This window comes from Leguminivora glycinivorella, chromosome Z (genome assembly GCF_023078275.1).
Source record: "Leguminivora glycinivorella isolate SPB_JAAS2020 chromosome Z, LegGlyc_1.1, whole genome shotgun sequence".
Classification (NCBI taxonomy): Eukaryota; Metazoa; Arthropoda; class Insecta; order Lepidoptera; family Tortricidae; genus Leguminivora; species Leguminivora glycinivorella.
In genome coordinates, this window is record NC_062998.1 from 28855211 (window position 1) to 28999389 (window position 144179).

The following is a 144179-nucleotide window of genomic DNA, read 5'->3' on the forward strand; positions in this document are numbered from 1 at the left end:
TGCTTTTCCCATCTCGACATTTTACACATACCCAATTTTTTTTACTTTCAGATGTCATAAGGCGAAAGAGTTTAAGGGATCTTCCTGCACATTGTATGTCATAAACTTGCTTGCATTTCAAACATTTTAGAACATCTTTGTTCTCTATTGATACATTACAATTTGTACATAAGGACGACATCTTGTGATCATTGACCGAAACGTGTTTGCTCCCAACTTAACCAGTTATACCACAGTATGTACGTCTTCCGATGCGGGTCGATTTTGTTTATCAACTTTTCAGTAGATGGCGTTGTGATTCAAGGCTCGATGCTCATGCGTCCCACTGGCGTGTGCACTCAAATTGGTTCAATGTTGTGACAACAGATGGCGCACAGTTGGGTAGCTAACAGCTGATGTGTCACTCTTTGTTTACAATTGAATTTCCAATGGTAGTTTGTGCGCTTCGGCATTAATATATAGCTATTTACTCACTGTTTTTTTCTTCGATCGATACAGTTCTGTTCTGTGTGTTCTGTGGCGTTTTCAAGTGGCACTCGACGCACGAACTTAATAGTTTATCACAGTAATTTACACGAAATCAGTGCACCATATTATATATGAGACTTTTCCACTTTCGCGTACATGTTTATATCTTATAACGCGCACATCACTTATTTGTATTATAATTATCCTCTTCCTCCATTATTTACTGTGTTTCACACGTTTTTGTATTTATTTAAAATAATAAATCGCGGAGCCAATGTTTACCGTGGCGAGCAGCGCCATCTGATCGTAAATTTCCTTGCTTTCGTTGTAATTAGCTGCATTATCACAATGAACGCACAAAATAAATATAATAAAAATGGCTCCTAACATACACCGAATATACATTTTATAGCACTATATGCACGCAGGAACGTGCATGAACTGTTAAAAGGCATCCATAATCCACATTTTCACTTAGATGACGAATAAATATGGAAATAATCCACTTAATAAGTCAAAAATCCTTAAATTAAAGTAAGCTGCCTTCGGTCGAGACCCCGCCGTCTGTCATTAGTCTTGTAAATAAACAATCAATACCAAATATACAGATAAAAATACTACTACTATGGTAACCTCATTAAAACTGGCCACACGTGCGAGAGGGACACCAGTCCAAACAATGCCCTCTCATGTGGACCGTTTTCGCTAGTCTGATACGATCACCTTTCTGTCTCAGTGATAAAGTTCAATTTAGTATGGCAAAAAATGTGATTCCACAATCTAGTTTTGGAGACCTTTATTCTCTTTGGGAGACCAGGAAACTTTGGTGTAAGTACTACTCCTTCTGTCAGCAACTGTATGAATGGATGTTCATTTGAGGATCTAGGCCGAGAGGGCTTATCTTGGGGCTTTGTTGGAGCTTCACTCTCTGAGGTAGGAGCCTGATCCGGGTGATAGTGTTTGATTGGAAACTGTGTAAAAATAAACAGACTTGTTTTTTCCTTTTTCTACCTTGATGTTGAACACTAAAATAATATAAGAAGTTATATAGTCATACAGTCATAATATACAGATAAAAATACTACTACTAGTAGAGGAGATATAGCCTTGGGGGTCATAATAATTACCACAGAACCGAAGTTTGGTTTTTTTAGTTCTTTGTGTGTGTCTTTTTGACATACTAAAAATATAGTAAAATATATTTATGCAAAATGCGTTTTTTCGACCGCCAAAAGTTGTATGAAAAATTACTATGGAAAAAAAATCCTAAAATTTAAAAATCGTCTCTGGTATCAACTTATGGGGAATTAGGCGGCAAATTTTTTTATAGCGTTGATGTTTAGCAAAAATATAAATATTTTTCACTATTTTGGTAAAATAAAAAATGATAAAAATCATAAATTTGATGAAAGGAAGTAATTAAAACATAAATTTCAGCAATGTAATTTTTTTCATATGTCCCACACCATGGTAAATACGGGTACGATCCACCTGGTGATTAGCAGTTACGGTAGCCTATGACGCCTGCCAATCTAGAGCCTCCACATGCGCGTTACTGGCCCTTTAGGGTACCTTTCCACTAGAGATGCGCAACGTGATAGTGTTTGATATCCACCAATCATTAGACTTATATTGACCGGGATATAGACCGTGATTACCTTTTCGAAATATCGGGAGCTCGACAAAAATCAAAAAGGTAATCACGGTCTATATCCCGGTCAATATAAGTCTAATGAAAATAACCGTGAATCATTCAAAACTCTCCACCAATCATGTTCACTGTTCACAAAGCGTAGCGCTAGTAGGAACGGGTTCGACTAAGCTGATTGTGGATATCAGAAGCATCCATAACACATCTCTGGTGGAAAGGCACCCTTAACAGTCCTCAGCTAGCTCGCAGGATAACGCGCGTCCGCGGGAGAAAAATCCTCCTATTGGGTAGCCGTATTTACCATGAACTTGTATTTTGGTGGGGTTCAATATAAGTATATAAATTGTCGCATCCTATAAAAAAACTGTCGATAAAGCATTATATCGAACACTAGAGAAAACCAAAACCTAATAATCATCGGTTTTTCTAGTCATAAATCTGCGCATCCACACACCCTGGACCCGTATATGGTCGCACACTGCGGCTTCTTCTTCTTCAACCTAGCGTTTTCCCGGCCTAGCGCCAGGGTCCGCTTTCCTACTCAGTCTTCTCCATTTTGCCCGGTCTTCAGCATACTTAGACGTGAGATTGTTCTCTTGTATGTCCGCTCCCACGACGTCCAGCCAGCGCTTCTTTGGGCTACCGGGGCCGCGTGACTTAGAGCCTTGGACAGCGAGATTAAGGCATCTGTTTTCGATGTAGGCTTATATAGGAGGATTTTTCTCCCGCGGACGCGTGTTATCCTGCGAGCTAGCTGAGGACTGTTAAGGGTGCCTTTCCACCAGAGATGTGTTATGGATGCTTCTGATATCCACAATCAGCTTAGTCGAACCCGTTCCTACTAGCGCTACGCTTTGTGAACAGTGAACATGATTGGTGGATATTGGATATCAAACACTATCACGTTGCGCATCTCTAGTGGAAAGGTACCCTAAAGGGCCAGCAACGCGCATGTGGAGGCTCTAGATTGGCAGGCGTCATAGGCTACCGTAACTGCTAATCACCAGGTGGATCGTACCCGTATTTACCATGGTGTGGGACATATGAAAAAAATTACATTGCTGAAATTTATGTTTTAATTACTTCCTTTCATCAAATTTATGATTTTTATCATTTTTTATTTTACCAAAATAGTGAAAAATATTTATATTTTTGCTAAACATCAACGCTATAAAAAAATTTGCCGCCTAATTCCCCATAAGTTGATACCAGGCCCCGTAGCCGAATGGCATTTCTCCGACGCCAAACGAAAGCGATACGCCGCTGGCTCTGTCGCGCCAATACGCAAGCGCGATAGAGATAGATATCTATTAGCGCTTCGTTTCGTGAGCGTTTCGTGAACGTTTGTGCCATTCGGCTAGCCACCCTGAGACGATTTTTAAATTTTAGGATTTTTTTTCCATAGTAATTTTTCATACAACTTTTGGCGGTCGAAAAAACGCATTTTGCATAAATATATTTTACTATATTTTTAGTATGTCAAAAAGACACACACAAAGAACTAAAAAAACCAAACTTCGGTTCTGTGGGAATTATTATGACCCCCCCCATACAAATTCTCATTCCACTCCTCTACTATACTATGGTAACCTCATTAACACTGGCCACACGTGCGAGAGGGACACCAGTCCAAACAATGCCCTCTCATGTGGACCGTTTTCGCTAGTCTGATACGATCACCTTTCTGTCTCAGTGATAAAGTTCAATTTAGTATGGCAAAAAATGTGATTCCACAATCTAGTTTAATAATTCTAAATCTATGGTCTAACATCTATTCTTCATGTTCTGGAGTTTTTGGGCGCAACTGTAGTGTCACTGTCACTGTGTCAGTTTAGTGTCAAATGTCAACTGTCACTGTTCAAGTGTTCATATCATATCACTGATCAGTGATCAGTGTTTGGATTGTATTAATCGCGGACTTAGCGGTTACGGTACTGGTATTTGGTATGCAAATAATTAGACCGTTATCTTAATAATTATTGAGAAAATTACTAAGAAATCATAAACTTAGCGTGATTAAAATGGAAAGTGAAGACTTGCACGATGCTGATGTTCTTATCAGACCAGCCAGAAAGAACGATATGTCGGCTGTCGCTAGCCTAATACAGGTATTTAAGACTATATCAATAATTCATTATTTATCAATTTTACGTCGGTATTATAAATATTATTTATTGCCTTTTTTAGGAACTGGCAGATTTCCAAAATATGCCAGATGGTCCGAAAATGAATGCTACAGGTGTGGTAACTTTCTATTAAGAAAATAATTAGTTGCGGTGATCTCAAAATTGAAATATAGATTTGGAATTGTAAAAATATATAAGGTGAAGGTGATACTGTATAATTCATAACTTATTGCATAATAATCATGTGGTACAAAACAGGTGTTGCAATATGATAGGGTCACACATGAACCCTGTTAAGGCACTGCAAATTTTCCTTAAAACTAGCTTACGACTAGGCTTACAGTAAAGTACAGGTACATCCATAATTCATAAATCAATTTATTCTCACATTTTAATAAAATAATAAATATTATAGGACATTCTAACACAGAAAAAATACTAAGTTATTTATGGAGTGCAAACTCTTAAGCTACCTCAAAATGGGAATGAAGTATCTTTTTAAATATCAAAGTTACCAACAACAATTTTGATGTTCATGTTTAAAATGTGTTCATTTATTACTAGATTTACAACGAGATGGGTTTGACACAACACCACCAGCATTTCTGCTTCTTGTAGCACAGAAGAAGACTAATAATGCAATTGTTGGCTATGCTCTGTACTTTGCAACATATTCCACTTGGGAGGGCCGTGCAATGATGTTGGAAGACTTGTATGTGAAACCTGCGCTGAGGAAGCAAGGTATAGGGAGAAGGCTTTTTAATGCAGTAGCCAAGGTAAAGATTACTTTGATGTATCTCATTTAAAAATATTTATAGTCAGTATGTCGACACAGACTTGTTATGTTAAGAATTCATGATTATGATAAGAAAATGAAAAATCCTGTTGCTGCAATTACATTCCTGTGGGTTTGATGATGATGATTGGTAAAAACTATCCTATGTCCGTCCATCCATGTGCCTCAAGCTTTATCCATGCCTGAGAGGGGTAATATAATAGATAGACTGACAAATCATTTTGTAACAATAGCTTACTAATTTTATTGTAATGAATATGCACAAAACTCTCATATGTCATTTTTTTAATTAGATATTCGTGCTGAAGGTGGCCCGGTGCATGGTGATGGAAATTTCCATCATATCATTGTCCTGTTAATTAAAGTTTTGCGGGTCATTGGCATTTATTTGAAGACTATTGTGTTTTAACAACAGTATACTTTGAAATGGAACATAGTTGTGATTTAAAAACTAAACAGAATTTGGACATTTAAACTTTTTATTTGCGGGCTCACCGTTTTGCGCCTTTTACGAAAATAGGGAACATGACTGTTCTTAAAATAAAATAATACCATGCACGAAGCAGCAGATAATTATATGAAGCAGCAGATAATTATAAGAAACACATGGACAGAAGTTATTTCTAAATCGAATTTCTATTTAATAAGTCCGGTAGAAATGTATAACGTAACTGAATTGACCATGACGTCACTCAATTCGATTTCATATAAATTCCATAAGTATTAGCTAGTCGTTCAAATTCGTTTTGACAGTTCTTAAAAAGAAGCTGATATGTCAAGGAGGCAAGTAGCCTATTGTTGACCTTGTGTTTCAATTTTGAGCGATAGTACTACGAAAATATTGTTATTTGCGGAATAATTCATGTGTATCAGGTAAGTAGGTAACTAGGTATGTCATTTAATATTAGGTCACTTCTTGTGGCCACATTTTCGAAATTGAAACATAAAGTAACTCGAAAGTATGTGATGGAAATTTAGTATGGCGATTCATTTATTAGTGATGGAAAATCAAGTATAAGTGATCGCAGCTTTTTCGTTTGGGCATGGCTAAAAAATCTTAGAAATGTCCGATTTGTTAGCCGTTCGTCCGGCTCGCATTTGGTCCAGGTCGCTGTTTGTCCAATTAGCGTTTGGTCCAATACGTAATTTGCCTTAAAATCCGGACCAACAGCGCAGCGAATTGACTTTGTAGCAGTTGGCCCTAATCGTAGTTCGCCATAAATGCATTTTGACATACTCGCTGCTTGCCTCAAAAGCGGTTCGTCCGGGTTATTCCCATTTGTGACCACCCATCTGTCACCAGTGGTAACTACTGGAAAAAATAAATAATTTACTGGTAACAAGTGGGAAAAATATTCTCACTAGTTACCCCCGACTACTCTAGTGGTAACAAGTGGAAAAAAAAACAGTTGTTACCACTGGTGTCATTTGGGTGGTAACAGATGGGAATAACCCGTTCGTCCTGTACGTAAATTTTTATTTGCGTTATACTCGTTTCGCATTGATATAACATTGGATGCTTGTAACAAACTCAGGTTAATTATCTATTCGTACTCAGTAAAAAAAAATCACGCTTTGAGATTAATGGTTAGATTCAGATAACATACAATCGTAAAACAGTATTGTTGTAAAGAAAATCTCGTTTTGGCAAAATAGTTTATATATTTAACGAAACAACTTAAAACTTATCTTAACATCAACAAAAATACCTACATTAAGTCCTTCTCTTAAGTTTCTAAAATATCATTTTTGACAATAATTTTTTTTAGGAATTGACGTGGTTGAATCTCATTTCCTTCTAACTTTCTTAAAGCTTTTTTTAGCATCTTGTTGAACTTTAAGTCTTGCAACCTTCTTTTTCGGCTAATTGAACTTTCTTATTACAGCATCAAAATGCCGCCCTTCCTTTTTTAAATGTTGAACTAACAGCAGTAAGTTTGGCTTTACTGGTATCTTTTTGTTAATCCTGTTGTGCCACCCTTCGACCAGATTCGTTGTCCTTTGTTTTTCATAAGCAACACTTAAAATGGGAAACAAGGGTACCCATTGCTTCAAAAAATATTGCTGAAAAGCAATAAATTCATCGCTGTTCTAAATGGAGCCAGCAGTCCCCATTATCTCCAGCCAAGCATCCGCTAAAAAGCATGTTGGTAACAAGCTTAAATACGAACAGTATCTTTTGATATTTCTGCCCTCAGACGTCTTGTTCAAATTCAACTCCTTGATTTTTTTTCTGATCGCCTGTTGGTAGTGGAAATAGCAGCCACTAATTTTAGCACCGGGGTAAACAGCTCTTATAGCATTTATTTGTGCAATTTCAAAATCTGACTTGAAATGACAAATGTCTAAGCCCAGCTTCTCTTTTAAAGAGGTAAACAACGTTTCGTTAGTCGCTTGTGTCTGATCTGGTAGAAGACAATAAACGATTGGCACAATATTTGGGCGAGTAGTGGTGGAACCTATTTCAGCGTGCAATGTGTATATTTGACGAAAAGGTTTAGACGCTCTTTTGCGGGTACCATCACCATAAATCGTACATGCATTCTCCCGGATCAATTGCCTGGATAAGTTGGTACAAAATACCAACATTTTATTATCATCTCCTTCTTCAATAACTAAAAAGTTTTCAGCAATGGCTTTTGGAATCGTGACTGACAAGCTCTTTAAATTTAACTCTTTCTTTTTATGTCGATATAGAGTATCTCTCTTGGAATAAAATTAAGGAATTTGTTCCGGTTCCACTAAACCGCTCTCTGTCAGTTGTATAAATGAGTCCTCAAATATTCCTTGGACGGATCCAAAATCGACAGCCACTTTCTTTTTACACTCTTCAAAATGTAATATCAACTATATTTTTGGCGTGGTCAGGCTCACAAGTATGTTCAGTTTGTCTTATCACACAATCACGGTCAACATTTAGGGTTATAGAGGCACTGCACTGACTTCTGTTATGACATCGCCAAAGAGTACTGCCAGTATCATTTTTCGTATTTAAGTGGTACCGGTATCCTTGTCTCAGTAACACAGGATGACCCCTTTTACTAGTTATAAATGTTATATCCATCTCAACAAGAACCTCAACACAAATGTTTGCAAGAACGCAACAGAATTTTTTGATATTAAAAAATCTGATAAGTAAATATCTCATTGAAAACTTGACAATACGTCACGTCATTTTATAAGCGGCAAAGATGATATTGAAATCAAATATAACCTATGTATTAATAACCTTCTAAAGAGTTCTAAGTGCCTCTTCGATAACTATCCGATAAAAAGAAAATAAATTAAAATGATATATGTATATATTACTAGCTGGACCTGTGGATTCGCACAACTATTGTTTGATAGATACTGATCAAAATAACACGTTATCTTCATTTTAGCTTCTCTCTGGATTATTTTGGACCGTTGTACAGGAGCAAAAAACTTCTCTTCGCACATAAAAGTCTGCTATATTTTAACTGTCAGGTTAAGAACAGGCAATCAATGTTTTAGCGTTCCGTAGTCAACTAGGAACCTCAACCTCTCGGAAAAGGGTTAATTGCGTATAGGGCGAACCGTTTATGAGGCAAGCAGCGAGTATGTCAAAATGCATCTATGGCGAACTACGATTGGGACCAACTGCTACTCAAGCTGCGTAAGTCAATTCGCTATTGGTCCGGATTTTAGGGCAAATTGCGTATTGGACCAAACGCTAAGTGGACAAACAGCGACCTAGACCAAATGCGAGCCAGACGAACGGCTAACAAACCGTAAATTTTACCTTATACATTTTTTGTATTTATATTACCATAATCTTAAGGTCGACTAACGTTCTAATGAACACAAGTTAAATTATAATCTATTGAAAATATTTCAACTTGTGCTGTCTTAAAGTAGTCACACTACTATGTATATAAATTAAAACCGAAATAAATTACACATATGAAAGAAAAAGTGACCAAGTCCTCTGGTGCCTGAGGCTGGAAGTTGGCTGGAGTTCCAGCCTCAGGCACCAGAGGACTTGGTCACTTTTTCTTTCATATGTGTAATTTATTTCGGTTTTAATTCGACTAACGTTATCGTGATTTATTTCAAAAATAAATAAAAAATCATGCAAAGAAGGATTGAGCTTTCCCACTACAACTAATAATGGGCCATTGTGTACAATATAATATGTACATATTCTGTTATTACTTATACCTAGTACTTCTACCTTTTCACCTCTTCTTTACTTTCCAGGAAGCAGCTCTGGCCAGATGTTCACGATTAGACTTTCATGTATTAGAATGGAATGAAGCAAGATCATTTTATGAGTCCATTGGAGCTGTGAATCTGACCAAAACTGAACAGTGGTGCTTGTATCGTCTGACTGGAGATGCTTTCCAAAAAGCAGCTAGCTAATAAACAGAGAGTAGTGTTGGATTGTTGGATATTAAATAAAAGACTCAATGTGATCAAACATTATGGGTATATTTTGTAATGTAATATTATATACTACATATTGTGTAGATTACTGTTGTAGTAAATTTAGCTTAACTTTGCTGTGATACTGCCAATGTCGATGTCGTGACAAAGTCTATATTTGTTATCAAAATAAAATTCGTAAAATCTAATACTAAAAACATAATTGTCATTAACAGAACTATTTACAAATATATAATTATAAATGCCATTTTACCTAGTCTATAAATAATACTACTCTGTTTACAGTAATTATCGTTTTCATTTGAATTACTATCAGATTACACCTTAAGGTTTTCATTCCAAGTTTATTCACACAGTATTTAACATGCAGAGTCGCTGTAGTCCTGCTTTGAACACTTTGTTATTTAAATTGACAACCGTTTTCAGAGGCATTGCAAAAAACGTCTCTCAGTAACACCATTTCGAGTAGTGCCTGATAAGTATTTTGCACTCATAGAAAGCAATTTAGAAACTTCTGGAGTTGTAGTTTATTCCATAAGCTAGCAGAAGTCTAGTTAGTCAAATATATTTTTTAGGTATGAAGTATTTTTCTACATCAATATTTATGCTTAAAATAACTACATGTGCTGGTTGAGTGACTTGTAAAATGTAACAAATCCGGATTTAATACAGTAGGTAAATATTTATAAATATTTGAAATATTTGTTATATACATAACTTACATCATACACTTAAATCTAAAACAGATTCCTTGGCATTTGTTCTTTATCTAATTTGTGGAATGCATTGGTGGGGTGGTATTGTATCAAATTCCTTGCCTGTGCGGTGCCACGGCTACGCCACTGTTATCTTGCACAGTCCCACTTGCTTAAGGTTCACCTTAACATATTAAAAATATTATTTTTATTCATCTCGTTAATTTTGTAATTCTCATTCGCTTGGGCATTTAATTATTTAAAATATTTACTTAAGTAACACATTTCTATTTGAAGATAGGATGAAGGATATAGGGTACTTTTATCTGACATGTAATTTCTTTTATACGTTATCTGCTTCTTTGACGCAACAAGTTAAAAATTCTTATAAAAAGTACCTAAAGGTAAACCTCTTCAACTATAGTCCAAAGCTTCCAACTATGGTCCATAATTAACTGTAAATATTTCGGGTGTGCTTTATTTTTTGCAGTGCTGAGGCTGACTAATTATATAAATGGATGAAAATTCTTGATGAACTTGTGGACCATAAGTATTTGTAGTACTGGGCCCCATTTCTCAAAAGTGAAAGTTACAAGCGGAAGTCTCTTTCCAACTTATCATATTAGACATTGACAACCACTTGTAACTTTTAGCTTCGAGAAATGGACCCCAGTGGCCCGTTTCTCGAAAGGTACAAGCCTTGTATTACAAGTGTGTTTCCATGACAACCCATACGATTTGACAATTCGCGCACTTTTAATACAAGGCTTGTACCTTTCGAGAAACGGGCCCCTGGACTATAATTGGGGAGTTACGGTTCTTTAATAAGAGTACCTACTTAGCCTTTAGTGGCAGCTGGTCTAAAGTATCAAAATGTCTAGGATATCATAATGTCTCCGTATACAAAATGTCCAAGTGTTAAATTGATCAATTGTACAAAATTACCATAGTATCGAAATTACCACAATATTGACTCGATTACAATATTTTATAGGTAAAGTTGGGTTCGTTAGGTATTCTCAAATGGCGAAGGCCAAACTACACAGAATAGGAGCCGATATCGCTTTAAAGTGAAGATAAAACGGAAAAAAGATTTGTGGGCGACCTAGTCAATTTGATATTAAGTATGTAATATTGATACTGTGACATTTTGAATTCATAATTTTATATAGTAGGTCTTTCTGGTTACATGGACATTTTGATACTTTAGACCAGCTGCCACTAAAGGCAACACAGTAATAAATCTTCGCATTGCAGTAATTATGGTATAACTACGTACATTAAGGAGCAATAAAACCGTTGTAATAAAGCCATTATAGGGATTTCAGACTAACGTACATGGCACAAGTGAGTAAGCTCATCTAGACCATTTAAATTTTTAGATTGTTTCGTAACAATGAAAGAGTCGTGTACATCTCACGTAAGGTAACATACGCTAATCTGAAACCGCCCCTACAATCAGCATTAAGAGACACGACTGTATCTAAGTAATGTAGTCTCCAGGTATTACAAACTCACTGTACTTTTCTATCTGATTTAGTTTAGGAATATTTGTTCAGTTAGGTTACCTCCCTTTGCAGTATTCGTATGAGCGCAAGGACCGTCTTATATATGTAATCATTATTTATAATATGCACAATTTGTCGGTTTTGAGTCAATATTTACGAAAATATTTCATACACCTGTGACCTTTTCACAAAACCAGCTCACATATCAATACAGTCCTACTTACACCACTAAAACAAGAACTATTATATATATATATATATATTATATACTAAGTGCTAAGTTAGTAATGTAATGATCGTCTGCGTGTAGGTACCTACTTGATCAATAGGTCTCTGCACGTTTATTCCTACCAATTTAATTATGATATTATTTCATTTGAACTGCGCATTTATTCAAATGATTGTAGATATCAGTGCTTGCTGAAATTACACGGTAAAAATATTATAATTACGAAGCTAACTAAATTACGTAGGTACTTACTTAATTCTCTAAATCCTAGGTGATGACGAAAAGATAATACAGGTACTTGCTAATAATTAGCAAGGTTTCAGGAGAGACTAGTTTAAACCTATTTACGATTTGAAGTTAGGTAGGTAAGTATCTAGAATATTTCCAGGTAGCCAAACAGGTAGATTTTTAAATAGGTTCAGATGACAGCTGATCCCGTATAGGTACTGCTATGACAACTGTCTTCTCTAAAAGGGAATGTTACGCCACATATATAATATTATTCTGCTACAAATATCTGAACATGCCTCTATTATCAAGGCGAGAAGGCGTGTTCAGTCAGATATTTTAGCGCACCCTGGCCGCTCAGATATATCTGATTGCGACCGTACGAAGGGAAGGATTTTATAATAGAATCCCAAGAGTAGTGAAGCATTCTAAAATATCTGATCAGGGAAACATATATCCCTTTTTCGAATTCGGTCGTGTTTTAAATAGACATGAGTTACGAATTCTCTCGTAGCATATGTATGGCCTTTTTAGTGTCGACATAGGCGCATATAAAGTATACCTACTACTATTTTGCGTAAGTAGGTAGGTACTAGTGCATAAAAGTAGTACCATCATTTATTAAAGTAGGTACCACCTACCCATTATCATTTTTGAAACAAGCCACTTAAGAAACAAACTACTCGTACCTACCTATAATTCAGTTAACGTAACGTCCCCATTCTTACTGACGTGCTATTCAGAGGGGTTATCATGATATAAAAAAAAACCGGCCAAGTGAGAGTTGTACTCGCGTTGCAAGGGTTCCGTACACTACAAGAAGGGCTTAAGCGCCTTCTTTTTAGTAGGAACTTAAGTCATTTTTGCGAACAATCGATATTTTGAACAAAAGGAAACAGAAATGAGTTTATATGTAATATTCAAACGCTCTCACACAATTTCAAGAGATTTGGTAACTCCTTGCAGCGGCAGTGAGTGAAATTCGTAATTTGAGTTTTTTTTTAATAGGTTTTCCTGTAATTTATAGATTGAAAACTATCTTGTGTATTTTTTTGAAAATTTTACGCTTAGTAGTTTCGGAGATAAGGGGTCATTTTTTGCCTATTTTCTTAAATTACTTAAAAATTACTTTACTAAAAATTATTAAAAAAATATTTTTGAAATACTTATGAAAAGCTCTTTCATTTCAATATGTAACACAATATAGTTCTAGAAACTTTGATTTTTAATTTTCACTTTTATCCCCCAAAAGTGGCCCCTATAATTGAATTTTCTTAATTAAAATTACATGTCCGTCTTTGGGTCACAGGTTTAATCGGTTCGGTAGTTTCGGAGAAAATTGGCTGTGACAACGGACAGACAGACACACGAGTGATCCTATAAGGGTTCCGTTTTTCTTTTGAGGTACGGAACCCTAAAAAAATATACTTTTCCCCTCACTAACTCGGAAACACGTGTTTTGTCCTTCAATACCAGCGGGTAAAAATGCATTTTATCCACTAGTGGATACAGTAATTTGACCTTGAATATAGTCATTTTTTCTGTTTCAAAGTTGATAAAAGTGAGTGAATCTAGTGATGACGATGATTTACCACCTGTGGGACTACTGGAAGCAGTGAAAAACGCGCTTTTTGCGTTGTACTTTCCTCGCTATAGTGAGGGGAAATATACTTTTCCCCTCACTAGCTCAGAAACACGTGTTTTGTCCTTTAATACCAGCGGGTAAAAACGCATTTTATCCACTAGTGGGTAAAGTAATTTGACCTTGAATAAAGTCAAATTAACTGCTTTAATATTGATAAAAGTAGGTGAATCTAGTAATAAAGATGATTTACCACCTGTGGAACTTCTGGAAGCAGTGATAAACGCATTTTTTGCGTTGTAGTTTCCTCGCTATAGTGAGGGGAAAAGTTTTGTGTTACACTCGGGTGCAAATGTATTTTACTTCTCGTGTGTTAAAAAACTCGCAAGTTCAGGATTCTATTCTCGAACCACTCGCTTCGCTCGTGGTTCAACTATAGAATCCTTTTACTTGCTCGTTTTTCAATTCCACACTCGGCGTTAAAATACAACTTTGCCCCCTTGTATAACAAATAACTATTTCACCATACTAACTGGTAAAGATCAATTTTGATATTCGAAAACGTATAGCAAAATTCCGTTTTATCCACAAGAGTGCAAAGCAATTTCATACAAAAAACTCGATGCCTTGAGATGGCTGGTAGAATTTACTTATAAATGAGTAATTATTTTGAATCATAAAAATTGAATAGATTGCTGGATTTGATTTAGTTTGATGTTTTATAGTTAGTATTTTGTTCGTGTTGGTGTGGTGAACATTTTGTGTTTCACTCGGTAGCAAAGTTTGTTTAACCTAAGTGCATTGAAACCCTCGCAACGCTCAAGATTCCATTTTTTGAACCTCAATCTACGCTCGCCGTTAAATATTGGAATCTTTCGCTTGCTCAGGTATCAATATTGGCACGTGCGGTTAAACAACAACTTTGCCCCCTTGTAAAACAAATAACTATTTCACTACACCAACTGGTAAAGGCTTTCTTTGTTATTCGAAAACGACATTTTATCCACAAGAGTGCAAAGTGCAAAGTAATTTCATTTGAATCATAAATATTGAATAAATTGATGGATTTAGTTTGATGTTTGATAGTTAGTACTTTGTTCTTGTTGGTGTGGTGAAAAAAAATATAGGTGGTTATATATGTGGTTTCACTCGGTGGGAAAGTTTGCTTAACCTTCCTTCCTTGAGACCCTCATAGCGCTCGCAGTTCAATATTGGAATATTTCGTTTGCTCGGGTATACTTAGATAGCGGGTCAGTGAGGGCAGCTATCAGATCCCGTGCCGCTACGCTTTGTAGATTTTCTAGCCGGAAAATTTTTTTTGGTTCCATACAAGCTTTTGATCCTTGATAGGAATAGGATCGATTGGCGTCGCACCCTGTACCATTTTTTTTTCAAAATCTGTAAACGCCAATCTTCACCATTTTGAAATAGATGGAAGGTCTCGTAAGATAGTTGGATAGTCTTTGACACTTCAACTATAATATTTCATTACACTTCACTTTAGTTAACTGCAATAAATTCAAAAATAGAACTTCATTCAAGTTCTATACTAATTTGCGATACCTGGCAAATTTTTCTGCATCTGAAACACATTTTTTTTTAATCTATCGCGTATCGACCAACGAGAGACGGGTATTATAAACAATTGGTTGTTAGGTAATTCGATGTTGATACCACGGTTGATACAACGGTGAACGACGCTATTAACAATAATTTTAACTTGAATAATGATATTTTTCGTCCATTGGTGATGAAAATGATGACTCATAGAAAAAGTGTTGTATACAATAACTTTCTTTATCTTAGATTGGTAGTCACAACTCCAATCTTCACTTAGCTCACCTGATGGAGTACTAAATTTGATATGACCACCTCTCGTCAAGTCATTAGACTTATTGAATCTGTACACGACACCTTGTCCTTGTATTTGTATACCAGTCACTACGTTGCAGACATGGGTAGCCGCGTCCCCTGGTGTTTAATATTTGTGACGCGACGTTTAATTGCCTAAACAGTTGGTAACCAATCAGTCTGTACAAGTTTCTTATGGGTGGTACAGGCATAATCTCACTGCTATATCCTTCAAGTAATAGGTAAAATTCAGTGCTGAACATGCTGCTTGTGCCAACTTTAACGACCATTACTTTATTGAAATGTTTCATTATCTCATATATTATTTCTAATCCTCCTTGAAAATAGCCGGTGAACTTCACTACAGCTTTGCCCCCCGGTCGTAAAAGTGTGAAATAACGATTATAAGCCTCCACTAAGGAGACGCCCTGTGGCAACTTAGACAACCAGTACTTTCGTTGGGCCAAACTGGAACTCTTAAACTCTCCAACATCAAATATGACCATGTCTATACCGTCAGTAATACCTTTAAGCTTAGTAAAGTGGTTCTTATACCTAACTGACATATAGGAGCCGCATTGCTTTCCGGCACGCCATTTATCCACCCTAAACTTTATAGCCAAGGAGTACCAGTTGGGGTGCTTTTGTATAAATTCTGTCAGGTTGTGACCATCATCGAAGATACCAGTTGCTCCTTGGTTGTTTATCATAGAAAGAACTTCTTCTTCAGAAGCCAGTCGCATGGTACCGAGCATTTCATTGCCTCTTTTAGTAAGCATTTGATCCATAATTTGTTTTAACTCCTTGATTACATGTGGTGGGGTAGTGCCTGGGCTTGTATCTAACCTTTTTTTTATAGCTGCGTTCTTAAATTCCTCAGTATACTGTGTCTGCCCATAGGTTGCATTTTCTGCACTTATCCCAAAGACTTGATAATCAAAGTCGCTGATTAGTCCATTATATTGATCTTTTTCGCTATGGGTATTCTGTTTTTTCTTTATTATTCCCAAATTGGTAAGATGTTCAAATTTCTCTTTGTGAATAGGGAGTAATTTGATTGGCACATCTCTAACAGCGTTTATCTCATCTATAACTTATTATGTAATCATTAATAGTGATATAATTAAGCTTTTCAATCTCGTACCGAACTATTAGGCCACTCAGCAAGCTTCGTGGCCTAAACATGGTACTCGACTGAAAAGCTTTGTATTATATCACGATTGTATAAAATACTAATGTGTAATATTGGCACGTGCGGTAAACAAAAACTTTCCCCCCTTGTAAAGCAAATAACTATACAACTATAGTACTAACTAACATCCGTCAGTGTTCGTATATCGTACCGTTTCGTTAACCTACATCATATTAATAGAGAGCTCTTATCTGATTCTCACATAAATCTACGTAGCTATGAACTATTGTTAACCTAAACGGTTCCTTATTATCTTTGTCAGTAAATATATCTAACACGAAAACTAATATGTGTACACTGTACATATTATGTAGGATAATACCTAGACGGAATTATTCGCAGCTGTGTATGGGCAGTGCAGAGATTTGTTAACTTTAAACGTACCTAAATGACACAGTATTCAAGTGTAGCTACGAATTAGTGAAGTCGTCCAGAGGACGTGGACGGGGCGCGCTACGTGGAAGCCATGAGCTTGGCGTGCGCGGTCACGTTGCGTTGGTGCAGGAACCCGCTGCCTTCTTCTTCTTCGCTGTTACCGAGGCCGTACTGTTGGCAACCGGATTATAATTACATAGAGAAAAAAATCCTTTGACATTGTAAACCCTTCGTCCGGAAATTTTCCGCAGAGGGAATGTACATTTTAATTTAATATAATATAATGTTAGAAATTGAAGTAGTATAAATTACTAGGTATGTTAAATAGTGTTTTATGCAACTGGTGGTTAAAAGAGGTCAAAAAAGGTGAGTGGCGTGGGTAACAATTTGAGGCGAAGCTGAAAATTTTTAATAAAGACGCCACGAGCATTTTTTGACTCAGTTAAACACCGTTGCATACAATACTTTTTCTACGACCAAGCACTTTGAAAGAAAATTATAAATTCAACAAATACCTACTTTCAATCATCTTAGTTATCTAGTGGACCGCCTACTATTTTGAATATGCAGTTTGAGTGCAAACATGAAAATAACACTGTCTATGGTATGGTTCTCTGAAGACTGGCCACTAAGACGAATCGAGCCGCGTTGAATCGAGTTCTCAAACATTTGAACGCGATTCGACGCGTCGCCAATGAACGCAGCAGAAAACGAACGAGACTCGACTCTGCGAATGCCAGGCTTTATCTGATCTGACATTTTAAGGTTGGCAATAATGTATTTCATACAATATTTAAATTTTCTACGATGCAATGATTGGTTTGTTAAGTTGGTAGCAATTTGTTATAGAACTTTAACAGCTATATCGTGCTACTGCTACTAAATGTTTTCAGGGTATAGACTAGATAGACTTGGCCTGACATCTTTTATGTAGGGTTTTAAAGTTATGTGCACGACCTTGTAACTCACGAATAACAGTACGGGAGTAGAAAAATGTTATATATGGCATAGAAACTACCAAGTTAATCAGCCAGTAAACTAACAGAGCCTGACCATAAATATATGACTATTGTCAAGAGGGCGCTGTTATTCTGATATTATCTTACGAATTACTTCCAATACAACTACATGTATTTTGCCGTTACCCACTAAAGGGTTAAGTAAAATTACGCCCTTAATACGTTATTCGGGAAATATGTAGATGATATTTACCTGTAATGCGTGTAAATAGTGCTGCTGTGAGTGGTAATGGCTGCCAGAATGAGTCGCATATCCGTCGTAGCCGTTGGGCGCGTTCGGCTCACTCTTGATATTGAAGATGGAAGGATTGGAGAGGAAGCCAGGTGCCGCGGGGAGGCTCAGGGGATACTGCGTGTGCCCGTGGCCTTGGCTGTGGGAATGCGCGTGAGGGGACGTCTCCGAGGAGTGTGCATCTGTGCGGGCCTTCGATAGGGATCCGTGACTAGACATGGATGCCGTTAGAGGTAATGGCACTTCTGAAACGCTTGGCTTGCTCTCTGGAAATGAGATAGTTCAAATTAAAATGGAAATCTATGCATATCAAATAAGTGACATTATTATAATTATTATTTGACGATTTGATTTTGTGACGAAATATTTCGCTTCATACCGAGAAGCTCTTTAAATAGAGCGCATCGGTTGCCTCCTTATGGAGCGTATAACCGCGAGCAATTTTAATATTGGCAAATGTGTGCTCCGACATATTTAACCCTAAAAAAATGCTTTTATATGTACAGTAGTTAATTTTAGTTATAATTACATTAATTACCATCAACACCAGGTGAACATTGGCCTTCTTTCTTGGATCCTTCTTGTGCTGATTTAGCTCCATTAGCAGACTTTTTCGGTTTTCTTTTTCTTGTCTGAATCCCATCCTTCCTCATTGCTAATGGCCTGTAATAGTTAGGTTTGGGGATAATCATATCAGATAAATACATGTATGTATATTGTGCAGATGCTACTCCACTGTAGATAATATACCTATGATGTTAGATGTACCTACTTATAATGCTAGTAAAGTAATCTTCATACTTATTATAAAATCTGGGAAAAAGGTACTAATAATTCTTTAACTATAAATTTAGCCGCCAAATGTAGCACACAATCGTTATTGCTAAACGAACCAACGCGAGGAAATACTATTACTTGCTAATACTTACTGTAAAATATCAAAATAAAAACGTAAGATTTAAATAATCGTTGTTTTACAAGTCAATTCAGCAAACAGTACAATACAGCAAGTAACAACTCATGCACTAAATTACTTTGCCCAACATGTGGATAAAAGCAACTTCTTCATCAATTTTAGAACAATCAAGAGAGGGTTTGTGTGTGTGATGAAAAAAATATAAATAATTATGCAAGATGATTTTGTGAGTTTTAGCCAAACTTTACATACTTAGTGATATGGGACCAATGCTGAAATGGCGAAATAAAATTTGGCTGTTTCATACCTACTTTTCGACTGACATGATGCCACTCATTTCTATGGAACAGTCAAAGTTGTTCATTATGAGCTCACTATGCAAAGTTTGGCTAGTATTACAAAATCCCCTGTAGTACAAACAAAAGCATGGGTAAATAAAGTATTGGTACATACCGATTGATTCCATGCAGCTTGTAGTAGAGGCCGCAGGCGTTGCAGACGGGCTCGCCCTCGTTGTTGCGCCGCCACAGCGTGGTGTTGCGCGAGCCGCAGTTCGTGCAGCACTGCCCGTGGCGCCGCGCCGCCGACTGCAACGCGCAACGCAACACGTTACACACTACGCTACACCTACCTAATCAAGTAATCATGTGCAACTTGCCGAAACTTTACAACTATATTGAAAACTTTTTTGAAAATTCATAACAAATATAGGAAAATTAATGAAGAATGTTTTAATCTTCAATAAATTGGAATAACATTTTGCACTACCTTCGTGTCATGTTACCTTCAGCCCGAAAATTCATAGTAATCAGTAGCTGTAAAACTATTTACCTCTATTTAGACGATTTAAAAAATAATCGGTTTCCATTTTTTTATTATTTGTAATTTTTTATGTATTATTGTGTTAATCAAGTACATACATATGCCATAAAGACAATAGGCTAGTTTCCTATACTTAAAATAAAATATTTTATGCAGTGCACGAAATAAAGCACCACATAATTAGAAGAAAAATATGGACAGTAGTTATTTTTAAACATAATTTCTATTTAATAAGTCAAAGAGAAAGATATAAAGTAAATGAATTGATCGTGACGTCACTCCTCAGTATTTCATAGTAATTCCATACTAGCAAATCGTTTTGACAGTTTATAAAAAGAAGCTGATTTTACTAGTAGGAAACTAGCCTATGCCGCGTTCGCGAGAGTCGAACGTTCTGCTGCTGCTACGGTCTACGGCGTAGCGCTTCGTAGCAGACCTTCAATGTAATGTCATCTGCTTGGCAGAGGTTCTCTTAATACTTTAATAAGCACTTTTACGTACAAAGCAGAAAACACGTGTTTGCTGGTAGTAGTGTGGTACCGTGGTGGTAACTGTTAATGGTGAATTCGGATGGCAAGTAAATTTTTTGTTAAGAACTACGGGTTTTCATATTGTTTTCGCCTATCAATAGAACTATTATTTGAGGGAAGTTTATAATTATACTTGTTGCAATAGGACAGTATTTTACAATGGCACGCTGTGCTGCATAACGCGTTTATACTCGTACTTTCATTATATGCTCTTGGCATTTGCACGGTGCTAATCGAGTGATGAACATATGTATCTTCATACAATTTGTATTCATAACAATATAAGTAAGGTATGTTCGTTCAAAATGTAATATTACCAATCGAAACGAAACGACCTTGTGATTGTTTTCAACTAATAAATCTCGTCATTCCATAGGGGAGAACGAGGTGAGTTAAAACAGAAGTAAAACAACGTTGATTTTGTGGCATTTAAATAACAAGAAAGCAAGAGAGTAGAAGACACTATAGCGGGCGGTAACATTATTTTTTCGGCTCGATAAACTCTGATATGTATCAAAATTGTTGTCTGTCAACCTAGTTATAATCTCTGTTTCATCTCTGCTAGATCTCATTACTATACACATAAAACTCAAGTCTGTATTCCCAAAAGAGCTAGTCAGAGCACATGATGATACTGCTCAAGTTTCAGTACCACTATTAGCAATGAAGGGGTTGAAAGACAATGCCCACTACAATTGAACACATATCCCACGGCCGACTTCTACGACACCACTGGAAGGAAAGCGGGTGGTGAAATTCTTAATCCGTTATCACACAAGCAACCTTTTTCCTCTTGAATATTCACGTAAGGGAAATATTTGTGCATGTGTGATACGTGTAGTGTATGTTTTTATTAAAATTAAATAATAACTATGAGAGTAGGTATGATTAGAAAAACATCAAAGATTTCTAATAATATTTAGGCAAGAAAATGAGGACTGATTTTTTATGGAAAACCAATTTCGAAGCGGTCGTTCCCTTTCGTTTTTAAACTTATATAAGTAAGCCGTTAATATAAGCTGTCAACGTAAAATTGTGAGTACTTACCTACTTAAATGACATATTTATATAGACATGTACTTTTGACCAAGATATTTTTACTAACCAATACCTTTCTTACATTCATAAGCTCTTACATAAATAACAGAACATGCTATTTATATAAAATCTCTTAAACCCTTTAAGCGCCATTAGCCCATCACCAATCCTTCACCAAATCTGACAGTTGGTATGTAGAAGTGTATAACTATGGAAGTTTCATAACATTTGCTCAGAAACGCCTACTCAAGCAAGTACTGTCGACCGCGCCGGCAAACTGCGGTCTATTAACGGTTCCGTCCGTACGTGCTACCGGCGGCGCGGCGCGGGCGCGGGATGCGGGCGGAGCTGCTCGCTATAGGCCGACGTACTGATTCTATCATTACTATACGTACATAGCTATCTCTATCAAGCCATTGTGAACGTCGCCCATTTCCATCGAGATAAGCCATTGATGGTTGCTAGTCAAGGTTCAATATTCAATGCCGATAATGTCCTGCAATCGGCAAAAGTGTCTCCCGGTAAGTGCTCCCTGTGTATGGCTTGGTTGCGTTATCAATGTACGTTCTGTTATCTACTTGTCGCAGTAATCGCATTGGTCCTAGTAGTGTTTTGGTTCGCTAAAATGTAATATTGCGGGGCTAGTGTGACTAGTCTAGGCTCGCATTTAGCATTGTGAGAGGACATACATTATTTAATGCTCTCTTTTCTGCAATTAGTTAGGTAGTAGGTACCGTGTATTAACTGATGTAATATAATTATGTCATATTACATGAATTAGATATAATTATATAAGTAAAGCAAACGAAGACGTGCAACCAATTACCCACCCAAGGACACTTGGAGCATTAGTCCTAGTTTCGTGAAAGACAAGCCGTTATACCTACTATCGCTTCAACGAATTTGTAAATGAAATTCTGATATGATTTCATTTTCCGATAGTCAATTTTATTTGGTTAGGGAACCCTAGGAGGTACATAAGATAGTTAGATTATGTTGGCACGTGTAGTTGAACTGTGATGTTTATGTTTATGGTCGCGAGAGTGCAAAACGAAGCACTTTGCTATCAGCCGCGCTCGTGGGCGACGCGGTGCGTGCCGAGATACGATACAACATTTCTGAGGTTTCATTAAGGATGCTATACTTTTTATGATAAAATGTTACGATAATCTAACTTCAAACATTAGGGTTTCCATTGAATTAGTGACGGTATTATAGAAATGAATCCCACAATAAACTAAATGCTGACTCGGCTATCGGGAAGGGAGCGGAGGCGTGTAGTTTCCTATCACTCGCTAAAGCAAAAAAAAATGTGAGAAGAAGAAGTAGATAGCGCGTGCGAGGAGTGTAGCTGGTGTCGAAGGGATACGGACAGGGAGCATGCACTAGTCTACACGCCACCGACTCACCTTCTTCATGCCCCTGGCCATGCCCTCCACACTCATCCATCTCTGCACGGAGCCGTCCTTATAGAAGCGCGTCAGTAGCTCTGCGTCCGCACCTGTTCCAAAACAGAGCGCGTTACTATGTGTTCGTTGCACTTACCAGCCGCTTGCTGGGCTTGACGAGCGGCCGGTTCACGCCGTTGATCTTGTGGTAGAGGCCGCAGGCGTTGCATAGGTAGTGCCCCGTGGAGTCCCTGCGCCACAGCGGGGTGTTATTGGCGCCGCAGTTAACACACTCACGACCCTCTTCGTAAGATTCCAGACCGCCATCTGTTCGCCAATGGACTATTAAAACCTATCTTTTCATAAACCTACAATGTTTTTGTTTTGGTTAATGTGTAACTAAGTAACTTTTAAATGTTTAGAACATAAGCAAAAATGTACCCACTAAATAACAGGATCTATGTAACAAATTAATTAATTAATATCCTATTTTGTTTAAAATAATATAATTAAATAATATTGCAGATATTTAAGCACTCTACAATCGATGTTTAAATTCGCCTTCCTATCCTATATTATTCAGATAACTCTGAGAATCTAACGACAACCAAACCAAGCATAGGTACCCGACACATACTTGAACGTTATCTTTCTATCCTTGAATAGGGAGCGACTAGTAAGCAAATTCATTGTAGATGAGCTAACGTTAGTTTCCTTATTATTGTACGTGGAATTGTGATTAATGGTAGACGGGGAACTGAAACTGTAGAGATTATTATTCTGTGGTCGGGGAAGCACAGATTCCAATAATTAAGGAAACAACAATTGATTTCAGTTTGTTGGTAATAAACTGTACCCTTATCCCGATCCCTTACTTAGTAAATTACCTATTAAATTTGTAATAATCGAACTAATGAGACATATATTCAATCAACCTCTTTTAGAACTAAGATCTATTAACTTATTTACCTAGAACCTAGACGAATCTAGCTTTCCTATAAAGAGCATCTCTTAAATGCTCATACTCATACTCATACTCATACATGTTTTCACTTGTTTAGGTAATCTAAAATATCTAAATCTAGAGTAGGTAAAACCTTACAAGTTTAGCTACAACACTACAACTGAAAATCTGTTATTTTTAGGAACTAACGTTTGAAACGCCAGAGGGCGATGGTATATGCAATTCTCCGGATGGCTGGTGGTTATTTAAGCGAAAATTGAACTTTCCCCACACCAACTGGTATAGGCTCTCTTGATTCTTTGAAAACAGTTAGCAATACATAAATAATATTGCATTTTACCCACAACAGTGAAAAGTAATTTCATATACTCGTACTTAAGTTTGAACTTGAGGTCTTAAGCTGGCTGGTAGAATTTACCTTGATGATTTTGAATCATAAATTCTGAATAGATTTATGGATTTCATTTAGTTTGACGTGTTACAGTTAAGTAGTATTTTGTTCGTGTTGGTGTGGTGAAAAATATTGTGTTTCACTCGGTGGCAAAGTTTATTTTACCTTCGTGACTTGAAACCCTCGCAACGCTCAAGATTCCACTTTTTAAACCACTTGCTACGCTCGCGGTTCAATATTGGAGTCTTTCATTTGCTCATATTAGCACGTGCCTCCTTGTAAAACAAATAACTATTATGGAGTCCCGCGTAGATCCCTATTCTATTAGCGAAACGATCTTGATTTCTAGTTACTGGCAGCGAAAAGGTTAAGAGAGAATGAAATAGTACATTACGATACAAGTGCGTAAAAGAGGAAGTTCGAAACGAGTGGCGATAAATACGAATTTCCGAACGAATTTCGCACGTGTATCGTACGACGTTTTTCAGTACAGATGGCCATCCGAAGTTTCGACCTGACATATAATGAACCACTTCTCGCACTTAGTGCGTAAAAAAAAAACATCTGTACTGAAATAGAACATTACGATACAAGTGCGTAAAAAAGGAAGTTCGAAACGAGTGGCGATAAATTAAAACACGACCTAAATGAGTTTTTTCTGAAATATCCCGGGTAGTAATTATAAGTTAGCCAGTAAGCTAATATAGTCAGTAGTTTTTTAAGAATATTGTACGCTCGAAATGGGCAACTGTTGATATTGTATTTCCTGTATATCATACCATGTACACAGTTAACAATGAATAAACTTTACTTTACCGAAGGGTGTTTTAAATCGACACGAGTTACGAACTTCCTTTTCGCACATGTATCGTACGCCGTTTTTCAGTACAGATGAGCCTCCGAAGTTTCGACCTGGCATATAATGAACCAGTTCTCGCACTAGTGCGTAGAAAAAACACCATCTGTACTGAAGAAAATATTATAAGGTCTTAGCATGTTAGTAATACTAATGACAGCAAATTTTGTGACACTCCGTTGTTATTTAAAGAACGCTAGTGGGAACAGTCATTTATCTATGCATAATAGAAAAAATATAAATTATAATTTAAAAAAAAAATATATATATATATATGAATTTGGTATTTTTATACTTTTCTAATCAATAGATTCCCTGAGCTTTGGTGAACGTCTTTCAAATTTTCAAATAACTCTAAGGAAAGACGGCTTTTGTGATTGGACATGATTCGTCATTTAAACAGCATGAATAATTATTATTGTGATATTTTATAAATTAAAATATAGAGTTGATGTCACTGAAAAATTGTAACTGATAACTGACTGACGTGTCACTAGTGGTTTTATAGTTACCTACAAACTCTAGAATTACAGTTTGACCGTAATTGAGATTGATTGTCCAAGAAATATTCAGTCTATATGGCCAAATAATGAATTTTTCAGTTTTATTCTATTGAAATATCTTTTCAGTAACTCATAAAAAAAACTATTGTAAATAATGGATCTCACACTGTACTATGTTTTAGGCCACTCAGCAAGCTTCGTAACTCGTATCGTAACCTAAACATGGTACTCTGCAGAAAAGCTTTCCATTGTATCACGAATATCACGATTGTATAATAGTACATTACGACACACGTGCGAACAATGGAAGTTCAAAACGAGTGGCGATAAATTAAAATAAACCCCAAGGGGGTGTTTCAAAGCGACACGAGTTACGAATTTCCTTTTCGCACGTATATCGTACGACGTTTTTCAGTACAGATGGCCCTCCGAAGTTACGACCTGACATATAATGAACCACTTCTCGCACTAGCGCGTAAAGAAACACCATCTGTACTGAAAAATACTATTTTTGGTTTTTCTAAGCAATATAATATAGGATTACGCGCGACCGTCGCCCACGCAAGCCACGGCGTTACCGATTTGTTAAACGCTGTATTATTGATTCGTTGATTCCTATAAAGTGATTAAAGAGATAACTTTATAGCAAAGGGTTTTACGAAATTAGTAGAGAAATAATAATTGTAATTCGGTCTGAGAAGTTAATGATTCAAGATAAGATGCGCCTAATACGTAATTAAGACAAGTTATTATAGTAATAATTATTGCTCATAAGTACACCGTGTCCAATAAGTCCGAATACTCAAATTTTACCTCAGTTCTAAAGATATAGGGATCACAGGCCATCAAATTCTTATTTAAACTAAAGAGTATATTCCTCTTAATAAAATACAAGCACAAAGTACATGAAATTTCCGAAGTGTCTAAGAAAAACAAAGAGGTAAAGTGCCAACAAAATACTTGCTCGGCACGCAGGTGACGAGTTATTTTTTATAAGGAGAATCTGTATGTGATAAAACAGACGCCACGTGTCCAAAATAAACTATTATGGGTACCGAGGATAGATAACGTTCCGGGCAACTAGAAAAATGTGCCTAGGTTCCAGAGCTCACCATCGGCCCAGTAGGCCTAGCACATGATGGCCGCGGGAGTATGTCGCCGCGAGATAGATGCCACGTCTTCTTCTAACTGTATTAATGACATAAGGACGGGTAGTCTATCTCGCGGCGACATACTCCCGCGGCCATCATGTGCTGGGCCTACAGGTGTGGGATGCAGTATGTAAGCGAGGTAAACTACCTTCAGTACTTACAGATAAAAGCATTAAAATCAACGTTTTTTTCTTTAAAACCAAGGTTTTGGAGAAAAAAATGCCTTAAAGTTAAAAAGGATGCTTGGGAATGAGTATCATGTGTCCCCACAAGACGCACCTCCAGCACATTCGGCAAATGGTATTCTAGCGTAGTTTCAGACTAATTTGGCAGTTTTTTATCCGAAACATGAGTGCCCACCCAGGCCTCCAGGTTTAGGCGTATTAGACTATTTTGTATGGTCATACATGCTTTGAAGACTAAATTTGTATAAAATCATAAACCTAGATCATTTCAAAAAGGTTATCGAGAGTATTTGGGATGAAATGTGAAGAAAACGGTGCGTGCCGCGTGTGATCCGTTTGAGAAGCGTTTGAGGCTGGTAAACAAGTTAATGCTGGAGTTATTCCAAAACATTTGTTGTGAATGTAGTAAATAAGAGTGCCATTCATAAAATATAATAATAATGTAGTAACTATTTGTTCATTTTGTTTTATTGGCTATTTGTGCTGTATTCAAACTTATTGGACACGGTGTAAAAATAGTTTACTAATATTATGCCCTTCATTGGAGCATTTTTATTGCCATTTTTTTTCGCAACTTACCACTTTTCCGATTGTTACATATTAGAATCATGCAAAGATCCGTGAACTAACTAAAATATATTGGAATGTATTAAGTATTAAAAGAACTTTTAAACCACATATGTAAATGATATCTATAATTTTATTTTAACTGAATTCTCTAGGTAGACTAGTACATTTGCATTGCTTTTCGGAAAGTAAATAAACAACAGAATAATAGAAATAATCGGGGTTAAGTACTCGTATAGATGTCTAATCGCTATTCATAGAAAGACAATCTTATTAATCACAAAAAAATACTAAGAGACGCGATCAAACTCTAGCGCGTTAACCATTTCGCTGCCGTAACGCTTAAATCAACTCTCGAACTAACTGTGATATATTATTGCAACTACCATTATCTATCTGTAACATCTCCCAAGAACATGTCATTCTGAGCATTCCGCACTTCATTCTAAGAAGGGTTTTTAAGTAGGTATGTATAACTAATAGGATTACCAGACGAGCACGTCCTCTGTGATAGGTATTAAATACATAGGTACATTGTTTATTCATATCTACGAATGTAACGTTAACTCCTGAGTCGCCATTATCAACATTACAAGTACATATTTAATAATAGTAACGTGAAAGTACTACATAAATACTAGTTCTTGTATTTAGACATTTTATTTAAATCGCTTAAGCGACTCTATAAAAAAACAAGAATAAGTAAAATCAAACTAAGTAATCAAAAATATATAGCGTGGATCAGTAAAAAAGTAAATATGTTACCGTATGCAGGAGGGCGCTGCAGGGCGTCGTAGGGGGCGCACCAGGAGCCCATCACCATGTTCTGCGGGTACAGCCCGCCGGCCATGGAGCTTACGCCACCGACGCTGCTACTGCCTGCCAACAATATTAACCATTGTGCACCTTGTTTTCCTGGTAGGTATATATTTATCCTTGATGTGTATTACAAAATAATTAATTTTATTGTCTAACATAAAGACTAATTAAAACGTAAATAGGTAACTGACCTGTCATTATAATATTTTGTAACCAGCTCGGAGGCAGTAAAGGGATCGTATCCATTTTAGGTTGGTAGTAGTGATGTAGGTATATGAATATATTAGCCGAAGGCTGTGTGACCGATAGCGCGACTCTGCGGTCAGAGGTCGGGGCGCGGACTGACATCTGCCGCGGTCTGATCGCGCTACCTACGGTTGCTTATCGCTTCTGATTCATGCCAACGACAAATCACCTACTTTGCCACCAATCATTTTTATGTACACTTTAAGAGGAAACATTTTACATTAAGTTTATAATAAATACAGCTTCATTTTTACCTAAACTCTAAAGTTTTGCGTAAATATGATATAAATATAGACAATTTATTTACGAATTATTCAGTATTTTAATACTAATTGTAACTTCGCAACATGTTATTGCACCTAAGTATTTCGTATTTCAATGGAATATGTTCAACATTGTTTTCTTATAGCTATATTTTACTATTGTAAGTGAAGGGTATTGGAGTAAGTATTTAGGTACTGGTTCCACCGCGAGCTAGTAAGCTATGAGCTATCGGCTATAAAAACTAACAAAAAATAGTCACTCCCGTGTAAATAAAAGAGACACGGCGATGTTTATAGTTACTCGCCCAGCGGTGAGCTATCAATATCGCTGTGTCTCATTTATTTGCACGGGAGTGCTTATCTTTTGTTCGTTTTTATAGCCGATAGCTCATAGCTTACTAGCTCGCGGTGGGACCAGTGCCCTACGCGTGTAAACAATGTTTTACTGTCTAAACACGTCACTCCTCCGTTCGGCATATTAATACGTCAAGAGAATGATTGAGACGATCACATAAGTTACTGTGCATTTTTCGATGACTGTTCTTGGTTTTCTATCATAATTTACCCGCTGGTCATGAGGGGCTCACCACAGGATGTTTGTCAAGATATCTTCCTCAATTAGCTATGGTCAACAGATAATATTTACGTGTCTATGTTTCATAAAATATTACAAAACTAATAAAGAAACAAATCGTCGCATTGCGTGGGACATTTTATACAATTCGCATCAGCAAGACACGTCTCCTGTGTATCTTGTGTGTAAAGCTTAGGTCCATATCCCATGCCAACTATTCCCACAGCTGAGACCGAGTGGATCCATATAGGTAAAATCTGTAGGTGGATTCGTTTAGGGAATGGTAAGATGCGGGCGTCGGCGGTCGGAATGGAGTGGCAGTAGTAAGTATCTACCGTAAGTGTCGTGGTGCGGCGTGTGGTGGTGGTGCCACACGTTCTGGTGCGGGAAGTGCGCGTACTGCTGCAGGCGGCCGCCGCCCGCCACGTAGCCCAGCCCGTAGCCCTCGGCGCAGTCGCCGCTGCCCGCATATCCGCCTCCGTTGCCACCGAACATTTTGCTTTTTCCAATCGGATCAAGCTATTACCATTATTTTCTGTGACCTGTAACAAACGTTTCCAGCCTTGTATTACGAATCCCTTTTTTTTTTCTTTTAAAATATGTTTAATACATACTAGGATAATCAGAGGTATTTAAAGTCTTTGTTCATTATTCCAGATAGATTACAACTTCAATATAGACCCTGGCCCCAATTTCATATCGGTGACAGGTGCGACAATTGTCACAAAATATTATATATTATGTCGAATTATTGGTTTCATTCACCACGCTGACAGGTGCGACAATTGTAGAATACAATTGTCACGACTAACCATAGGGACACATGTATCAAATCATTAATAGTTGTTAACTCAAATGGCAATAAGTAAATTTAATTAATGTATAATTTTATGTTTATTGGCTGACTATAAATGCCTTTGTTAACTTTGATAAAACTTATTTAAAACAATTCATTGTCTAAATCCTCTCCCACCATTATATAATTTTCTTCGGTAGCATTATTTATGTGTATCAAGTAGGTATTGTGGTACGTGTTAGTTAAGTATTTTGTTACAAAAACAATACTGCAATATGGATATAATAAGAAAGATGACTATTTTAAAATTGATTTCCGACAGCAAATTCGTGTTATTTGATAACAAATTAACATTCGAAATGAAAGTTAATACTTAAATAGAAAGGAATAGCTCAACGTTTGAATGAAACGGGTGTGTATGACAAAGATTAAAAATATCTAAGAAAAATACCTAACTTGGCACTATACTAAGTATTTAATAAGTTTCAATTATTAAGATATATAAAATTGATTTCTTATAAACGTGAAAAAAAGAATAAAAAGTAAAAACATTGACCATTACTACAATAAAAATATACAAATAACAAAAAAAATAAAATAATTAAAACTGTTCTAAACCAATAGTTAAAATGCTTCAATAATATTTCAATTTGGAATTCGGTGTAAATGCGAAGGTACGTCGTTCATTTAAAAACGCTCAAATAAATTTGAGGGTATATGTATAAAATGATATTAATTATAGCTATTTAGGTACAATAGGTATTTAGTATTTCTTATGACACATAAGTTTAAAAACACGTATAATAATACATATAACGCAGAGAAATCTCAAAAAATACCTAAGTACTAAATAATGTTACGAAGGGGCCAATAGCGTTTACTAACAGCAACACTCTTAACTAATCATCGGTAGGCTTTATGCCCTTGTAATAAGGATTACAATTGAGATATTCGTAGTTGCTACAAATTTAATTTAATATTTTCTTAGCATTATTTATACAAACATGTCGCCTAGAAAGAATAATTATTGTTTCACAACATAATTGTAATACATACAATTGTAGCAGAATGCATGTCATGTTTGTAAGCAATTCTATAGAAAATATTTTATAAAATTGTAATATGTCACCTGTCATCGACAATTGTCGCTCGACATATGTCACTGACAATTATAGTATTTTTGAAACAGGGGCCAGGAATAAGATTATGCTGCCATCAATTAGGGCATCGATATTGATAACACCGAGCATTCTGTCACGTGGACTCATTGTTCTGTGCAGACCTTATCGCTTGGTCAACTTTTGGGTTAAACAGATAACGTAATGCACTTACAACAGTAAAGTGGACAGCGGTAGCGCTTAGTAAATCAGAGCAAGTGATTATAGTTAGCAAGTGCACGTATCGTACCTACGGCATGCAATATGCGCCGATAGGCCGGCGTGTGGGCAACCGACGATACAGCACGCACTCCCGACTTACTTATTCGCGCATGCCGTCTAGACACGTTTCGGCCGAACTACTCGTAGAGCTTTGCGATAAAGGTTATATTCCACTGTATTTTCCTTGTTAACAGTAAAACGTTACTTGGTTAACAACTTGCCACAGTGACTCCATTACCTAATATCAACAAGTATTGGAAATTTATCTTTACATATGTACTGATTAGGTAGTCTATACTTATACAAAAATGTTTACTTGCATGTAAAAAATAAAAATACAAATAAGCCATAGTTTACAATATAACGTATGCTCAAAAGCTATGTATACAATAAATGTTTATCAGACTTATCAAAGCAATGAAACAAGTGTATATCAGTGGTAGCCCGTGGTAGGCCTATATACTTCCGTACCTATATCATATTTTTTTACAAAGCACCTAAGTACCTGTTAATCAATAATAAGGTATCTAGTATCTACATACTTATTACCTCTTATAGTTTTCCATTACGAGAAGGTAACATGACGCAATGTTGGTATTGTAGGTATTGCATCAGTTATGAAAAGTGCGACTTTCTATTCCAAAACAGCCCTGATAGTCATACTAGTTATGAAAAAAAAGCTGCACTTTTAGATGGAAGCAAGCCGCTTTGCATGGTGATAGTAGACATCATAGTCAACAATTTTTTCCGAGGATATCGAAATTTCGTCCCTTAGGAATCCGAGCGTAGCGAGGTGTTTTATGAAAATGAAAAAAATTCTATCTTTTTATTGTATCATCCGATTTTGACTAAACGTATCTCAAATGAAATGTATTGCTCTATGCAATTAAAAAAAAAATAGAAAAAAATATATTATAAAAAAAGTAAGAAAAAAAAAGTAAATTCAAGTCTCGCACTGAATAACTTCAAAGAATGACAGACAAAAATGTACAATGTCGATATATGAGTTTTTTTTAATCAAAGACAGATAAATTCATAGTTGAAAACTAAAGACCGCATCGAAATCGGATTAGCATTTTTTAAGATACAAGTTGACAAAGTTGGGAAAATTTGAGTGCGATACGTAAATTTACTTTTTTTATTTTTTTCTTGCTTTTTTTATAATTTTTTTTTAATTACATAAAGCAATACCTTTCATTTGAGATACGTTTTGTTAAAATCGGACTATATGATAAAAAAATATTTTTTTTTTCATTCTCATAAAACACCTCGCTACGCTCGGCTTCCTAAGGGATGAAATTTCGATATCCTCGGAAAAAACCGTTTACTATGATATCTACCTACTATCACCATGCAAAGCGGCTTGGTTCCATCTAAAAGTGCAGCTTCTGGCCAAAAATTCTCCATAACAAGTATGACTATGATGCTTCAAGTGCAATAAGGTATTTTCTTTTTGAATATCCAACAGATATTCTGATAAAATAGTTTTGAGGCACATGTAGCTTAAGGTCCCCACTATGTCGGACAGCTAACTACAATGATACGATACGATACAATTAAAAGGGGTAAATATTTTAGGTATTCAGTTATTAAAATAATTATTGTAATAATCAATTCGATTATTGAATATAATGTACCAAGTCTAATATTTTCTAATAGAACAGTGAGTAATTAACCAAATATCGTAATAATACGTGTGTAAGGTACTAAGGTACTCTTTTAGGATACTTAGTATAATAAAATCATGCTTACCTACTGTATCTTTTATATTCTGAAATTAGGCTTTACAATTTCTTTTAGTAGTAGCAGTAGTAGTAATTATTTATTGTACAAAAACACATTAAAATAACATTGAGATGTGAAGTACAAAGGCGAACTTATCCCTAATGGAACTTATATCCTTTGGCAAACTTATCTTTATCTTTAATGTCTATTAAGTATTATTATTATCCTAAAGAAATCATAATTTAGGTGTTATGAACTACATTAAAAGTTGCTGAACAAAAAAAACTATGTTTAAGAATTACCTGCTATCTGTGCTTTCATTATTTGCTCGTCTTACAGGTGACACATGGTTGTACTACCTAACAGGTAGTTCGTTTTCGTTTCCCATAACACTATTAATACATAAAAAAGCACGCATTTATGTACTTTAGCCAGTTCTTAAGTACCGGCATACTATAACTTGTACAAATACAAGTTAAAAATCAATAAAAGTATATTTCAAATTATAAATCGGAAAAGTTGCCCAAGGTAGAAAAACTGTGATTTACCTCTATACAAAAATTAGGATCACGTAAAATAACTTTTCTCAAACATGCAATGAAATATTGTCTTTACGTTCCTTAAAATGGGCTGGGAATAGCTTTTTGGGCGCAACAACTCGAGAGGACTGTAAAGGGATTTCATATTATTTTTTAGGCCTAAACCTGCAAATTATTTTTTTTAAATAAAATATTGTCCTTTAGAGCATTTTTTTTTATTTCATTGTATGTTTGAGAAAAGCACTATACATGCCTCGGCGTGAAAACGGATTCCCGGCCTCGTATCCCTATCCGTATATACCCACTTGGCCGGAAATCCTCATTTTCCCGGCCTCTGATGTAATGTACTATTTTACAATGTTACATCGAGATTCCAGATTTTTGGCTCGATTTCTAAACTTGCGTAGTAGGTACGTATGGTAATGAATAATTTAAAATTGTACCAAAATGTCAAAACTGAATCCTAATTTTCATTACTCGGTTTAAAAATATTAGCATTTCGCTGTTTTTGGCAGATTTACGGTTAATGAAATCTAGCGATTAAAATTCAGCCACCGTGCTAAAAATGCGTCTCCTATTTTCATTATACCACTCTAGAGCATAACATAAATAGCTCCGTTGAATCTGGTCTAGACAGCCAATATTAAGGCAAGTCGAAATTAAGAATGCTTGGGGGCTTTTGGGGTGACAATGCGATAATGTATACCTATTATGAAATCCAGAAACAAGCCACTTTATTATTTAATAAAATAAGACGTTATTACTTTAAGCAAAGTCTTTGTGTTAGTATAGGTTTGTCAACAACCTCATCTTGACTCGCCAAGTCTTGCGTTTAGTAGGTACAAGTGGCTTGTCAACAAGCTAATTATAAGCCAGTGGGAATCAGGTAAGGCTATTTATAAGAAGCTTACCTACATTCAAATTCCGCTCTGACTATATAGGTATGTTAAGTAGGTACGGTCACGGACTTTAATTGTTGATCCACTTGTAGCTCATTTTATACTGGACATATCATAGTTAAGCTATGAAGTTCCAATATAAAATGAGCTAGAAGTGGATCAACAATTAAAATCCGTGAATGTACATGCCCAAGTAATATTGTTGCGGTTTACGAATAAGTATCTTTCTTTATTTACCAATATATGTAACTAAGTACACGTATTTATATGCCAAAAATCTTAAGGACAATAGGATTTTGTTTGTTACATGATTTGCATATTTATCTATCGAATCGATACACGATACAGAAACCTAATTATGCTTATCGGTCTCGGTATTAAACCAAAGTAATGGAACATAAGATTTTATTGACTTAATAAGTACAATGTTGTTGAATGCAATTCTTATGTTTTGGATGATGTCTCCAATGATAATATGATGTTTATTATGATTGGATATTGCTAGTACCTACTAGGCTACTACCTACATACCTACTTTGGATCACGTTAAGATGGAACTCATAATGTATTGTCTGTTTATGTTTATGCAAAAAACCTGCCCCTAGTGGATCGTTATCAGATGTCGCCGATAACGAAATACGAGTATGTCGCTCTTGTAACTATAGGTGTTAGATATTTTTCCCCTCACTAGCTCGGAAACACGTGTTTTGTCCTTTAATACCAGCGGGTAAAAACGCATTTTATCCACTAGTGGGTAAAGTAATTTGACCTTGAATAAAGTCAAATTAACTGCTCTAAAATTGATAAAAGCAGGTAAATCTAGTAATAAAGATGATTTACCACCTGTGGAACTACTGGAAGCAGTGATAAAAGCATTTTTTGCGTTGTAGTTTCCTCGCTATAGTGAGGGGAAAAGTTTTGTGTTACACTCGGGTGCAAATGTATTTTACTTCTCGTGTGTTAAAAAACTCGCAAGTTCAGGATTCTATTCTCGAACTACTCGCTTCGCTCGTGGTTCAACTATAGAATCCTTTCACTTGCTCGTTTTTCAATTCCACACTCGGCGTTAAAATACAACTTTGCCCCCTTGTATAACAAATAACTATTATATACTTACTCACAACATCGTCGTTCAGAACACAACCTAATAGTGAAGTAGCAACTAACCTGATATCAAAGAAGAGTTTTACACATAACCTTAAGTAGGCAGTTACAATACAGGTCTAGTATAATTTAAATGCCTAGTAGTGGAGATATTATTAAAGAGCGGCCGAATTTTTAAAATTTTACTCCCTATGTCTTGGCTTTTGCTACAGAACCGAAATACGAAATCACAAACATGATGTTTTCTTTTCGGATACATAATCAGTTCCATATTTGAGATTTGTCATCCCCAGTCCCTGTCATTTAACTCATTAAATTATTTTGAATAGATTATAATCCTGATTTGTATGGGCTTGATAGTCATTTGTAATTTACTCTGTTCATATTTTATAATTATTAAATAAAACCCAGTGCTATTTTTAAAATGTGACTTTCTACCTACTGATTCGGATGTTAATCAGTTTGAGGAGTACAGCCAACAGTGTATTTTTGTTCGTGTTGCAGGCCCACAAACCACCTCGACTACTTACTAGACGGAGCATCCAAGACAACTCAAAGTCACCTCACATATTATGATTTCCCGTAGTATTTGTTTTTATTTTAGTATGGGGACACAATCACTTGACCCAGTTGTGTCAACGTTCACAACCAACACTCGTGTCATTTAGGAATGTTAAAAAAATTGATCATGTGTCTGGTGACCATATTGTGCTCCTTGTAAACGCTTCATAATTCGGTGTCTGGGTAGTCTGTGTGCAACCCACAGACGGTATAATAAATTAAAATAATAGTTAGTAGTGGCATATTTATTACATTAGTATTTCTTCATATATGCGGCTTCTTTCTGCTTAACACAACATAACTTTAATATCAGTTCAACCGTTTGTCAATTTATATTGTACTTAATTAACATATATGTCGCAGGGAAATGGCCAAAATAGAGATTTGATCAAATCTCTAAGGGATATGATCAAATCACGTAGGATGTGAAAATGGCGAATCCATTTCATCATCTCTAGAAAATTTCAGTCGTTTGACTAAATCCCTGACTCTGTTTAGTGAAATCACAAAATCGGCCAATAGACATGGCACGTTTTGTCATTTCACTAGTTTGTTTAGCGATTTGATAAAATCCCTGAACTACAACAGTAAGTTGACGAAACGAGCTTATAAAGTCAACTTGTTTTATCATTTCGCGACGAAACCTGTCCAGAGATTTGATCAAATCACCATATTTAGTTATTATATGTGTACCATATTTCAGTTAAGACTTTATCGTTTCCCTAAATTCGTTTATCGAAATGTTAAAAGAAATTGACTGTTTGATTTCGTTTCGTCAACTTACTGCCGTGGTTCAGGGATTTTATCAAATCCCTAATCTAGTGAAATGACGAAACGTGGCGTGTCTATTGGCTGATTTTGTCATTTCACTAAACAGAGTCAGGGATTTAGTCAAATGACTGAAATTTTCTAGATAAATGATGAAATGGATGCGCCATTTTGGCATCTTACGTGATTTGATCATATCCCTTAGAGATTTGATCAAATCTCTGTTTTGGCCATTTCCCTGCGACATATATATATTTATGCGTATGTAAGGTTATTTATGAGATTTTGTTATTTATGCCAACATAAATAACAAAATCTCACAGAATACAGCTTATATTAATATTATATTAATTCTGCCCGGGGCATCGTCCCTAGGATGCTTGCTGCGATTCCTCGCTGTACGGTTAGGCTCAGCCGTTGTGCAAGGAAATTGGCCGTGCGTAGGTCACCAGATATCCAGACAAGTTTGGTGGAAATCTTTTTCACAAACTGCTTAGTGACTGATGACCATGGTCCTAATGTTTCAAATGCAAGTGCCGCAAATATGTAGTTGTTTTTTAAAAATGCATATATTTTATGTTTTAAGTAAAACTTGTACAAAATATGTTCTATACGTTAAACAAAAATCTATCTACATATTCGGCATTACTCAGTAGGTTTACCTTGTCCGTCCTATTTAGAATAGAACTAGGTACCGAACACAATTTATAATTAATGACAAGATTTTTTTCTGGATAAAAATAGAGGCGAGAAACGTAGGCAGGCACTAAATCACCAAGTAATTTGATTCTAACGTATGCTGGCCCCGTAGCCGAATGGCATTTCTCCGACGCGAAACGAAAACGAAACGCCGCGAAAGCTAGTCTGGCTCTATCGCGCCAATACGCAAGCGCGATAGATAGATATCTACTAGCGTTTCGTTTCGTGAGCGTTTGTGCCATTCGGCTACGCACCCAGTTGTCAGGTTTCGGTGGAGTTCTTTTATTTTTCACAAAGGCAACATTATTCGTAATCGTTTGTTCCTGATATTGAAAAACCACTAACAAGCTGCGAAACGATAATCTGTGAAACGTTGGGTTGTTGAAACCACTTTAAGACAGTGTCCCACAATCCTGATATTTCTAGTTACTTTCTTTGGATGACCGCTTTTATTTATTTTTTGAATTTTCTCATTTGCTTTCATCGTTTTAGTATGACTCGATTAATAGTTACGGGAAGTAAAAACCCAGATTGTCCAGCAAGCGTTGCGTGCGTGGAGTCACTTCGTATGATAAGTTATGCTAGCATTTATTGCCGAGAACCCAAATGGATTAAGAACATCGTTCTGTCCTACCTAAGAATCAATACCCCGTAGACGTCACTCCTACGTCTTCTACTTTGCGCTATTAAATCGGGCAAATGCCGGTGTGGAGTATTTTCAATCTTAAGAGTTAGGGCACAAGGAGGGCTGGGCCGCGAGCCGCGGTTGTGCACGTCTTGATTTATGCGATACATTAGCGACCGGTGCATGCGCGCTCTGCTCTCTGCGATTTATGACTGCAAACCAAAAATTATGCATAGAATTTATTTTACAGTTCTCACTTGTGGCGGCATTACCTTCTTTTATAGGAATACTCAGCGGAAAAGAAATGTTATTTTTAAAGCAATTATAACGTTAAAAATTAAGGGAACGAAATAATTAATTTACAAGAAATGCCAAGTTACTTTGTTTTGGTTAGTTTTGTTAAGCACTTCTTATAGTCCCTTTTAATCGAAATCAAATTCATCATTTTTTTCAACATTTTCCAGCCATCAAGTTAAAATTTGTATGAAATTACTTTGCACTCTTGTGGGTAAAATGCAACTTTCTTATCCATTTTGAAGAGAGTCTTTACCAGATGCTGTGAAAAATTACATGTTCAGAGCTCCGACCGACCTAGGCCAACGTGCGGTTGTCGGTGGCGCTTTTAGACCACTTGAGATCACTGCGCAGCGTCTGCTGCGACCGCCAGGCGCCGCCACTTAAACCACACTATGCAGCTCCTAATAATACTATCACCCGAGGGTTGTCACTACGTACTTCCTTGCTAAACTGACCTAGTGTTTAAAGTAAGTAGGTTTCATATAAACATACCATTATTGTGTGACTGTTTTTGTAGTCTAGACATTTTTTTCAGGACTAATGTATCTAAGTTCAGGAATATGTACGTATCTGTTAATTTGTAAGTTGTGTTTGTATACCAAAGATGTTCAAGGTCTTTTTTGCATGTATTATGTATACCTATACCATTTTCAAGCTTAGCATGCCAATGGATAGATATAATCTATGGTATATGTATAAGTACATACTAGCTGTACTCTACATGTAGATGTTTGTATATGTATGTGCATGGTAAAAATAAATTGAAGTGTCATCCCTGACCTGACCGAAAATAGATGACGTGACCCTGTATCTGGTGTATCTTGTATAGATAATCAATCAATGTTTATTACACAGTGATACATCCTAATAAAAATATCTATTATGCTGCTTGTGTACATGAAAATGAATACTAAGTACGTAATTGCAATACTGGTACTCGGATTTATATGTACCTAGACGTAAAACTTTCGAGAAAAAAAAAGTTAAAATATTTAAATCAAGGACGTATAATACCGGGACAGACAAAGCCCATACAAAAAAGCGTACCCCTGAAACGTATGGGCTTTTTAGGCTTAAATTAAAACTAGATGGCGCTGTTTCGCGGCCTGGAAGTGACCAAAATCATATTTTCCCCTCATCATTTTGTTTGCGTGTTTTTATAAGAACAAGATACATGCTTCGTTATTTTAATATCATGAATCAGGTCAATACACATTCTGAAAAAAATAAATTTGTAGGCATCAACAGTCTAGTTATGATAGTATTCAATAGGTGGCGCTAAAAAATTGAGGTACGATTCTTAGTATGAAGGTTGTAAATCCTACATAAATCATCCTTTATTTAAATATATGGATGTACTCACGTTATTATATCGCGATTGGCGCCACGTTTCGAGTCCTATGGAGACCCATCATCAGGCTTGAGCGCACAATCTACTCGTGTACACGGATTTGTTTAAATGATTCTCGGCTAACCCCCATATTCATAAACGCACTCTAAGGTTATCAAGCCGATAAAGTTCGTTTGTCCTTTTCTATCACATCAGTACGTCGGAAAGGGACAAACGAACTTTATCGGCTTGATAACTTTAGAGCACGTTTATTAATATGGGGGTATGTGTTAAAGAAATATATTTTTTATAAAAGACTCTATTTACAACACTTATTGTTTAATTTTATTGCATTACGTATAGGTAGGTACCTGCTTTTATCTCTGTGTTTCGACACCATTAGACCTAATTTTTTTAATTTTGTTTGATACGAACACACAAAAAATGTTTCTTAACTAACACTACTGGTAGGCTACTTTTGTTGTTTTAAAGAGTTCGATGGAGTTTTTATGAAAGAAATGGCTAATTTCTCTTTCCATCATTTTCATTTACATGATTAAATCATGACCGAAGCGAATGATTCTTTAAAACTAGTATTAAATCCTCAGTACACTTACTACAATTATCGGGATGGACAGGTACCTTTCTTACGTGGCTAAAATAATACATCGTTTATTGCTACACTACAACTACATATGTAAACAAATAAGAGTGATCGTTTCAAATGTCAGCTTCCTATTTCAAATGCTCTCCAAGAAAAAAACGCCCGAGTTAGATGACATCGAAGCGATTCCATATGTTACAATTTGTCACGTTTAGTTGACAAGCATGGTGGTAAGAGTTGTAAATCAGAGCTGAGGAGTTGAATGTCATGCTATCATCTGATTACTCTCACCTATAATAACTCTTAACCAGCATTTTTATAGACAACAGTTTATAATATAATATATAATAACAAGCTCACATCTTGAATATGAGTTACAGTTAAATAAATCTATTGTAAATATAAATTCCTACACTGAACTTGGTTCATTTGCCGGTGAAGTCGACAACAACGCATATTTTATGGTTTTGACAGAAGAGAAGTATCACGAATTAATATACATGTGGGTACTAATATTTAATATGTTGCTGGCATAGGTACTTTATAGATATACATTTCGACACTACTTTGAAAAATGTATCTCACACTGCTCCTCAAAGTTAAAACGCAGTAAGTCTATATGCATTGCATACATACTTATTACATTTTTCTTTTCATTGACAGAAGAAATACAAGTTTTTTTCAAAGTAGTGGCGATTTGTAAAAATCTGTGAGAAACCAAAAAGTAGGGATTGTTTAAAGTCGCGAAGTCGGAAAAATATCATCAGCAAAGGGGACGATACGAAAGGAGCGACATGACACTGGTTAATAGTCGATGATGAGAAACGTAGGTCATAAAAACGCATAAGACACAGTTCCCACATTATAGCGGGACTGCGTGCATGTGGCGCCAAGTGCGGCGGCGTGCGGCGTGCAGGTGCAGCCACTCCAACGCCGCCATGTGACTCCACCACTTCATATCACCACTTTTTGTTTCATTTTTTAATTGCCAATTCAATTAAAACACTGGCTGGTTGAAGTGAAACGACCGCCGCTTTATTATTTGTTTCTCTAAACTTATTTACACGGCAACTACAATAAGGTAAATTTTAATTTACCTAAGGCCCATTTACCTATACGGTGCTAGAACTAGTATAATACTCAGCTCAGTACACCTCAACAGTACGCAATGTAACTAAAATCCTATGCGACTGCGCGCCCTGTAAATAGGCCCTTAAAGACTTTTATGAATTATTATGTAGGTTTATATTTATATTTATTTAAAATACTAGGTACTTGTGGCTGTCGTTAATTGTACGCTGCTATGAATTTATATCTTATGGGTTACTTTACTTAAAGTGCTAATTTTAGAAAACTAGTTATTTTTTATATTAGATGGGTTTATTATAGAATTTGTCGTGTACGAACATTCAGCCGAGTGCCCGATTAACATCTTGATGAATAAAACCGATTACCAAATACTCGGCTCATCTCTTAGTATCACCGCGTATCTAATACTTGGTTTAGTTCAGCAGCCTTGTGTTTTTACAAATATTTATTACTTGATAGCTTAACGCCTCAACCTAATCTCTTTGTCTACTATAAATAAATAAATAAATAATAAATAAATATTGGGGACACCTTACACCGATCAACTTAGCCCCAAACTAAGCAAAGCTTGTACTATGGGTGCTAAGCGACGATATACATACTTAAATAGATAAATACATACTTAACTACATAGAAAACATCCATGACTCAGGAACAAATATCTGTGCTCATCACACAAATAAATGCCCTTACCGGGATTCGAACCCAGGACCGCGGCTTAGCAGGCAGGGTCACTACTGACTGAGCCAGACCAGTCGTCAACTATATAGCCTGTATCCTCTCTTCACTTTCTTGAACTTAGGAGCTCTTTATTCGAATACATTGGCCTAGTTGGTAATGACTCTGCATGCTACGCCGCGGTCCTGGGTTCGAATCCCGGTAAGGGCACTTGTTTGTGTGATGAGCACAGACATTTGTTCCTGAGTCATGGATGTTTTCTATGTATATAAGTATTTGTAGGTATATTATGTATATCGTTGTCTGAGTACCCACAGCACAAGCCTTCTTGAGCTTACCATGGGGCTCTGTCAATCTGTGTAAGGATGTCCGTTATAATATTTATTTTATTTATTTATTTATATTGGTTTCACTGTCATTTCAAAATTAGGTAGCGGTAAAGGTATTTAAAGGTTTTGCTTTTGATGAGGGGTTGGAAATTAAAGTTAACAGAGTCATAAACGGTGGATAACGGTATTTGGGATGTTTTTTGCGAAGCGCTGTTGGCGCGTGCTGTGGAGCCGCCACCGCACCATGTGCCGCGCGATTAGATAGCTGCTGAAATATTGCCGCCGACACCAATTAAATTACCGCGCGCCCTGCGCCGGAGCATGCGGGCGCCCAACTCCGTTTTTTCCGTTAACACGAACTCCATTAGCTGAAACCTTGACTCGCTAGCTTATCTTCCGGCTAATTATCTACGACCTTATGTTTGAAGAAATTAAAAAGAAAGAATAAGACAAATCATATGAACCCGAGTCATAAACTATTTTAATGTCTTGGATAGTTTTGTGAGTAAAAACAATGATTTGGGACATAAAATAGCATATAAAAATAATAACTGCGTAGATTTTACTTTTTATGCATTTAAAATAATGAAGCCTAATTGGGCAATTAAGGAGCCGCCTTTTTTAAATTTTGTAGGATTGGCGGAGGGTTAAAAACCGGTCAATAAAATTGTGGACTTCATTCAGTCATTTTGCTGTAAATTAATCTTCTATAGCTTAACCCGACAATTTTTTGTATGTAGGTACCCTCACCCTGATGTACACAAGTTCGACGGACGGACGGAACGGACGGAATTCTTAAGAAATAAAACAGTATAAATAGGTAACTGACAGATTAAGTAATAACAAGCACAATTCATCTGTAACATCCAGTTCTTAAACAAAGTGCTACTTGTATTTTTTTTACGTCTATAATTGAGGATAATTTCTTACTTCATTTTCATTAGAGTCTAAGTCTCATATTGGCTATATCACCATCTAAAAGTCGTTTAGAACTAAGTAACAATGACAAAATTACTCTGAAAGATGGAGCAGAAATGTTTGTAGACATTTTAGTGTTTCAAGGAGCGTTCCCGAAAAGATTGTAAGGACTGTTCAATTTACTAAGCGGACACAAAAAAGCATTTTTTTTCTGCATAGTAGGTATAACATCTTATTTAGCTGAATGTTATTAAAATGACAACAAACGTAATAGATAATATTTAATATGAAAAAAGAACTTAATTAAGTACATTGGTAAAAATTTCGGACTTTTATACGGATACGACGCATACTGCCTGCACATCACTTCTTGCTACTTTTCGGCAATTTGCAGACCACATTTGTTTGAATTCATCAAGAAATATATCTTCTTAGACATTCTTTCGTAAGTATGTCTCAACAATGGTCCAGTACCGCTCGATAGGTCAGAGATCTGGACAATTTGGTGATAGGCTACTTTTTGAACAAATTCCTCGTTTTTTGGTTTTAGTAGCTCAACTGTCTTACCAGCATAGTGAGCACTTGCTAAATCAGGCCCAAACAAAGGAGAGATAATAATGTATCGGATGGATGACAAAAAATCGTATTTGAATGCATTCTTTTCTGTAAATTTCGCCACCAATAGTACCAGTAGCAAAATAAGATACACTCTTAAAGCAACAGGAACATATTGCCTGCTAAACAAGTACTTTTTTCCGAATTTATCCATTTTTATGGTTTTCTCCTCATCTAGCACATACTCTCCTACGACGTCATTGTGGGACTGGGGTCCCGGTAATGTACTATAGTCAAATTTGACGTACGTTTTGTCGTTCATTAAAATGCAACGAGATTTATTCTTTAGCAACATTTTATACAATTTTCCGTACCATTTTTTGGATCGCAATTTGTTATCTGCACTTCTCTTCTGCATTTTCTGCTTCTTATAAGTCTTTATATTATTTATTTTTTTATATTTTGAACAGTACCTACGCGAATGCCTACTTTTTTTACAATTTGGTGAACTGATAGATAATTTTATGATTTTAACAACTGCCTAACTTTATCCTCGACTTGAGGATTTGCCGGACCGCTTCTACGCCTAGATTTCGGTAAATCCTCAAGCTTATGATGCTCTTCAAATTTTGTAACGATTTGGAACACCGCTGATTTTGAAAAATTGTACATATTTGCGATGTTTTGCAGATAACACTTTCTAGTACACCATTTGTGCAAGATTGCTTTGCGATCGTTCAAACTAATACGCTGCATCGTGAAATATAATTAACTATGGAAGAATAACTATGTAGCGATCGACGTTGATAGCTTTTATTACAAATTTTAAAGATGTTTTAGTGTGTCCGCTTAGTAAATTGAAGTCCTTAAGTCATTTTGGTCTTTAACGAAATATGATCTGGAATAAAGTAGATATTTTTGGGATACTCGTGGAACACCGTTTATTAGTGTGGTATTTAAATTCCGTTTTTATTTTGTGTATGACGCGTTCAGATATTGATTTATTGTCTTTACATCTTTATGATAATGATGGATGCCTTTTTAAGATATATTTAGTATTTGCATTAACAAAAAATATTTAGATTCCGTCGTTTTGAAGAAGGTAAGTAATATATCTCCATGATTTGTATTTCGAAATCGTGAGCGTCGTCAGTGAAGCATTGGTTTGGTAATTGGTTTAGTGTTATAAAGTTGTATGGTTAAGGTGTAGTTTCGGGTGGGAGCGAGCGCGGCGCGCGGGCCGCGAGTCGGGAAAGCCTCCGGCTGGGTGGCGGCCACGCCCGCCGCCCGCCGCCGCCGCGCCCGTGCCGCCGCCCCGCCAGCCGGGATAGCCTCGCCCTCATGCTCCCTTCTGGTCACCCTCACCACCCAATACACTCGTTGAAACTTACTTCAAGTATCTTTTGAGTTCATTAGGTACAGGTCTTTTTTATTTTGTAGAATTCTGTACGCAATGAGGACGAAATAATTTGTTGTTTATATAAAAGTTTACTTTAATGGAAATAGTACCTATACAGTTTTCGGTTTATATTGCATTGTACTCGAAATAAAAAACGACAAGGCCCACTAGCCCAGTCGCAAAGAGGAATTTTATAGAATTTAATAAAGCCTGACCAGAAATACATACGTATAATGACTATTGTATAAATATCAGTAACAGCAGTTTTGCACTACGTCCGATGCGAAACAGTGAAAATAAGATCCGTCATAGCCGTAGAACTATTTGTATGGTAGTTTACGCACTAGATCCGGAGAATGACGAAAAGAAACCGGACGACGGAGTACCATACAAATAGTTTTACAGCAATGACGGATTTTATTATCACGGATTTAGATCGGACTTAGTGCGAAACCGCTGTAAGTGTGTACTATAACCAGCAGAAGGTTTTTAAAATCTTTTTTAATTCAACATTGAACGTTTTGGATTCCGTTGATAATTATTTCTTATTCAATTTATAATAGTTAGTAGAATTTATGAAACAGGACTTAATCGCGTAAACACTTACATTTATATTTGGCCCGACGTTTCGAACATCACATTATGTTCGTGGTCACGGGTAGACTGGCGAGGAATTGCATCAACATCTTCTAGCCGCGCGAGTTTCTCGAACTACCCGCACTTGTTCTTGATTATTCACTTTTGCGCTAGGGTTGTCACTTTGCCTACACACAACACTCACGACATCAGCCGGTGTGTCCCTCGGTGTTTTTTCACGCTTACATTTGCTAATCACTGGATTCCACGAAGAAGAAATTCCCTGTCCCTCATTTTGGTTGAAATTTCGATGCTTCCTAATTTCAATCGCTTCACGTACTTTTCTGCTGTAGAACAGACGTTCCGTTGATAGAATTTTGGGACTATGGAGCTCGATCCAGTGGTTTGGTCCCGACTGTAGCAGATGTTCAGCTACCGCAGACTTATTAATTTGGCGGTTTAAGTCCCGTTTTGTTCTAAAATTATGAGTGCAAATCGTGTTAGTCTAAATCAATATAGAATTTATGAAGTTGATTTTGTTATTTAAGACGCAACAGGAGGGGTACATTTTCCATAAAAACGCTCTCGACTATTTCCTCCCTGGTTTTTTAAGCTAGAGCAATGATTTTTTCAACACAGATTATTCTCTTTATTCATTTTAGGCTAGGCTATTTTATAATATGATTATAAAAGTAAAATACAAAACCACTTACAAAACAATACAAACTATATAAACACATTATAAAAAACCTAGGGTACCGCCAGCAGCGGGGCAGGGCCCAAGCTGCCGGTGGTTAGGGCTGCAGAGAGAGGTACCGTCGGACTATCCGCGCCGTGTCCAAGATCACCGCCTTCTGCATCTGGCCCTTGATCCAGCCACCTAGCGAGAGTCTCTTAAGATGTTGGTCGACACTCTTGGCTATGAGACCGTTCGCTGAAACGACTATCGGAACAATGATCGTTGAATCAACATCCCACATGGCGGTTATCTCGTGAGCCAAGTCTAGGTACTTACACAAAGATTATTATTTGTATGTCTTTCCCATCACGGAACAATGGTGTTCCGGACCTTTGGGAGGCGTGCGCGGGGCCGAAGCCAACGCGTAGAGGCCCTTTTGACACTTTAATGAAATGTAAGGGGTACACCGAGCGGATGTTGCCCTTGCCCGTATCATGGGACACACGCAGAGGCAGCGGGTGCCAAGGTGTAAGGACTATTTGAGAGTTAATGGAATCTAAAATGAACTGGGCTATTTTGATGAAAGTGATGGACTAAATACTGGGCTATAGATAATAATAAATAAAAAACTGGACGCCTGCCTAATAAAACGATATTCAATTTTATTTCCGGCAGACGGTGACTCGTCCCCACAAGATGGGCCCCCACAAAAAACGACATCAACGATGGCTCAAGGGCAACACCGGTGTGAGAACTCAAGGGTGTCGAGAGGTGTCCACCGCTTTCTGCCCAGTGGCTGTCAAGCCACTGTACCAACTCGCGTCTTATGCAAATTTTCACTTCCACCTCTGGAGCATATAGCCCTAACGACTCCACTCTGGACGGCCAGCCCAGGTAAGCCAGAGGTAGAGAGTACTGTCTAGGGTTTGCAATCCGGATATTCGAATATCCGAATTATTCGAATATCCGCCAATATTTTTATCCGAAAATATTCGAATAATCCAAGTGAAATTATCCGGATAAACGGATAATTTCTATAAACATTATTTTTTATTTATAAGTAATATATTTCATAGACGTCACTGAAACCAATTTCGATCAATTCTTAATACGGATAATGTTATTGCTAACAAGTTAACACCTATTTAATACTATTTATCTTCAAAATCAAACTAATATTATTTCATTCTAGCCTTTCTAGGCAAATGTTTATTTTATTTAAAAAACAAAGAAAGCATTCGTGGACAAGAAGTAAGCAGAAAGCCTCACCCCACGCACTCAGTTCTTATCGAATATTCGATTAATTGGATGATTTAGAAGAGCAGAAAAACGTTCAATTATCATTTTTTAATATGAAAACGTTACCCCAATCTACTTTCATTACTGCTAATAGCTAACGTGAAGTTATCTGTAAAACCGTACTTAATAAGGGAGATTTATACCTAGATTTCCTGGTCCCTTGTTTTTTTGAAATTTATATGCATGCATGTTAATTATAAGATGTAATGTTTTGAAAAGACGTGGCCCGCCGAGTTTCTTGCCGGTCCCATAGTGGATACCCCCCTCCAACTGAGGGGGACTGAAATCTTCTCGAGGCTGAGGCGTAGGGTTAGAGCCGGCGTAGCTTTATTTGACGTTCATAAGCGCATTGTAATATGCCTACTTGGAAAATAAATATTTCATTTCATTTCATTTCATTTCATGCAAATGACTACAGTGGTAGTATCAGCATGGCCATTATGGCCAATTTGCCACTGTCTTCCAAGCCGAGACATATGCAACAATTGCCTGTGTACATGAGAATATAGTTAGACAAACCCAAGGCAAGAATATCTATATACTCAGCGACAGTCAGGCGGCACTCAAAGCCTTCACATCGCCCAGAGTTGACTCTAGACTGGTATTAAATGGCATCTAAGCTCTTAACAAGCTCGGAAGGTAAAACAAGTTGCAAGTGGTATGGATACCGGGGCACGAAGGCTTCATTGGCAATGAAAATGCTGATGAACTTGCCAAGGCCGGATCTGAAGACAACTTCATAGGTCCGGAACCTTTTGTGGGCCTTTCACAAGGAACCATTAAAAGGGCTATGAAAGACCAAACAAAGGCTAATCACCAAAAAGAGTGGGATTCCCTGGTAGGTCTGAAGCATTCAAAGCTCTTTATGCGCGGAGGGTAGACTCTGGATGGAGCAAAAAGCTAGGAAAGCTAGGCATAAGACAACTCCAAATTATAACGGGGATGTTTACATGCCATTACGGGATCAAAGGAATTTTGGCCAAGATGGGACACGCTGACAACACTGATTGCCGCATGTGTGGCGAAGAGGAAGAGACCGAAAGATCTAATGTGTGAATTTCACGCCCTCGCCAGACAAAGAATGAAGAACTTTGGAGCAGGTAGCCTGTAGTACCAAAGGACTTCAGAGAGCTACCCATGAGCCTCATCATCCGATACGTGGAGATGGTCGAGAAGCTCCTGAATAGCTGCCTTCAGATCTTAGGATCGAAGGGGGTAATTACACAAAAGATCCCGATGGGTCGAAGTGTATCCGGAAGGGCCCCCGCAGATTTAAGATAAGATAAGTATCCGATCCGATATCGAGCGAAGAACTGACTCCTATACATTCTCGAAATCATTCAAGGCGCCATCTTTGATTTATGCCTTTGATATCCTTCCTACATCCGATATCGGATCGGATAATATGACAACGCTGCATAGCCCTATAACCATCATCATATCCAATGATATTGTTTCACGTTCCACTCTACACAAGCCATCCTCTCTACCATCCATTTCCAAGGTAAAGGTGTTGTCAGAAAAACTTCTCCTTATACCTAACACCTAACTAATCACTACTACTAACTGTCGTATATCAACAGCTCACTATCTGATTGCAAGATTCTAGTCATAAAGATAGAAAGCTAGGTGTGTTTTAATTTCTACAGTTTGCTGATTTACGCAAAAAATAAATAAAATATGTAGGTAAATTTCGCATTATGGCACTCATCTATCTCAGCCGTTATCAATTCCACGCTTATACGCACCTGGAACATTCATTTTGTTCCATTTAATAAATTATCCGAAATTATCCGATTATTCGAATAATAAAAATTGTATTATCCGAATTATTCGAATATTTAAAACCCGTCGGATAATGCAAACTCTAGTACTGTCCCACCCACCCGCCTTACGGGTAACAGAACTCCCCAGGAGCACTCGGGTACGTGGGGTCGCTGTTCCCCAACAGCTCGCCACAAGCTGCCCTGCGTTGACTGATTGCACTGGTAAAACCAGTGGGCGATGGGATCGTCACATCCCTACGCCTAGATTATTATTATTATTATCTGTGTCGGACCTATTTTGATTTTTAATGACGCTAGAGCCCATCAATATTTCCAAAAACGGGCGTGCGCAAAAAAGGTGTGATATTCAAAATTAGTAACAATTAGGCAAAAAACTAAAAGATTTTTTCGCAATATCTTTTAACTGAGTTGTTCTTAATGGACTATTTTTATTCGATAAATATAGTTAATTACACGAGTATATTTAAATAAGTTACCAAATTGAAAAGGGGGCTCCTTTCCATTTTAGCATTTTCGCTCCTGTTGCGTCTTAACAGTCCTATTTAATTGGGGGCAGAATCACAATGAATAAATCAAAGATGAAATGAAATAGTTAATGCAATTTTTGTAAATTGGAAAACGATCCCAAATGTGCCATAACTGCCATATTAAAAAGAATTGTTAAAGAAGTGTAAAATCATCATCAATATGGTACTTAGTCGTACACTATTGCATCGGAGAAGAAAGTTAACTTACAAAGTGAAACGTAATAATAGGAACATGCAATGCAACTAATTACCTACTTTACTCAATAGTGACTAATTAACACATTAAAAAAATAATCAAAGGTACTTACATAAAAATATACGGGCAATAAAAGTATGAGTACCTAGTAGATAGATAATCGAGTTAGTCTCTTAGTAAATAAATACATTTCATGAAGTTTTTTTTTCAATTTATTTTTAAAGGACCTTTATAAAAATTACATATCGGCCCTGTCATTTTCATGAAGTTGTTTTTATTTACTTCAGTCCGTGTTTAAAATCGAACCTTTGTATATGGAGACGCTGTTTAATTGCGAAATTTAGTGCGAGTGTCAAAGTGCATCTTATCACTGTTTTTATCAGGAACAATCCGCACCAAACTTATAATAATTTAAATAGCGGTTTTTAATTACCTGCATCCTATTATTTGTTTGAAAGTGTTCAGTACCATATTCTTCTCCGTCTCTGATGACAACGAAAGGCGGTCTATGAGTCCTGCAGTACTTTGATCGGAATCCATTTTTAGGGTTCCGTAGTCAACTAGGAACCCTTATAGTTTCGCCATGTCTGTCTGTCCGTCCGTCCGTCCATGTATTAATTCCAAGGATGATTTATATAGGACTTACAATCTTCATACTAAGAATCGTACCTCATTTTTTAGCGCCACCTATTTTCAAAATGTGTATTGACGTGATATTATGATATTAAAATAAAGAAGCATGTCATTTGTTCTTAATTTCTTATAAAAAATTAAATCACGCAACAATATTTGGGGAAAATATGATTTAGGCCACTTCCAGGCTGCGTTTCAGGGGTAGCTTTTTTGTATGGGCTTTGTCTGTCCTGGCCCCGTAGCCGAATGGCATTTCTCCGACGCCAAACGAAAGCGATACGCCGCTGGCTCTGTCGCGCCAATACGCAAGCGCGATAGAGATAGATATCTACTAGCGCTTCGTTTCGTGAGCGTTTCGTGAGCGATTGTGCCGTTCGGCTAGCCACCCTGGTATTATATCGTCCTTGATTTATTCTATAGATTTTATGACCTCATAGGATAAAAAACTGGGTTCTTCTAATTGTCTAAGAACTAAATATAAATAGAGAGAAGAGGCAAGTTAAATTAGTACACGACTCATGGTGGGCGAATCTGAATCGTACTCGGTTGGTTTTTCATGCCAATCGCTTATGCTCCGTAGCGAACGAAATTTCAGCTTCGAGTTAGAGAGAGAGAGAGAGAGAGAGAGAGATGCTGTCGTTTCTCGTCACTCAGACCGGGAGCCATTGAGAACCAAGAACTAATTCGCCAAGTTAGAATCCGCTGCGCTTCTGTTGAAAACGTATTCTTCAAATACCAAAAGTAACATTACTCAATACAAAGCTGATACCATGATGGCAAGTTGAGTAAGTAGGTATCTAGGCTAGATTTGGCTCACGAGATAACCGCCACGTGACCTTTGGGTTCTAAGAACCTTTTTTATACTTATACACAAGAGTACTAGACTATTTAGACTATTAAATTGCGGTGGCGGTGATATATAAGTAAGTTAACATTTACTTGCATTCAATAAAGTAAGGGCCGGCCTGACAATAACTAGGTATATTTTATTATTCATCCATCGATATATAAGCTATAAGATATCGTCCCAAACAGAAATACGCCTGTACGTACTTATCCCACTCGGTCGAATTATTATGGTAATGATGAGCCCGATTCAGATATTGGAGGTTCGAGGGGACACTTTCCCATACGTCAGCTGGGAGTTGCTTATCGCGTGGCGCCTGCATTAGTGGCCCGCGGCCCCCGACCCCGCTCCAGCGCTCTCCTCTGCTGTCCGGCGCCGGCGCCGCCGCTCTTAAGCCGCGACAACATTTTTTAGTTTTTTTTGTCAGCTCTCGATGTGGAAGGTAATTAATGAGGCCGCGGGCCCTCTGTGAGAAAGAAGACACTTGACTTCAAAACGCAGAATGATTCGCGATCACATAGTCAGACCTCTTGCGCATGACAACAAAAATTCACATTCATGTTTCATCACATTGCAATTCGCAAAACAGTGAAGAAATTAGTATTTCATACCAACAGTCAACAACATCTAATCGTTTTTGCTAAAGGATATAGTATTTGTTTCAAAGGGGTGCGTATCGATCGATATAACTTTTTTTGATATATTTTTAGTCGTTATAACGATCATTTGATATAATTATTGAATCATATAACAACAAATAATATACTAACAAATTGTATAATTCTTATTTAATATAATGATCATTTTTTCGAATAACATTTATTATAACATACTTTGAGTATAATGCTTATTTCTGATAATAAATAAATTGTATAACACAAATTCTTTCTAAAGCACAGTTAGAATAAAAAACAATTGTACAGTAAATTAGATCCATCATTTACCAGAAAAGTACCTAGATTAGGTTAGAATGTGTCCCCTACACACAACGCGCTGCTACCAGAAAAATAGGTTAGGTTAGGTTAGAACTGTGACCCTTAAACATATTTACTGCTATCAGAAAAGTAGGTTAGGTTAGGTTAGAACTGTGATCCCTTCAAAAATGAATAAATATAATTCATGAAATGTTTTATACTGTTTGCTAGTTATATTATACTAATCGTATATCAATCGATAGTTATACCATATAACGGTTATTATAAATAAGTATTATACGAAATAATGATTATACAAAATAAAAGTAGATATTTTGTGGTTATACCAAATGTTAATTATGTCAAATGAGTAATTATATCCTTTAAATATATACGAAATGTTGTTATATCAAATGTTATTATACCAAAAAAAGTTATACCAATCATTACACACCCGTTTCAAAGGTAGGTTGCATGGGTGATGGGTCCATCAAGCGGCAAATATCTAAGTGTAAATTTTATAATATCTGGTTAAAGAGAGTTTTAAGTATACTGAACATTTTCAGTTTGTTGCTGGATTCGGGCACATTTACAAGCGTAGGTAAGCTAGGCCTAGCCTCCAATTAGGTCAGGGTAATAAATTAGGTACGTGTTAGGTAGATAGATTTTGGTCGGATAAATAGTAAGGACGCTAAATAAATCGACATAATCAATTTATTAATTTGGCTCATCGAATTAAAGATAAAGCGGTAAATAGCAAACACTGCACTACTACAGTATAATAAAAGGTACAAATATTTATCGTACTATAGTGTCTCTAGTTATTTGAACAGGAAACTAATGCTTACAAGGAAGATGTCTAAGTACTATAAATGCAAACTAAGTAATTAAAACCTACATACTTAATTAATGATAAAAATGTTACTCTAAATTCCTAAAGAGTATTTACCTAAAATACTCCTTATTATAGCCCAAATTGGAACTGACCGCAGGCGGCTGCTTTATACGCCGGCGCGAACATAAGCACAACATAGAACCTTTTATTTGATAGCTATTAATAACTGAACCGAATCGGAGTGGATTAACACGTTAACAGGTTCGCTGTCACCAGAATACTTAAAAGCATTTCCGATTTGTGCGGGAACTCTATAACGAAAAAAATTGGTGACAGGGTCAGACGGCGGGGTAGAAGGTATCAATAAAATGAGTAGGGCTTGTAAGTTGCAGCAACGGGCGCCACTGGCCCCGCCGCGCCGGCGTTCGTTGACGATAGGTATGCCTTTTTTGATTTAGGTAATATTTATTTTACTACACTTTTTTGTACGACATCCTCTAATTATTCTTCTGCAAAAGCATAAGGTAAGTAGTGTATGTTTTAGTTTAGAAACATCAATTTCATGATATAGTAATTTACTAATAAGTAGACATAAAATATTTTTTAATACAGTTGCTCAAAAAGTGCCCGTTTTTTGGCTGTTTAGCGTGCGAGAAGTTGTATTTTACGAACTAGTGCGTGCCCGTTTTTTGGCTGTTTAAAAGTATTTACGTTCCATTTTACGACTACTTACCGAGCTGTTTTCATATTAGTCTAGTTTACTAAGACAGAATAAAACTATAAACATACTATTAAGTGATTAATATTTAAAGCGTTAATATTTCATATGTAATTGTTTACTTTTAGTCATACTAAACATAATTTATAAAATGGTTTATACTTTGAAAAATCGGTCATAATGAGTCGTGTAAACAGAACATGATTGGAACGAAACGCGTCTTCTACTGTCAAAGTAGAGGCGTCTACCATGTTTTAACTTAATGCACGTTCAAAAAACCTCAATATGTTACGCGATTTGTCATAATTATTTTACGTTATTTGCAATACGTCGGGGCATAAATGGATCGATTAAATTAAAATGTAGTTGTACATTAAACAATCGTCCCAAATCGTAAATGTTTATGTTTTTATGGCACCCAATGAAATAAATTATGTTAGATGAATAGCAAACTCGAAAATATGCACGCAAGTTTAAAAGCTTCAAAAATACGCATTTGAATTGTCAAATAATCCGTCAATGTCCATGGGAAAATTGATAGTTCGGATTGTTTTATTTCGTTGTAAGTGTTTTTTCGCAACTGTATTAAAAAACGTCGTTCGTCACACGTGCAAGAATGTCATTCTTCACTCGTCCCGAGATTTGCCACTCGCGTGCCGCTCGTGGCAAAATGTCTCGGGACTCGTGAAGTAATGACATACTTCTCGCACTTATAACGAAATGTACTATTATGTCTACTTATTAGTAAATTACTGTATGGGTAATTGGTTATACCTCTCCTGTGGACATTACAAAAGTTATGAAAATCTAGTGCTAATTTTTAGACGACATTCTAATGGCGGGAAACTTTTTTTTATTTCTTGACACTCAAATAGGAAAAACGGGATGTGAATGTACCAGAGCCGTTAACTTTATAATATTCTCCACAGAAGTGACGTTTTTACTAAATCTTTTTGACCCTTAAATGTTATTACATCATCATACTTATAAAAATATATACTATGAATGTTACTCGATGGATGGCAAACGAAGCCGTATTAGGTACTAAGAAGGGTCCGTTAGTTCGTATGCTTGTCAGTACTCAGTAGGTTCTATCACAAGTAAGGTACAGCGGTGCAAATCTCGACTGGAGGGCAAATGTATTGACTAGTCTATTTATTCCATGTTTTACAATGTTTGCATTGTTAAATAGAGTGTTCACCGGTTACATATGGTAGGCGTGTTCAGTGGATATATGTAGAACTTAACATCATAGTGTAATAATGGAGAAAATGGATTAGTTACAATTGCCTCCCAGTCGAGATTTGCCCCGCTGTACCTTACCGTCATAGTTATAGGTAAATGACAGATTAGTTAGTACGTAATCAAATTTTGGTCGTCGAACCATCAGCGACCTGTCTGCTCGTTGGCCTCGACGGGAATATGGTCAACGACGTTTAAGGATGATGACTGATGAACTTTTAGGGATCCGTAGTCAACTAGGAACCCTTATAGTTTCGCCATGTCTGTCTGTCCGTCCGTCCGCGGATAATTTCAGTGACCGTTAGCACTAGGAAGCTGAAATTGGGTACCAATATGTATATCAATCAAAAAATGGAAAAAAATGTTTTATTAGGGCACCCCCCAGGTACAGGTAAAGTGGGGAGTGATTTTTTTTCCTACCAATCCTAACGTGTAATATATTGTTGGATAGGTATTTAAAAATGAATAGGGGTTTCCTAAAATGATTTTTTGATATTGTTAATATTTTCGGAAATAATAGCTCGAAAAGTTAAAAAAAAATGTGTTATGGTTCAGAAGTTAGAGACGGGGCTCTCTAACAATAATAATAATAACCACCATCTTAAGAGACTCTCGCTAGGTGGATGGATCAAGGGCCAGATGCAGAAGGCGGTGATCTTGGACACGGCGCGGATAGTCCGACGGTTCCTCTCTCTGCAGCCCTAACCACCGGCAGCTTGGGCCCTGCCCCGCTGCTGGCGGCACCCTAGGTTAGGTTTTTTATAATGTGTTTATATGTTTTATATTGTTTCGTAAGCGTTATTTTTATTTTACTTTTATACTCATATTGTACAAAACCTAACTTAAGAAGGAAGATAAATAAAAGTCATAATAATAATAATATTCTTTATTGTGCACATTAAGTAATTACATACAACAAATAAGATCAAACAAGAAATTAAGCAACAACAGGCGGTCTTATCGCTAAAAAGCGAACTAACTAACTTTTGAACCATAAGTTTAAAAAACATGAAAAAAATCACAAAAGTAGAACTTTATAAAGACTTTCTAGGAAAATTGTTTTGAACTTGATAGGTTGAATAGTTTTTGAGAAAAATACCGGAAACTACGGAACCCTACACTGAGCGTGGCCCGACACGCTCTTGGCCGGTTTTTTTTTTCTTTAGACTCAGGTCAAGTGCTTTGTCTTGATAATCAAGACCAAGTGCGGGTAGTTTGAAAAAATTCGCGCGGCTGTCAGAAGGTGTTCATGTCATTTCAAACCAGTCTTCTCCAAGACCACGGCATGCCTACGTCACTCGCTCGCGGTCGCGCATTAAGTACCTACCTGCTAGTAGTTGCCTCGAGGTAACAAGTGGCCGAGAGGCGCCAAGCGCTCGCCTGTGTAGTCGCGTGGCACGTACCTACTATTCTTCTGAGTTTTACCAGGGGCGGCTCACTCCGTGATTCTATCGCCGCGCTACAAGTACATCCTGGCGGCCGCGAGTTCGCGGCCTACTAAGGGGTGGCGCGCGTTATCACGGAATGCACGTTCGCACTTTCTATTGTTACTTTACGTCGTCAGGTTTTTTAAGCATATTAAATAAAATAGACCATACCAAACCATAAGACATTCTTACACAGATCTACTTCCCACGGAAAAGTTCAATAAGGCTTGTGATGTTGGAACTTGTACAAAAATATATAAATACAGTATAATTATATAACTAGAAAATACCCAAGACTTGAATATAATAGTACATTTTATGTGAGTATTAATTCGTTTGGATCCATTGGTAACCCTATAACCGGACGCCGCGCACGTGCGGCTCGTTTCTTTGTAAGAATTTTGTAGGTATTTAAAAAGGCGGCATTTCATGAACATCAAAGCAGTGAGCCTTCTGTACTTGTACTATTATATATTCTGTGGTTTTACGTAGTAACTAAAGTAACTTATGAGTATTATATTAGTTAATAAAGCGTAGGTATTTGTCGTTTTGCGGGCAAGTGAAGGATCTGTTACGTTAGTAATTTAGATGTCCAACTAGTACGCCTCTTCTGTTTTCTATTGTCTTTAATATATTTCTTTTTTCTTTAATCGTATTTTTTTTGATATTTGTTTTTTTAGAATATCAAACATTTTTTTAGAATATATAAAAAAATATAATGCAGCCAGGTGGGGTCATGTACAGTCAGCCAAGAAATTAGTTTACCACTAGTCGACTCTATTTTTTAAACACGAAGTAAGGTCGAAAAGTGATAAACCACTATTTTGGCTGACTGTACATATATTGCCTGTATGGTGACGGGTTAAGAATTTCACCACCCCCTTTCTTCCTGTGGGTGTCGTAGAAGGCGACTATGGGATATGGGTTAAATTGTGGCGTAGGCGAGAGGCTGGCAACCTGTCACTGCAATGCCACAGTTTCGTTTTCTTTTAACCCCTTATTTGCCAAGAGTGGCCCTGAAGCTTTAGTAGTTTCATGTGCTCTGCCTACCCCTTTATGGGATACAGGCGTGATTGTATGTATGTACATATATTATTTTTAATATACCGGGTGGGCCCTGTCACAAAAGCACAAAATTAAACTGTAGGCTATACTCCTTAAACTGAACTGTGTGTGTTGCCGGCCTAAAGGATGACAGAAAACGTCCATGACGACATAATGGTGTACACCATTGAAGCTAATATTTATTTAGTACGAAAAATTTTAAGTGAATTACGAAATTTTAAAGTTGTTGTATAACCGTTGGACAGTTTAAAGAGTAGGTATTAAGTTTTTGATTTTGTTACAGAGCCACGCGGTATGTAATCACGTTGTTCTAATTAATGATTTACTGAATCATGCTTCTGTACCAATTTACCTCGAATTTTGCTAAATAGGTGGAAGACAAATGTTATGTTTAAGGAAAAAATAACCTCTGTTTGTCATTGATATGACTGAAGTGGGTTATTGTTTTGTAAATGTATTCACTGTAATGTGACGTCCTAGACCCAAAGACTGAGTTGCAGCGATATTTAGGGTTCCGTAACAAAACTGGCAAGACCTTTTTTTCATGTCAGGCTGTTTCTCTTTCACATGTAAGGTAACGGACCCAATCATGGACAGTTTAAGAAAAAAATTCGCGTCTTTTTGATATTTCACTCATAAATGTAAAAATTCTACCACTAAGCGTGTTAAATCTTGAATGTCCAAACCTTCTTTTACATTTCAAGCGTATTGCAGTATGGATACTTCTATTGGTTTCTTCATAGTTAACAAATTAAAAATAGGTGTTTTTTCTCCAATTATGGACGGCAGTTCTCCAGTAATGGATCCCCCATTATGGACAGTGAAATAAGTTTAAAATTTTACTTTTAAAGCCAACTGATACTCAATGAGTCAATATTATATACCATAAATGCAATTAGTTTGAGTTATTTTAACACGTTTACTGCGGAGCCGGATTTTGTGAACTCGCTCTCAGTGCGTTACAACCCATGAGAGTCCTATATTGAGCTTTCTCTCTGTGCGGTACAAGTCAATTACAGCTTGTAAGGAGTGTTTCATATTTTACCTAAAATACCTTTACCAGATACACATATATTAAATTTTATTGAAACAATGTTTAGTCTAATAACTAATCTACACAATACTGTCTTCGCCGAAGTTGATGACTGTTCGTTTAGATTTTATAGACGAATTAATTAACAGGTCAAAATTGACTTGTACCGCACAGCCAGACCGGGCACAGGTAAAAATGTCGATGATTTAGTAGTGATGAGGAAAATAAACGAACTAATATATCGATCCAATTCTTACTTTCTTTACCTTTAATGTAACCAGATTTTTATATACAACCAAAACTTTTAACTTTGCTCTTAACATTATTTAAACAACGATTTTTAGAAATTTTAGTAAATATTTTGCATCAAGCAATTTAAACTTTTTACAATATATTTTTACGTAATAATATTTAGCAAAATTGTAAGCGTTTTGCGTATAAAAGCGTTATATTGTATTTAACGAATTTCATTTAAAACAATCGAAACACATTTTTTCACCACAATATAACGTAATAACGTAATATGGTAACAACACTAATGCATTTTGCACTTTGCTCCAGTGCTATACAAGGTCGTGCGTAACAGGTCATTAAAGGCCCTGTTCCGCACTGAATAACAAAAGTCTAAGACTGGTGCGAACAGGACATATGTGACCTGTTTATTAATTTATATGCTGTCAAATAGAGTGTAAAATGACAAATATAAACGTATACTTGACTATATAAAAATAATAAAATATAACAATGATATGGGCTTCGCACCAGGGTAAAGTTGCGCATTTCTGTCGCCGCACCAGGGGGAAGTCCAGAACAGGGTCAGAATGACCTGTTTCGCAGTGAACGTGTTAACATAGAATTGTTTCTTGTAAATTTTGGTTTTGTAAATTGTTCCTTGTCCATCATAGGAGGTAGGCAGTTTTTCGGTTCCAGTAATGGACAGTCGCAAAATAACACCATTTCTTTATATCTCTGGAGCAACAAACTAGTATGTTTTATACCTTATCTCATGCCTAATGCAGTAAGTAAAACGCATTCAAGTTTACACCGAGTATTATTTTTTTATTATTTTTTACATGAACTCAACTCTCTTAGCAACATTACTAAGAATTCGTCTTGATATTTTTTTCAGTAAACTTATGAATTTTATCTTGTCGCCAAATCCTTCAGAAATAACCGAATTAATTGAAACTTCAAAATGAAACAGTTCTACAACTCTAGTTTATGGTACATAGCCTTCAGTTTTTAGAAACTAATTTTAGATACTTATTTTTAAGGATTTGTGTTTTTTTGTCCATAATGGCATCACCGTCCATTATGGGGTATTTCACCTTATTCGAAAAAGTTACATACATACATACATATAATCACGCCTGTATCCCATAAAGGGGTAGGCAGAGCACATGAACTACTAAGTTTCTGTGCCACTCTTGGCAAAAAGGGGTTGAAAGAAATCCAAATTGCGACATTGCAGTGACAGGTTGCCAGCCTCTCGCCCACGCCACAATTTAACCCATATCCCACAGTCGACTTCTACGACACCCACGGGAAGAAAGGGGGTGGTGAAATTCTTAACCCGTCACCACACGGGATCGAAAAAGTTATGATACAAATATTATAACTTTTGCAAAGTTGGTGTATTATGTGACAGTCGAACTAAGTAGAAAGAGCTCAAATTGTACGTATCAAAACTATTTTTTATAATTTTTCTGTAGTGGAGAAAAAAAAATATGAAGGAAAATGTACTATCAGCTGCAAAAGTGCATGGAGAAATTATGAATGAACTAATTGATAAATTCGCCATGCACTTTTGCAGCTAATAGTACAAAAAATACCGCCCCCCCCATCTCAGAAGTTTACCAACGAAAAATTATGAAAATTTTACGAAACATTGGTTTTATGAAAAACATTACAGGAAAAATATAATTGTATCTGTAATTTGACGGCCGGTCTGGCCTAGCGCGTAGTGACCCTGCCTGCTACGCCGCCGTCCCGGGTTTGAATCCCGGTAAGGGCATTTATTTGTGTGATGAGCATACATTTTTGTTCCTGAGTCATGGATGTTTTCTATGTACCTATATAAGTATTTGTATATTATATATATCGTTGTCTGGGTACCCAAAACACAAGCCTTCATGTGCTTACAGTGGGGCTCAGTCAATATGTGTAAGAATGTGTAAATTTATTATTCATTTTTTATAATAAAAAAAACTTTTTTAATAGAAAAAAATCAAATTTTAACTTTCAATTTAATCACCTTTGCGGGTATATCGTACTTCAAATTAATACGAGATTTTTCGCAAAATTCTCTTTCAAATGAAGCAAAATGGTTTTTTTCAGGTGAATAAATAATACGAACGTACGATTTTTTCGGGATTTGTAACGTATCATTTTAATTAATATTTTTCTGATTCATATTCATTCATATTATTTTCATTCGATAAACATTCAGTATACAAACTTTTATCGGGAATCCCCGATGCGGCGTGGAGCGCAGAGAGGCGGTGGTGTTGCCAACAGTAAATAGCGATAACTACCAGCTACAGATTTCGTAAATTTTAGTTATTATAAAACCAGAAATTTAAGTTATTAAATTAAATTAGTTTAATAGTTAACATAAAGTCTTAAAAACCGTTTAATAGTAGGTATTAACTGCATTGCAAATTTTGAGATTTCGTACTTAAAAAAAACATAGTCTAGAGAAATTTTTTTCAAGCCAGATAAAAAATCGTAGTTTTGCAACCCTAGACAATGGTAAAACATATTTTTATTTTTTTTTATGATTAAGTGGATACTAATAAAAGGAAATATTCTCACCGTGCGTCTAATTTGAAAAAAAAACCCACGTAAATTCTTTACACGACAATCATTGTTAATATGTTCGGTTATGTCATTTAAAAGTAACCTATTCAAAAACTTAATTTTAATCGTAAATGGCGGGAACATAATTATAGGCAGGTGTTCTTTTTTCTGAATTAAGGCACGGAACCCCATATTATGCTTGGACCATCACTCACTTGGCCGCTTTCCCAGATATTAACATTAAATTTGCAATCCTGAGGTGGGGCCTTTTAGAAGAGGAAAAGTCACAAAAGAAACTTGAAAAATGGTTTTGGAAATTGAAAGTTTTTATTATTGTTATCCCATTGCTGGGCAAAGACCTCCCTTATATTCTTCCACGTGTAGTTTAGCGTTCTAGCCTCAAAAGTCTCCTACCACTTCACGTATAAAAGATACCTGATGTAAAATTAATTCGTTTTAGAGTAATATGAAAGGAATAAAAGATAAGTCGATAGAAGAAGTCGTCAGTAAATCCACTTCCACATTCATTGGATCCTTCTAATTGTGTCGGCGGCGGAGGCTTAATGCCGGCGAGACGGGGCCTGCGGGCGCGGCGCGGCGCGGCGCGGGGGCAACACGGAAAGGCTTTCGCGGCGGCGCTTTACAGGCTCGGCTGGCTGCTAGGGCCTCGGACACACCGCTTCTCAACCTACTGATATAACTTTAACATCGTTAAGGCAAATTATTACATTTGACGTGAAATGTTGATAGATTTAGATTTATTTTCAGTTAATGCTAAATACTAAAAAAAAATACTTCGCAAGACCTAGACCTGAAAAGTAGCATGAAACCCCTTTTCAGGTAATAACGTTATTTGATGAACAAAATCTTATTAAGTATGTAGTTTGCAAGGCAATTGGTGTTCTTACTGTACATGTCGTCATTCAAAAATGCGTTAATTTTATATATAAACCGAGCCTACTTTTCTTTTAACTTTGAGTACCTACCTATGTGATTCGAGATTTGTTTCTGTGCATAGGCGATGTACAATAAAATAACGATTTTTTTTTAATTAGCAAAACTGCCTTTATATGCGGCTGTTTCTACTTTTCTGTGTGACCGAGACCTAACAGCGGCTCTATAGCGCCGGCGCCCCAAATTCATTCGATGCACAATACTTTAAAAAAATGTAATACAGCTTATTAATGTAAGGTACGGCGTCTGTATTAAACATACACTAAACATATTACTGCTTTTAGATTACCTACATACCATAAACACGTATCATCTAATATCATGTCAAACGCAAGGACACATCGCTAAAATAAGTAAAAAAAAGCCTCTTCTCAGGATCCGACCTCATTTTTAGGGTTCTGTAGTCAACTTGGAATCCTTATAGTTTCACCATGTCCGCGTAATACCTATAGTCCATTTCTGTTGTACGCCCGTGACGAGATCGGTACTGCTAGAAACTTGACATTTGGCGTAGTATAAAATCAGTCAACTACGCCGGACGCCTATATTATTAAAAGTTTTTACTTCAACCCTACATATAATAATACTCCCTATAGTACGGTATGTCGTTGGATAGAATGGATAGGTCTTTCAGAACGAATATAGGTTTTCTAAAACATTTTTGTGATGGAAATAATGAAAGTCTAATAACAATAATGTGTTTCTATAACAATTGAACTGGGTCAAATATGTAAAAATCGGAAATAGTGAAATTTTGTAAAAAATATCAAGGGTGTTCCCAGTCTCATTGATTGTCTATTTTATAGTCACTGAGAATGATTTAACATGCTCTTGGCTCAATTTGTGGTTTATAATTATTTGAATTTTCACAATTTATTTAGTTTTTAGCAAGGACCATATGATACGGGACAGACAAAGCCCATACAAAAAGGCGTACCCCTGAAATGTATGGGCCTTTTAGGCTTAAAATTAGATGGCGCTGTTTCGCAGCCTGGAAGTGGGAAAAATCATATTTAGCCGAAATATTTTTGCGTAGTTTTATTTTTTATAAGAACAAATGACATTCTTCTTTATTTTAATATCATGATATCACGTCAATACACATTTTGAAATAAATAATTTGTAGGCATCATCAGTGTAGTTATGACAGTATTCAATATGAGGCGCTAAAAACAGGAGGTACGATTCTTAGTATGGAGATTGGAGACTGTAAATCCTATATGAAATAATTTTTGTTTATTAATATACATACGAGGTGCTGTCCAAAAGTCTTCAGCCCGACAAAAAATATGGCGGAAGATTTAAAAAAAGAATGGATATCATGCATTGTGTTCGTCATTTATTCCACTTTTTTTGGTGTATGGTTTCTTTAGGTGTTTGTTGGCTGTAGGTTTTTTTACGGTGTTTAGTACCAGGTTAGTGCCCAAACTTTTATCGTGCTTACAGTGAGATGAGTGAAAAACCGTGAGTTCATGAAACTTTAGACCAGCGTATAGTGCATAGCGAGTTTTATAAGTACCTATTGATTGTAATTGTTTTATCTTTATATTACTAAAAATAATATTTTTATTGGCACAATTACTTTTGGCGAACTCCTGAATTTTAAATCAATCTACCTTGCAATATGTATGTCACATTTTACGGAGTAAATATTTGTATGGACTTTTATATTTTCTTGTACAGTGACATTGATTGTGGTGACGGTGACACGCTCAAACAGTCAGTCTTTTAGCTCAAAGAAACTACCGGTGACCAGAGAGCTGGCAGCTTTCTCTCGCAACGCATTAGCATTGCTATTCAGCGAGGGAATGCTGCCAGCATCTTTGGCACCATGCCGCGGGGGCCATATTTAGACGTATTTTAGTTTATTTTTAGTTTAGTTTAGTTTTTAATTTAATTTTAAGTTGCTTTTTATTGTTATTTTTAGAGTTAGATATGTCTTTTAGTTAGATCACAGAATATATTTATCATAAGTAGTAGGTACATATAGCTGGCATGTAATTTGTTATATATATATATGTATTTGTATGTTTATGTATTGTATTTTATTTTTATGTGTGTAGTATATTGTTTTGCGTAGTATAGTTTGTGCTAGATTTCCTCTAAGTACATTTAGTACACCTACTTACAAGGTTAAATTTATTATTCTCCACTACCTAGGTTGTCTGGAAGAGATCGCTCTTTAGCGATAAGACCGCCTCTTGTTTTACCTCTTAAGTTGTTGTTTATACTTGCTATGTTGTTTCGTGTATTGAGGTGTGCAATAAAGAGTATTTGTATTGTATTGTATTGTACATGTACAAGTGGTTAAACATTGCGGAAAAAGTTGAAATTATCATAAAAAATATGCCTATATTTAGTTGTTTTGTTTTGCTTTCACAATATTTTACGATTGCTATGGTGAAAAGATTTCTAGGTACCTACACGAATTTTTGAAACTGTATTTTTTGAAGAATTAATAATATGCCAATAGGAAATCTCGCACCCGTTGTAGTTTTTATGTTCGCAGACAGTTTGTATTCTAATTTGACAGCCGTGTTAAAAATAGAAGGGCGCGCCGAAACCGATGCGACGCGCGATTTACACGATCCTGATTAGATAGCACTGATCTCCACGGATAAGCGGCCTCGAGACCCGGTGCGCCCGGCTCAACCATATTACTTAACCTTTTGTAGATGACGTAAGCTCGTATCAAATCAACACCAAAACTGCCCTACAAGTATGCAAATGTAATTATTATTGCAGAGTTCACGAAAATCGTAAAATCTAGCCGTATCGCAAAAAGTAAAGTTGTCCTACAAATCTAAATATATAAAAGAAGAAACTGACTGACTGAGATATCAACGCACAGCCGAAACCGCTGCTTCTAGAGATCCCAAACACGTAGGTTCCTTATAAGGTGTATTGGAGGAGCACTAAGAAAGGATTTTTCAAAATTAAGCTCCTAATGGGGTGAAATGGGGGTCCAAAGTTTATATGGGAAAACAAGATTACGTACGCGGGCGAAGCCGCGGGAAAACGCTAGTAAATAATATGGAATTTTGCACTCAGTATTATGTATTTAAACGTCCCGAGCCGATAAACAAATTAACGCAAATTCGTGATTTGTTTCTAGTTAGGTACATGTACCTTATTTGAAGTCCAATATAATTAAAATTACAGAATATAATAATTAAAATGATTCCTAATAAATATAAAAAATGGGCAGTAATAAAATATGAAAAAATATGGGGAGTTTAAACATCTTCAAAAATGCAAAACTTTTTTGTCACCAGCCACACCTTTGTTTACAATAATCCCGTCTATATAAAAATGTAAGTAGGGAATGCAATCTCGACGAGATTGGAGCCCAGGCGAGATCTCGGGAATTCATGAAACCAATCTCGCGAGATCTCGCCAATTTCGAGATCTCGCGAGATTGGCCGGTTTGTGGGTTTATTCTTGTAAATAATCAATCATTGTAAATATTCTTGTAAATCATCATAATCATCAATCAATATAGCAATGAATGAGGATAACAATAATAAGAATGATTGCTATTATGAAACAAATATTTATCTTGACTATTTTTTCATATTTTTTTGATGTATATTACATTGTTTAACATAAATTATGTACCTCACAACTCACAATATATTTTTAAAACTTTGAAGTATAGATTATTATGTAAGAAAATAAAATAAAATTATTCACGAATGAGTAGAAGCGTGCCAAATTCGAAATCGTTGTCATGCCAACCGCGAATAAGTACACAGTAGAGACTACTTAAAAAATCCGCAACGTATGCCTTTATTGATGAAAGGATAAAAATTTAACATTATAAAAATCAAGGTTATCCCTACCATCATTAAATAGACCCACATAAAAACATTAACTCTACTCAATTAATTATGACTAGTTGACTACTAATAAATTATTTAATTATATTAGACTACCAATACAATACGCTTCTTAAACCCGACAGTTAAATAAGAAACTAAAATAGAAAGGAAAACGGAAATATATACATAATTTATCATTAAATAAATATTATTTTTTCACAGATTGACTTAGTCCCACGGTAAGCTCAAGAAAGTTTGTGTTGTGGGTACTCAGACAAAGGCATACATAATATACAAGTACTTAGATACATAGAGAACATTCATGACTCAGGAACAAATATCTGTGTTCATCACACAAATAAATGCCTTTACCGGGATTGAAATCCAACACCGCGGCGTAGCAGTCAGGGTCACTACCCGCTGGGCTAGGCCAGAGCGGTCGTTAAATATATAATAATAACATATTACAATATATAGTAGTGTAACTATTTAAAAAAGAAATAAAAAAATATATAATACAATAATTTGATTTTTTTAATGTAAAATAGAAATTGTTATTGGTTGCCTAACAAACGACAGCCGTAGTGAGGTTGTTGTAGGCTTCTGCTCTCTCGACATCCAACAAAACTCTGTGCATGAAAATTCGTAAAATAGATGGTTATATACACACAGCCGTAAGTGTAATACCATAATGGCGAATCACGCAAATAGGCCTGGCTGACACCCTTCGAAATATTTCGAAACGGTCTGAATCTGTCATTCGTCATTCCGAACTGAGATAGGTAAATTATTGAGCGAAATAAGCGAGTTGAATCTCTAGATCTCTACTGAGTTAACGAGTTGGCGAGTTCAGTTAAATGATATAGTTCATATAAATCATTTACAGCTTGGGAAAGAAACATGTCTAGTCATTTCGCGAGCTTTTTATGCTTGAGTTCAATCTCGTTGATCTCGCGAGATCTCGTCAATTTTTCGGCCGAGATCAATCTCGCTAAAAATGACCGAGATCTCGTACAAAAGAGATCTCGCGAGAACGAGATTGCATTCCCTAAATGTAAGTGAATATCCGCTTTTTTATTGTTGCGGAGAAATGTATATGTTATCAATTACTTGCATGATAGTTATTTGCACTCTTTTAGGAAACCAATCATAATCGGAGCGTAGGTACGTACAGTTACACATACACACGAACGTTACACATTTACAATTGCTCGAGAGAACCTTTCCTTGCTGATTATTTACCGCCTCACAAAACTCGTTGTGGGTTGAATATACTTGTTCGTGTGTTGTTTGAAAATATGTTAGTACATACTGAGTTTCGTGTCGGTTATCGCAGTTTTATTTATTAATTCCTTTTTAAGGTTCCGTAACTCGGTAAAAAGGTAAAAATGGAACCCTTATATAATTATGTTCCTTATCAGCCAATTGCTTTAGAGCTCCGGGACTGATCGAGTGGAATAAAAATATACGTATAATGTGTAGGTATAACACAATAGGTAGGTATGTAATACATGTACTCTAGAAGTCTGTAGAGGCGGCAATACATTTTTCATGGAAGAGCATTTTTGGGGTCAATAAAAAAAGACCAACAAAGTGTGTCTATCTACTGCGTTTGACACATATGTAAATACCCAATAAAAAGGGACACCTTGTTAAAATACCTCACTCTACAATTTAAACATAACACGCCTACAATTTGGTACAATGCCTCAAGGGGCTATTTTAGACATTAGCTAGCTTTTAAGTTTAGTCTTAGTTTCTTATATAATTATGTAAATATGTTCATGTAAATAAAGAGGTTTTTTACACGCAGATATTTAGGCAAGACATTAATTTTGTATTATTTACTAATTTAATTTCGTATAACTGTAATTGTAATATCTGTAATTCTTAAGCTGTAATTGTTTATATTTTGTATGACATGTCGAAAGTGCTTAGGTATTTAATAATTAAATAAGCAATTTCAAATATTTATTCAAGTAGGCTTTATTATTAAGCCTAGTGAATAAATATTTGAAATTGAATTAATATTATTTATTTTATTTTTCAAACATATTTAAATTTAAAATTTTACAAATGCCATTTAAAAGTGTATAACGCAACCCTTGGGGCACCAACCCGCCTCGTTTTTGGCATGTTTTGTATTAATAACCAAATCTCGTGCGCGTTTCTCGTTGACCTGTTTGCTAACAGAAATTAAGTGTTAAGAAATATAATAAATATAAGTATAATACGTATTTCAGTTAAAGTTAGTAGTAAAATAAGTGGTACCTACACAATATTTTGTTGAACAAGTTTAAATGACAAAAAATGCACAATGTAATTTTGATCATCTGTTCGATTACCTTTTTCGGTAAAAACGACGTTAAATAATATGATTATCCTTTAATTGTAGGTTCCTAATTCCTATCTCGTTTTGGTATGTACTTCTGGTAGTGTAGTTGGCCTATCATCATCGTGAAAATAAGGTCCGTAGTAGCCGTAGAATGATTTCTATTTGTATGGTAGTTTACGCACTAGATCCGAAGAATGGTCCAAAGCCACTAGCCGAGCTACTTCTCTGTATTGCCAGTGATATACGCTGGGAGAGGTAAGCGCCAGCTCCCGGTACGTCGACCAGCCGCGTCGAAAGGGCCACCAAAAATGGTTTCCTGCCCGCCAACAAAAGGTCCTATTGCTCCATCGCAAGCTTCGCAAGCGCAGCAAACTTGTAGTAAAGACGAGTATTTGCGGCGCTTGAGTAGCTGTTGGGCATGGTCGGCAGCAGCGCCGACCTGCGGGCCTGTCTGTTCACGGGTAGCCTGGGTGTAGGTCTGCGTAAATGTGGCGTCCCACACCAGAACCTACAATACTTTCCACTAAAGATGCTCCGTCGGCTTTCTTATGAATATTGACATATTTTAGAACCTCTTAAGTGTTTTTTGTGTAGTACCTACCTACTACAGATCACCTTAGTGCTCTGGCCAATATGGGACGTTTTGTTACATCGCTGAATTTTTCTATGTAATATACCGGATCTGATTCCGTGCGTTTTGGCGATTTCAGTCTCAAGGTCTCTGTTTTTTAATTTAGAAATTGATTGAGAAATTTCCTCGTTTTGTTGAGCTATTATGTTGATAGTTTCTTTGTGTCTTTGGTCTCTTAGACAGTTGGAAGTCATTTTTGTATCCACATGTAAAAATATCAGCATGTTGCACTCGCTTTCTTTCAACATGGATAACTATGACGAATTCAAACGACTGCATTTTTTTTTTCATATAAAACCACAAATAATGGTTAAATGCGCCTACATTTTGCAAACACTTATTGAAATTGCAATACTTACTCATAATTATAGTCGGGCAATTAAACAGTATTTAAGTGTAAGATCTGAAAACCTTAGTTAAGGAGTAGGAAGGTAACTATTAGTCGATAATCATTAAACGATAACTGAAACTAGGAGGTTGAGTTTTAATAGCCCCTTTTTAGGAAACCTTTACTTGATTATACTCAAGCAATGTATTAGTTATTGCATACAGGATATAAACAGGACAGAAACAGGTGTCATAAATTGTTTCCATTCCTTAATCTATTTTACCATATTATTGTATCTAATGAGCTAATCAAATATTTGCAATGAACTTAAGCAATTTATAAAGATATTATTAATACAGACACGCAGTATTATATGAATCTCACAAGTACGAGTAACTATAGCACTTCCTAAAACAGAAAATTAAATATATTATATCTATCACACGTGGGGTGAAAAAGAAACAGCGGGGGTTGTAGTGTAGACAGTTAGACACACACTTTCGTCGGTTCGGTAGCACTAGCCACTCGCGCACATTCGTGGTTGAGTCCGGTCGCCGGCGCGAGCGGCTTCCTCACGATGGGCTCTTTGATGTTTTATTACGTTTTATAATGGACATTAATCCCAAGTATCACTTATAGGATTCTGTTGAATGTCAAAAAAAAGTTTTTGTACACACTATTGCTCCAAAACAATGAGAATGATTTATTTTAATGCGTTAAGTAGGTGGGTACTTAGTGTACTTACTGCATTATTAAAAATCTCTAGGCAGAGTATGTCGCTCTTGCATAGGTTTGTTTAGTCACCAAAAGCGATGTTTAAGGCTAAGGTAAGTAGAAGTAGGTTCAATTGAGCTTTGCCGTAATTTGTTTTACATAGTCGATTTCTTACCAATTTAACAGTTAATTAAATACAACGTACTTATTCGATATTACTAGGAGCATTTCTATACTTTTTTGCCCTAACAAGTCTTAGGAGCATTTCTATACTTTTTTGCCCTAACAACTTTTACAGTCATCTTTTAGAAATAATAATAAATTTAATGTAAATCCCTTTATTAGGTATAACCGTCGTTTACATCATAGCTGTTATACTCGCTATGACTAACCAAAGCCGCCGAAAAGTGACGTCAACTCGAAGAGAAAATACGTCGATATTTGATTCAAAAAATTTGTGGAATGCCATAAATTACACGCCGGGCACGAGCCAGCGCATCGCGTTGCACGAGGGACGCCTCACGGAGCAAAAACTAACACATTGTCTTCACACAAATATTGAGCTATCCATGACAGCACGGGCGGGGCCGGCGTCAGCTAATTGTCTGAGGGAGCGGGACCACCGCCTGCCTTTGCGAGACAAAGACGCAACGCAACCCAATAATCCCACTATAAATAACCAGGCTCCTAATGTGCAGGCGCCACGCGTTTTTACCTTTGTTCACAACGGCCGCCGCCCGATCTTGATACTTGCCAATAATAGGTGGCCAGATAACTGGTACGTTTGAATAGAAGTGATATCTAAGATATACATAGTTGATGATTTGAAAATTGAAAAAAAAAAACAGTCGATTTGAGTTGAAAGCCAGACGATTAGAATATTCCAAGCGTATGGATCTCCGGGCTACCTACTCATCAACATTGTGAATTCGCCGCCGTAAAAACAATTTTACAAAGGAATAGAATAAAAATTTTTTCGTGAACACGGGCAAGCAAGACAAAATACACATAATAACAACAAGACAGAAAGGAATGAAGTGCCACGAATACTTATTAAGTGAATAATTATTAGTATGTATACTGTATATACGTATATATGCAAGAATATATGTATTTTTATGTATTTATAGGTATTTTCTAGTTTTTACATTTCCTAATAAAACTACATAACATACACAATAAGATAAATAATTACACCTGTCAAGAAGTGTGGGTCGCACTGTCCACACGAACCCAGCGTTAAGTGCGAAATATTTCCAAAACCTTCACCGTTTTATTTTTTGTGGCGATTTTAAGAGTACTTAGCTATGCTGCTTAGTCGAATGATCACGAACAAAAAGTTAATGGGCCTCCACGATGTGATGTATCGATTACAGAAAATTGGCTGGGCGGAGAACATTTTGATATACAAAGTATACAAACATGCAGTTAACACCACTGTGACTTTTTATATTTGAAGGCTAAGTAAGTTGAATTATGTTAATAATATCTTCATCTAATACTCAGACAGGATACATTTTAAAAAGGGACAGTGCTTTTACTATAAAAGGCCCATTGCATATTTCTGACGCTTAACGTAGCATGACCCCACCTGCAACGTTTTATTATCATCATTAGATTTTTTTATTCAGGGTATTTAATCAATATCAGTCACCTGAGGTGTCTCCCTGAGTAACCTGTTACATAATGTTTATATACACACTACGCTACCACCAGTCCAGTACAGGCAGGCAATTATGGTCGCGCGATAAGTGATAAAATAGCAGGCCGTCCCTATCGCACTATTTCTAAGTGCGATAGGGACGGCCTGATATTTTATCGTCTATCGCGCGACCATGCTTCCCGTACAGGACCACCAGTATTAGAAAATAACCCTTTACTGAAATTAAAGTTTAAATTTCAGCAAACATTATTTATGTGGTAAAGGGATATTGGTAACAATAAATCAAGAATATTAATGACTATATAGTATATCTATCTGAACGAAGAGCAAACATTAAACCCGTTCAATGTTAGGTCACACTGAGTAAATGTTGCTATGGGACCAAAACTAAAATCGTTAAAAAAATTTAAGCTTTCCTAGATAAATTAAGAACCAGACCAAAATGTAAGAAACAGCCAATTACTTTTTTTGGATTTCAGGGTTGGTCCCTTAGTAAAAGTAGCTCAGTATGAGCTAGCCGTTAACGGGTTTTAGCTTTTCGTTCCCAGACACATACTGTGTGTATATTATATTATATTACTATTATTGTCTATACCTAATTGATCTCCTAAATGAAAGGGATTATTAACTATTTTCACCAGAACACTAAAACTACGTAGTACCGGGGAGCTTCGCACAGTTCTATTTGCATGGAATATTTTTTGTGACACCCCTCTTTTTCTCAACGGGGGTTAAAACGAAATCGAAAAAAAAAGCAAACTTTATTTCTAGCCGGGACCAGGGTCGGCTCACTCCGCGACTCTATCGCCACGCTACAAGTACTACATGCTGGCGACCGCGAGTTGGCGGCCTAATCAGGGGTGGCGCGCGTTTTTACGGAACGCACGAACGTGCGCTTTTTATTGTTACTTTACCTCACGAGTAGTTTTTAAGTTTCATATGCGATGTCTTGTGTACTTCACTCCAGTCTATCGCTTATTAGTAATAATTTGAGTCGTAAGAACCCCAGTAAGATCCTAGGGATGATTCATTTTACAACACGCCGAGTCCCTGCCGAAACTAAGCTGCTGCTCTTCATGTACAAGTAAACAGAAGTCAGTGTAAGATACAGTCATTATTTAAATAAACTGTCACATACTTATTATACAACTAGGGAACAAATCAAATTATTTAATTGAATATTTTTTTGATTTGTTCTTTTTCCAAGTAGTCACACTACTATATATAAATTATAAATTGAAATAGATATCATACACGAAAGAAAAAACGGCAAGGCCCACTGGTGGCCGAGCCGGGAATCGAACCCGGGTCTTCAGCTTACGCGGCTAACGTCTTTACCACTAGACCACACGCCCGCCCGCGGCGGGCGGCCGTGGCCGTTTTTTCTTTCGTGTATGATATCTATTTCAATTTATAATACTTATTATAGTTAAGTTGCAGAAATACTATTACTTTGTTATTATCTTTTATAAAGGTATATAGGTAGATACTTATTATGCTATAACGTTGGCCTCCTCGCATGATCAATTAGTCACCAAAAACGAACAAACCTATTAATAACAACGGAATGCTTCTAACGTGAAACATTTGCGATCAGATAATCACGTTCCGGAACTTAGCTGAGCTCGTAAATTTGTTAGTGCGTTTTTTAGCGAACCTTTAAGTGTCCGGGGTGCGGTGGCCGGGCGGCTGGCGCCGCCAGCTTCCTGAGATGGTATCTCAACGTTATATTTATTGTTTTCTAATGAGACATATCAACATTAATGCTATCTGATTGCTATCATAGATCACGACCTCCGGCGCGCCTGGTTAGCTTTTGTTCTTGAATGTGCATTTACTACTTTTGCATTAAAAAATACTAGGTTGCGGACCTTTAATTTTACATCTTATTATTCTGCGCTCCTAGCTCTCAAACCCCGAGTTTGGACTTCTGAGCTTTTGTCAAAGATGCAAGCAGGGATGCAAGTCTGAGCACCGTAGGTAAGAACTGGAAGTACGCACAGGTCCATGAACCTATGTTTGAGTGACAGAGATACATAAATAGGTCTCCCTTCATGAAGTGCTTCATCGAGCTCTTCCAGGCGTTTGAACAAATATCAGTTAAACAAATTAACAGAAAAGTGCCTGGTGCATGTGGTTTAGACGTGTACGTATCTAATGTTTTCACATGTCCTAAAATGGTTATACATTCCATCTTGTTTTAGGATACGAAGCATCAGCAAATTTCCAAAACTAAAATAACTAGGTAAGTACATTAAGTAAATCGTATCGAGCGGGATATTTTTATTTGCGTAAACTTGAGTATGAGTACCTAAGTATTACATTATACTTACCATAATATGCAGAACTTCTGTCAGTTTTGATACTGATTGACTTGAATAATAGGTAAAGCATTCTTGACCAAATTCCTTACTTTTTCAAATAGGATACAGGCTATGGTTGATAAAACTAATTTAATGGAACTTCAATGGAAGCTCGCGCTCAGAACAGTTTTCAGTTACGATGTTTTATTAACGTGATCGATTGTTTCAATTTCAAAGATAAAAATTTAACGTTAGAATTTAGATTGCACCAGTATTACTGAAGCGGTTGAGATGCATCCGTTTTGCAACGCAACTTAAGTCCTAAGTGTCATCGTCAATATTAAAATCGTTGACGCTGCCCGGAATTTTGACATTTGCGGCAACTTGCAGTAGGCAGTAGTAGTGCTGCATTGCTGTAGTAATGCTTTTACCGTGTCAATCAGAAACCGGTAGGTATCTTAAAAGAGTGACATAAATTCTACATGATATTAGAAGAAATAGTCTTTTATAAACGTAAAAACATTTTTAAAAATTACGTACCTAGCGTAACTTTGCTGCTGCCTACCTACTATTTTATTTCAAATAAACGCGCGTTGAATGTCCAAGAGCACGAATTGTTTACCTAGTACAAAATTTACATACAAGTTACACTCAACAGCAAACTGAGATTTCACTGTACATAATTATTACTGTGAAAAGTTTTGGACGTTGTGGTATTTGTGTGCAGTACCTGGGCCCGAGGCGGAAGCTTCGGCCGCCCGGCGCCGGCGCAGCGCAGCGACACGTCATCGGTGACAAACGCGGTGTTGTGTGTAGCGGCCCTTGCCATTGTTTCGTGTACTTATTGCTTTACAAGTGCATGTCATAAATGCCACAAGTTTGAGGAATAAAACACCGTTGTGAAATTCTAAAATGGGACTGCTTACGAGTGATGTTACCTAAATAAATAAAACGTCATACTACCCCTTAAGCCTTTGGTACAGAGTTTATACATAAAAAATACATGTTCAATTGACAATAAATGCTTTCCACTTCGTGACATCAAATAAAATAATAGCATCATTGACATCAGAAAGATTTTTATAAATTTATACTATAACTAGGAAATGTTAAGAATGTTTTATATGTAGGTATGTATGTTTACTATGTTCATGTCAAGGTTTAACAAAATAATATATTTTTAAAACCTTTAGGGTTCGTCATGTTCCACCGTGTATATACTCAGTTACCGTGTGAACGTTCAATAATACAAAGCTGATAACTGGCTCTACGGCTCTAATTGAGTGCATTACTTTTTCAGTACGAGGAGCTGGGAATCGTTTAATTATTGAAGAATCATACTCACTACGCCGTTCCGCATGACATATTCGGCCATTAGGTATTTTACTAGGCCTTGTTTATATAAAATATCTTCAAAAACCGGCCAAGAGCGTGTCTGGCCACGCTCAGTGTAGGGTTCCGTAGTTTTCCGTATTTTTCTCAAAAACTACTGAACTTATCAAGTTCAAAACAATTTAACAATTTTCCTAGAAAGTGTTTATAAAGTTCTACTTTTGTGATTTTTTAAACATATGGCTTCATATGGTTCAAAAGTTAGAGGGGGGGGACGCACTTTTTTTTCCTTTAGGAGCGATTATTTCCGAAAATATTAATATTATCAAAAAACGATCTTAGTAAATCCGTACCTATTCATTTTTAAATACCTATCCAACAATATATCACGCGTTGGTTTTGGAATGAAAAAAAAATATCGGCCCTCACTTTACACGTAGTACTCACTTTACATGTACCCTAATAAAACATTTTTTTCCATTTTTTATTTTTGCACTTTGTTGGCGTGATTGATCTACACATTGGTACCAAATTTCAGTTTTCTAGTGCTTACGGTAACTGAGATTATCCGCGGACGGACGGGACGGACGGACGGACAGACAGACATGGCGAAACTATAAGGGTTCCTAGTTGACTACGGAACCCTAAAAATGAGAATAAGCCTAATTTGTTAGTCTGCTTAAAAATTGTGTTGGCATCTCCGACATAATCTGTTTCAGTGATTTACTGTTTTCCTACTTATTGCTTTAATTTGTTGCTACTATAATAAATCTAACTCAAAAAAATATCACGATTACGTGCTTGCCCTACGTGCTTAATCTAAAACAAAATATATAATACCTACGTGTTTGCGTATCAAGGCGACAGTTTCTATTGTACGAATATACGTCTACAGAACTAGTTCTAAATATCACCTCCGTCCTTCAGTCCGAAAAATCGCCAAGATAATAGGAACCTACCATCTAAGTTCATCTAACTTATTGAACTGATTGAATGCAGCACATCTACTTATAATTGTTTTATCAAACTTTACCGAATGTGTAGGTACCAGGTAATAATGCGATTCTGGTTGAAAGAAACGCAAGCATTTTCGTTACTGCTTGGTATAATTTTTTAACCCGTGAAACGCTTATGTCGTTCCACACACCTACGATAGCATTCGAGTCGAGTGTCAAGAAATGTTGGGACTTTACTGCAGCAGCGTTGAAGCCGCCGAGGTATCATGTATTATTGAATTTTGCTGCGTTTAGGATGTTCCATGCATCAAACATTTACAGATACGCTAGTACCCAACAATAGTTATTTGTTATACAAGGGGGCAAAGTTGTATTTTAACGCCGAGTGTGCAATTGAAAAACGAGCAAGTGAAAGGATTCTATAGTTGAATCACGGGCGAAGCGAGTGGTTCGAGAATAGAATCCTGAACTTGCGAGTTTTTTAACACACGAGAAGTAAAATACTTTTGCAACCCGAGTGTAACACAAAACTTTTCCCCTCACTATAGCGAGGAAACTACAACGCAAAAAAATGCGTTTATCACTGCTTCCAGTAGTTCCACAGGTGGTAAATCATCTTTATTACTAGATCACCTACTTTTATCAATTTTAAAGCAGTTAATTTGACTTTATTCAAGGTCAAATTACTTTACCCACTAGTGGATAAAATGCATTTTTACCCGCTGGTATTGAAGGACAAAATACGTGTTTCAGAGCTAGTGAGGAGAAAAAATAAATGGAGTCTCTAAACATACGGCACAGGTGAAAATATGTTGCCTTTATAGGTAGTATTTATATATTATGTAATATATTAAAGCTTTCTAAGGTCGTACGTTTGTGGTCAGGTCACCTACGATGGTTGTCGCATGTCAAGTCGGGTAAAATGAGACGTGGTAACGATAAGCCTCGATAAGAATGTAATGTATTTCTACATTCAAAAAATGTACATAAATATTAGAATATAGGCTCACATCATGTACTAAATAATTTGCCACTTGAGAACTTGACCTAAACCTGTTAGTAATTTTAATCAGGAGCAATGCAATGCAAACTGCTGTTATTATTTATAAGTAGGTATAACAATTAAAGTTGTAACAAAGTTTTCACGAACATAATAGGTACGTGTATAATGTGGTTCCTTAATCTTTACTGAGTCGCTATTTACTATTTGAATAGCTTTTAGAATAGCCAGTCTTACCTGTCTTTTTTGTCTACTATGTAGTTTTGAATTTTATGATAAAAAAAATTTATTTAAACAAAACAAACATCGCAGAAAAAGTAAAATTTCCTACTTAGCTTACCAGCGTATTTCTTGGGAAAGTTGATTTCTCTATCACTCACCTATTGAAATATGAATGGGTCCGCTCGACAGAAATGGTTCAGTCGTCAGCTATGACAATAAATAGAAATCACCAAGCACACACGACTCGATCACTAACGTACTTTTAATCAAATTGGGGTAGATGAAAAGATGAGATAGCGGCACTGATGATGAGATAACGAACGCGTGCGTCAGCGCCGGAGCGTTCGGGAGCACTGGCAGAGGCGTGGGCTTGCCGCCGCGGCGCGCGCCCATTCGAGCCGCCCAGGGGCGGGGCCGGCATCGCCGCCTTGCCCTCTTTCTTGTAACGGTATATCGAAGAAAATAGGAAAAGTTGTTTTCATAGATTGCAGGTTCCAATTTGGTGACGCAATGCAGCCGTGGTCAGAAGACGGCGATGTGCGCGGGGTGGCGGGCCGGCGTCGCTCGCGGGCGGCGCGGCCGATGGGCGGCGCGTTATCGGCCGCGAGTAATGGGCGCCGCACACAGATTTATTACGGCGGGGTTAGTTTTAGGCCTTAATGGAATTATTGCTGGCTTTTTGTTTATGGGCACGCGGCCCGGCGCTGTAATTAATCCTCGCTCCCCACCTCTCCCGAGCGGAGGCGGATGTATTGGTTCTTTAATTAATTAGTAGCGCAATTGCTCTAAATCAATCTGGAGGGTAATAGACGGACAGCATTAATCCAACGGTTTCGCGGCAGCACTAGTTGTCCACGAGGCCGGCGATGCTCGTCTCTGATAGTATAAATTATCTATTATTTCCAGGAGGGCCCATAATTATTTGTTTGGCTTTAAGCACCAGTAAATTATATATGAAGAAAAACAGAAATTTAAAGATTTTCCAATTTTATTTTATTTTCATACATATCTAGGTCAAATTAATAATATAAATTTTTACGAAAATTACTTAAGTATTTTTAATATGGTGTCGAGTTAGTAAAGTTAAGACATGTAGAGTTAGAAGCTTGGCTCTACGTGAGATCTAATATCTGTTTAACAGGTAGATAGATAGATAGATAAATAACTTTATTCGTATCCACAACACAAATGGGGTATCCAGGTGGCCTTACGGTTTCGTCTTGGCAACATTTTACATGAAAATGTTTTGGTGGGATTATATTATTAGAAAGAAAAGTTAGGGCAAAGTTAGGGCTTCCGTAGCTCAATTGGTAAGAGCATTGCACGGATTGCAAAAATGGTGTGGGTTCAAGTCCCGCCGGAAGCGTAAATTTTTCCATTTTTTCCATTTTTTCCTTTAATATAAAAATGTTTAGAATCGTTAGCAGACGTTTCTGCTTAATAAAAATTAATTTAGTATGGGTTAGCACATTGTTACTGGTGAATTCTCAATATAACTTGAGACTCCAGTGCCGTTACAAGATGTAATAGTCTGTCGGTAGATGGCGCTAGACGTCACCCCAAGACGTGTGTACAAAAGGAAAGGCATGGAAAGATTTGCGAAGTCCGGCGTGGCTTCCGTAGCTCAATTGGTAAGAGCATTGCACGGATTGCAAAAATGGTGCGGGTTCAAGTCCCGCCGGAAGCGTAAATTTTTCCATTTTTTCCTTTAATATAAAAATGTTTAGAATCGTTAGCAGACGTTTCTGCTTAATAAAAATTAATTAAGTTAGGGCAAATTGAAATAATATTTCATGTTGCCTCGTTTCTCTTGTGTCTTATTTATGTGTAATTTTTCGAAACGGGCAAGATGGAATATTTATTTCCTTTATTAAGGGGCTCCACGCGGCTTTCATCGTTTTTTCAAGTTTTGAGTTGAAACTCCTAAATTTTCACTACAGACAGAAATTATTAGACGAACGGTCATCCGAACTTCAATTTTTATATCTATTCGTAAGAGTAATTGAAAAAAATTAATACTTATTTTTTTATGATTTTTTTTAAACATGGTCTAAAAAAACACTTTTATCGAAATTTCATTTTAGTCTAAGGGTTTACATACGTGAAATCGACATGTTTGAATTTAGGTACCTTTGACTTTCCTAAAACTTCAAGAGAGATTTTAATTTTAAACTAATTAAAACAAAAGTTATGATCAAAAAACCAGTTTATGGCCCTAACATTGTTCAACTTTGATGCCAAATATCACAGAAACAATGAGCTGTGAAGTAATTATGAGATACTATTTTGCTTTAAGACGTTACTGCCTGTTAATACTCGTATGATAGGCTTTAGGAACTATCATAATATCAATGGGTTCAAATCGAAGGTCATTCGCGCAAGGATGCCCCTTAACATCCCTAATTACCGAAAACCAAATTATTTATGCAGAAATTGAAGACTTACAGAAAACTAATTTGGTGGTTTTTACTGTAGTAGTGTAGATATTTTATTAAGCCATTTAATTTTTCCATAAACCTATGTACGTTTTATTTAATTGTTTTAGCATTGCTACCCTGATTCGGTAACCCCCAAATATAAATATCCTTTTCATCACACTCGCACACTAAATGTGCTATTGCACGCAGGCGGATCGTGACTTATAGAAAAATCGTTCTCCTTAGGGAGTTCAGAAATTTCTAGTACTGTATTGAACTCTTTTTTACCTTTTTGCATATTTTTAATAATGCAAGTGTGATGAAAAACATTGTGTGTAACTCGGGAAGTATGAATATTACTAACGAGAGTAAGTTAAATCGCGACGGCTTGCCGGAGCGATTTAAAGACTCGAGTCAACTTCCTCCCCTTGTTGCACAATGTACTATTATAGTGCACTATAAAAATAAAATAATGTACAAAAAATAAATAGTTAACTAGTTTAACACTAGGTAACATCAGATACAGGATATCATAATGGGGCTATCATAAAGAGTTAAAGACTTCGCTTCGGCCGTTGATTCCCTGTGATATGAAACATAAATTTCTCACTTCATTGCCCTTGTGTGCCTACTATGAGTATTATGTAATTTATGTAGCAATAGATGTACCTGAATAAAACATTACGCTTGGGCGTAAATTTTCAAGTGTCAATCATGTTTATGGCACATTAACAGGAAATAAAAAAGCGTTAGCGTAGAGTCAAGAAAAGAGAGTACTTATAGGCCGGCAACCCCTACATCGCGTCTGATGTTTCGGGTGTCCACGCACTGCGTGTTTGCTTGCCATCTGGCGATGCCTCCTCTCATTAAAAAAATATCTATTGTAATGTAATATTATGATATGTAAACACATATTTCTCTAAATGTAACATGTACCTTAGTTACCAAGTTTAATATACACCGTGGGCCTGAATAACCCGATAGATTTTAACAGTGTATTCCTGACCACATTTAGAGACTATACTGTCATATAAATTTCTGGATATCGCCTAGTTTCAGAGTTATTACCAATTGAAAAAAAAAATGTTACTTAGTACAAAAGGTCTTTTCTAACGGCGATGATGCCATTATGGAGAATAGTCTCACTTTCCTCATTGATAGATTTCAAAAAGTGAAAATCATTTGTTGAAAAAATGATGTTTTTAGAAAAACCGGCCAAGAGCGTGTCGGGCCACGCTCAGTGTAGGGTTCCGTAGTTTTCCGTATTTTTCTCAAAAACTACTGAACCTATCAAGTTCAAAATAATTTTCCTAGAAAGTCTTTATAAAGTTCTACTTTTGTGATTTTTTTCATATTTTTTAAACATATGGTTCAAAAGTTAGAGGGGGGGGACGCACTTTTTTTTCCTTTAGGAGCGATTATTTCCGAAAATATTAATATTATCAAAAAACGATCTTAGCAAACCCTTATTCATTTTTAAATACCTATCCAAAAATATATCACACGTTGGGGTTGGAATGAAAAAAAATATCAGCCCCCACTTTACATGTAGGGGGGGTACCCTAATAAAACATTTTTTTCCATTTTTTATTTTTGCACTTTGTTGGCGTGATGGATATACATATTGGTACCAAATTTCAGCTTTCTAGTGCTAACGGTTACTGAGATTATCCGCGGACGGACGGACGGACAGACAGACATGGCGAAACTATAAGGGTTCCTAGTTGACTACGGAACCCTAAAAACGTTAAAACTCATTTTAAGTGCCAGTTTTGTAAATAATATTTACTTTTTATGTGAAAATACATTCAAATATATTTAAAAAAAATACAATTAAGAATTTAATTACAAAATATCATATAATATTTTTTGTTTGTTTTACATCAGAAATGCGTGGTTAAAATCTTTCGGGTCATGCAGGCCCACGGTGTAGGTATATCATATTTATATCTGGCCGGCAAGTAACGTCGCGCGATAAATGATAAAACATCAGGTCGTCCCTGTCGAACTTACAAATAGTGCGATAGGGACGGCCTGATATTTTATAATATATCGCGCGGCCATGTTTGCCTGCCTGGTCGGTCCTACCTAACACGACACACTTTCTTTGAGTTATGGCATCTTTACTCATTAGCTGGGACACGACACTATGAGAAAAGTCTAGTATTATTTGGCTTTCTATGTACTTACTTCACCAGTTGAGTTTAGCTCTAAAGTTTAAATACTTAATGTCCCCTGTGTGCGAAGCCGAATGCACAAACGCTTCCCGAAATGCTCGCTAGTTGTATTAAAATGTTCTAGTTGAACTGAATATTTTAATACAACTAGCAAGGTTTAACCGTAGTATGACTACCTATAAAAAAATGCAAATTAAAATATTCTCTATGAACTTGTTCTTAGAGTATTTCTAGTTGTACGAATTTTGAACTACCCACACTTTTTTATTTATTACATATTTACGTTTACGTTAGGGTTGCCACTTTTACTACACACAACAATCACGACATCTAATGATATGTGACTAGAAGTTATCCTCAAAGACAAATATACCTCTAATTTAATACGTTTATGTTATTTTTAAATAGTGGAGATTATAAAGTAACAATGAAAACAAAAAATCTGATAGTGTGTGATTTTTACTTAATTTTCTTAAATATTATGTGTGTATTTTGAACCTACACTAAATAAGACATATTAATAAAATGAGCGCTAAAAAATCTCGTTCCTTTATTACCCTTCGGGTACGGAATTCTAAAACTACAAAAAGTCATGGATGTACAAGTATGTAAGTACCTAATTAGTGGTTGCACCCGGCAGGCCCGCTTGGAGCATTCTCGGCTTATCGTTATCAGCGTAACACGACTTCGGCAATTACTCTCCATTCAAGTTCCTTTGTTGCCAATGCCGCAAAAGACCACAAAATAATTACATGTAACAAAATAAAAAGTCCTAACAAAGGCGTAAAGGGATTAGCAGAAAACCCTTCACTGACACCCAAATATTTAAGTCATTTACAAGGAAAGTGGTGTGGGCCCGAGGCTGACCCGCCAAGTTAAGCCGATGGCATTACGTAGAACGGTGAGTCGCACTACAATCTCAACAACTTTTGTTTCACGTGTATTTATTAGCTAAGTCTTAAATAAAGGTCTCAACCCACCAGGTGATGGAAAAAAGAACAGGTAACAATAAAGTACTTTTGAACGGTTCTAATTTTTAGGAACTTGTCTAATCAGTATAAATACACGGTGTAACATGAGGAAACCGAATAATTTTAACAGTGTATTCCTCATCATATTAGAAGACTAAAATGTCATATAAACTTTTCTGGATTTCACCTACTTTCAGAGTTATAAGCATTCAAAAAAATAACAATTACTTATTATTTCTCAGAACAAAACGCTATTTATATGGTCATGATGCCGTTATCGGACATAATCTAACAGAACTATCCTCGTTGATAAATGTCAAAAATTAACTAGTAACTCATTGAAAATTTGTAAAATGTAAATTTTTATTTTAAGAGACAGTTTTACGAATAACATTTACTTTTTATATGAAAATGCATTCCAAAAAAATACACAACAATTTTTTTGGCTTGACGTCATATAACATTTTATCTCTATTTTGCCCTCAGAAATGCGTAGGTATTTAAAATCTTTTAGTTCCCACATGTTACACCGTGTATATAAAAGAAGAAACTGACTAACTGACGCACAGCCGAAACCGCAGATTCTAGAGATTCCAAATTAAGCACGTTGGTTCCTTATAAGGTGTAGAGGAGCACTAAGAAAGGATATTCCAAATTTCACCTCCTAAGCTGAAATGGTGGTCCAAAGTTTGAATAATATTACTTTTAGTACGCGGGCGACGCCGCGGGAAAAAGCTAGTTAGATATATATTTATTATATTATATTATATTTATTATAGGTATAGCCTACTTCATTTTACAACGTTCCGCGGAGACATTATATATTTACTTATTTCATAGTTTGCTTAGAATTTCCACTAGGTATATCCATATATGTACGATAATCCAAGACGAGCCAACCGATGAGCAAGTATACCTTCACAACTTTTTTAAAACCTTCACAACTTGGCTTTATATTGCTTACCAGTAAAAGAAAATTCGTGGCATACACACAAAGTTTCAGATGCATGGCTCTTACGAGTATTATTATTTTGTAGATATTTAAATAAAAATCCGATTTCGTAGCTATTGACATGAATGCTTTGGGTTTCTTAGAGGTTCCGTGGCTAACGATGTATCGATTGCAAAACATTCTGTTATAATTATTGATGCAGTATTTACGGAGCAAGAGTATGTGACATGTAATAAGATAAAGAGATGCACGAGTGATCATATATATAAGGGCGGACAATTTTTCCACTTCAGGTATAGAACCCTAAACAATAAACGCAATATACATCAAAATTTGAAATACAGGTATAAAAATACTGACCAATTGATCTCTCTAATCAGAAATCTCAAGCACCATGTATCGATCACATAAATTGACGAAACCGAAATGGATACGGTAAGCATCGAGTAGGTAATATTAATTTGTCTGATGTCTTTCCTATTATCACGGAACAATGGTGTTCCAGACTTTTAAGAGGCGCAAGAAATGCTAGGGGTAAGCGTAGCTGAGTGGATGCTGCCCTCGCCTTAATTATCTTTTCATCGCACTTGCACAGGAAATGTGCAATTGCACGCAGGCAGAGTGAAAATTTAAGAAAAACACTTAACAGTTCTCCTAGCGGAGTTATGAAATTTGAAGTACTTATCTTTGGTAGTTATTTATTTTATCATAACTGTTTTTTTGGTGCAGTTGTAGTTTAGTTGGAGTAATTCGGGGCGTAATAATATTGCAAACTCGAGTCTTTCTATCGATCCGGCAAGTAGGTACTCTCGTTTGCAATGTTTTACTTCCGCCCCACGTTCTACTATATTTTTAACACAATTTTGCGAGAAGAGCCTCTTAACTGTTCGCTAATCGCTTTAATATAGGTACCTAGTAGATTTGTTGTGCGCTGTCTAACTAAATTTACAGTTGAAACCGAAAAATTGAACTTGCTGGACACTTACAGGCTCCTTTTCAGGCATGTTGCAAGGTAGGCAAGTTATGTACTGCCGACTAGATCTTTGATTTGCCTGCTAGACGTTGTTCGATCTCCTATCTACACTAAAAACATTGTAATATTTACATACATACAAGTGGGACCCAAAGCCGATGACCTCCGTCATCATAACTTCGTAAGAAACAGGCCGCTAGGGCCTGATTTGATATTAAATTTACATGAATTGTCGCCTGCGGTATTTCCGGACCGATACGACCTTCAAATCTTCAAGAAAAGAGCGTACACCCATCTTAAAGGCCGGCAACGCACCTCCAACACCTCTGGTGTTTCGGGTGTCCATGGGCGGCGGTGATCGCTTACCATCAGGCGACCTGTCTGCTCGTTTGCCTCCTATCCCATATTATTTATTTATTTGTTATTTGTTAGCCTGTTGTGTCCCACTGCTGGGCAAAGGCCTCCCTCTCTTTCTTCCACGCTTCTCGGTTTAAGGCAATGTTCGGCCAATCTTTTCGAAAGACGTCAAGATCGTGCCGCCATCTTATCCCATAAAAAAAAAAAAAAAAAAAAAAACATACATTTTACCCGGTACAGCTCGCGGAGGTCTTTTTGATTAGTTTATATATTTTAACTAGCTTTTACCCGCGGCTTCGCCCGCGTAATAAAAGTATTTTTATTGAAACGTTTACAAAAAATAAGATTTTCATTTGGATCCGTAGGTTTCTTTGTAGGTACATCTGTCCGCGATTATTTCGATTAAGGTAAAGCGGGGCAATTCTCGACTCGGCCATTGTAACTGATCTATTTGCTGTACGGTCAGCCAAGAACCTTACACTGCTTTTTGGCTGACTGTACCTTACACATATTACTATTGTTTTAAAAGAAATTCTTGCAATGATTGTAGAATGTATGTATTTTACCTATATAAATATTTATACTGGGGAAACTTCATACAACCCACATAGCCAGTATCTCGACGCTATGGTCGGTAGGGTAAAAGTACTTCCTTGCATTATCGCTTACAATTTTTTCCATTTTGCTTATACTTATTGCAAACGTAAACATATAAAAGGCAAGCAAACAACGATCTTCTTACAGCACATTGAATATAATAGTTATCACGGATGCAGGATACTCGCCGATGCCTACTTACTAATCCCTTCCCACTGAGCCACCTACATTTTACACTGCCTAGATATCGATTGCCGACCGATTATTCCGACCCCAATCCCTATTCTTATCCCCGTCCCTATCTCTATCCTTGTCCTCGTCCCCGTCCCCGTCCCTTCCCTGTCCCCGTCCCTCCCCTATCCCTATCCCCGTCCCCTATTCCTATCCCTATCCCTATCCCTATCCCTATCCCTATCCCTATCCCTATCCCTATCCCTATCCCTATCCCTATCCCCGTCCCTCCCCTATCCCTATCCCCGTCCCTCCCCTATCCCTATCCCCGTCCCCTATTCCTATCCCTATTTCTATCCCTATCCCTATCTATCCCTATCCCTGTCCCTGTCCCTGTCCCTGTCCCTGTCCCTGTCCCTGTCCCTGTCCCTGTCCCTGTCCCTGTCCCTGTCCCTGTCCCTGTCCCTCTCCCTGTCCCTGTCCCTGTCCCTGTCCCTGTCCCTGTCCCTGTCCCTGTCCCTGTCCCTGTCCCTGTCCCTGTCCCTGTCCCTGTCCCTGTCCCTGTCCCTGTCCCTGTCCCTGTCCCTGTCCCTGTCCCTGTCCCTGTCCCTGTCCCTGTCCCTGTCCCTATACCTATCCCTAACCCTAACCCTAACCCTATCCCGTTCCTGTCCCTATCCCTGTCCCTGTCCTTGCCCCTGTCAAATTATCGGGCTAGGAGGTGAACTTTGAAAAATCCTTTCTTAGTGCTCCTCTTATGGCTATTTTGGATATTTTAACCCTATTGCACTACAACAGGGGAGAAAATTTATTTTCCACCTCATTAGATTTTAAAATCGTTGTATTTATCGTAATCAGCGACCCGATAAACCATAAAAACGATACCCATATTGTGTTTTTGACTTTACCCCCTTTGCACCCCTTTAGGGGTCAAATTTTCAAAAAACCTGAAACATGTATTTAGTCATATGTCTTTAGGAATCCTCCTGTGAAGTTTCGTATAAAATAGTCAAACTAATCTTGTTTCCCCATACAAACTTTGAACCCCCCATTTGAGTCCCTTAGGAGGCGAATTTTGAAAAATCCTTTCTTAGTGCTCCTCTACACTATATAAGGAACCTACGTGCCAAATTTGACATCTCTAGGACCAGCGGTTTCGGCTGTGCGTTGATATGTCAGTCAGTCAGTCAATATCTTCTTTTATATATATTTTTGATATTTAAACCCCATTGCACCACAACAGGGGAGAAGGTATTTCACTTCCGCCTCGTTATATTTTAAAAACGTTGTATTTATCGTGATCAGCTTCCCAATAAACCATAAAAACGATACCCATATTGATTTTTTGACTTTATCACCCCCTTTTCACCCTTTTAGGGGTTAAATTTTCAAAAAACCTGAAACACGTATTCAGTCATATGTCTTAAGGAATCTTCCTGTGAAGTTTCGAATAAAATAGTCAAACTAATCTTGTTTCCCCATACAAACTTTGAACCCCCATTTGACCCCCTTAGGAGGTGAATTTTGGAAAATCCTTTCTTAGTGCTCCTCTACACTACATAAGGAACCTACGTGCCAAATTTGAAATCTCTAGGACCAGCGGTTTCGGCTGTGCGTTGATATGTCAGTCAGTCAGTCAGTCAGTCAGTCAGTCAGCTTCTTCTTTTATATATTTAGATTTAGTTTTATTAAAAAAAAATTAACGTAGTTTAATTTTAATTTTTATATTATGTTTGTTTAAGATTGTACATATACTCTGTCAAACAAGTCTGTCAGTAAATAAGAACAAAGAAAGCTATAGGTATCCTCTTTTCTAGCATCATAAAGAAAAGGATGCATATAGTTTTCTTTGTTCTTATTTACTGACAGACTTGTTTGACAGAGTATATTAGTAACTTATTATTTCTCTTTACTAGCAAAAAAAAAATAGGTGTAACATGTCAAAAAAAAATTGAAATAGGTACTTTAGCTACGGTATGGAACGGTTTTTTCGAAGTCAAAAGTGATTTGTTTGAATTTAAGTTGACACTGACATTTTTGAGTTGTTACCTATTGGCAACTATTGGCAACCATGAAGAATAGAGATAAAGGAGCAACCTCTTTATGTATCAGAAGTGCACATATTAAAGAAAAGATAGGTGGCGCTGCAATCGCTGGTGCATAACGGTATGACAATCTCTTAGCCTTCTCGTTAGTGACCCCGCCTACGGAGCAAGAGGTCCCGGGTTCAAATCCTGATGAGAGCTTTTTTATTTTTTTCTACAGATATTTTTTCCTGAATTATTTTATTTTTTTAATATCCAATAATATTTTGTTTAGTATTGAGAAAATTAAAATACTAAAAAAAATCAAAAAACAAAAAGATCGCTGTCTGGATCGAACCCGAGAACTTCCGCATACGAAGCCAGCGCACTACCACGGGACTACATCTTGACTTTCTCAATCCGACGAAATCAGTCTAGAGTAAAGAACGTCTAATGTCATGTCACGTGTCTGAGTATTGAGCGAGACATGCGCTCCTAGCGGAGAGATTTGTAACTGCAATTAATAGGCCTCAGCCGATCATTTTTGCGACTGTTCTACTTCGACAGATTTTCCTCCTTACCTCTATTCTCCATGATTGGCAACGTGCGTGAAGCGTGACGCCGCTTGTCAAACAGACACGTTTTCTTGGATATGTCAAACATTGGTCGTGGGAATTAATACGATTCCTAAATAAGATTTAATAACAAGAAAAGCCCATAACAAACAGAAGACTACCAGTCGAGGACCTAGCGAAAATAGCTGTTTGTCTCCTATTAAAAAATGTGTTATATACTTAATTGCTAAAACATCAATACCCTGTCAAAGGAAACTGAAATGTTTCAAGATGAATTCGCTTGAAGATCTATATTTCTCACAGATGCAACATTTTCGCATAGAATAGTGAATCACATAATAGATTGTCCAAAACTACTAACATTGTTGAACTGTTAACATTTGTGCTTCATCTCGTTTTCTCCGTAATTTGTTTGAGTTGCTTGTGGGACTTAGTCGATTTGTGTAAAAAGTCTTCGTTCTTATTTATTTGTCTTTCCCATCACGGAACAATGGTGTCCCGGGCCTTTGGGAGTCGTGCGCGGAGCTGCAGCTAACGCATAGAGGCCCTTTTGACACTTTAATGAAATGTAACACCGAGCGCCAGGGTGTAAGGACTATTTGAGAGTTAATTTAATCTAAAATGACCTGGGCTATTGGACAAAAGTAATGGACTAAATACTGGGCTATGGGATAAAAAACCGGACGCCTGCCTAATAAAACGGTACCTATTCAATTTTATTTCCGGCAGACTGTGACTCGTCCCCACAAAAAGCGACATCCAAGATAGCTCAAGGGCGACACCGGTGTGAGAGCTCAAGGGTGTCGAGAGGTGTACACCGCTTTCTGCTCAGTGGCCGTTAAGCCACTGTACCAACTCGCGTCTTATGCAAATTTTTACTTCCACCCCTGGAGCATGTAGCCCTAACGACTTTACTCTGGACGGCCAGCCAAGGCAAGTCCTGTCCCATCCACCCGCCTTGCGGGTTACAGAACTCCCCAGGAGCACTCGGGTACGTGGGGTCGCTGTTCCCCAACAGCTCACCACAAGCTACCAGTAAAACCAGTGGACGATGGGGGCGTCATATCCCTACGCCATAATCCCAAAGGAATGTTATTACATATTAATATCTTAATACTTAATATTATTTGCGTTGCTTTATAATTTACGTCATTTAAACGTAAATGTTGTGACATTGTCGTCAAATTATCGAGTAGAGAAATAATGATATGTAGCTGCGTCTCATCTTCCGCTAATCACTCAATATACCTACGTTTTAGCCTCAAAACGTATAATCGTTTAACCCTTAATTTGGCAGAGACTCAGATGACATTAATTTTCAAATTTTACTAAATATATTGAATAACAGGTGTTTTTAAAGCTTCCGAAAAATATTTAAAAAAATCTAGATGTATTAGTTTTGGAAAAAAAGTATGTCCGCCGTAGCGGACTCTGCCAAATATTGGGATACATTAATATGTCCGCCGAGGCGGACATTGCCAAACATACGGTCATTTAAAATAAACAAGTATTTCATAACATATAATTATTTTAAAAATTAAGGAATATTATAATTTTGTATGAAAATCAAATTGACACATATTTAAAGTCACTAATAAGTCAAATATCATTATTTTGCCTTTTTTCCGACTTTTCAGCCAGGTTGCACTGGCTGTGGTGATGTGGTCACGAAAACTGATGTGACAGTGATGTCTCAGCAAAATGTCGTCGAAGATGTAAACAACACAAAACTATCCGATATTACTTTATATTAATATTAGGGGTAGACAAAAAAATTATAAATTTTTATCTACCCGTTTTTGTTTAATGTTTATTGCCCACCACACGACACGTAACATTCACAATATTCGCGCACTACTTATACCTATAAGTGACTAAATTTAACTGTTTGGTCCAGCAAAACACGCTGTTGGATTAAATAAAAAATCTAAGCATACAAGACCACCAAAAACCAAAATTAATGAACAAAATAAAATAATAATTGGTTAGAACACGTGTCACCACAACATTGGCAAAGTCCGCCACGGCGGACAAATCGTATTTAGTATATATTTGGCACTGTCCGGTGCGGCGGACAACTTGTTTAGATGATGATGATGAGTATTAGAAATAGAGAAATACATTGAAAACATAACTACATGCCACTATTATGTAATGTATTTTAATATTTTTATAACAGAAATACCTCGTTCCTACAAAAAACAAAAGAAAAAAGCATAAATACTTTGCTAAAAACAGTTTACTTCTAATGCGGTGTCATCTTGACGAGCAACTGTCAAACGAATGTTGACAGTGCTCAAATAGTATTTTTCTATCAAGCATGTATAATCAGAGACTCGATTTCCATATGTTAAATTAAATTAAATTCTACCTAAAATGCAAAATAATTTTTTTTATCAGTTGTCCGTCCCAGCGGACAAAATCAAATTAAGGGTTAATATCGTAAAATTGTCGTTTTTAGGGTTCCGTACCTCAAAAAGGAAAAACGGAACCCTTATAGGATCACTCGTGTGTCTGTCTGTCCGTCGTCACAGCCAATTTTCTCCGAAACTACTAAACCGATTAACTTGAAATTTGGCACGCATATGTAAACCTGTGATCCAAAGACGGACATGTAATTTAAATTAAGAAAATTTAATTATAGGGGCCACTTTTAGGGGGTAAAAGTGAAAATTAAAAAAATCAAAATTTCTAGAACTATATTGTGTTACATGTCAAATGAAAGAGGTTTTTATAAGTATTTCAAAAATATTTTTTTTTAATAATTTTTAGTAAGGTAATTTTCAAGTTATTTAAGAAAATAGGCAAAAAATGACCATCCCCCCCTCCCCCTTATCTCCGAAACTACTATGCGTAAAATTTTCAAAAAAATACACGAGATAGTTTTCAATCTATAGATTACAGGAAAACCTATTAGAAATCTTTGCAAAAATTACTTAAGTTCCTACTAAAAAGGAGGCGCTTAAGCCTTTCTTGTAGTGTACGGAACCCTTACAACGCGAGTAGAACTCGTACTTGGCCGGTTTTTTCCAAAAACCTCAGTTAAACGCAATTCAAGATTGCTCATTAAACCTAAAATAAATAAATTAAATTCAAGGTGTATAGTTCACCACGATGTATCAGAAGTATGTTTACAACTGGGCTTGTTGGCTATTGGAAATATAAGTAAATGTATCTAATTACGACTTGATTAAATTTCATTAAATTTTTTTAGGAAAGATAATATCAAACCTGTGTCTGGCACATAGATGCGTGTCCTGATGTCCCGTCAGCACGGCGGCTGCTTTGTACCTATTCTATTATTCCGTGATCCGATAAAAAAGGAATAAAGAGTCGCAGCCTAAACGCAGGAATGTTGTAGATTCCGTTTTAGACGGCGCCGGCGCCGGGCGCATTAGTGCCCGCTCGCCGCGACAACACTTACACATTAGCCCCTCGCAAGTGAGGCACTTGGATCTCATCTAAACTATCCCCATCTATACGTGGGCGAATTTAAACTTAACGCCCCAAACTAATAAGCTTACATTCAAAACGCCCTTCACTTGCCATCTTACCTTTAAACATCATTCGTGAGTAAACAGCTTTACTTCGGAACGTAGTAATGAAAACGTAAGATTAATGAAATTGAATACGAATTCGAGGCGAATTAAAGCCATTAGGGTTGAAAATAGATTGGAGCATGTGGTCACTAGCGGGGCAGGCGGACGCCCACTTATCGAATGAACAATTCTTCCAATACGTGTGTACGTGTAATATATCAGTTGTTGCGGCTGCCGTCCGTCCGTCCGTCTGTCGCGTCGGCTAATGAATATCGTGCCATTAATTGCAGCTCGTGGCGGCCGAGTGCGCCACTCTCCTTTACATTCCCCTATATGTCGAGTGGAGCTCGATTCACTACTTTACCAAAACAAAAAGGCTAGCGACAAATATCATATAAAAATAAACATTTTACAGAATTCAGTCTGTAGATACTCTATATTTAAGATTATAAGTCTCCAATTCATGCGAAAAATGGGGGTGTAAAGCGCGTTGATGTCTTTTGCATCTGACGAGTCGAACGAATGGATTATACTTCCAAGAATTGTTTTTAAACATTTTTGTGACTGCTACTCCATATTAAAATTAGTTATCACAGACCGCTACTGATTCTCTACCAGAAGTTGTATGTAAACCTAATCAATACTCATTACAGTTTAGTTACTATTATAAATATAATCAAGACAAGGTATGTATGTAATTGGATTACCACTTGCATATTTAAATGTCACGTGATAATAACTATGCATCAATATTTACTTTTGGTTTGTAGTCATTACTAACAAATTGGTGGCGCCTGCATTTATTGAGCATAGTAATCATTTCAGTTCATTCGAAGAAAACGCAGATTCGCAAATTACTCTGATAATTCATTCAAAAAAAAACTTGCGTAAATGAGTAGTATTGGTGAGGTTTATGACTTAATTTTGAATACTTATTTACGCTTAGCTACCTACAAATAAATTTTGTAAAAGTTAAATAGATATTTAGACTATTTAGGATTAATCCTTCCACTGATCCAGCCACACATTTTTCTACCTATCAGCATACATACATACCTACATCTCGGACACTGGCGATCAAATATATGAAAGAGGCGCGTTCCTATAGCACACAATCTAAGCTCGTGTAGGTGAACGCGTACCATGCTAGTATGAGTGAGTTGACAGGTTGACTGTTCGTGTTTTTGACAGGCGGTAACTGTAAGGTAACCGAGAGGGGGCGGGCGGAACTTTCAGCGGGGAGCGGGAGTAGCCATACTGTACGATTATAGTACTCTTTATTATACTGTGCTATGAATTTGTTTTAAAATGTTACATGTCATGCATGTACTTTTTTGTACAAAATAGTATTTTATACAATCGTGATATAATACACAGCTTTTCAGTCGAGTACCATGTTTAGGCCACGAAGCTTGCTGAGTGGCCTAATAGTACGGTACGAGAGTGAAAAGCTTAATTATATCACTATTGTATACAATACTTTTTCTACGAGTCATCATCTTCATCATCAATGGACAGAAATATCATCACTCAAGTTAAAATTAATTTTAATAGCGTCGTTCACCGTTGTATCAACATCGAATTACCTAGCAACCAATTGTTTGTAATAGTCGTCTGTGATTGGCCGATAACGCGACAGATAAAAAAAAATGTGTTTCAGATGCAGAAAAATTGGTCAGGTATCGCAAATTACGAGGGGCGTCCGATATATTCTAAGCCTAAGATAGAAAGATACAACTGAGAAAGATTTAACTGTTTTTATTTTTCAATATAGTCTCCCTGTAGTTCAATGCATTTTTTACTTTTTTTATATAATGATTTTAAGCCGTTAAAAAAATAGTTATTATTTTGGCTGTCAAAATGTTCTTGTACAGCTGCCTTAATTTCTTCATCGCTACCAAATCGCTTTCCCCTCAAGTCTTTCTTTAAATTGCTGAATAGGAAATAGTCGCTAGGTGCCAGGTCTGGACTGTAGGGTGGATGGTCAATTACTTCAAAGCCGATTTCCTTTAAAGCAAGCTTGGCAATTCGAGCTTTGTGGACGGGAGCATTATCTTGCAAAAATAAAATGCCTTTGCTTAGTTTGCCCCTTCGTTTCTCGGCTATGCCTTGTCGTACCTTTTTTAATAGCTCGGCATAATAAACTGCATTTATTGTAGATCCTTTCGCTAAATAATCGATTAAAATAATGCCATCGCAGTCCCAAAATACCGTGGCCATTAGCTTAGAGGCAGATCTTTGTACCTTAAATTTCTTCGGCGGCCTTTCACCCTTTTCAATCCACTGCATAGATTCCGATTTAGACTCCGGATCATACTGTCTGATCCACGTTTCATCAACAGTAACTATGCGAGAACAAACTTCATCTAAACCATCTTCGCACAATTCTAAAAATGCGTGACAAGTTTGAACATGACGTTCTTTATCGAAAGCTGTTAGCATTTTTGGCACCCAACGAGCACTAACCTTCGTCATGTGCAAATGTTCATGCAAAATTTCTCCAACCCTTTCTTTACTAATATTTAAGACTTCAGCTATTTGCCAGACCTTAATTCTCCGATCCTCTAATACAAGTTTTTTGACTTTCTCAACGTTTTCTTCAATCATCACCGATATTGGTCGCCCTGAGCGAGGGTCATCTTCTATTGACTCCCGCCCAAATTTGAAAAGTTGACTCCATCTTTTAACGGTGGCATAAGAAGGCCCAGATGTACCGTAAACAATAGCGATTTCCTCAAATGTTCAATTTTTGTAATATGCATTGATAATTCACTCATTATGAACTTTAGAGTTGAATATCTCGAGACATAATAAAAGAAACATGACATTTTTTTTTTAATTTTTTACTTTTTAAATTGTCTTTTTAGTGGCCAGCGCTATTAACACATATACAACCTAGAAATATAATACCTTAAGCTTGGAATTTATCGGACGCCCCTCGTACTATAGAAATTGTATGAAGTTCTATTTTTGAAATTATTACAGTTAACTAAAGTCAACTATAATGAGATATTATAGTTGAGTCGGAACTGCCATAGAGTATCCAACACTGAAAAGTTAGCACTTATAGTTTAGTCTGTGGTGTAATTGATAGATTACAGACGACGAGTAGAAAAATATATATTTTACATATTATTCAATCAATTATTATATAATTTCTTTTAATATCATTAATTGTAAGCCAAAGACCGAACCTTGGATCTGACACTAAACATACCATACGCCTCAGCACAGACGTTCCCGACGACTTTGGAAGCTTTCAATCAGTTTTTTTAAAAAGCCTCAATGAAATCCGCAGCCTTGGTGTTTTTGTGAAGATATGCCTTGGTTAGTGTCCAAAAAGTCTCAATAGGCCTGGCTTCTGGGCAGTTCGGAGGATTCATATTCTTAGGACGTATTCGACTTTGTTAGCTTTATACCAAGTGTGGTCTTCGAGTAGTGAACAAATGCCAAATCCGGCCAAAACAAGTCCATCGTTGTTCACGAATCATAGGCAGACTCGGTGACGTAGGTAACAGACTTCATTGTCTGTGTTGTGACAAATGGCTTGGACAATTTGCCGCACTCGCAAATTGCTTGCCACATCATTGCTTTTCTACTGAATTTTTCGATAAATATGGATTTGTTGGCGTCTTCGTGTACGGTATAAAATTGGTCACCTGGTAGCATTTTAATATCACACCCGATATTTACACAAGAAAATATCCGATATTTATAATATATTATATCAAAATATCAGATATTTATTATATACTTGAATTCTGTATGAAAGCCATATTATTATTTTATTGCATTATTCATGAATCCATACTAATATTATAAATGGGAAAGTGTGAGTGTCTGTTTGTTTGTCCGTCTTTCACGGCAAAACGGAGCGACGAATTGACGTGATATTTTAAGAGGAGATAGTTGAAGGGATGGAGAGTGACATAGGCCACTTTTTGTCTCTTTCTAACGCGAGAGAAGCCGCGGGCAAAAACTAGTACTTTGCGAATTTTTTTATGTTGTATTTACACACTAAGCATCGTGCATCTTTCACCAGAACTCCAAAAGCGGCGGTTTTTTCTTAAAAAATATTTTGATTTCCGTTAAATTATACACGTCATTAGGCTCATTATTTCATTTCAGTACAGGTGGTGCTTTTTTAGCGCACTAGTGCAAGAAGTAGGTAATTTTTTATCAAGTCGATATTTCACAGGGCCATCTGAACTGAAAAACGTCGGACGATACACGTGCAAAATGAAAGTTTGAAACGAGTGGCAACTTAAAACACGACCGAAGGACCGAAAATTTGGATGTACTGTTGAAAGTATCTTTCCCGTATTAAACGATATCAACGCTCCGGCACATCGACCTTGATATGATCGTCTTAGACTGTAATTAACTTGTTTGCCCTCAATAAATTTAGCTATCACACTGTTAAAGCATTCAATTATGTTGGAATGTACATTTCTGATAAGGCTTCTTGCATGGGATGAAATGTTACCAACAATAGATTGTAGTTTACGCCATAAGAAGCAAAAAATTGTTGTCTGTTATTTTATTTCTAGTATTTTTATTTATTTAACCTTTATTTAACACAAAATCATATAAACTAGTAAAAACTAAAACAATAACATGAAAACTAAAATTAAACCTATAAATAAAATTAAACCTATAAATAAAATTAAACCTATAAATAAAACTAAATAACAAACTAAAAGTTACCTACAAAAATACCCCAGTTATAACGAGAAAACCCCTTCCAATAGGTCGGCCTGCGGCATGGACCCCATGACGCTGGCGGCGTTTCCTCTTTATATCGCCAGTGAGATGCGTTGACAGAGGTACGCGCCAGCCCTGGGGTCTCCTGTGGTGTCGACCAGCCGTGCCGACAGTGCCCCCATGAATGTTTTCATATCGTCTGACCAGGGACCCAAAGTCTCAACTGCGAGCGCCGCAAACTCGTAGTCGTTGAGCAACGACGAGTATTTACGGCGCTTGAGAATTTGGGCCTGGTCAGCCGCAGCTCCGGCCTGCATGCGGGTCCCCTGAATGTGGGATCACGTTGCGTCCCACACCAGGGTCCTGCCGAGTTTCCACGGCACCAACGTTGCTCGGTCGGGCCGCCTGCCGTCGTCCCTCGTCATGCCCACAGGTTCCAACACCGCAGGCACAGAGACGGTGGCAAGCGCGCGATGGACCGTTATTTTATTTACTTACGTGACTGCAGATTGCTTTATTGCAGTCGTTACGTTAATTCTCTGTGAAGTAAATCTACCCTATCTAAATGAGCACTGAGGTTGTGTAGGTTAATACTATTAATTATGTATTTTCTAGCACTCATTATTACATTTTTTGTTAATAATTTTCGTTCACTAATTCTGTATTTGGTGTCAGTTTTATTATAAATATCTAAGTATCAGATATTTATAATATGTGTAAATTTTTATGAAAGCCATATTATTATTTAATTTCATTATTCATGAATACCTACTACATGTCTGTGTTATATAAACATGCTAAAATTTTATATCAGGCAAACTCAACAAACAACAAAATAACAAAATCTTTTTTTATTAATTCTAATCAGTCATACCACAGTGATATTCACACTGTTAAAGTAAAATCTATACTCGTATAAAATTCGCACGGAACGTAGGTGTCGTAATTTTTAAGTTATTAACTAAATAAAGTAAGTTTGGTAAAAATTAAAATTAAAAAGAAGATGTATATTTTTGGTACATTTTAACTAACATTAATCATTATTCTTTACTATGTAAAAAAATGTTACTTTTCCCGTGATCGATTTCCTGAACAGTCGTTTCGTCCACTCTCTTGGCCTGTTGGTTCCACGTGGATGGGAATAAATCGATATTTTGGACAACTTTGCGGGTCTTGTTCAATTTATATTTTCATAATTGCCCAATAATTTTTGAATGGCCGAAACTTGGGCAGTTTGGAGGATTCAGCACCTGGGGTATGTAAATCTACTTGTTTGTTTACACACCACTCCAAAAATATTGTTGAGTAGGTAGTGACAACTGGCTAAATCTGGCCAAATTTTCGCAGGATCGTCGTGTTGTGGTTTCTAACGAAACACTTTAATGGGGACACTCCTTGATGTATATATTCTAATTCGTAGTGGACGATATAATGAAGGTTTTTGTTTGAGACCGCAACTGCAGATTTCTTAGCATATCATACTTTTTTTGAAAACTTTTCATGTTTTCTTATCTTTGGTACAAATCTGCGATTTGTTTGAGTCTTCCTCTCGAAAGATACGGTCTCATTAACTCGTTTTATTACCCTGGAAACAGTAGTTTTCGGAAATTTAAGGGACAGAAATATTGGTTCTGGCCCAATAAGGATATTGTAAGTACCTGTTCACGATTAATTTCCTATTATCGATTTATATTGTCGAAAAATAAAAAAATGGGCGAAGCTAGCCTTAAAATATTTTCAACATTTAAACTTCAAAGAACTAATCTTCAAATTGCTATTGCTATCGTCATTTTGTTTTTACACGGTAAGGTCATTTTTAATTGATCCGTAATTATGTACCAATTCTATTCTCTAATTCTATACATTTTTACTTGGTAGTTCATGTGCTCTGCCTAAAAAGGCGTGATTGTAATATGTTGTGTCTATTCTAACTATACTTGGGAAAAAAACAATAAACTTAATAAATTCCTAATAACTCTAGATTATAGTCAAATAAATAAGTCATTAATCAAATAAATAAAAGAATGCCGTATTAATATTCTGTTTAGACTGCAAATGTAATATGTCAGCTTACGATTCTGAAGCTGTATTGGAGGACATCGACATTTTGAATCATATCATCCGCCATCAAGAGTAGGGGATCTTATGTATATCTAATCTAAGTTCCTTTTCTTTGCTGAAGAGTTATTGAGACGTTTAAAAAACAAGTACACAAATTTCCAAACGGTTTCTCAGTTTCGACTGCACCAGACCAAAACTTGAGAAAATTCTTTCTAGATCCTCTGTTGAAGCAAAAGCAGTCAAAAGCTGTTCACACACATTTAGGAAACTTTTTTATGTTTCCATTGCTCCCATTGAAAATCTGTGGTGTACAAGTTTAAAAGTTTCCAAGAATATATGTAGCAGTGGTTCCAATGTTCATGTAAACATGTAAACCAATGAAACGAGAAGTGGATACTGGATCTAGGGCTACTAGTTCACCTGTTATTTTGTTGGCCATCTCATTCGAGTTGACTTCCAAATATTCTCTCAAATCGTCCCACAACCACTCCGGCAGGCTTATAGTAAGAAACAAATTAGCTGGACCATTAGTGTTAGGTCATGCAATTCAAGTCGTTCCTTGGTTTTTTCCAATACTGCTGAGTGTTACACTTATTTTCATTTTTCATATTTTTGTTGCAATTTTTTCTAAGGTTTTTACTTTAATATGTTTTCATAAATAATCTCTGTAGTAAAAAATGGCAATATACTAATTATTTACCCAAACTCTATATTTTGCAAGTAGTTAAAAATTCTAGCGTGAATGAGATATAATACAATTGGGTAACTATTTACAAGCTAGTCACAATACAATAAAGAAAGAAGGAAGGAAGGAAATTTTTAAAATCATACCTGTTCAACAATAGAAGCTAGACAGCCTATAGCCAGACCATTGGCACCTTTTCTAGTGATCACAGCGCTGCCAAGCTTGATAACCAAGCGCCTGGCATATTTCAGCTGAGACCGGTCGCTGAATGTGTGCTGCTTTCGTAGCTCAGCGCTGGCTAGTGTTCGCTTGTCCACATTAGCACCCTGGAAAAAAAAAGAGAATTTTATCACAGTCCATCCCCCTTTTTTCGGTTTTTCCTTACCCGCTTCTTCCTTCCACATGCATCCGTAATAGTTTAACAATAAGTCCAACCAAAACATTCGAATAAATATCGACGACTCAGTCGCTTAGGTCGTGTTTTAATTTATCGCACCTTTCTACTTTTGCGCACTGATGAATCTACTATTTCACATCACCTATTCAAAACGGGGACATTTTTGCACAACATGGAGGGACCACAGTAACACTTTTCTTGAAGAAAAAAAAGAGTATAATATGACACAAACACTGTTTCATTGACTGTAAATGTCGTCCTCAAATTGTTTGAATTTAAGTTGCATCCTAAATACGTTGCCATTGCTGAATTTGCGGCTGCTCCGACAAATGGTAGGCACTTCAGTGCCGAAGTGAATGTGGCCGTAATATAACGTTTACTTGTAAGGACTGTTCATTTTACTAAGCGGACATAGAAAAATAGGTTTAATTTATACATTTTATATTAAAAAGTGGTTTTATTATGGTAGATATAGAAAAGGGATAATAAAATAAAGTTACGTATAACAGAAATAGTATTTATTTTAATTGCAACGGTAAAAATTTCGGACTTTAGCCCGGATTCGTCTCATGAGTGTTTGCACACAGCTTTTTGACACTTTTCTACAGGCAGCAGTCCACAACTCCACATGGGTTTAAATTCTTCCAATGTTCTAGCTTCTCGGCCATCCTTCCTCAAGTATCTCTTAACAATTGCCCAATATCGCTCGATGGGGCGAAGCTGCGGACAGTTAGGTGGATTGTCATCTTTTTTAACAAAATCGATGTTTTTTGAATTTAGCAGCAGCAGAGTCTCGCCAGCATAGTGAGCACTCGCTAAATCAGGCCAAAACAAAGGGGGGATGCTGTGTTTTCTATATATAGTAAGTAGCCGTTTTGTGATGCATTCTTTTCTATAAATTTCTCCACATAGTCCCGGTCGTAAAATATGACGTACTTTTAAGGCCGCAGGAACAAATTGCCTGCCATACAAGGACTTTCTTCCCAAATTTGTCAATTTTTATGGCTTTTTCAGAATCAGGCACATTTTCTCCAACAAACGCGTTGTAATTAGGGTGTGCAAACCGGTTAACCGAAAAACCGGTTAACCGAGACTTTTTGGCCTCTGTTAAAAACCGGTTTTTATAGTCTCTAACCGGTTAATAACCGAAACTGTATTTATTTCTCAAAATTTGGAAAATTAGCCATAAAAAGGTTAAAAAATACGTAATTATTTAATGTTTTGTAATAATAAAGATTTATTCATTACTTTTCATTGACAACATTATTATCTGTAATGATTTTATTTTAAAAATTAGTCCCGAGTCTATTCATTTATACATTTTATACAATACAGTAGAGTCCGGTTAGTTTATTACGACTCCGCATAGACCTAACGTCCAACCTCTTACAACGACATAAGCACAGGCATTTATTTGGTTTTCGTATGTGATAGTATGAAAGTACATCCGTTTATTACGACTCCGATTTTAACGACCAGCCGCTTTTTACGACACATTTTACACAGAATCCGTCCGTCAAGTCCGTTGCAACGACGAGCGACAACGTTTTTAGTTTTACTAGTAAATTGAGGAAACAAAGCTACTTCCACCCGAGCACGGCCCCCTGTCTTGCCTACAACAAGTAGCAAGATGACATTGTGGCCATGTAACTTTTTGGAGTACTTTTAAAATTTTAACAATTTGTTCACCTCGGGTCTAATCCTAATAAGCTAAATAGAACCCAATTTGTATTTTTCGATTGCGTATAAACTAGCTTTACTTACAAATGATGAGCAAGCACGCATACTAAAAACGACTTTTTCTAACTAAACTAGTCACAATAAAATAAGGTATTAATACTATGATAATAATACCCTGTAAATAACTTGAGAGTCTTCAAGAGAAAGTTGAAGCCATGGGCCTGCGAATCAACCGACGAAAGACTGTCAATATGCGAGTACAATCAGCTTGTAAGGAACCTTTGTTGCTCAAAAACGACCGCCTTGAATCAGTCTCCAAGTTTGTGTACCTCGGCAGTACACTGTCGTGTCAGGGAGGTGCAGACGATGACGTCGAGAGCAGAATTAAGAAGGCAAAAGCTGCATTTGCTCAACTCAAGCCTGTTTGGGATTCAAACGTGCTTACTCGTCGCGTGAAAATCTCCCTCTTCGAATCTATTGTCAAGACCGTGCTTCTCTTCGTCTGTGAGACATGGAGAGTGACAAAGGGGCTGACGCACAAGCTACAAGTGTTTGTCAATAAGTCCCTCCGGTCGATCCTCCGTATCTTCTGGCCGAAACTATAAGAAATGAGGATCTGTGGAGTATGTGCCGACAACCTCCGATCGCCCAGGAAGTGGCTCGCGGAAATGGAGATGGATCGGTCATACCCTTCGGAAAGGAGCTACCAACAGCACCAGTATCGCGTTTGAGTGGCGGCCTCAAGGAGGAAAGCGGGCCCGCAAACGCCCCGTACACACCTGGAGGCGGAGCGTTGAGAACGAGCTGAGGGAATATGGACTGAGCTGGAACGAGGCCAAGGCGGTGGCTCAAGATAAAAAGGCGTGGAAGGATCTTGTGGAGGCCCTATGCACCTATGGGGTGCCTTAGGACATACAACAACAACAAATAAACCTATTGATTGAAATGTTCTAGTAATAGAGATGTAGATATTATTTTTAATTAAAAGAAATGAAATTCGTTTTGTACGACATCCGGTTAGTGCGACGTAATATCAGCTGTCCCTTGAGCGTCGTTGTAACCGGAGTCTATTTCCGTATATTTCAAACTATATTTTTTAAAAGAAAGGTAAAATGGAGATCTTGGTTTTCTTACATCAATTGCTTGTATTACTAGGGGCTCTGGGAGCTGTAGACCTTCGCCACATGCCTAGAAAACGCAAAACTGACGTCACATTCAAACCACACAAGCCTTTTTTTGCAATTTCCGCATTTTACAAAATTTCCAAAAACTGGAGAAAAATGATCTTCATCGTGCAAGTAATACCTGCTACGATATCATCAACATCAGAATTCTTAAAGGTAATGGTAATTATTGCGTAGTACGGCCATTTACTAAAAATCCTCAAAACCTGTTAATAACCGGTTAACCGGTTTTGAAGGAATTGTCTCGGTTATTAACCGGTTTTTTTAAGTTAACCGGTTTTTGCAAACCCTAGTTGTAATACTGGGGCCCAGGTAACGTATTGCTATCAAACTTTACGTACGTTTCATCGTCCATGAGTATGCAACGAGATTTGTTCTGCGGCAAAATATCGTACAAATTGCGGCACCTTTTTTTTGACCGCTTTTGTTGCTCGGCACTTCTCTTCGGCATTTTTTGCTTTTTATATGTCCGTATGTTATTTCTTTTCTTGATATTTTGTACAGAGCCTACGCTAATACCTGCTTTTTTAGCAATTTCACGAACGGACATATATTTTTTAGATTTCAATAGACGCACCACTTTTTCTTTGATTTTTGGGTTTGCCGGGCCACTTCTCCGACGCGATTTTGGCAAATCGTCGAGGGTATGATGCTCTCCAAACTTTTTGATAATTTGGAACACTGCTGACTTGGAACATTTAAACTCACTCGCAATTTTTCGCTGTGAAAATTGGCCTGTACACCATTTTTGCAAGATTAATTTGCGATCTTCAACACTAATACGCTCCATCACGAAAAATATTTAGATATTGAAAAAAACAAATGCAACATTAAACAGACATTTCTATGTTGTTTTTATAACCAGCCACAGTATGTCCGCTTAGTAAAATGAACAGTCCTTACATTCCCATACCAATATATTTGTACTCATTTAATACTTATTCCTATACCACACTTGTCTTGTAGATCTAATAGAAGTACGAGGAACTTAGAATATGTAGTTATAATTATAATGAAGTATGAGTAACAAAAACAAAACTAAGGAAGTTCGACTTACTCTATCCTTATGTTCAGAAAATCGGGTTAAGAATTTATATTATTCTCAAAAGAAATATATTAGGTGCATTTCACTTATTAGGATATCCATTTTTCGGTCTAGGTACCCTTGACTCAATCAGATAATTGAAGTAAAATGCTTTCAATTTTGGTTCCATACTGTGCCAGGGGTGGCTCACTCCGCGATTATATCGCCGCGCTGCAAGTACATGCCGGCGGCCGCGAGTTCGCGGCCCGTTCGCTTGTGACGACCTTCGCGCGGCGCAATAGAATTCAATGTCGGCAGCTCGCGTGCGGTCCGTTTGTTAATGTAGGTAAGAATTTAGAATGGCGTCATTTTGTGAACATCAAAGGAGTGAGCCTTCTGTACTTGTACTATTATATATTCTGTGACTGTGCTTCGAAATTGTATCATGTTTTCTATTTGTTCTATTTTCATATCTCGTTTTATTCATACAACTGATACAACAAACAAACATATTTCTTTTCTAGTAATGTGAAGCTGACCCTGCACCTGGTAGAACTAATCATGTCGTTTATTTATTACCAAGTTCCCGCTATTTTCTTGTTCCCAGAAAATACTGTTTGTTATATACCTTCTGAGACTGTACTTCTTATCACTCCGTCTCCACTCTATTCCGCCTGGACTAGCTGCCAAAAAAGCAGTTTAAAACATAACCCACATTTTTGTATGACATTGAAATTTGCTATTTTAGTTCTTCAGCCTGTTTCCTTCCATAACGAATAGATTTTACGTGGCTTAAATACATTACACCACGTCCACTTATGAGCTTTATACTAGCTTCTGCCCGCGGCTTCGCTCGCGTTAAATTTGAAAATTGCGGAATGATTCATACATACATACAAACTTCCATAATCATAATCGTTTATTTATTGCACGATGGTAAATAAATACAAGTTGTTACAAAATAATAGATGTTCCTCATGGACCCTGGTAGGGTATGGCAAACATTTCCTTAAATTAAGTACATATTAAATAATAACAAAACTACTAATTACTAACTTTAATATTAAACTATTAATGTTGTTACATTAGGAGATAAATATTATTTACAAAAAACTATCAGTAAGAAATTCGGTTACGGAATAATATGCTTTCTCAGCTAGGAACGACTTCAACTTCTTTATATGTGTTATATCGCTTTTCACAGCTTTTATATGATTTGGGAGGTGATTATAATATTTTACTGCCGCATAATAGGGGCTCTTGCGGTATATTTCTAATGTCGGCTTAGGTAACACAAGTTTATATTTTAGTCTCCGATTCTGTACCTCTTTGAACAAATGTTTGTTTTTCGAACCGGTATAACCCCGAGATGGTCCCATTGGCACCAAGTCAGGGTCTGATGATGGGATCCTGGAGAAATCGAGGGAACTCTTCAAATGTTATAGGCACATGTAATGTTTTTAGTCTATTTTTCAAAGGTACACCAGTATTTACGTCTGATGGTAATAATTTTATGTGGCTGAGCTGATGATGTAAGGTCAACTCCTCAATGGTTAGGAGTTAAAGGATAATTCTTTCACTACTGTACATGTATTCGGACTGATACATATAATATCACTAGGAACCACTAAAAATCAACAAATAAATAAACTTTTTAACAAAAAATAAAACCGCCTTCAAAAAAAAGCGCGTAACAAAACACGGAGAAACTAAAAAGCCAAAAATAATAAACCTTTCAATTCAGATTTCTTATCGTATTGCAATAAGCTAAACATCCAAATTATAAACAAATCAATTATTTTTGGAGTCGGTACCAGCCTGTGTATGGTTGGGTGGGGCAAACAGGCAATTGGTACCGACTACAAAAATAATTGATTTGTTTATAATTTGGATGTTTAGCTTATTGCAATACGATAAGAAATCTGAATTGAAAGGTTTATTATTTTTGGCTTTTTAGTTTCTCCGTGTTTTGTAACGCGCTTTTTTTTGAAGGCGGTTTTATTTTTTGTTAAAAAGTTTTTCTTATATATGTGCATAACTCTATTCCCCATTTTAGGGTAGTGGGAGATTAGAAAGATACAAGAAAGATACAAAACTATAGCCTTAAATAATCACGTCAATTCGTTGCCGCGTTTTGTCGTGAAAGACGGACAAACAAACACACACACACTTTCCCATTTATAATATTAGTATGGATAGTATGGATGACTATTTTTCATTAGAGGGGCGCATTTTATAAGGCCTCTTATGCATACTTTTACAGAGGCCAAAGCGGTGAGCCGTACTTTCTTCTGTTGGTGCCAAGTGAAATCTGTATGCAAAATAGTCTTTCTTTCTCAGTAGGTAGGTACTGTAGGTAGGCATCGAGCCTGTTGAGTACACTTACGCAGAAACCGAAGTATTTCTCTTTCTCTTCAATTTGTCCTGGCCTAGAAAGATAATTTAGATATTTAATGTTTATTTCTATTTAATAAAAACAACAAATAAGTACCTAATTGCTTCCAAACTTTTGGATTTATGAACGAGTAGGGTTTGATTCTACGTTATCAAATAAGCTTTTTTTCCTTAACAAACTGTTTTAGTTTCCCATGACAGAAAGCTTATTCGAAATGTCTATTTCCTCTGAATATTTAAGAAATGTCAAATCAAAAAGTTCTATACGTTTTACATAAACATTCGTGAAGTATTTGTCCTTTACTAACGATTTAAGTACATTATTATATAGAAACGTCTGAAACGAACGCAATAGTGTAGTAATTTACTCGTACTGTGGAGTATTAATCGAACTGAAGAGTATTTAATACATTTTCCAGGCTCTTAACTATATTTTAATATTTACGTCAATTAAGCTGTAAGACCAGTATGGGATCGTTTTCGTGTAAATTACAGAAATCAAAACCATTTACGCTCCACAGTACACCGCTGAACAGTGAACAGGTTTCGTTATAATTTGGTATTGAGATAGTTTGGAATTTAGGAATGTTTTTATGTCCAAAATCATCCTTTCGAGGAAGTAAAAAGGGGTGTGAAAGTTGGTATGGGGAAAACCATTGAGTGATTTTGGATGAAATACTGCATGTTCCACATCTCTACACATTAATTGCAAATGCAAATACTTTTTGAATTTATCATACGATATAGAAAACCCAAGTCTGCGGAGTACATCTACATCTTATCGAGAACCAAAGTCTCGATGACCCAGCATTGATTGGACTTTTGGGTCGTGCAGGTTGCATCAAAGCTTGTCTAATGGATATCTTCTTTACGTCACATTCTTTCGTATTAGTACTAATTATGATATCTAATACATAGTACATTACGATACAAGTGCGAAAAAAAGGAAGTTCGAAACGAGTGGCGATAAATTAAAACACGACCGAAGGATGTTTTAAATAGACACGAGTTACGAATTTCCTTTTCGCACGTGTATCGTACGACGTTTTTCAGTACAGATGAGCCTCCGAAGTTTCGACCTAGCATATAATGAACCACTTCTCGAACTAGTGCGTAAAAAACCGGTCAAGAGCGTGTCGGGCCACGCTCAGTGTAGGGTTCCGTAGTTTTCCGTATTTTTCTCAAAAACTACTAAACCTATCAAGTTCAAAACAATTTTCCTAGAAAGTCTTTATAAAGTTCTACTTTTGTGATTTTTTTCATATTTTTTAAACATATGGTTCAAAAGTTAGAGGGGGGGGACGCACTTTTTTTTCCTTTAGGGGCGATTATTTCCGAAAATATTAATATCATCAATAAACGATCTTAGTAAACCCTTATTCATTTTTAAATACCTATCCAACAATATATCACACGTTGGGGTTGGAATGAAAAAAAATATCAGCCCCCACTTTACATGTAGGGGGGGTACCCTAAAAAAACATTTTTTTCCATTTTTTATTTTTGCACTTTGTTGGCGTGATTGATATACATATTGGTACCAAATTTCAGCTTTCTAGTACTAACGGTTACTGAGATTATCCGCGGACGGACGGACGGACGGACGGACGGACGGACAGACATGGCGAAACTATAAGGGTTCCTAGTTGACTACGGAACCCTAAAAAACGACCATCTGTACTGAAAAAAAGTTGCAAAATAGATTGTACATATGAACTTTTTATTTTCATGTTCTGTCTCAATATCTGATGGGTAGGGATAGTACTCCGTCAAAATTATTTTTGTGTCTGTTATGATTCGTTTTGCGGCTGCTTCACGATATTTATCTAATAGGGACTCCTAATTGTTTTTGTTTCTGGTAATCTAGCTGATATATCAGGTACTGTTGTTCTTCGTTGGGAACGATTATGGCGTAAGAAAAATACTGTTTAAATTTTTGCAACATGCGCTGATTAGAGTGATAGTATGTACATGGTTCATTATAAATCATATATTATGGTGGGAAGTCTAATATTAGTCGTCAGCTGCTGGAAAAAACAATTCATCATTTTCTTGAACCATACCTACGTCCAAAAACGCGACATTGTTGTATTTGTCTGCAGGCTGTCCCAGAGACCACATAGGTATGTTACTTTTCTTAGGCAGCAACATTTTTCTTTGGTATTGGGTTAGCTTTTTGGAAGTTTACTTTGCATGGTGATAAATGGCATGTGCTGCTGGCAAATCATTGACTGATAGCAATCGTATTGAAATTGCCTGACCGTAAGGTATTTTTTGAGTTACACGCCTCCATCACCGAATTTTGAAACAATCTTTGGTATTTTGGTATTCAAGTTTCAACACTTTGAACTCACGCTTTCACTTTCAGTCTACAGTAGCATCTTCATTTTGCCTACTTTTTATTGTAGACATATTTTCATTTATAAGGAGTTGTAAAAATACTTAGGTACATATACGTACATACCGTTGGTCGGAAAAATGATAGGGATTTCGTAGCATTTTTAGTCTTACGCCCACTTAGGTAACTTTTAATGGCGCAATATTTCACCATTTTTAGTCAATATGTGTTTTAATTATTAGCTTGATTCGCTAGATTTACAGGAAACACCCGGTTTTCAAATTTTATTACTAACTTTATGTGGCAATATCTTGGAGACCAAGCTTTGTTCGGAAAACATAATAACACAAAAATGCGCGTTTTAGATATAATTTATTTATTTATTATTTATTCACAAGAACGGTTACAGTATACCAGTTACACTTGCTACTAAAAGTAAGATAAACATATTAATAGAATGTTAAACAATGAAACTCATTAACAATATTTAGACTATTAACTATTATACATTTAAGTTTAACAGAGAAATAAAAATCTATACTACTAAAAGTATAAGAAGCATTCATCATCATACGTCACATGTTCATGCACTCTCACAATAGGTGAGGCACCTGGAGATTAGGTTAGGCCACCGATCCATGAAAATATCCATGTGTGGATTCGTGCGCAGGAGCCCATTGAGTGAGTTTATCATATCGCACAACGGTGAGTTTCGGCGCGCAGCGGTAGCGCGCGGGCCTGTACCGTCCCACAGCTGTAGGTATGGTCGCCGACGAGAGTTATTGGGAGGTACGACTATACAGTTAAGAACATTGTGCAGTTCTATGCTATCAATTTTGTTGTAAAGCACCTTACACACTGTTACTAACCGCTCGCATCCCCTACGTACCTCCAAAGAGTTCAAACCTAGGGTGCCAAGCAGAAACTTAGTTGGATACATGAATGGGTAGTACCCATAGAGCTTTTTGTATAAAAAACGTAAAAACGCTTTTTGTACCTTTTCCAACATAAGCTTATACTTAGCTTCACTAGGACTCCAAACACAGGCGCTGGCCTCCAGTTTGCATCTAACTAGAGCCGTATAGAGGAGTTTGATGACGCCCGCACTGTGAAAGTCTTTAACGTTCCTCATCACGAAACCTAGCCTCCTATATGACTCTTTGGTGAGGCTACTGATGTGCTCATGGAATGTGAGCTCGCGGTCAAACTTCACCCCAAGGTCTTTAACTGAAACTACCCGATTAATTGCCTGGCTGTCTATCTTGTAGTTAAAGTCGATAGGGCGTTGGCGACGTGTAAATGTCATTATTTGGCATTTATTGTTGTTGAAGTGAAGTTTGTTCACGATACTCCAACGATACACCCGATCAAGATCCTCCTGAAGCTTTAAGCAATCCGACTCCTCCTCGATGCCCATCACTAGCTTGAGGTCATCTGCATATAGTAGGCATTTGGCGCGCTTGAGGTCACTTACAAGGTCGTTCACCATAATTAAGAAAAGCAGAGGTCCGAGGCTCGATCCCTGACTTACCCCCGATCGAGTGTGGTACGGAGAAGAAACATACGGTCCATATTTGACATATTGTGTCCTATCTTTTAGATAGTCAGCGAAAAAAGCGAGTAGTTCGTGGTTGAACCCTATACGCCAAAGTTTAGTTAGAAGTACGTCATTGTCAACGGTATCGAATGCTTTCTGGAAATCAAGATAAATTACATCAGCTTGTGTGCCGTTGTCAAGACATTTACTGATGCAGTCCACATGTATCAGCAAATTAGTATTTACAGATCTGCCTGACCTGAAAGCGTGTTGGGCATCGCAGATGAATTGATCGATTTGTCGGTATATTTCCTTGTGCAAAATAGTCTCAAAGGTTTTGGCTGCTGAGTTGAGAACGGCTATTGGTCTATATCCATTTACTTTTATCTTATCATCAGTTTTAGGTATAGGCGTGACCCGAGAAAGTTTCCATAGAGATGGATATGTGTGTTGTGTGAGTGAAAGGTTGAAAATATGGCACAGTGGTTTGGCAAAGATATCACAGCAGGCGTGTAGGATGCACTGTGAGATTTTAAAGTTTTTAGTGTGTTACAGACTTGTTTTGTTGTAAATTGTCTGATGTGTACGTTTAAGTTATGGTTAGGTGACGGAGGCTCCGTTGCGGACGTTGCGGTACTACAGTTGTTGACATTGAGAGTTGGGGTAATTGGGAGAAATACGCTACTAAAGTAATTGGCAAATGCATTTGCTGCCGCAATACCACTGTGTTTTTCGTCATTGTAAGTAACATACTGTACCAGACCACCTTTGGATTTTAAGCTAGATATGTGCTGCCAAAAACCCCTAGGGTTCATTTTTATATTATTTTCAATGCTTTTCATATGTGCGTTGTACGCATCAGATGTTCTTACCTTGAGAGCATTTCGTAGGGTGTTGTACAGTTGACCCGTTTCCTCGTCACCGCTGCGTTTCCATTGACGATGTAGTTGCGTTTTAAGGCGTAAGTCTGTTATTATATCGCCTGTGAACCAGACGGGATATATTCTACGACGTCCTTTTGTACGTCGTTTCTTGGGTATACACACATTGAAATGGGAATATAGGGTTTCATAAAAGTAGTTCGTAGCCTTATTTACGCAGTCGGATTCGTTAAATACTTTTTGCCATTGTTCAGTTTTAAGTAAGTCACACAAACGCGTGAAATCCCCTTTTTTGAAATTCCAATCATGGTCGGTACTAATATTACTAGGATCTTGCTTTCGTGACTTTACCGCGGTACTAAATGTGATATTTATGTCTAGCGGGGGGTGGTAAGCATCCGGAGACACCAAGTCGATATCGGCACGATTCACTCTCACCTCGCCAACGCACTCCCGAGCCAGAACAACGTCCAGGATACCTCCCCTATTATTTTTCACGTCGTTCATCTCTTTCATGCAACAATAACTTAAAAAGTAGTTGTAGTAATTAGTAATATTTTGTGATGCACTATTTAAATTTAAATCACCAAATACTAGTATCGGACATTTGATTAGACTGCTGACAGATTCGACTTTACAGAACCAGTCCATATAAACGTTATCAGTAGCACTAGGTTTAATATAAACGACACATACATACACATTGAGTCCATCAATACTTAGCGACGCCCATAGATCTTCACCGCAATCGGTCTCGAAATCGCGAAGGCGTTGCATCACGATGTGCGAGCGAGCGACCAGCAACACGCCACCGCACGGTGTCCCGCGGTCTCGTCGTAACACACTCCAGCCTTGATCGACTAGTTCAGCGTCTTCTACGGTGTTGTCAAGGAAGCTTTCAGTCACGGCTATTAAGTCATGTTCGAGGAGAGCTAGACTTTGCCTCCACTTTAATAACTTCGTTTTCAGTCCTCGTACGTTCTGATACATAACTTGTAGACATTGGCGACGCTTGGAGGCTACTGGTGGCTGTATTGGGACATAGTTATTTTGTCTTTTACCTTGTGTCCCCGCTTGCCTCTCCGTTAGCGATGGGGATAGCGGGCACGGCGGGAGCGGCCGGGGCTTGAGGCGCGGGGGGATTAGTGCGGGCGGCGCTCGCAGCGACATCGGATGGCGATCTCGAAGATACATTGGTGTTGTCTCCCCGCTGCCCGCGGGGACGCGCTTGAAACCACTCGGTGAAACGGACATGCTGGGGCCATACCGCGGGCGAGTTAAACTTATCGAAGATACTTTCAGGGATGCCAATTACGAAGGACGCATGTCTGCTTGTTCTGATAGCGCGCTTTTCGACAACATAGCTATTGTGTTTTTCGACCTTATTTAAAAAGTTTCTGACATTTTCGGCTGTAGTTTCAGGCCTAAATGACCACGCTTGTATAAACTTAATTCGATCGACTGACTTGAGCTCGTCATCACTACTGCCAGTACCTACAATTATTTCCCTGTTCTTCTTACGGTAGCGTTTGTTTTGCTGTATTTGCCATCCTTCGGCAGTGTCGAATAAATCAGAGTCGTTTTCAAAATTAATGTGTCTATCTGGGGTTGGGTTGTCAGATGACACAAGTGTTAAAGTCGTCAATTGTCTGCTTGTAGAGTTTTGTACGTTTGGTGATTTGTATCATTCGTGGCCACAGCCTTGGGCGTTAGGTAATTTTTATTTGGACCCTCCTCTCCATTGCTACTTGTTTCAATTCTTCTTAATGTATCTCCTTCTCGACCTTCATTACTGTTGACTCTTCTGACCTGATTTTCTTCCTGCCTGTTTATTTGATCTTCATTTTGTGTTGTGCCTTCTCTAACGGTCTCTTCAGTTTCTTCGTCCATTGTCCAAAGACCTCTAATACTTTCATCATTTTCTTAATTTGTATATATACCTTGCTCATCTTCATTTATTCTTACATCCCTCGCTCTTACAATTGTTTTTGTTTCATCCACCCATATTTTGTAACCATTCCTGATATAGCCAATCAGGATTCCCTTTTTGCATCTGACATCTAGCTTTCGTACACCAGAGTTTATTTTATAATAAGTTGATGAACCAAAACGTCTTACATGTGATACATCAGCTTTGATGCCAAACCACATCTCTGCTGGAGTTTTGTCTTTGCCTTCGGTAGGACTTCTATTGATTAAGAAACTTGCAGTTATAAGAGCTTCACCCCATAGATAATTTGGAACTCGGCCATCGAATATTAATACTCTCGTTCGTTCTAACAAGGTTCTATTCAATCGCTCTGCTTTTCCATTTAATTGAGGAGTGTAGGGTATTGTTAGATCCATAATTATGCCCTTAGAGCTGCACCAAGACATTAGGTTATTGTTCGAGTATTCTTTTCCGTTGTCGCATCTGATTTTCCTAACTTTTGTATTGAAATGGTTCTCCGCTAAAGTCACAAACTGTTTTATTTTATCAAAGGCTTCACTTTTAAAAGTAATTAAGTAAACAACACAAAAATGTGTAAAGTCATCCAAAAAGGTAATAAAATTTTTTTTATTATCCCAAGTGGGAATTTCTATCGGACCGCAAATGTCCGTATGGATAATTTCTAAAGGAAATTTTGCTTTAATTCTATTATTTTTGAAAGGTTTTCTAGTCATTTTTGCTTTAATGCATATTTCACAAAAGTTTTCTTTATGTTCCCCCCCAATTTTGATACCGTTCACCAGTTTAGCTAGACGCGGCACATCCGATACGTGACCTAGCCGACGATGCCAAATATCGGCGTTCTCAGAAAGCAAAACCTCGCGAACAGTGTTAGCAGAAAATTCTGTTTCATAAAGACCGTTTCTAGTTTTATATCCCGTAGGAATAATGCGATTATATTTCTTTACAGTTACCTTGTTTCCAACGAAGAGAACCTGTAGTACATCTTCCAGTTCAAAACCATTTGTTTTTACTGTACCTATGGCTTGTGCGACGAGGTTCTCTGCATTAGCACATCTTATTTCTACATTTACATTTTCTGTGGAGTTAATGACATCATTATTATAGAACATGTGAGAGGATGCACCCGAATCAATAATGGCTCTAATACTAGTTGTATGCTTCAGTTGTTCACTCACCAGACTAAAAGTGCGACAAATATTTTCAATGTGTCCCTTTCTGTTACATTTCCTACATACCTTTGTAGAAAAACATTCACTGGAAGTGTGGCCACTTTTATTGCATATTGTGCATTTTTTATTATTACAGAATCTCGCAATATGCCCTCGTTGGTTACAATTAAAACAAATTCTTTCATTGCTTTTCATTGCTTCCTCTGTTTGGTGATTTATATCTGAATTGACTACTATTGAATAATTATTTTTAACAAGCTTAAGTTCTTTTTGAATTCGTTCGATCAATGTATGGTTTGGTCAGACTTCGGAGTTACCTCCCATACAGTCTTGAAGTAATTTAATTTTGAAGGTAAAATGGTCAAAATCTTTTGTATAAGCATGTCATCATTTATTTTATTTGCGGTGGATTCTAGTTCAAAACACATATTTTGCAATTTGCTTATATCTTGAAGTATATCTCCGGTAAATTTGTAGTTATAAAATTCTATAACTCTGAGGTGACCGTCTTTTTCCACTTTGTAATTGAAGACAATATCTAATTTTTCAAAAATATCCTTTGTCGTGAAGCAATTAATCACATAATGTAAAATATTTTCATCTATTGAATTTAAAATATAGTATTTAGCTTTTGCGTCTTTACCTTTATCATCAGCTCCAATTCCTTTTGCATCCAGAAATAATTTAGCTAGTTTTCTCCAATTAGAATAATTCGTATTTAATTTCAAGGTCTTTATGTTGTCCTTGCTGTCCATGATGTAATTTACTTACGGTTTTTCTTTAACTATGATGTTACTCTCGTTGCTAAGGTTATGTTGTCAGCAACTGTGGCTAACGTTATTCTCGCCGTACGAAAGCTGACTAAATAATGCTGAAAAAATACAAACACTTCCAAGCACGGATTATATACGTTCTAGTTGCAAGTGGTTATTAAAACGTTGTTCCTCAGGGCCAATATAACCTGTGAGAGGTTCTACAGGAGGTCCTTGGAACAATAGGAAGGCACTTTGGATTATCCGAACGTTATTTATTTATATTGATTTACTACAACATGTTTATATCTCGAGTCCTGTCAAAAGAGTGTCTATTTGAAAACTCAAAATTCTGCACATAGACAACTGAGATTCCAAACTTAAACTTGGTCAAGCATGAGTCGATTGCATATACAACCTTCCCAATAACAAATATAATACCAAAAATCAGTTTCCAAAGCATTACTCGCGGTATAAACTTTCCAACCCCAGACTACAGAAAGAGTCAATAAATTGGAGCTGGCAGGGCATATAAAGAATCTTGAAGAACATAGGAGTAATGGTACAAGTTCTTCGAGCTAGTGATATGATATTCGCTAAACCTCCGTCCCGTTAATGCCATATAAAACAAATCTAAACGTAAGTACCTAGTCATGTCCGCGGCCGCAGAAATATCCGACACGGGCCTATTCCCAGGCTAGGCCTGAATCTTTAAGCATAATCTTTTACGGTAGGAAAAATACTAACAGCGTATTGAACAATATTAGGTAAACAAAGCTTAAATATAATTAATTATAATGGTTTGTTTTGACATGTCACTTACGTTTTCTTTTCACCGTAGCTATCCATTTAGTTCTTTGATCCAATTTCCAGTGTGCTCTAAGAAACGCATAGAACGTGCAACGACCAGTTATGCCATTATTTTTACAATTAACAACGAAACAACATTGATGCCCCATATCAAACATTACACATTGTATTATATTTTATGAGTTTTGATAGATGACAACCACAATCAGTGTCGATTTTGACCACCGCAAGCACTGCGATCGCTTTGCTTACCCCCTCCATGCACTTCGCACGAAACTGTTCTGATCTAAAAAGAGCAGTTTCCTTATCAAGGGCACGGCTAGGGACGGCCTTATGTTTTATCATTTACCGCGCGGCCATGCTTGCCTGCCAGTAGTGCCAGTTTTACATTGCCTTGAGAACATTTAGTGTATTCCGGAGCCTGCGTCCAGCATCCTCCTATATACATATATACAAAAATTGCTCGTTTAAATGTATAAGATGCCTGAAGTATGTTGATTGATTTATTTATTGGCCAAAACATATTTTACAGGTCAAGATTATAAACAATATTTACACAATTTATTAAATACTAAAAATATTTACAAGATGTGATTATTTAGTATAACAAAATATGCCTAATTGCCTATTGTAAGTGTAAGACTTTGTCCAAGACGGCTATGAGTGGCAAAGGGGATTGGGAAATGGACTAGATTTACTCTGGTATTACTTAGCGTGTGAGCAGGAAATCCTATACTATACATTTTTGATAATGTTTTGAGACTTTCCACATTCGTACAGTTATTTTTTATCACTGACAGCGTACTACTTCACTAGTCAATAACGTGTAATGTCATGTCATGTTATGCTCTGTAACGTGTTTCTCGTGCGCTCCCATGGCGGAGAGATTTGTATTTCAGTTTGAAGCTGATAGCCGATCACGGTGATCGTTTTTGCGACTGTTCTACTTTGACAGATTTCCTTCCTTTCCTTTCTACCTACACTCCTTTTGAGGTGCATTAATTTTTTTAACAAATTTTATACATAATTATAGGTAAACCGCACAATTTGATTTTATTTTAATATGTATATTTAAGTATGTATATCGTCGCTTAACACCCATAGTACAAGCTTTGCTTAGTTTGGGGCTAGGTTGATCTGTGTAAGGTCCCCAATATTTATTTATTTAATAGAAACCTATTACTTTTTGTTTAATAATATTAACGTCACAACCTTAAGGCGTAGTTTCCTGATATTTAATACATACCTACTACACACGATTTTGTTTTCACTTTCTAAATTTAAACTGTTTCGTGGTAGAAAACCCGCGTTTTACATAGGTTTTTCTATATTTTGTAGCATGTCAAAAATACACACATAACTAAAAAGACCAAAACAGACTCAAACAGTGGTCCAGTGGGAAAAGGCTTGTCAAATCAGCTTCTTTTTAAAAACTGACAAAACGAATTTGAACGACTGTCTAATATGACAGGAGGAGACTAATGGTTAAGTAACTAATGTTTAAGTTTTTTTTTGCCTATTTTTGATAATGTAAAAATTCTACCGCTAAGCGTGTTAAATCTTGAATTGTCCTATCCTTCTTTTACATTTTAAGCGTATTTTAGACAGAGATGTTAAAAAATAGGTAGTGCAATTTACTTATTTCAAATAAAAATACAAAATAGTTTTACAAAAAGGTGTTTGAAATACAAAATGCAAAATAGGTATTTTCAAAATACCTTTATTCAAATAAAATACTTTTTTTACATAAGGTAAACCTTTTATTTTAAAGATGTTTGTGTTTAAAACACAGAATCACCAGAGAGCCCAGGAACCTGGCTCTATAAAATTAACACGTTAAAAAGTGAAGCATGGACTGTCTCCATGTCTTTTACCTAATATTATAAAAATCAAATGAAAGATTTATATTTCCGAATTATGCAAAAAAAAAACCTAAAATAATAGTAATATTAATTAAGCATAATACATTACAGCTGTACTAAATAGAAATGCCTACAGTCATTAGGTATACGAATCATATGGATTTTCCCCGATTTTTCGATGTTCACGGTCAGGGTGCCGGGTCTGGGATCTTGCAACAAATCGCTTACTATTTATTGAACCTTAAGACGATACGGTAGGGGTCAATTCTCCATACAAACGCTCTCGACTATTTCCTCCCTGGTTTTTGAAGATAGAGCAATGATTTTTTCAACACAGATTGTTATTATTTTTATCTGTGTCGGACCGTTTTGATTTTTTTGATATTCTGCTTTTTAAAGATTCTAGAGCCAATCAAAATTTTGCAAAAACGGCCTTTTTCATTGTGGCGCAAAAAAAGGTGTGATACTCAAGATTGGTAACAATTAAACAAAAAACCTAAACGGTCCGACATAGATTATTTCATTGTTATTCAGATTCTCAAATTTCGTTTCGATTGATTAAGTTTTGAAGGAGGAAAGAGTCGAGAGCGGAACCTCGATTTTAAAGATTTTTTTGAAATATCTTTTGACTGAGTTGTTCTTAATGGACAATTTTTTTTCGATAAATCTAGTTAATAACACTTGTATGTTTAACTAAAATTCCCAAGTTGAAAGGGGGGCTCCTTTCCATTTTAGCATTTTCGCTACCGTATCCTCTTAATTATTATAGGAACCACTATGTTGGCAGCACTGAAAATAAGTGTGTTTTGTAAAACACTAAATTGAGTGCTTCCGAACGTGTTGTCCTAGTCAGTACATAACTTAGGCAGACGAAGAAAAACCGGCCAAGTGCGAGCTGTACTCGCGTTGTAAGGGTTCCGTACACTACAAGAAGGGCTTAAGCGCCTCCTTTTTAGTAGGAACTTAAGTCATTTTTGCGAATAATCGATATTTTGAACAAAACGAAACAGAAATTAGTTTATATGTAATATTCAAACGCGCTTACACAATTTCAAGAGATTTGGTAACTCCTTATGGTATTTTGTATTTTATTTGAAATGCTTTTATTTCAAATAGTTAACATCTCTGATTTCAGAATAGATATTGCTATTGGTTTCCTCATACGAGTAGTTGACAAATTAAAACAAGCTGCTTTTTCTCCAGTAATGGATCCCCCATTATGGACAGTGAAATAAGTTTACAATTTTACTTTTAAAGCCAACTGATACTCAATGAATCAATTTTATATACCCCAAATAAAATTAGTTTGCGTTATTTTAACATAGGATTAGTTCTTGTAAATTTTGGTTTCGTAAATAGTTTCTTATCCATCATAGGAGGTATGCAGTTTTCCGGTTCCAGTTATGGACACTCGCAAAATAACACTGTTTCTTTAAATTTTTGGAGTAACAAACTAGTATGTTTTATACCTTACCTCATGGTTAATGCAGTAAATAAAACTCATTCAAGTTTACACTGAGTATTATTTATTTATTATTTTATACATGAACTCAATTCTATTAGCAAAGTTACTAAGAATTCGTTCTGATATTTTTTTCAGTAAACTGATGATTTTTATCTGGCCGCCAAATCCTTCAGAAATAACCGAATTAAATTAAACTTCAAAATTAAGCAGCTTTATGACTCTTGTATATGGTAGACCAGTACAATGCCGTCATTTTTTAGAAACTAATTTTAGATACTTATTTTTAAGGATTTGTGTTTTTTTGTCCATAATGGCATCACCGTCCATTATAGGGTATTTTACAATAATAGGATTTCGTGCTAAGTGACGTCACGGTCAACTCATTTACTTTGTATTTTTCTGTCCGACTTATTAAATAGAAATTGGATTTAAATATGACTACTGTCCATATTTTTTTATAATTATGTGTAGCATTATTTCGTGCACGGTATAAGTGCATACGATATAAGTGCCAAAAAGAGGACCGAAGGGAGTGTGTTACTAATTTTTGAATGTATTTTTACATAAAAAGTAAATGTTATTCATAAAACTGGCACTTAGAATGAGTTTAAACGTTTTTTCTAAAAACTCATTTTAGAAAGGTTTTACTTCTCACTTTTTGTCATTTGGGTGAATCAACTTATTCTTGCTTTTTGCAAGAATTACCCTTACTTATTATTAGGTCCACTTTTGTGATTTTTAAACTTACCATCGTGAATAAAGATCCTTATTTCACGTATAACAATTAGGGAAAAATTTAAAAACGATTCATTTTTAATTAAAACAATATGTGACCCAGTGGAAGAGACACTTTTTTCATACAAAAGTGAGGGACAGCTATGTCCACTGGGTCACTGCTCGAAACAAAGTTTTAAAATAGGAAATCCTATATTTACATGTTGTATTGTATGTAGCTAGTATATTTGTCTTTAATATAATAAGTATACATTAATTAGACTAAATCCCAATAAAATTTTCTGACCACATGTAGTCGAAGTATGCGAAATTTTGCTGGCAAAGAAAAGTTGATTCACCCATCTATCAATAATGATAAATAGTGAGACTATTCTCCATCATAATGGCATCTACGCCGTTACAAAAGCCTTTTGTACCGAGTAACAACAAGAAACAATTTTTTTTTAATTGGGTAATAACTCTGAAACTAGGCGAAACCCAGAAAAGTTTATATGGCTTATAGATGAGGAATATATACGCTGTTAAAATTACTCCGATTCCTCATCGGCACCTTTTATAAACCCAATATCTCCTCTACTATAGGTTTTTGCTTTCTAGCTGTCCATAATCCCTTCGAGTATTTTTATTGTAATTTATCCTTGGGAAATTTAGTAACCTTAACAAATTAAAATTTATTTTCAATTACAATAGGCTTACTTTCTCGCCTTGCTGCTGCATACAAGCATACAACGCCATCTTTCTCAGTTTATCGAGTAAATTATTCTATGCTCTCAAGTATTATTAGAAGCTTCCTTCAGTTCAACTTATGACGCCATCTACACGGAAATGGGCGAACCCTCAGTTCATTACACCTTACATAGGTGGCGCTAAAGGTGGCAGTAAAGAATATTTCGTCAGATGTTTCTTTATTTAATTAAAGCATTTTCTAATAAAACGTCGTCTGGATAGAGAATGTGAATGGATCGAAAATCTATATTATATGTTTAGGTATTTATAACTTGAATGCATTTAAAATATTTCGCTATAGATGGCAGAATGTAATGATTAAAAAGGTCCAGATAATAGGGAAAGTATAATATAGAAGAAAATAAATGTATGTAGGTACATACATCTTTGGGTGACCAAAATATTCGTTGACAAAGGTTATAAATATCTTTGTATCAATCCACAAATTATAATGTCATTATTATCCACCTTGCGTTATCCTGGCATTTGAAACGGCTCATGGGAGCCTGGGGGTTCGTTTTAAACCACGCTGACCAAAGGGAAACCACAGCTCCGAGATTACTTATTTTGTAAATCCATCGATGTAAGTAGGTATCTAAATGTGAACTTATGAATTTACGTATCTTATAAAATGGAGACCAGTCCAGCCAAAACGGTGGATGCAGAAATAGCCAAAAATGACATGCGTGTTAAATATCATTTTAGTAGCCACATTACTTTGATTAATTTCGCCTTTTTAATATTTTTTGTCAGCGTATTTTTGAGCCACCCTGTCATTCGTTTTCGTTTGTAGTCATTCATTAATCGAGAGGTCTTTCCTGCCACTTGAGGAGTTGAGCGTTCTTTTAGTTTATTACACTATCGATTGACGTAAAGTATAAATAAAAAAGATAACAATGTATACCATAATGTATTTCGTAAGCTCGTCTAACTTAGTTTACAATTTGGGACTTTACTACGTCTATTTCTTACAACATTAAATAAAAATAATTGGAAAAACTAACATTTATTCTAAATTACTTATTAGCTTATTATTAATTAAAGTCTCTAGTAATAAATTCGTCGAAGTTTTATATTAAGTTCCTAAGGTTATTACTTTGTATTTTTAATAAATAAGTATTCAAATGACACGAGGAAGGAACCTTTAAACATTCACTTTATCGAAGAGTGCAGTATGATTGCGAGATGTTGTAACACTGTCCTAAAGTACACACAGGCTCTGAAAATTAACCAACCATGATAAGGAACAATGTTCTTTACACACGGCATGCCGCGGGTAAACATCGCACTCTTATTTACGTCTACCAATATTTTTAAGAGATCATATATGTAATCCCCTAATAGTTCAAGTCGGCCTGACTTACATTGTACAAATGTATTTTATTATAAAATAGTAATTTGTGTCAAACAGTGTAAATACCCACATTATAATAGTTAGGTATTTGTTTTACAAGGGGGAAAGTAGTTGTTGAACCGCACGTGCCAATATTGAAACCCAAGGAAGCCGAAGATTGCAGTATTGAACCGCGAGCTTAGCGAGTGGTTCGAGAAATGGAGTCTTGAGAGTTGCGAGGGCTTCAAGGCACGAAGGTTAAACAAATGTTGCCACCGAGTGAAACACATAATGTTTCACCACACCAACACGAGGAAAATACTAACCCAAAACATCAAACTGATTCAAATCCATCAATCTGTTATTTATTTATGACTGAAAACTACTTTCCAATTCCTTCAAGCCAAACAGATTTGGACAACACGTTAAAATCTGTATGAAATTACTTCGCACTCTTGTGGGTAAAATGCAACTTTATCATTAGTTTCCAAAGAATCAACAGACTTAACCAGTTGGGGTGGTGAAATATAATTATACCAAATGCTCTGTATTTACATATCAGGTCCTGTTAGAAATATTTAAATTAGTTTTGCCTAATATCTTTTCCATAGCTGAATTCTATACTCTATACGTATATAAATTATCTATAAGTATTATAAATTATATTAAATGATATCTTAAATTGTAGTGCTTTTTGGTAAACAAACATAATTACATAGGTAACTAACTATGTGCTAAATATATGCCTATACAAAACTTGTTACTGAACTGAACTATTTTACTAAAATAATTTGATTAATTCTAGTACCAAGTTTATTTATAATAAGTTAAGTTTTAAAACTAATGATGTTTGTGGCACTTTTGTTTTTATTCACAACTTATCTTTATCCTTTAGCTACACATTAACCATAATATACCAAGATAAATGCAATTTAGTAATATAATTAACATTTGATAGTAGAGTCATGCCATCGTAAGTTGGCAATAATTTTGAAAACCCTGCCTGCAAGTGTTATTTGTAAGGTCAATATGATGTCGTTTACGTGCATGGTTATCAAAATTGTTGCCAACTTGCCAACAAACGAATAAATAATTAGAGGTCCGGTCCGGTAATGCGTTATGGCGGGCGGTAGTGCGCTGGCGCCACGGTCACGGCAGTCCGGTCTAGCGGTGATATCCTGAAAAATAAATATGTATTACACATTCTGTAGACACCACACAGGGAACCGCGCCACTGACCACTCATACCAAGCAAGCTGCAACTGGCCAAACAGGCGTGGCCCAGGCGTGGCCAAACAATACAAGTCATGTATATAAGGAAAAAAACGTAGGTACGTCTTCATAGCTTGACTTCCTATCCTAACAAAGGTGATTTTTTTATTTATTTAAATATTTGTAAAAAATAACAAAGTATTGTTTATCTCTAAAGATATACAGTAGTAATAATTGACTATTATGAATGATGCCCAATTCCTACATTTCGAGCAACCGCCAACTCATCTTCAAATCATCACTAACTATATTTATATTACTTAAAATCACTAAATTACCCCTTAAAAGACTTGAAAGATGATTCTTCATGTTATGAGTAAAGCTTCATGTAAGGTGTAGGTACCTAAATAAATTCAAAGAGTTTTTATATTCCTATTTTTTCACAAAAAGGCAAAAATACGAGTATCACTCACCGAAACAGCATAAGCAAACTACAACCTTGAGATAACGTAAGACTGATACAAATAGAAACAAAGAGTAATGTAAATATAGGAGGTTTTTATAACGACACTTTAATATGGAATACTTACCTATTTCTCGGTAGCAAACATAATCGTCTAATAACAGTATTAACGTAAGGTATAATCATGAGTAGCATAACTTGCATATTCGCTGGAAATTTTATAACGAGTAAAGAAAAACAACATTTGGGTAGGTACGACATCTTTGCTGCGAGTATAGTAGGAATAGATGCATATCAACTCTGATTACATTTAATGAATGGGAATTGAAGGTATTGCAAGTGTATCAAGTCCTCTAGCCAAGAGTGCAATTATTAACGCACCGTGGAGAATGATAAGTACTCAAGAGTATGTTTCGCAACAATACTGAGGAGCGATAGAGCGATATAACTAAATTACAAATACGTTAGTTTTCGGAACGTCAACGAGTGTACTCTTTGCTCGAAGCTGTGCGTTGAGTGATGCGTCTGTGCGAAGCCAGTTGATGAGGAAGGGTACTCACATGTCGGGGTGGTGTCGCGCCGGAGGCAGCAGCAGCAGCCCCGGGCCGGCGCCGCCCTCCACCGCCGCGTACAGCGGAGGCAGCACCTTGTGCGAGTGTGCCTCCACTGCGGACCACCACACACCACAGTTAGCCTTACAACTAGCCGTGCACGAAAACTGATCGCGGACAAAATCACATATAAATGTGTGCCTACAATTGAGGAGTGTCTTTTCAAGAGGGATTATTTTCACTATTTTTAGTGTCAATTCATTTCTGCTTACAGCATAAAGTTAAAAAAAAAAGAATTTTAAGGTTGCACGATCGTCAGAAAATTGTATTTATTCCTAAATACCTAAGTGAATTTTAAAAACAATACTAAGTATATATGCACGTAACAGCGTCTTCACATCCGATATCGTATTAAGTATATTAAAGGCGCCATCTTCTTCATCTGCTTTTTACATCCTTCGTACATGCGATATCGGATCGAATAATGTGAAAACGTGTTAGTCTACATACGATATAAAAAAAAAATTAGTCTCAAAAGTAATTGAATTTTATGCTATTTTTGAGAATAAACTGCTTAAGGCACTGGTCCCACCGCTAGCTAGTAAGCTATGAGCTATCGGCTATAAAAACGAACAAAAGATAAAGCACCCCCGTGCAAATAAAAGAGATGATTTGATAGCTTACCGCTGGGCGAGTAACTATAAACATCGCCGTGTCTCTTTTATTTCCACGGGAGTGCTTATCTTGTGTTCGTTTTTATAGCCGATAGCTCATAGCTTACTAGCTCGCGGTGGGACCAGTGCCTAAACCGTTTTAGTTCTGAAAGGACTTATTTAATTATGTATATTGATATCACACAAATCAATTCCTACAGTTCGCATTGAAAATGTTAATTGGGAATAGTTACGTATTCTGTTCTGAACAAATGTTTTTTGGTTGGTTATAGGTATTATAAGCACTATTAAAATGACACTCCTCAATTACTGTGATGAAAATACATGTTTGATGGCCAATTTATACTAGACTAAATGAAATGAAGTACGAGCTTGTCTGGAAACTAATGGATATGTAAAATTGAGATAATTATTCCAATCCATCCCATTTTATTTTTTATTTTCGACAATATCAAAAAATAAATAGGAGTTTACACGTTATCATTAGAATCTAAATGGTAATAGTGGTACCTACCTAAGTAGACAATATTTTGCTCGTAATCCATTTGACTGAATTGGAGGGTAGGTCAGGGTATTACCTATATACAACGATTAAAAAAAAGACTAGGCACGTAATTATATACGAATAAGTGTGCCATACGGGGATAGGTGTGTCTGTTTGTGTCTGTTCATACATTTGCTACTATTACTTGCTACACGCATTTATGTACCTATGTACGAACTCTTAATAAACACTGATTATTGTTTAAGCAGGCCGAATGTGAAGGCCAGACACAGTTCCTCGTATGATTCATTTGCCCGTTAACTAATTTTTGTACAATCGCTGACACCCCTGGCAGGCAAGCATGGTCGCGTGATAAACGATACAACGTCAGGCCGTCCTTTTCGCACTATTTGTACTTAAGTGCGATAGGGACGCATCGATGCGATAAAGTTTATCGAATTAGTGTGCTACGCCCGCTGATCAGTAAGCAAGGTATAACAAAATGCTAGGTATTCACACCTCTGACAGGCGCGGTACTAGCGCCACGTACCAGGGAGCGCGCCGCCGGGCCGCGGCACGCCGTGGGCGCCGCCCATGCTCTTCGGCTTGCGCTTGCGCGTCTGGATGCCGTCCTTCTTCATACTCAGTGGCCGGTTCACCTGTAGCGAATTACAATATGTTGTAAACGACGGGTAACTATTATGGTCTCGTTTAGCCCTGTTTATTAAAATATTTAATGAATAATAATAAATAAGTGAATTTACAAGGACTGCAAGCTGGCAATTATGTTTTATACCAAATGCCTCAAGTTCAACCGTGTACTTATTTAGTACCTATTGTATTATCTTATGTGTTGTTAAATTGTTGATGTTTAGTTTTTATGTAATATAATATCACTACTGCTGCATAAAATAAAACTACTGCTCCATGTAATGAGTTTTTCTTAGTACCATGAGGCATAAGCGACGCGCAAGTTTATAAAGGCTTCTGGGTCATTTGTAACCCTTTAGGTACTTAATTATTTACCCAGAATGTGCACTATGTCAAGTTTTTTCGATGCAAGTGTCAGGCATGCGCCTTCGTCAGTACAACTGCCATTCCCAGACGGGGGAACTCCTCGTAATCTGCCGCCACGCGGTCCTATCATCCTTTAAACAAGCGTATCTACATGCGAAGAGATAATTGATAAAAGATTATTTATCTCATTATGAATATTCGTGGTCGTGCGATGATAATTCTCTATCAGTCGGTAGCCCCGGCCGTTTTATCTCGCGAGATTAGATGACACCCTGTGTTTTGATTTTTTTTACACAAACCAATATTTGCCGAGGAGTTCCCTGATAACTGCGACTGCACTGGGCTACGATTAGATACCTGCTGTGTGCGTATCGCGCTGTAATCAATACACCGGTCCACGCGCGCAATCCTATCTAGCGCTGATCCCGCGTGTGCTAATCTGTTTTTAAGTCTATCGATAACTTTGACATTACGTTACGGCATTTTGTAAATATAAAGCATTATGGCAATTAGTCATTGTTTTTTTTTGCCATTAGAGACAGAACGTGCATAATTTTAAATTGCTCATTTATAAGTTTTCAGTTTGGAGTTCGTCCGCCCGGGCGGTGTCGAGTTTCAATATCATCATTTAACGCTGTCGAAGTTAGGGACATGGCACTCTGTATTTAAAAAACAAATTAGGTACAATGGGTCCATGTTCTAATTTTTGGCCCGGGTTGCCCCTAACAGCAGGCACTAACATAAAACATAATGATGAACATGCAAGGTAGGTAAATATTTAGTAGATAGGTTTTGTGATGTTTTATAACTCACGTTATGCAGCTTGTAGTAGAGGCCGCAGGCGTTGCAGACGGGCTCGCCGTTGTTGTTGCGCCGCCACAGCGTGGTGTTGGACGTGCGGCAGTTTGCACACGTTACTCCCACGCGCCGGTTACCGTTTGTTGGCTGGAGATCAACATTCAATATTATTTTACAGCCTTCTCTTGATCTTCAAGTCCATCATTTATTTTGTTCTCAATTCTCTTACAACGACATGGACGTCCTGACATTAATGATACAAGAAATTTCCCCTACGTACCTATTTAGGTACTCGAAACTGAGATGTTATACAATTGTTAATTTTTATAATCAGTTGACTTATACGAATAGTGAGTTTAGCTTTAGGTATAGCAAATTAAAAGCGTTTACAAGAATTTACCAGTGCTTGTTGAGGTTTAGCTTTCTGCCCTTTAAGGGGTGGTCTATTAACACCATTGATGCGCGTGTAGAGGCCGCAGGCGTTGCACAGGTAGTGCCCCGTGCCGTCGCGTCGCCACAGAGGAGTGGTGGCCGCTGCGCAGTTCACGCATTCCTTCACTTCTCCCATCCCAGCCATGCCTATAAATTAGGAAAATGTTATATCCCATTGCTATAATTTTGATACAAAACTAAAATAATTGTGTTCGTAATGTAGCGATTACGTAGTTGTTAACTCACTGGCATCAAAACCGTCGTCAATAGGTAGCATGTTGTGTGCGGGCCACGGCTGCGACGGCGCCGCGTAGCCTTCCACAAGCAGGCCGCCGTCATAGCCAGACACGGGCACGTACTCAACGCCTCCGCCCTGACCCAGGTAGTGCTCGCCGGCGACTTTGTATTGTACAGCATTACCATGAGTATATAATGTTACCTGAAATATGATAATCAGCATAATATAGGTAGGTACATACGTATGTGTAACAAAAACCTGTTTTTCAGGGTGAAAAATAATTGAGTGCAATACCTGTTGTGAGTTTGGACTAGCTGGAGCTTCGTAAACTGTTTGCGATTGCGGTACCACCGATCCGTACACGACATGCGTTCCGCGCGTGGTCAGAGACGATGAAGATAGTGTAGGATCGCTTCGGTAGAGGAGTTGGCCGGGCGGGGACTCGTCTCCTCTCGCTCCGGAGGTCGCTGCGCCGGCCGTACCGTAAAGCGTAAGCAGCTCCTTGCTTCCGCCACCGTACGCTCCGTACCCTCCGGCACCACCATACTGAGGGCTCTGCCCCGCATATGCGTAGCCTCCGTGTACAGATGTTACTGGTTGCAGACTCGCATATGTCGTCGGTCGTAATTCAGGTTCTCCTCTGGTCTCATATTTAACTTGTTGGTACGCAACACCGATTGCTTGTTGACTGTTTAAAGAAGTCGTCTGTATCATTTCGAGAGATGACGACGCCGACACTTGATCACTCAAAACTGCTCCATATTGCCTGCCATCACTTGTGCCCGGGGCACCGATGTCATCATTTTGGGCGTATTGTAATTGTTCTGGCTTGTCTTTGGGTCCTAGGAAAGCATCCGGATCGTGATCTTCTGCATTATTTTCCTGAGCGACTATAACATGATGCGACGCACCGTACCGCAAAGATAGTCCCCTACCATATGCAGGGCGTTGCGGAGCACGAGCATATTGTACCTGCATGCGTTTATCTGGGGACGGTAGTGATCTATAAGATTCCGGTTTAAAAGCTAAATATCGAGCTGTTTCTGCTTCGGCTAAACGTAGCCTTTCTTCGTCGTAGTGTTGCTGCGCAACATTCCGTGCCTCGTTTTCTTCCAGTTTTGGTGTATATTGGTGCATGGAATGCTGTTCATGTTCTACCGGCGGTGGTTCGGGGGGCTCGTCTTTGACGCCATCTTCAGGATTGACGTCAACGTCATCTGTGGTGATGTGTCCAGCGGCAGTGATAGTGCGCACGGCTCTGCGAGATGTTATTACTGACTGCGACTGCGGATGCGGGGAATGCTGTTGGTCGACCGCGGTATCGGCCGGAGAACTCGTAGTCCTGTTTGCAGACTGATCTATCTCGTTTCTCTCTTCATGTTTTACGAGTTGTAGAGCCTCGGTAGTGGTTTGTAATTCCTGTTGATTTTCGCCATCACCCACCGTTGTGTTCGTTTCCGACTCCATACTAGTACTGTAAGAATAGATTTGGTTATGTTGAGTTTCGTATCTACGTCACACAAGGAGGTGCGTGTTTGAATTTGTTTAAAAGCGTTCGGCCGGATATTCCGCCGGCGCGGAAATGCAAACAGCACGGGGCTCTACGGCGCCGGCGCAGGCTATGGCCTTTGTTGACATCACCATGTCACTGACTCTTAAGTTAGTAGTCACGGTTTAGGTTTTGAAACGGATGTCTATTAATTTAGGGAAGCACTAACTAAACCTATCATGACTATAAGTAACAAAACAATATAGTGAATTAAGAAAATGCCCGCTAATTTTAGAAGAAAATCGGTACTTGTAATAATTTTTTGACTAAAAAATAAAACCTAACTACCTAAATACCCATTCCCAAATGCGTGAATGTTACTGTGTGATAAAATGGAGCTATTGAGATTCGGGAACTGCTTGAGCTTCCATTTTTGTCTTACAAGATTTGACGAAATAATTTTAGTGTCAGCATTGCTTTGTATGAAGCACAAATTATTTACATGCAGTAAAACTCGAGTGGATAGCATCATAGCACCACTTTCTAGACTGTCGTTATGCGATACTCAGGATTATCAATTTGTATAAAAGAATAAGGTATAAAACAGACACAGTTTAGATAGACAGTTGCTTTTTTTTTAATAAATAGAAAAAATATTATATAGGTAAATTAATTTACTATTCAAACTTTGCATGAATTACTGTTTTTACACGCATCAACTTGGTAAAATGTTATTTAGATTTTCTTATCATGGATGTAGGGGGATTCATGAATATGAACTCGGGTTTATTGGAAATTATGACGCTACAATCAAAAAGTGCGTAATTATTTTGGTAATAATAAGTACATCGTTCACCATTTTCACAAACCAAGTGTAATCAATGTAGGTACCGTTAAGTATGAAGTGGCATATTTTAATAAGACACAAGCAATATAGAGTTGTTATGTCGTTTCCGCTCCCGGTGGAACCCTCCGCGCCGGCGCGGCTCATGGCGAGCGCGATGTTTGCTCAACACACTGGTGGCGCGATAACCACACCAGGACTTACATCTTCTGATAACAACTGTTTATTAGTGTTTCATCAAACTAGCTATATGGTGTTTCGTAAGTCGCTTCACATCTCACCACTAGACAATGAATCTTCCTACTTTAAGACGAGACGTACCGTGAAACTGGGGATTAAAAGGAAACAACAGGAACGCGAGAAAATTGCGGCTGAATGCTAGACGTTCGCGAGGGTTTTTACCCTTTATTAAAATTATCTACATTGAAATATAGTTCTATTGTAACTTTGCTTCTCAGGTCCATCGTCTACATCATTTAGTATTTAGTAGTAAAATAATTAAATCATACTGGTACATACTGGTACATTACCAAATGCGATTTATAATTATGTATTTTTTGTATGCGTCGCCATCTTGCTAACATTAAACCCCGAGGTTTGATGTTATGATTAAAATTATATTTCTTATGGTATTTGCCCTTATGTAAAACGCAGGTATGGATGCAGTCATTATGATTTATATTTAGCTCCCTATTAAGAAAATACAAAAAAATACACAAATAAATAACTGACACATACTGGTTTGAGAAATTAAACGGATCTGAGTAAATAACCTGAGAATTTGCTTGCTGTTAAACGTGTAATGAATTAATCTGAAACTGCATATATTTTGTAAAATATGACGTCAAACTAAACGTTTTAGAATAAAGCTGTGTACAAAAAGAAAACATTTACTTGAGGAAATCGCCATAAATAATCCTGAGTATTTTTTAACACTACACGAAGGGTTTACGAAACTAGTCGTCAAACACTAAGGGATATCGACTTATTTAGTAATTGGACAGGGCAGCCCACGCATAGTTCGATTAATAAAAAGTATCTACTTGTACTTTAAAACGTAAACAAATTTTAGGGATATAATGCCCCGTAACGAAACCTGATTAACAAAAGTCCAAAAAGCTGGGACTTGCTTATCAACATTAAAATGTTAAATTCTTAATAAAAGTAGGTACCTTTAGGACTAAGTAATCAACGTTACACTTTATTGAAATGAAGCGTAATTAAATGGAATCGGAATTTGGACATGATAAATCATTTTGTATGAGATGTAAAAGCACACCTCACAGAAAAAAAAATCTTAAAGATGGAATCAAAATATAAAAATTTATGAGAATCCAAAAAGGGATTTTACTACAGTGCCGCATTTAATTACGTTACGTTTTTCTCTCGTGATAAATTTCTAAGTCAACCTTGTTTTCACAAGGCATAAAATTCACGGAAAGGTACATTATGTCTGCAATTTAACCATTTACCTAGTAAAACTGAACATTAAAAGTATACTACTTAATTAACACTAGCTTTTGTCATATATAAAGTCATATATAAAACAGTCAAACAATTTTTTTTTCCCATACAAACTCTGGACCCCATTTCACCCCCTTAGGGGGTGAATTTTGAAAAATCCTTTCTTAGTGCCTCTCTACACCTTATAATGAAACTAAAAGGTGTACCGGAAATAATCTGTAAATTTTAAATGATAAAACTGAGAAGAAATAGTTAAATAGCAATAATCTGGCTTGGAAAGATTAACCAGGAGGACTTAAATTACAATAGTTTATTTGTACACTGTTTTGTTTCCAATTTGTTTCCAATTTGTTTCCAGTCCTGACTGTCCAGTTTCTTCTAAACTCCTTTCAAAATATGTTTATTTCTTTAATTTCTCTCTGTCTCCACTTTCCGCATAAGTCATCTATGTTTCTAACAACTCTCCCCGTCTGCCTTTACCCTTGTTTCAGGCCCAACAATGCTCGTTGGGCGGACGTGTATCCCATAATGAGGGTTTAGTTTGGGTACTAAATTCATGTTTTTAATTTTCATACATTTCACGATTTCTTTGGCATAGTGAGTAGAAGCGGAATCAAGTCAAAACATAGTAGGATATTATGCCAAAATCAAGGGTATCCTAAGGAATACGGAAAGAGTTATCAGACACATTGACGACTTATATATAGAACTAGCGACCCGCCCCGGCTGCGCACGGGTACTATACCTACATGTAAACCTTCCTCTAGAATCACTCTATCTATTAAAAAACCGAATCAAAATCCGTTGCGTAGTTTTAAAGATTTAAGCATACATAGGGACATAGGGACAGAGAAAGCGACTTTGTTTTATACTATGTAGTGATGAGGTAGAATCCTGCAGCAAAAAGGGTGAAAAAATGTTTGGAAGGGGTTCGAAAGAAGCTGTAGATACAGAACTGAAAACACACAGTGGTGACAAAAAAGTAAGCTAATTTAGATCCTCTTGGTATTTTTTTTCAATCTAGTAATTATAGCCAGCTAACAATTCTATCGTAGGTATATGTATATATCACAAAATTCTTTCACCTACGTGAACTATGAAGTACTAAAAACCACAGTGAGATAGACCGGTGATTATTGCTCGCATACAGTCTAATTTTACCTATAGTCGGCAAGAATAGTGGAACTTAACCGAAAACTAGTTAATTTCTGAAAAATTCAAAAAATGTGAGAACTCTACCTACGCACAAAACAACAAATTATATTTGTAGGAACTTATTTAAAATATCTAAGCTCCTCATAGATACTTCTGGTGACCAGAGAGGGCTGTCCAATATTTAAATTACACCGGATTAAGTAGATCCAATAATTACGTAAAATCAGAGTCGGTTAACAGTTTTCATTAAGTAATTGATCTTGGCAAAGTGTCAGTCGAATGTTTTTAATTTTAACTAAACATGATTCAGTTCGCAAACGGCAATATCGCTCCAGCATGGCCACATTCGCTATACGGCAGAAGCATAAGCACGATAGGTTAGCTACATATGTACTAACTAGAAAATTAACAAACAAGGCAGCTAAAACATTCCATAAGAAATGAAAGATTTTCCCATTATGCGAATCAGTTTTTATAGAATACCTAAAATGTATTTGTATATTTAGAAATACATCAAAAATACTTAATATGCGGGTAAAAAAATATTTAAATGTCATTAATTACACACAAAAACAAATTATGAACATTGACAGCTTAAGCGTTTTCAATCTAAAGGACTGTATTCAATCCAGTAATATTTTTATACTAGCTCCGTTATTTTTATCTAATGAAATAAATGTATGAAATTTGATCAAAATTAAATATAAAGTTCCAATTACATTATAAAATACTCATTATTATATAATATTATTTAAAAAAATTTATAACTATTCTGCTCTACTACTTTTTACCTTTACCTAATTCCAGAACGCTATGTGATGCTACGGGGAGTACATGTTGGTTAAAATATGTTTTACAGTAGATACATACGGTGCTACGTCGCCTACGTCAGAAATTTAAGGGTCATAATTATGTAATATAAATGTTCGTGCGAATATTTAATTAGCGACTCATCGACCTTTCGTACGTGGATCGTGAACAATATATTTACTTATAAAAAATATGGCAGTATATACATACCTGAATCTGGGTAACAATGTTAAATAATCTCAATTAATCTTTGGCTCAATTTGAATCTAGTGCAGCATTTTGAGATATCACTATCACTTCACAAAATCGTCAAATCTATTATCCGAAAGATAGGCGAGGAGTAGGCGCGGCGCGGCGCGGGCGATGCTCTGGTCTCAGGCGCTGTGATCTATGTCAGTTTTCCAGGTGTGCGAAGCTTTCCGAGGTGAGGACGCCGGAGGGGGGCGCGGGGCGCGGGCGCGGGGGGGAGCAGGGCGCGGGCGCGGGCGCGCGCCCCGCGGTGTGCTCGTGCGCGTGATTGGCCGAGCGCATCCGCCTCACGTCGTTGTAACGTTTTTCAGCACGTAGCCAGATTAGTTAAACTTTTCGTTATTTTGGGTAGGTACTTGAAGCTGAAATTTTGATCGATTTTGCAAAACTATCATTAATTCTAAAACGAGGTATACAGTAACTAAAAGTTAAAGTATAATGCCCATAATTTGTGATTTTATGCACTCAACGGCGTCGAGTTCGAGCGAGACCCTACACCCTAGGAATATAAATAAGTAACTGTATTAAATTTAATTTAAAAAAATCTTTTTTATCACACTCGCACACTAAATGTGCTATTCCACGCAGGCGGAGCTTGAGTTATAGAAAAATCGTTCTCCCTAGGGAGTTAAGAAATTTCTAGTAGTGTATTGAACTCTTTTTTACCTTTTTGCATATTTGTTATAATGCAAGTGTGATGAAAAACATTGTGTGTAACTCGGGAAGTATGAAATTACTAACTCGAGTCTTTAAATTTAACTTTCTCTCGTTAGTAATATTCAAACTTGTTGTAAACAAACCTTGTAGTCAAAATGTCTTTAATTTACTCATCTAACTCATCAGATACTGGCTAAATCCATGTGTTATTTAATCAATTCATTTCACATTAAGATCCTCAACCATTAAAATAATAAAATTGTGCTAAAATATTGATATTTTGTATAATAGTTTGTTTGCATTGTTGACAATTTCTATTGACGGCGATTTTAGGTTTTAGTTGTATACAACTTTATTTACTTTTACTTACTCTAAGGTCAAAATTTTCCAAATGCTTTTCTACTTTATTTTTCAAAATTAAATTTCCATTGGCCTTAGGACCCAAACTATATAAGTAATTTTTTTTTAAATGAAAAAATGAAAAATATTTATTTCGATAATAAATGTTTACATTTTTTTTTTAGTTATAGGTTGGAGCTTCCTTTTAAGTATAATATACCTGTATCAGGAGGCTCCGCTCCTCCGTAGCAATAAGTTGTAGATTTAAAATTTTAAAAGTAATTGATAAAATAAAGATATTCTAATAATTGTTTTGCACAAGGGTACGAAAGGTGTGTGTGGTATGTGAATCGAAAGTCTACCTAACATTATTTGACCAAAATAGTCATTTGCGAATAAATGATTGCGTGACACGATATTGGACGAAGCGAAACGTTGTTGTGAATCACAGATTACCTCAACTATTTACTAGACGGAGCATTCAAATTAACTCAGTCACCAGTTCCACCACACATATGATTTATTTATTTATTTATTTAATCTTTATTGTACACAAAGAAAAAAAAAGTTATAGTACAAAAGTATTTAGTATTTATCGTAGTAATTTAGTATGGGGACGCCATCGCTTGTCCAGTTGTGTCAATGTTCACAACCAGCACTCGTGTAATTTAGGAAATGAAAAAAAAAACAAGTTTTATAACATTGAACCTGGGCTGTTATACTATATAGGGCCACTTGCACCGACGAAAATGGAGGGTTAACCCGAGGATTAACCAACCATTTTATTGACAGTTGACAGCCCACTAACCCTGAGTTTTTAGGGTTCCGTACCAAAAAGGTACAACAGGAACCCTTGTGGTGCGACTCTGTCCGTCTGTCTGTCCGTCTGTCACATTCCTAAATATCTCGAGAATACTAATGCTATCAACTTGAAATTTGGAACAGTTGTGAACATTGTAAATCTCTACAAATTGAAAGTATTTTTATTTTTATTTTATTTAATAATTAGGGTTCCGTAGTCAACTAGGAACCCTTATAGTTTCGCCATGTCTGTCCGTCCGTCCGTCCGCGGATAATCTCAGTAACCCTTAGCACTAGAAAGCTGAAATTTGGTACCAATATGTATATGAATCACGCCAACAAAGTGCAAAAAAAAACACATAATGTTTTATTATTGCATTATTGGTATTAAAAAATGAATAAGGGTTTACTAAGATCGTTTTTTGATAGTATTAATATTTTCGGAAATAATCGCTCCTAAAGGAAAAAAAAGTGCGTCCCCCCCCCTCTAACTTTTGAACCATATGTTTAAAAAATATGAAAAAAAAAACACAAAAGTAGAACTTTTTAAATACTTTCTATGAAAATTGTTTTGAACTTGATAGGTTCAGTAGTTTTGAGAAAAATACGGAATACTACGGAACCCTACACTGAGCGTGGCCCGACAGGCTCTTGGCCGGTTTTTATTTTAATTGTAGAAAATGGCCAAAATGAAAGGGGGCACACTGTACATTTCAAGTTACTAGGTCAAGTGGGGTATCGTTAGAAAGAGCGCAAATTTAACGTAAATAAACTATTTTTTATATTTTTTTTGTTGTGGAAAAAAAAAGAATTTTGAAGGAAAATGTTTAAAAAAAACCGTTACCCCCCCTTGTCTCCAAAGTTTATCAACGAAAAATTATAAAAATTTTAGGAAACATTGGTTTTATGCTTAATATTACAGGAAAAATATAATCGTGTTTATATCTTGAAAAAATTTTTTTTTAATTTACATAAAAAAATTCCAGAGATGGCGCCATACACAATAGGTACTAATGAACCTATACTTTTGTCTTCTAGTCAAGTCATTATGTCATTATGAAAACATGAGATTATTTTAACTACATAGTTAGTTTGAAAGAAAGTTTGTACGGAACCTTCGATGGGCGAGTCCGACTCGCACTTGGTCGGTTTTTTAAGTGGTTGGTACAAGTGGGCCTTAATGGTGTAATATAATACTCAATTGCGCTGGTGCCATGTCAGGTGACCGTGCACACACGCTCTTCGTAAGGCTACGAAATGCTGTGCGGTGTCTGAATTGTGAATAAATAATCTGCTAATAAAAATTGGCAGTAAATTACTAACTGCCTTATAAAAAGTATGTTTCATGATCATCATGAATATCATGATTGCCAAATTTAAGCTAGAAATGAAATAACGCAAGTATAATCTTATACTTTTAAACGAGCAATTCTTGTATATTTATTTATTTATTTATATATATATTTATTTACACTGACGATCTCGGAAACCGCTCTAACGATTTCGCAGAAATTTGTTATGTGGGGGTTTTTGGGGATGAAAAATCGGTCTAACTTATCCTTAGGTCCCGGAAAACGCGAATTTTCGAGTTTTCATGCGTTTTTCTTCGCGCGCCATCTCGTGTGCAGTAGTTGTACTGTTAAGACAGAATTCTTTCGGTCGATGTAAGTACTATTTATTGCAAACACTAGATGGCGACACAGGTCAAGGCTAAAACGAATAGAAAAATACACTATTTGAGTTTTTGTGGCGAAATGCGCGCCATCTCGTGTGGAGTAGTTGTGTTGTTAAGGCTGAGAATTCTTTCGCTCGATGTAGGTACTATTCATTTTTGAACTAGATGGCGACACATGTTAAGGATACGAAACAGAACCGAGCGAAGCTCGGTTGCCCAGATATTATACTATAATAGCAATAATACTTAGCATTACTCGGCATTTTCCTTAAAAGTTTTAAAATTACGCCTTTCCTTTTCCCAATCAGCAGAGAATAAGTAATCGTTTTGCAACATTACTATAACCACAGGATTACAATGTAAATACTAGTATCCTCCTTGCGTAATCCCGGCATTTGCCACGGCTCCTGGGAGCCTGGGATCCGCTTTGACGACTATTACAATAACTATTGGATCAAAAATATTAGTAGTCAGCTACTACTGCTCAGTGCTGCAGCTACCTGCAGGAACCCATCTATTCCATGCCATGACAATGGTTCCAAATTAGAAGAGAAATTAATATTCTGCAGAATAAAATTCTTCCAATAATAGTTATTTGTATTGTAATATAATATATAATATTATATTATATAGGACATTCTTACACAGATTAACTGAGTCCCACGGTAAGCTCAAGAAGGCTTGTGTTGTGGGTACTCAGACAACGATATATATAATATATAAATACATACAAATAAATGCCCTTACCGGGATTCGAGCCCGGGACCGCGGCTTAGCAGGCAGGGTCACTACCGACTACGCCAATGGCTATGTTTTACAAGGGGGCATAGTTGTTGTTTAACCGCACGTGCCAATAGTGATACCCGAGCAAGCCAAAGATTCCAATATTGAACCGCGAGCGTAGCGAGTGGTTCAAAAAGAGGAATCTGGAGCATTGCGAGGGTTTCAAGGCACGAAGGTTAATAGTTATTTGTTATACAAGGGGGCAAAGTTGTATTTTAAAGCCGAGTGTGGAATTGAAAAAAGAGCAAGTGAAAGGATTCTATAGTTGAACCACGAGCGAAGCGAGTGGTTCGAGAATAGAATCCTGAACTTGCGAGTTTTTTAACACACGAGAAGTAAAACACATTTGCACCCGAGTGTAACACAAAACTTTCTATAGCGAGGAAACTACAACAACGCAAAAAATACGTTTGTCACTGCTTCCATTAGTTCCACAGGTGGTAAATCATCTTTATTACTAGATTCACCTACTTTTATCAGTTTTAAAGCAGTTAATTTGACTTTATTCAAGGTCAAATTACTTTACCCACTAGTGGATAAAATGCGTTTTTACCCGCTGGTATTAAAGGACAAAACACGTGTTTCCGAGCTAGTGAGGGGAAAACAAACTTTGCCACCGAGTGGAATTTTGCACCACACCAACACGAACAAATACTGACTATAAAACATCAAACTAAATCAAATCTAATCAATATTTATGATTCAAAGTCATCATTTACACTTAAATTATACCAGCCAGCTCAAGACATCAAGTTAAAATTTAATAGCGAATTTATAACGTGTTACCTACGATCCAATGATCTGATTTGTCAAAACTCTAGTCTAATATCTAAATTTTCACTGTCTTTTCTAGTCCTCATTCTTATTGGGCATTAGCAGTCAAAATTATAGGCCGGTAAAAGTTTTGATAAAGCAATGCTAAGTAGATAAATAAAATACACTAAAGTTGAACTATCGTCGTTACTATATCTACATTTCGAAAGCATAGCGTATCGCAGCTCCACTCGAGGCGGCAAACGAAATGCTGAGGATCCTGTAACACCCACCCACTTGTTGCGTGACTACTCCCTAAGAGCTCTGTGCAAGCTGACTTGCGTTGACTAGTGGCACAGAGAAAACCCGTCTGAAAAATTGCAAACCTTGACATGATATACCTAAAGTTAGAAGATTTATACAAGATTAGAAAGTTAATAGAAATGTAGTAAACACATATATTTTAAGGAATTATTATAATTTTAATAAATATCTACCTAACTAATAACTATTCCTAAAAATTAACACTTTCGCTACCAAGAACCCGACTGTCGGGCACACCGCTCGTAGAAGCGTAGCCGATTACATGGGTTTCCCCGTATGTAGCGAAAATGTCGTAGCGCCGCGTAGAGCCCGGTTTCGAAAGTGTTAAAGGCAGAAAGATTTCTGTAGGTACCTACTATCTGAGTGTATCGCTTTTCTCTTCATTGTAGGATTCTTGAATTATTAATCATCACTTAAAGGGATCCTGTACCTAATCTTAACTGAAATAATTACTTTGAGGTAATAATAACAATACGAACCTTAATTAATAATCTCTCTAGAAATTGTTCTTAATAGTACATTGTGTATTAAGGGTGGAAAGTGAAAGATTACGATCGAGAGCCTGTTTGGAACCCGACGCCGAAGGTGAAGGGCTTTAAGAACTCGAGTTTGTAATCCTTCAGCCGCCCGTGATATACACAATGTTTTTCATCATACTCGCGGAGTAATAACCAAATTTTATACTAAATGTATTGAAATAGCTACTCGAACATTTCAAACATTCGTCCGCCATCTTGTAATTTTTGACAGGTCGTGGAAGGCCCCACCCAGGTATTCACTTTACCGCCCTCGTGCGGTAAAATAGCTCATTACGAATCAGTAGGCATGTACATAATAACACAGTTTACGAGCGAGTGTGATGAAAATAGTATTTTATACAATCGTGATATAATACAAAGCTTTTCAGTCGAGTACCATGTTTAGGCCACGAAGCTTGCTGAGTGGCCTAATAGTACGGTACGAGAGTGAAAAGCTTAATTATATCATGCAAGTTAAAATTAATGTTAATAGAGTCGTTCACCGTTGTATCAACATCGAATTACCTAGCAACCAATTGTTTGTAATAACCGTCTCTGATTGGCCGATAACGCGACAGATAAACAAAAATGTGTTTCAGATGCAGGAAAATTTGCCAGGTATCGCAAATTAGTATAGAAATTGTATGAAGTTCTATTTTTGAAATTATTACAGTTAACTAAAGTCAACTATAATGAGCTTATTATAATTGAGTCGGAACTGCCATAGAGTATCCAACACTGAAAAGTTAGCACTTATAGTTTAGTCTGTGGTGCCCTAATTAACAGATTACAGTCGACAAGTAGAAAAAGTATTTTTTCAGTACAGATGGTGTTTTTTTTACGCACTAGTGCGAGAAGTGGTTCATTATATGCCAGGTCGAAACTTCGGAGGGTCATCTGTACTGAAAAACGTCGTACGATACACGTGCGAAAAGGAAATTCGTAACTCGTGTCGACTTAAAACACTCCCTTTGGTCGTGTTTTAATTAATCGCCACTCGTTTCGAACTTCCTTTTTTACGCACTTGTATCGTAATGTACTATTGCAGTACAGATGGTGTTTTTTTACGCACTAGTGCGAAGAGTGGTTCATTATATGTCAGGCCGAAATTTCGGAGGTCCATCTGTACTGAAAAACGTGGTATGATACTCGTGCTACGAGCGTAATTGTATTTTAATCGTTTAATTATACATATTTGAATTTGGTTAAAATTAATAAATTAATTGAAAAAGCTGAACCAAACCAGCAATGTTGTAAGTGCTACGAGACTCCACCTTATATAATAACGGGTCTTACTCATTATATTTTTTGCACAAATCCTTTTTTGGGTCTATAGTTAATGAATAATACTTTCATGTTCTATATTGATTGTAGAATTTTTGTTATAGGTACTTAAGCAAGTTTCCAATATTAATCATTTTATGATTATGGATCTTAATAATAAAAATGCTGATAACAGACCTGGTAATGCGCTCAGGCCGTTATCTTATCAATTAAAGACTTACTTGAGACATCGATCATCGTTCTAATTGCGTACCTACTGTCGATAATGTGGTTTGTGGTTCGCTATTTGTGCCCTTCGAACATTGTAGTAAATAAGTAAGCAAACACGTGGTAATAGTTCAATACGTAGTTCAATAGTTCTTTATTTGCATACCATATAACTTTTACAATAAGTACATACATATATGGGCCATGAAAAGGGTATAGTAGAAAGTCTAAGAGTTGGAATGGGTCCGGACATAAAATAGTGAGCGCAGCGAGCGCGAATTTTTTTTAGATTTCGATGACGCAGTATAATAAGACCAACCTAGGACGGTTTGAATCGCGTGGTGATCCCTTTATCTTCCATCCATGATAGACATACTACATGTAGTCGGTTTAGTACTTACAATACCTATTCTATAAACGTATCTACTCTACAAACAGTAGACAGCAAATGTTGTTAAATTTACCATTATTTAATATATGTATATATATATTTTACACCAATGAGCTACTATCGCACCATAGTCTCTAAATAACATAAATCGCAACATTTAAGATAAACTCGTTTTATCTGATCTGTGAGTGATAAACTGAAATAAATATTAGCTATCTCTCGATTATTAAATGTAATTGGACTATTGGACCATGGATTCGAGCACCTATTTACCCACTAAAACTTCAGGCCAAGTAGAGTCATAACATATTGTTAGCTTCCAGCAATATTCTGTCAATTCAGTGTATTCAATAATATGACCCATACTTACAATCTTATCTAGGTTTATACCTAAGTAGGTATTTTTATTAATTTTATATGTACTTCATTGGTATATTTGTGAAAAACTTCGAAGTTCATATTATTTAATAAACTTCTAAAAAGAAGAGATGTGTGCTTTACCTTCATGGATGGCATTCAGTTTTGTTTTCTTGTATTGTACTATACCTATGTAAGTAAAATAAGTGAGAGATCTACTACTAAGGATAAAAAAAAATCAAATGATAGAATAGTTGAAATAATTAGCATTACTTAAACTTGTAGGTATTTATGTCGTGCTGTTTACACGATAATTGTACTTACCTATATTCTTGAACAAACCTATAACAAATTGTAACTTTCAGTTGAAGATTATCTATAGTAATCGGGTCAGCAAAAATATTATTTTGTGTGATATCTTGAAAATAGTCAGTTTTTGGGCAAATGATGGCAAGCGCTAGGCCGTGCACAAACATGGCTTGTCTTATCTTCCCACACTTGACGCCTTCGCGATAAATATTTCAGGATAGCTCCACTCCATCTCACGCTGATATATCACTATGTACCCACTAACGCGATGATTCACAGTACCTGCTGTTTATTTGATTATACATAGGTAGGTACATCATTTGTTTTTCTTATTAAAACAGCTTTTTTGAAGTATGTACTTTCATTTATTACAATGAACGATAGAAAATAAATAATTGTATTATTTTCGGCATTCTCTATTCACTGTCACGATTTTTATACATAAGTATTTAGGGCCAGTTGCATCAACCACATTCGACAGACACATCATCGTCACGCAGCAGACGTCTATGGAACTCCATACAATAACATTTAACGAACGCTTTAACGGTGACAGACGGTTGATGCAAACGGCCCTAAATATTGTAAATGGGACTTAATCGCATAATTCGCATATAACTTCGTTTTTAACGAACCTCCGACGTTTCAAGGACGGCGTTGTCTCCGTGGTCTCGGCGTAGGTGGGGGCGGGCTATTTACTAAACATTAGTAAAGGCGAGTCCCGTTTACAATATTAAATATTCTCTATTCACACT

At 36.7% G+C, this 144179-nt stretch overlaps 3 protein-coding genes across 10 annotated transcripts; 1 reads left to right on the forward strand and 2 right to left on the reverse strand.

Moving 5' to 3' along the window:
• The first annotated feature begins 3993 nt into the window (after positions 1–3993).
• LOC125240829 (thialysine N-epsilon-acetyltransferase-like) lies at positions 3994–9431 on the forward strand. The gene is made up of 4 exons (XM_048148960.1): positions 3994–4227; positions 4307–4358; positions 4810–5021; positions 9263–9431. Exons 1-4 carry the CDS (start codon positions 4141–4143, stop codon positions 9422–9424), a joined length of 513 nt encoding a protein of 170 aa, XP_048004917.1. The 5' UTR covers positions 3994–4140; the 3' UTR covers positions 9425–9431.
• Positions 9432–9474: 43 nt separating this feature from the next.
• On the reverse strand, positions 9475–79009 carry LOC125240827 (GATA-binding factor A-like). 4 transcript variants are annotated; one of them, XM_048148957.1, is made up of 9 exons: positions 78861–79009; positions 29908–30114; positions 28436–28549; positions 23075–23166; positions 19729–19862; positions 18898–19022; positions 18321–18625; positions 17118–17279; positions 9475–10327 (listed from the first exon to the last, which is right to left on the reverse strand). In XM_048148957.1, exons 2-8 carry the CDS (start codon positions 30065–30067, stop codon positions 17187–17189), a joined length of 1023 nt encoding a protein of 340 aa, XP_048004914.1. In that variant the 5' UTR covers positions 30068–30114; positions 78861–79009; the 3' UTR covers positions 9475–10327; positions 17118–17186. The 4 variants fall into 4 exon arrangements, with proteins under 4 accessions (XP_048004914.1, XP_048004913.1, XP_048004916.1 ...); XM_048148956.1 differs by lacking the exon at positions 23075–23166 and adding an exon at positions 23211–23380 and having other exon boundaries at positions 78861–79008; XM_048148959.1 differs by lacking the exons at positions 29908–30114; positions 78861–79009 and adding an exon at positions 28681–28822.
• Positions 79010–122709: 43700 nt separating this feature from the next.
• Positions 122710–135166, reverse strand: LOC125241337 (transcription factor GATA-6-like). Of its 5 annotated transcripts, none has more exons than XM_048149754.1 (8): positions 134988–135166; positions 129310–130489; positions 129024–129216; positions 128746–128924; positions 128361–128492; positions 127081–127189; positions 125382–125487; positions 122710–124324 (listed from the first exon to the last, which is right to left on the reverse strand). In XM_048149754.1, the coding sequence occupies exons 2-8, from the start codon at positions 130480–130482 to the stop codon at positions 124264–124266; spliced, it is 1953 nt and encodes a 650-aa protein (XP_048005711.1). In that variant the 5' UTR covers positions 130483–130489; positions 134988–135166; the 3' UTR covers positions 122710–124263. The 5 variants fall into 5 exon arrangements, 4 of the variants coding, with proteins under 4 accessions (XP_048005711.1, XP_048005714.1, XP_048005713.1 ...); XR_007178735.1 differs by having other exon boundaries at positions 124289–124324; positions 127050–127189; XM_048149757.1 differs by lacking the exon at positions 125382–125487.
• Between the last annotated feature and the right edge of the window lie 9013 nt (positions 135167–144179).

What these genes read in the sequence shown, in the direction of transcription:
- LOC125240827 (XM_048148956.1), bottom strand. Translation starts at nt 30,067, where the DNA reads ATGTTCGGTGGCAACGGAGGCGGATATGCGGGCAGCGGCGACTGCGCC. An exon ending in GCCGCACCACGACACTTACG is followed by an intron (nt 28,550 to 29,907) that starts GTAGATACTTAC and finishes TATTGTTGGCAG; the next exon opens with GCAGTAGCAGCGTCGGTGGC. An exon ending in ACTATTTACACGCATTACAG is followed by an intron (nt 17,280 to 18,320) that starts GTAAATATCATC and finishes GGTTGCCAACAG; the next exon opens with TACGGCCTCGGTAACAGCGA.
- LOC125241337 (XM_048149754.1), bottom strand. Translation starts at nt 130,482, where the DNA reads ATGGAGTCGGAAACGAACACAACGGTGGGTGATGGCGAAAATCAACAG. An exon ending in TCTACTACAAGCTGCATAAC is followed by an intron (nt 127,190 to 128,360) that starts GTGAGTTATAAA and finishes AATTCGCTACAG; the next exon opens with GTGAACCGGCCACTGAGTAT. An exon ending in GCGCGACACCACCCCGACAT is followed by an intron (nt 124,325 to 125,381) that starts GTGAGTACCCTT and finishes TTTATTTTTCAG; the next exon opens with GATATCACCGCTAGACCGGA.
- LOC125240829 (XM_048148960.1), top strand. Translation starts at nt 4,141, where the DNA reads ATGGAAAGTGAAGACTTGCACGATGCTGATGTTCTTATCAGACCAGCC. An exon ending in CTGTCGCTAGCCTAATACAG is followed by an intron (nt 4,228 to 4,306) that starts GTATTTAAGACT and finishes TGCCTTTTTTAG; the next exon opens with GAACTGGCAGATTTCCAAAA. An exon ending in TTTTTAATGCAGTAGCCAAG is followed by an intron (nt 5,022 to 9,262) that starts GTAAAGATTACT and finishes TTTACTTTCCAG; the next exon opens with GAAGCAGCTCTGGCCAGATG.